We start from the raw sequence: 144179 nt of genomic DNA on the forward strand, positions 1-144179 counted from the left end.
TTATCTTATTAGTACTATGATGTAAAGAATGTAATGAAGTTTGGAAAGAAGAATACTAATCTTAGTATTAGGTAAACTCACATGTGAGAAAGATGGAAAGTAAGCAGGTGAAATGGAAAAGTTCTATATAGGTTCTCTGAATTGTATATAATCTATGTCTATATTAAGTCACAACATTATATTGAAGATAGTGAGAGGCTTTGAGGCTTCACTACGTTATTTCTACCGAATGAGCGACTGTACGTGAGATGTAATGAAGGAACTGGTATAAGCAGTGGAATGTATGTTATGCGGTAAATATTGTCAAAGAATGATTTCTACTAGATGTAAGACAAATTTGAAAGAAATTGAATCTACTTAAGGTAAATATTTCAGTTACCTAAGTAAATAAAGATAATGCTTGCACTAGCTACCATAGTTTGCTGAAGTTTTGAAATTATTTCGGTTTAATTACTTATGGTTTCAAGTAAATTTAATTGGATCCCACTTGAACACACTAATTAGAGTAAAGTTCCTGTTAATTTTCTGGAAAATGGAATGTATGAAACATATGTATTAACGATTGTTTTTTGGAAGATGTAGCTGTCATTTGTAGGCTGAGACGAAACTCTGTTTTTCTGGTTCAAAATGGTTCAAATGGCTCTGAGCACTATGGGACTTAACGTCTGAGGTCATCAGTCCCCTAGAACTTAGAACTTCTTAAACCTAACTAACCTAAGGACTGCACACACATCCATACCCGAGGCAGCATTCGAATCTGCGACCGTAGCGATCGCGCAGTTCCAGACTGTAGCGCCTAGAACAGCTCGGCCACTCCGGCCGGCCTGTTTTTCTCGGTTTCTAACTGAAGCCTGAGTTGAAGTTTAAGGTCAAATCTTATGTACCCCACATACTTGGCTGCTCTACATGTATGAGGAAGTAATGAAAAAAATTGTGGCGCTAACGATGCGTCAACTTTAAGGTAGGAGAGATTTTAATTGGTGTAAAGTAAAGAAATGCCGTCTATATCAAAAAAGAAAGAAATTATAAATACTATAAAATGCACTGGAAATAGATGTTTCATTGTTCTGTGAAACAAATAGTTTTGTATGAAAAACTATTTTGATTTGTTTGGAAGCAATATGATTTTGTCAAGTCGTAGGGTAAGAGAGTTTTAGAAGTAGCATATAGGAAGTAAGGGGAATGTACTTTACTACATTTTGGTTTTCGAATTGGCCCGATGTTTGCGTTTAATTATTCAGAATTTTTATTTGCAAGGAAAACTTTTTCGTAATTAAAGTGGGTGTGAGGTATAGCGCCGTACATCTTGCCTACTGAGATCGTAACAGCAGTGAACACACGTGGAGTATCAGTCATGGCCAAGACAGGTGGCGTAACATACCTGACTGTATGTAGTGTCTGTGCGATACAGTAGGGATCACTAGCTCACGGACGCTGTTTGAGCTGCAGTCAAAATATTATCCTTTTTATTTGCTTAATTTTCTAGTTGTTTATTAATTGCTATTATAATTCTTCTTAGCTATGAGAGAGAATGAAGGTGTGAATGTGGAATAATGTTTTATTTAACGTTTTTGTGCTATTCATTGAAGTAACTGGTCTCGTGATGAATTTTCGAGAATGACATCTGTGTTAGTCATTCTACTGGGGAAACGGGATTACGATTTTGGTAAAGCAGTTTTGTTAAGATGGTGTTAATTTACGTAGTTACGGGTTTTCAAAATGTATTTATGAGAATTTACTGTTCTGAATCAGTGACAAATTTGGATTGGTTGCGTATATATGCATGAGACTGAAAGGGTTAGATGCTGCTTTCCAACTGGCTGTGATGTTTCTCTGCCAATCGTAAATTAGCATATTTGCTGGTATTTTGGGATTTAGAAACTTAATTTTGTGTAGACAGGTGAGTAGAGTCTGGTCTTGCATATCATAGTGATCAGACGTATTAATAGGTGCCCCGATGAAAATTATCAATATTATGTTATTCAGTATGTTTGGGAGGCGCCGTAAAGTGTGGAAGAGAGTTCTATTTAAGGCAGGGTCTGAAAATCTGAAGTTTTGGTGACATTTTAAATAACTAAATTCCTTGTGGCGTGTTGCTGACGGACGAACGTAAACATTTTGTTATGTGAGAGTGATTACGGCAATATTTAAGCGAGCCATTCTAAAAGAAACAATCCGTTTATAAGCTTTCGGTGGAGGATAATTAATAATTAGCATAAAGTGGCTATGATTATAAATGATGCGTGCGCGTGGACTTTTCAGACTTTGTACAACTTGGAGTAAGGCAGTGAAATGCTGCGCACATAAATACTTCCGTTTAACTATTATTAACCTTCTACTGACAAAACAGTCTTAAGTGCGACTTGTGGTGACGAGGTGCAAAGCTTTTTTTCCCTACAGCTCTTTCCAGCTGAAAACTGCATTTCAGTAACTTCAAGGAGGCGCGCGTGTGAGAAGAAACTCACCAGAAGGTGAGTGTAACTTTATACACAGCAGCACTCGCAACGCCCGGCGCAGTTTCTCTGTTTCTTCTTGTCTGAAAATGTATGATGTGTGTTTTTGAATATGTTTTTAACATGTGTTTGAAATGTAGTGTTGGCTTTTATTTTAACTTTTTTGCTGTTTTTGTGACGACTTCCTCTGTTTTTTTCTATGTATTCTTTTGCTTCCATGAACACTGCGGTATTGACTTTGTAATTTTTGTTAGAATAATGTTTTCATTACGTGTTTTTTTTTAGATTTATAAGTTTTGATTCATCAATAATTACTTTGAATTTATTGCTTTCTTCTCTGATTTGTGTTGTCATGTGTTTTTAGTTCATTTTTCATTAATTTTTCAGTTAATCTTGTTTTTACATTACTGTGGTCTTCTTTTTTCTTCTCTTAGGTGAGAATATTCTCAGAGTATATAATGAGATTTTCTATTCCCTGTTCATTTGCTGATGAGTCTGTATTGTGTATTAACCCTTTTTCTAAGAGCTGGTTTTCTTTGTCGCCTCGTGTCTTGTTTGTAAACCTGGCGACTCTTGTATTGAGATGATTGTGTATGTTTGTGTGTGTGTGTGTGTGTGTGTGTGTGTGTGTGTGTGTGTGTGTGTGTGTGTGTGTTGTGAAGAGGTTTTGTATTGTACATTTCGTGGTTTGCTTCTACGATGCGGAAGCCGCCCAGTATGGCGTCGAATGCAATAAGTACTAGCCCTCGGCGGCCGAATATCCCCGAATGGGGGACTCCCGGCCCACAATGCCGTCGCTCATTTCCATTTGTGGTTTGCCGTTTTCTTTTTGAGACTTAGTCGCAGTTTATCTATTGCTGTGCATGTGCAACCTTGGAATCTTTCCATGATGGAACCAAAATTAGCGAGAGAGGGAGTTATGCCACAAAAAATAAAAAATTGAGCTTTGGCAGTTTTCTATCGCCATCTAGCGTCTACTCTGTGAACTAGAACCACGTGGCATGGGTGCCGCTCTTTCTGTGGCAGTCGTTCTAAGTTCTTGAATGCGCCCTTATGACCGTTGCAAGTGAGAGTAGGAGCTATACCACTTAACGATATTGTCTGCTATGTGACCTGCAGATGTACCTACATAGAAGTGTTTCAGGATGGTTTGTCAGTTATAAGGGAAGAACATATTGTTCCAGTATGTAATTCTTGCTTGTATATCCCTCTTCGTTTATACGTATTAAACATAATTTGCATTTTGCCCCTAGCTTGGAATAAACATGTTATGTCATTCTTCCATGTATGTAAGTTGTTGTGCTACTGCTAACACTGTATTACGATAGTGAGAGAAACATGTAGTGAGTGATGAAAATACCGAAGTGGATAGTCGCGAAAAAAATGACAATGTTAAGCACAGAATGAGTGAAGCCACGTTGGATACTGTTCGAGACCATATTAAAAAATTACCGAAATGTAGAAGCCATTATTCACGGAAAAGCAATTCACATAAGGTGTATATTACAAATGTGGAATCCGTGGCTAAAATACACAGCCTCTACGAAATCAGAAGATTTACCAGTAAAATATGAAGCGTGTGCTAAAGTTTTCAACACAGAGTTTAATATAAGCTTTATGTTACAACCTTCAGACACAAGTGAAGCGTGCAGTGCTTCTCCGAACGACGAAATTCTTTTGAATGTCAGGTTACATCAGCTTCGAGCTGACAAAGCATACGCTCTGTTGAAGAAATACACAAAGACTTCTTCCAGTAATGATTGTGAATACTGTCTAGTCGTGTACGATTTACGACAAGCACCTACAATTCCGACAGAGACATTGTTCCGTCTAAGACAACTGTGGGTAAACAACCTTGTCTTTCAAATATGCAACTCTAACACGGGTATTATAAGCATGCCTAACGGGTTCGTCAGAAGTAGCATGACGTATCGTGAAAGTGCTGAGTGATCCCTCAGATGTACATTACAAAAGAAAGTTGACTTTTTTCTCTGATTCTTGCATTGAATAAAACAAAAACAATACAGTGATTAATGTGTACTATTATCTCATTGTCAAAAGATTCTGTGGCCCCATTCAGCATATTTTCGTGTTCCTGGACATATCTATTTACCCAGTAACTGAGATTTTGCCGCAGTAGAAAGAAAATCCGAAAAACAGATAATATTTACTCATACGACCAGTGGTATGAACTCGTAAAAAATACCAGAGCCAAAAACCCGTTTATTTGGTCATTCCAGTGACAACGGAAGACATCACGGATTTTCAGCAGGAAAACGATAAAAATTGGTGTCACAGTACATGGTGTTATTTGCTAACCACGTTGCCATATTACCTTAAACGGGTTCCAGTCTAAAGACTGTTTTTGAGAAAGTTACATCTTCCAAATAGTTTCATTATTTTAATCAGATTGTAGCAGAACTTTTATAAAAAAGGGAAAAATAATATTGATTGATTGGCTGACAAAACATAATTAGAATCCAAAAAATTGAAAACTTAGAACTTGACAATTCAAAATTAACTTAGTGAACGACCAGTTTCTCGCCAGCATATTGCTGTTTCCCTGAGTGTCCTAGAAGAGAACTTCAGGTCCGCTCACATTCCAGCTGGGACGTACCCCTAATGTCAGTAGCGGTGACTGCATTTCATTTACTGATACTACCACTACATCCGCCACACACGTATATGCCCCCAGATCCGTGGAATTCCCGAAATGTTTCTAAGGCAAACTATGATCCTAAACACTCTGCACTGCTCGTATTTTTTAATAAAATGAATCTACTACAAGGCATTAAAAGTAGAACTAGATTAAAATACTGCTTCTTAAACATGTGTTTAACATTTATATCAGCTTCCTGGTAACATCCGCTAGACTACCTGTGGCTGTTCGCATCAACAGTGAACAGACTGCGATCGAAGCACGTTGCGATACCTAAAACCACGACGTTGTTCTATCTGGTAAAATCTCATGTCGTGGACACAGAGGTAAACAAAATTAAGAATCGTAGAGAAATTATATCCTGTTTTTAATGTAATGGTATTTATAGAAATCAGGAATTTAGTGAAACTCTTTGCGAAACCGTCCTAACGAGCATACTGCGACGCTTATCAGCATACGAGGTAAAGTTCACCTACGACGGGACTGAAACATCAGTCAAGTGTGCGGGGACACGGAATCTCCTGCGAGCTCACAGCGTTACTGCAGAGTTCTGTCACTGTTATCTGGACATGCTAGGACCTGTACGGGTGAAATGGCAAACGTAATGTGGAACAATGACAATATGTCACACTCTCATACTATACCAAAGAAGGGCAATAACTATAAGGTGGAGGAAACCCGCCCGTTCCACCACTGCAAAGTAATTTTCAAATAATATGGAGAACAATAATGTTTGTATGTAAAAACTTTCAAAGGTGACTTTGGGAAGTTAACAAAACCAAGTAGTGAGTGGATGAAACCTCATAAACGCTTCCTCTGGATTCCGAAAAAGTATACCTACACTGTGTGATCAAAAGTATCCATACACCTGGCAGAAAATGACTAACCAAGTTCGAGGTGCTCTCCATAGGTAATGGTGGAATTCAGTATGGTGTTGGCCTACCGTTCGCCTTCATGACAACTTCCACTCTCGCAACATACGTTCAATCAGGTTCTGAAAGGTTTGTTGAGGAATGGCAGGCCGCGGTGGTCTAGCGGTTCTAGGCGCTCAGTCAGGAACCGCGCGACTGCTACGGTCGCAGGTTCGAATCCTGCCTCGGGCATGGATGTGTGTGATGTCCTTAGGTTAGTTAGATTTAAGTAGTTCTAAGTTCTAGGGGACTTATGACCACAGATGTTGAGTCCCATAGTGCTCAGAGCCATTAGAACCAAGTCAAGGAATGGCAGCCCATTCTTGACGGAGTGTTCCATTGAGGAGAGGTATCGATTTCTGTCGCTGAGGCCTGGCACGAAGTCGGCGTTCCAAAACATTCCAGAGGTGTGCTATAGGATTCACGTCAGGACTCTGTGCGGGCCAGTGCATTACATGGATGTTATTGTCGTGTAACCGCTCCGCCATAGGCCGTGCACTATGAACAGGTGCTCGATCGTGTTGAAAGATGCAATCGCCATCTCCGAATTGCCATTCAGCAGTGGGAAGGAAGAAGGTGCTTAAAACATCGATGTAGGTTTGTACTGTGATAGTGCCACGCAAAACAACACGGGGTGGAAACTCTCTCCATGAAAAACACGACCACACCATAACACCACCGCCTCTGAATTTTACTGTTGGCACTACACACACTGGCAGACGACGTTCACCAGGCATTCGCCATACCCACACCCTGCCATTGGATCGCCGCATTGCCTACCGTGATTCGTCACTCCACACAGCGTTTTTTCACTGTTCAATCGTCCAGTGTTTACGCTCCTTACACAAAGTCAGGCGTCGTTTGCTATCTACCGGCGTGATGTGTGGCTTATGAGCAGCCGCTCGACCCTGAAATCCAAGTTTTCTCAGCTCCCGCCTAACTGCCATAGTACTTGCAGTGGATCCTGATGCAGTTTGGAATTCCTGTGTGATGGTCTAAATAGATGTCTGCCTATTACACATTAGGATCTCTTCAACTGTCGGTGGTCTCTGTCAGTCAACAGACGAGGTCGGCCTGTACGCTTTTGTGCTGTACGTGTCCCTTCACGTTTCCATTTCACTATCACAATGGAAACAGTGGATCTACGGATGTTTAGGAGTTAGAAATCTCGCGTACAGGCATATGACGCAAGTGACATCCTATCATTTGACCACGTTCCAAGTCCGCGAGTTCCGCGGAGCGCCCCATTCTGCTCTCTCACGATTTCTAATGACTACTGAGGTCGCTGATGTGGAGTACCTGGCAGCACAATTCACTTAATATGAAAGACGTATGTTTTTGGGGGCGCATAGTGTACATAAACTGCAAATAGGGGACCAGAAGCCCTACTGGTTTCTGGCTTCGAAAAGGCATTCAACTGAATAAATCACACCTACTTCCACAAGGCAACAAAGTTAAAGGATCACTTTATCTAAACCCCGTAATTGTCTCCCATTGCGACGCTCAAGTCTGCTCTAATACCTGAATGTAGGCAAACCAAACACAAAGGATGTCGAAGAGGTTGCCTAACCCTGAGGCGCTAGAGCAACCGCCGGGCTGATTTGGTGTCTTTCTGAAGATACATTACTAATGCGCCGAACAAAGAGGGAACCTTTGCTGTTCTATCCAGGCCTATGTTAGTGTTAAGATGTAAATGTCGTGTGACTAGGGCCTCCCGTCGGGTAGACCGTTCGCCGGGTGCAAGTATTTCGATTTGACCCCACTTCGGCAACTTGCGCGTCGATGGGGATGAAATGATGATGATCAGTACAACACAACACCCAATCCCGGAGCGGAGAAAATTTCCGACCTAGCCGGGAATCGAACCCGGACCCTCAGGATTGACATTCTGTCACGCTGACCACTCAGCTACTGGGTGCGGACTATGTTAGTGTTGCACTCCCGCGTTATTATGCCACAGGAGGGAGGGAAATAGAAGGTTTGGAGAAGTGTAACTACCCTTTGATGCTTCAGGTCACGTTCAAATTTCGTCGAGCGGTTTTGAAACGTACCTAGTGTTTTGGACCTGTACAAAAGAGCAAAAACTGCGGTTGCGCAGCACTCGAAACGGGTGCTATCACGTTCGTTGGGGATGCAGCCGCTAAAGTCTTTTGGGAAGAGCTGATATGTCCAAAGGTGTCAACAGTGTCAAAGGTTGTCAAGAACATCATCCTACTGCTCATCACACTGTAACATCCACGAGATAAATTTTTACTACAGTGCGACGAGAGGAAATTATGCCTCTAACAGTTATAAACATTATCTATTCGACATATAAAAAAACAGTGATAACGATGATAAATCTTAATTATTTATATAATATTTTATGATGTAATTGGACATACCGATTTGTATAATACAATGACAATGATAATTGTAAATTCCTTTTATGATCTGCGTTTGTCTTCCTTTGTTTTTACCTTTTGTTGGATGGCTTTTGTAGGTTGCGGACGCATATCAAACTGAGGTCTGTTAACAAATTGTAATTATTTGTTAATTATTACTTGAGAATAGAGTTCATTATTATTATAAATATGAGTGAATAATCATTTGTAACTTTAATTCCTCTCTCAGTAAGCATTATCTGTGTTAATTATTTCTTTCCGCTGCAAGGAGAACGGCCATTGATGATAGCGATTTGTATCGCGTTTTTTGTCTGTGTCTTCCTTAGAAAAAAATCAGATATTTGCTTGATAAAGTCTAAATAGAGCACGATACAAAGGTAAGGTTTAATAAGCATTTCAAATACTTGTCCGATTTGCTCTAACAATAGAAAGTCTCTATCAATTGTCTGCCGCCATCTTAACAATTATTTCAGCGGCGAATTCAAATTACGCAACTCTGCAGATATAAATACCGAAGGTAGTAAAATAGTGTAAAAATAAATGTGCACCGGTGGTCCCGAACTCATTTTAATGAAAATAATTCGAATCAGATTGGGTCTTTATAAAAGTGCTCATAGGACGATCCTTATAACAAACTTTTCTAGCTGATGTATGGAGCCGAAATTAATTAAGCACGAGTTGCGAAGAATATTGTTTCAGGTAACATACGTCAGTGTTGTGCGCGGCTGATATTCGGTGGTTTTAACGATCATTTTGCTGAAGATAACTGCTTCCATCATAATCAATAGTTGTATAGACTCTGTTGTATGAACTGTGATTTAGTGACACTTACACAACTTACAGACAACACTTTAACACGACGTTAACGTGGAGTAACAATAACCAAAACGGCCTTGCTGTGCTGGTACTGCGAACGGCTGGAAGTAAGGGGAAACTACAGCCGTAATTTTTCCCGAGGGCATGCAGCTTTACTGTATGATTACATGATGATGGCGTCCTCTTGGGTAAAATATTCCGGAGGTAAAATAGTCCCCCATTCGGATCTCCGGGCGGGGACTACTCAAGAGGATGTCGTTATCAGGAGAAAGAAAACTGGCGTTCTACGGATCGGAGCGTGGAATGTCAGATCCCTTAATCGGGCAGGTAGGTTAGAAAATTTAAAAAGGGAAATGGATAGGTTGAAGTTAGATATAGTGGGAATTAGTGAAGTTCGGTGGCAGGAGGAACAAGACTTCTGGTCAGGTGACTACAGGGTTATAAACACAAAGTCAAATGGGGGTAATGCAGGAGTAGGTTTAATAATGAATAGGAAAATAGGAACGCGGGTAAGCTACTACAAACAGCTTAGTGAACGCATTATTTTGGCCAAGATAGATACGAAGCCCACACCTACTACAGTAGTACAAGTTTATATGCCAACTAGCTCTGCAGATGACGAAGAAATTGAAGAAATGTATGATGAAATAAAAGAAATTATTCAGATTGTGAAGGGAGACGAAAATTTAATAGTCATGGGTGACTGGAATTCGAGTGTAGGAAAAGGAAGAGAAGGAAACATAGTAGGTGAATATGGATTGGGGGACAGAAATGAAAGAGGAAGCCGCCTGGTAGAATTTTGCACAGAGCACAACATAATCATAACTAACACTTGGTTTAAGAATCATGAAAGAAGGTTGTATACATGGAAGAACCCTGGAGATACTAAAAGGTATCAGATAGATTATATAATGGTAAGACAGAGATTTAGGAACCAGGTTTTAAATTGTAAGACATTTCCAGGGGCAGATGTGGACTCTGACCACAATCTATTGGTTATGACCTGTAGATTAAAACTGAAGAAACTGCAAAAAGGTGGGAATTTAAGGAGATGGGACCTGGATAAACTAAAAGAACCAGAGGTTGTACACAGATTCAGGGAGAGCATAAGGGAACAATTGACTGGAATGGGGGAAATAAATACAGTAGAAGAAGAATGGGTAGCTTTGAGGGATGAAGTAGTGAAGGCAGCAGAGGATCAAGTAGGTAAAAAGACGAGGGCTAGTAGAAATCCTTGGGTAACAGAAGAAATATTGAATTTAATTGATGAAAGGAGAAAATATAAAAATGCAGTAAGTGAAACAGGCAAAAAGGAATACAAACGTCTCAAAAATGAGGTCGACAGGAAGTGCAAAATGGCTAAGCAGCGATGGCTAGAGGACAAATGTAAGGATGTTGAGGCCTATCTCACTAGGGGTAAGATAGATACCGCCCACAGGAAAATTAAAGAGACCTTTGGAGATAAGAGAACGACTTGTATGAATATCAGGAGCTCAGATGGAAACCCAGTTCTAAGCAAAGAAAGGAAAGCAGAAAGGTGGAAGGAGTATATAGAGGGTCTATACAAGGGTGATGTACTTGAGGACAATATTATGGAAATGGAAGAGGATGTAGATGAAGATGAAATGGGAGATACGATACTGCGTGAAGAGTTTGACAGAGCACTGAAAGACCTGAGTCGAAACAAGGCCCCCGGAGTAGACAATATTCCATTGGAACTACTGACGGCCGTGGGAGAGCCAGTCCTGACAAAACTCTACCATCTGGTGAGCAAGATGTATGAAACAGGCGAAATACCCTCAGACTTCAAGCAGAATATAATAATTCCAATCCCAAAGAAAGCAGGTGTTGACAGATGTGAAAATTACCGAACTATCAGCTTAATAAGTCACAGCTGCAAAATACTAACACGAATTCTTTACAGACGAATGGAAAAACTAGTAGAAGCCAACCTCGGGGAAGATCAGTTTGGATTCCGTAGAAACACTGGAACACGTGAGGCAATACTGACCTTACGACTTATCTTAGAAGAAAGATTAAGAAAAGGCAAACCTACGTTTCTAGCATTTGTAGACTTAGAGAAAGCTTTTGACAATGTTGACTGGAATACTCTCTTTCAAATTCTAAAGGTGGCAGGGGTAAAATACAGGGAGCGAAAGGCTATTTACAATTTGTACAGAAACCAGATAGCAGTTATAAGAGTCGAGGGACATGAAAGGGAAGCAGTGGTTGGGAAGGGAGTAAGACAGGGTTGTAGCCTCTCCCCGATGTTGTTCAATCTGTATATTGAGCAAGCAGTAAAGGAAACAAAAGAAAAATTCGGAGTAGGTATTAAAATTCATGGAGAAGAAATAAAAACTTTGAGGTTCGCCGATGTCATTGTAATTCTGTCAGAGACAGCAAAGGACTTGGAAGAGCAGTTGAATGGATTGGACAGTGTCTTGAAAGGAGGATATAAGATGAACATCAACAAAAGCAAAACAAGGATAATGGAATGTAGTCTAATTAAGTCGGGTAATGCTGAGGGAATTAGATTAGGAAATGAGGCACTTAAAGTAGTAAAGGAGTTTTGCTATTTGGGGAGCAAAATAACTGATGATGGTCGAAGTAGAGAGGATATAAAATGTAGGCTGGCAATGGCAAGGAAAGCGTTTCTGAAGAAGAGAAATTTGTTAACATCCAGTATTGATTTAAGTGTGAGGAAGTCATTTCTGAAAGTATTCGTATGGAGTGTAGCCATGTATGGAAGTGAAACATGGACGATAAATAGTTTGGACAAGAAGAGAATAGAAGCTTTCGAAATGTGGTGCTACAGAAGAATGCAGAAGATTAGATGGGTAGATCACATAACTAATGAGGAAGTATTGAATAGGATTGGGGAGAAGAGAAGTTTGTGGCACAACTTGACCAGAAGAAGGGATCGGTTGGTAGGACATGTTCTGAGGCATCAAGGGATCACCAATTTAGTATTGGAGGGCAGCGTTGAGGGTAAAAATCGTAGAGGGAGACCAAGAGATGAATACACTAAGCAGATTCAGAAGGATGTAGGTTGCAGTAGGTACTGGGAGATGAAAAAGCTTGCACAGGATAGAGTAGCATGGAGAGCTGCATCAAACCAGTCTCAGGACTGAAGACCACAACAACAACAACGTGGAGTTCTTTAGCAACTTGACCAAATCTTTAGCCGGGAGAAAAATTATTTAGTAATTACTGAATGTAATAAAATAAGATTATTATTTTCATTTACAAATTAGTTAAATACCAAACCACTGAATAAAACAGCGAACGCCACAACACTGACTGTCGTTTCCGACCCCGAAATACGTGGGAGTCAACGCTCCAGGGTGTAATGGGGCACTCTCTTCTGACACTACCATTTTTTTATACGTAGGTCGGAAATTAAATAGTGGCAACACTGCAGTGGAGACACTATGCAATGGAATCTACTATTTTCGTTGTTGATATACCTGACTTACCTCCGAGCAAATGGACTCGCCCGTCCCACGTCATCGGCGTGCGAACAATCGAGGGAAACACAGTCGCTTGTGAGGGATTCGTCTAACGTAAAGGTGTCACTATGTTTTCGAAATCGGACCAACGGAATTGGATCAAGATTGAATGTGCCAGAGGTCGTACAACACGACAGTGTCATCAGGGTCTTCAAGAGGCGTGCATTGAATCGGCATTGCCGTACAGAACAGTGGCACGTTGGGTAAAAGCCTTCAACGAAGGTCGGCAAACTGTGGTCGACATACATCGTGCGACTGTGTTTCGAATCCTGAAGGAACGCCTGGGCATGCGAAAAATTGCATCACGATGGATTCCGAATGACTTGACGGAAATGCAGAAATGGATGCGTTACGACGCTGCTCAGACGTACTTGGAGTGCTATGATTGCGAAGGAGAGGCTTTCTTACGCCGTATCATAACACTCAATGAGACATGGGCCACTCGTACGCCGGTCGGAGTGGCCGAGCGGTTCTAGGCGCTACAGTCTGGAACCGCGCGACCGCTACGGTCGCAGGTTCGAATCCTGCCTCGGGCATGTATGTGTGTGATGTCCTTAGGTTAGTTAGGTTTAAGTAGTTCTAAGTTCTAGGGGACTGATGACCTCAGCAGTTAAGTCCCATAGTGCTCAGAGCCATTTTTGAACCACATCGTACGAACCAAAACTGAAACGCCAATCCAACGAATGGCGTAATTACGGGTCGCCGCGAAAGTCGAAAGTGCGTCAGACCCACAGCATGGTGAAATTTATGGCGATTCTCCTGTACTACGCTGATCAGCGTTATCCTAACGCATTACGTTCCTCCACGGCAGACCGTCAATGCACAGTATCACTGTTGGTTTTTGGCGCAGAACCTGCAACCAGCTTTGCGAAAGAAGCGGCGACAGTTTCTGCGGAACCCACCCATCATTTTGCACGACAATGTGTGGGTGCATACAGCGCAAGCTGTGGCTGCTCTGTTCGGTCGATGGGACTGGGAAGTACTGTAACATCCACCTTACTCCCCGGACTTATGTCCTTGTGAATTTTATTTGATTTCGAAGATGAAGGAACCACTTCTTGCCATTCGCTTCAGAACTGTTCCAGAGATTCGACAGGCAGTACACTTCTCCGTTCGCACCATCAACAGAACAGGCTCTGCTAACGGTATACTACGTCTTCGCTGGCAACGGGTTCTACACAACGCTGGTGACTACATGGAAGGTCAGTAACAGGTGTAAACATGTAACTTTTCTGTATCGGTTGTGAATAAATAGTTGCCACTATTTAAGTTCCAGTCCTTGTAGAAATAACCGATACCATGTATACTATCGATTCTTGTAAAGGTCAACATTATCTCAGTTGTTTAACTAAATGAATTTCGTATGATTTTGTGTACGATGTATTATATTTCAGGCTAAATTGTATAAAAAGAAATTTATTTGTTACACTCTGTGTGTATGGTTAAAATTATTCTTGTTTTAGAAATATTTGAAATTACGAAATATCTGGCACATTTAAAATCCCTATCACTGATTGCACAATCTGACGATGATTATGAAATTTATTTCAGGATTCATTGACAAAATCATGATGTATTTTAGCAAAGATTCTTCTTGTGCGAATAAAGTTTGTAAAATCTTTTGCATTGTAAGCTCTTTCGAAATTTGTGAGTATCGCAGAATGTAAGTAGTAGTGGGCACGCCTCTGATGGATGAGACGCGTTTTTGATTGTCACTAACAATGTAATTTGTGGTGTGATAGAAATGGAAATTGTAACGTCGGCGTGATATTGAAAAATGTGATAAAGAATAAAATTCAAGAAATATACAGGCAAATCTTCATCAATATTTACTATCAAAAACAGTCTTGATCACAAATTATTTATTCCGGTGACCGGTTTCGACCACAACTGTGGCCATCTTCAGACCAATGAGCAAGAACCTCCTTCTGGTGGTAAATCAGTACTCATCTTCATCAGTTATTTAGTCATCAGGAACCCACAACGTTGAATCAAAATTCCAGTATTAATAACTGGAGCCACCAAGAACAGAAAAAGAACAGAAGTGAAAAGTTTTTCATTTGTATATCTTACGCCTCTCGAAGTTTTCAAAACTTGTGCAGAGACAGATTACAAGGGGTAGGGGTTATTCAATGACGGCCCTCTATGCCACCGTCAGGAGCCTTACCTTATCGTTCCTGAGCGGCGGAGTGCCTGAAATGTTTCTCTCAGCCACCCATAATGAAACCGCTGATTGCAACGCCGGATGTCGCGGTTCTGGCCTCCGACGCAGAGACCAAAAGAAAAGACGAAATGTGGGTAAGAGAGGCTGTGACGATTTTCTCATTGTCCGACACGTCTACGATGGCACTGGGCATAACCGTGATGATATCCACGACGTCTATGACCCATCTTACAACCGCCATGAACTTCCGAGTTCTGACCTTCTTTCTCGCATGTGTCAACACTCAGCTGTTTGAAGCGTTTCCGAGCCCGAGGTTGAGATCGCAGGGTGCCACTGTTGCACATCATTACAGAGGAAAGCTGTAGGTGCCTTTGAGCCAAATATCAGTCTTATGAGTCTTAGTGGGATACAATTATGGGGTATAGAAAGGGTGATTCCTTATACGGCTGAGCAGTGTAGTTCTTACATGTGACCCTTAAACAAATAGTGCATCCAAAATCTGTGAAGAGTGGCACGCAGCGCAGACGGAAAAGTCGGTGGCCTCCGTTTGAATTGAGGACTCCCCATTTGTTTACACTCAATGAAGATGACACACTGAATCCACACATCCACAAACATTCATTCTCCATAAACTTAAGAAAGGTATGTTACAATGCGGCTAATTTATACAGTCAATGACTATGACTTTTTTTAGAATTACTGATTTTGTAGGCATTTTTCTTTAAAGTCAGTTATACATTCGGCTAGAATTTATTCAGTAAATGACTACATCGCATTGCTTCTACAATATAATAAAATAATGGAACAGATGATAATAAAATGTTGAAATGCGTGGCTTTTTAAAATGTATTGAATTAATGAGATTAATTTTTCGGCATGAATGACAAGCACAATAAGCTGAGCTATGCCTGGAAATAAGTTCGTATTAGTTCATATTATTTTGCAGGGCAAAGTAGTTTCTTTCTCCGCTGTAGATTCGTGCTTACCATTCTTTATAATGCTACGTTTGGTCGCCGTGTTCACCTTTGAAGTCTCGACCGTGTTCCCATTGAGCTTATCGGATCTTCGTCATTTTCCAAAATACACAGGTGGGCTTCAGTTCTTGTAATTATCGTACTATTTGAAATGACAACTCACACGACATTTCTGTTAATAAAACAATACTGTATTTTTCTAAACGGTGCACATATGAAATACATACTCCTCACTTATTCATACCGATCCCAAAATAGCGGTCTACAATTACTCGCTAAAAATGGCGTGCTTCTCACTCGTTCATTAGCTGAGCGCGAAACCTCTCTTCCTCATACTGGTACAAGAAAATCTCCTCTGTTTTTTAACAACTGAAAATCAAAAATACCTGACGGTAGGCATAGGCTCTATGATGGGCTACCGCTTCATCTTCTCTCTTTACCTTTAAAGAAGACGAAAACAAAAGAAATGCAAAAGGTTTACCACACTTCGTAACAATCTTAATTTGTTACTGTAAGGAGTTTAAATTAAATTAGGCTGAGCATTAGGTTACAGATAGAAAATAAATCCTTATCTGCTGATGAAACAGGAAATTAATTGTTTGCATCACAGTTTCACAATTCAAGCTTTTCACTTTTCTTAATACTCGGTAATTAAAGGAGAAAGCGAAATTGGTTCGTGCATCTGAATTGGGGAGAAAGTTGTGAACTTGGAAGAGGAGGAAACAAAGACTTCAGTTTGGATCCTGAAATTGTCGTGAAATACTGATGAAGAATACTACCAACTTTTTTACGGCTATCGCAAAGTGAAGAGAAGAGTAAAAGTGTCCAAAATCCGAAAGTTTGTGTGAGTAACATGATGCAGATGGCACATTGTTAACGTCCGACACCGAGTTGATTGCAATTCAGTGAGCGACCTTAATATAAACTTTACCTTTCATAAAAATTTATCACAACTGGCATTTTTAATATTATTAATGTTCCATCAACATTATTAAAACAATGTCAAGTTAAACTAACTGTAAAATAAGTCGTCGTTATCGTATAGCGTTTTCTTGCCATATATTGACAAGAGAAGAAGCAATTTTAATGCAGTCCTGCCTTCAAACTCAGGAATGCTGTATTTGTCCTTGTTTTTCGGTACTAATAAACCTGTTTTCACAGTCCTGAAGCGGTATGAACTGCAAATTGTTATAAGACAAGTTTCTGTCAATATTTCAAGATCTAATTGTACGTTCTTTTCTCAGCAAACAGTCTTTTATCTCACTCCTGGTGTCATATTCAAAAGTGCTAGATTTACCTCTGATTTTGTCAGTGCCACAGTTTTGAAACGGTATGAACATTGACTAGCTACAGTAGTAGTCGGTGCTAATCGAACGGTCATAGATTCTTCAGGGAAGAATTATTTGAAAGCAGTTCTTATTTTCCGACTACCTTTATCATTTCGAAATTGTTATTTTTCTATATGTATAATTTTATAACCCGCATGAGAATTGAGAATTTCGGTCAGAATTTTGTTTTGTGTACAGGCATATTCCTCCCATTCTCAATGAGCTTATTTTTTTTTTGTACAATGCTGGAATCGAGTGTGTTACACTGAACGCTACCAAACAGATACTTCAGTTTTAAGATTTGTAATTTTACCAACAACCAGTCACAAGTGTGCCTTAAAAAAGAGTATTTAACTCAAACCATTACTGGTTTCGGACTTATTACCCACAAACCCATCTTCAGATGGCTGTTGTACCTTTCCTTTCGTTCTGGCGTTTCGTTTTCCTTTCGGTATTGGTGTGGTGCACTAAACTAAACAAAATGTCTTCAGCTTACAATATTGTCAATTTACATGATTTTTTTTTCCATTTTGACCTTCACAGAAACATTGATGAAACGATTTTTAATTTTATAGAACATGAAACAGGGTGGATGATTATATCTGACGAATTCGTGCTACATTTGTTTATTGCATTATAAAGTTAGCACATATTTGCTGTTAAAATTATAAACCTTACAGTATTAAAAAATTCCTAATATTCTGCGAAACTACATTTATTCTATCACGAACCGGCTTTTGGCAACTTAGGCCATGTTCAGGTGACAAATGAGTGTTTCAAACACAGTGAAAATGGCACGCCACCGCCTTGGTATCAGCAGATGCGCTGCCCTGCCGTCATCACATCGCAGCCGGAGGCGTCGCCGACAACGGCCGTCGAGCGGCGTTACCGTCGCCGCCGCTGTTTTCGCTGTCAGCAATGCCGGACGGCTATTGTTTCGCATGAGAGGCAACTGGACACCTCCACCAAGCTGTTCCTGATCTACGACTGCTGAGGGCCGGAATAAGTTAAATAAACAAATCCACTGCCGTCCTGGCGTCTCGTTTCACTCTCCATGGGCGACAATCAAAGGGCTATCTAACGGACGGAATTCTTAAAAATTCTACAGAAACCCACTTTGAGATTTTCCGAGCGTCTTTAAATCGACAGTTTATGACCGGCTCTATCGAGGCGCCACCTGGCCCTGTGGTAGAATGATCACGTGCACTATGCGTGGCCCAGGATAGATTCCTGGTTGATGCTAATTTTTGAGCAATAGTGCATCTTCAACGAGTCCGCCCCGATAGCTGAGTAGTCAGCGCGGCGGAATGCCGCGCCAAGGGACCCGGGTTTGATTGCCGGCTGGGTCGGGCATTTTTCTCCGTTCAGGGACGGGGTGTTGTGTTGTCCTCGTCAGCGTGTGGTGTTGTCTTCAGCATCCTCTCATCCACCGGAAGGGCATCCGGCCAACCCTTAAATTAACCTTGCCAGATCAGACGATAACCATGCCGACCCTGCGAAATTGCGGGATAGAGGCACAAGGAAAGAGAGAGAGAGAGAGAGAGAGAGATAGAGAGGGTGCATGTTCAACAAGCATTTCCGTGAAGCGTAAAATGTACAAAACAGAAATTTAAAAATTTTAATATTTGATTTTATTTAAACAATTCTTGCTAACAATCTGTTATAAAAGATTAGTAATTCAGAATTTACATTTTGTGTGCGATATGTAATTAGAAATAAGAAGCTGTGAACTTTTCATAAAAAATGACATTTATATATGTTATGGATACCTGACGTGATGATTCAATGCAGGAGGCGATCTATAATGTCTCAGCCTAGTCTTGATTTGAAAACCAATTTATTTGCCAAGATCACTTTTTTAAGGTCATTACTGTATTACTGGTTTCAGCACTATCTATTGCCGTCCTCAGACCCATAAATAGGAAATATGTCGAGGTTACATACAAAAGATACAGTTGAGCATACACGATAGCTCAATGTTAAAGTTACATACCCATAAAACTGGGCAGTGTTAGTTACATCATATAGTGCTTACACCCTGTGTCACATGAGAACTATATAATATGGCATAAAATAATAACTTCATAAAATTCTACTTATTTAGATGGATACAGTCCGGAGTCAACAAATAGTAACGAATACCTGCAATAAGTAAAATTATAAATAAGAACATTCTACAAAAAGTCCAGGAATTACAGTGACATGCCAAGTGTACTATAATAAAATATTTACAAACTTTGAGTACAAATGGCAGGAAAAAGACACACATATACCACATTTTACCGTCTCGTAGTATTATGCCATGTATGCTGGTACAGAATACACGTTAGACTAATGTGCCACCGTGCTGTTGTGTGTGTCTTACTACACTTTTCATATTATTGTAATCTTGTAGCCTCGAAATATTTTCCTTTTTATAGATCTGAGGATGACAACACATATTGCCGAGACTAGTAATCCAATAAATGCGTGAACACAGTGATCATGGCAGTTACATTGACTTTCAAAAGAAGACTACAGTACATTTATATATGTATTGATTAATATATATTTCATGAATTTTACATTTCAATGACGCAGGTATTAGATCGAAATGGAAAATACGAACACGAAAAAAACGTAATGACCAAAACGAGGCTCAAACCAGTGACTACCAACTTTGTTTCGTATTTACGATTTATGAGGTTCACGGAAATGCTCGTAGAACATCTACCATAACTAAAAAAAAAATTGCATCGGCTGAGAATCGAACTCAGGCCAGCCACGTTGCAAGCGAGCAATCTATGACACAGCAATGACCTCCGGCACGAAAATCGGCCAAGAATTGGAGAATTATGGATGAAGTCGATTTTGAGCAAGTTATCTTAAATTTGTGGCAACTGAAGCCATATTTACACATTGTGAACGAAACGATCCGCACTCGCTGCAAAATACTTCTTATTTAAAGTCACGACCACTTTAGCGTCAATTGAAGACGCATCCTCAGGTGGTGGAGATCCTTTTTAACATGTCATAGCGGAAAGGTAACTGCCTTCGAGCCGCTCCCCACCATTCTCGTCACGTTAGAATCAAGCAGCACGATAAAAGCGGCAGTACACAGTAAATATGAACGGGTCACCACAATCGTGCCACGGGCAGGAAGGTGACAAGGCAGTACTGACCGCTCTGCGATCATTTCCGTGGTTTATTTCATTGAAATAGTCGATTTTCTCGTGAATTTTTGAAAGCTCCATCGATATTGTTTGGGTTGTGTGATAACTGATGTTTTTCAAGTAAAAAAATATGGATAACACAAAACTTCGATTGCCATTTGGTTTTCTTGCGAGACTGCAGCTTGGATTGCCCACCCAGGAGTGCCTGAGAATTATACAATACCAGACTGCAAGCTATCGCAACGTTAATTTGATGTACACTTCGTCTGGCAGAAAATAAAACACATGTAATGTGTTACAATTTGGATTTTCCTATTCCTTAGGAACCGGGGGCATGGCAAGATTATCGAAGCTCAGATTACGAAATAGTACACTGCCCACAGTGTATTTTTTGGTTGATCAGTGTCTCTTCTGCTTCTGCTTTTGTTTGCTGCCTCTGAAGAAGGAAACTACCCGCCGCGTGACGAAGTAGACGACGAAGAGTGTGAGAGCGGCGACCGCCAGAACGAAAGCGACGACGTCCAGCAGCAGCAGCTGCCACCAGTGCAGGTCGAGGGCTGCGCTCCGCAGGTGAGGGGCCCCCTTATGGCGGATCACGTACTCGATCCACCACACCGCCCGCTCCAGCGAGTCCGCCTTGTGCTCGCGGAACACGGCCGACAGTCTCTTCGTATTATCCATGTACCTGCACAGTGGAAACAAAACGATAAGTTCAGCTGTCCTCTAAAGCAGCGAATGAAATCGTTAATTCCTGTACAACAAAAATACATCTTTTGGCATTACGTGAGTTACTGGTGTCAGTGTATTCACATCACGCCAGGAAAGTCATTGACGGTGAAAGCAGCAGAGAGTTCTCAACTCTGGGGTGTTTTATGGAGCCAATGATATTCATGACAGCACAGGTGCATGAACTAGTGCTACTGATACCTGCCTTGTGATTGTGATTTTGCCCGTATAGAACCGAAGAAAGGATAGCGACTTACGTCTACACACCAAACCAGCGGATAAATATAATTCGGGAGAGTGCTTAGCAACAAAGCATTGTTGATGCTGAGCGATCCATGATCAGAGATCACAAAATCTTCTCCATCTACATCTACATTTATAATCTGCAAGCCACCCAACGGTGTGCGGCGGAGGGCACTTTACGTGCCACTGTCATTGCCTCCCTTACCTGTTCCAGTAGCGTATAGTTCGCGGGAAGAACGACTGCCACAAAGCCTCCGTGTGCGCTCCAATCTCTCTAATTTTACATTCGTGATCTCCTCGGGAGGTGTAAGCAGAGGGAAGCAATATATTCGATACGTCATTCAGAAAGGCACCCTCTCGAAACCTGGACAGCGACTTACACCGCGATGCAGAGCGCCTCTCTTGCAGATTCTGCCACTCGTGTTTGCTAAACATCTCCGTAACGCTATCACGCTTACCAAATAACCCTGTGACGAAACGCGCCGCTCTTCTTTGGACCTTCTCTATCTCCTCTGTCAACCCGACCTGGCACGGATCCCAGTGTGAAATAACCTACTCTTCTGGCAAGTAATCAAGGGAAGTCGAAAATGACGTATAAACCCATCGAGTGTCATAAGAATTGTATGACTGCAAACAGTCTGGTCACATTTCCGTTCCAAGAGAAACGGATTCGTAATTATCAATTGCATAATATGCTTCTGAAGATTTTCGCTGAGGTGACAACATTCACGTGATGTGCATATAAGCAGATGGCGGTAGTGTCGCGTACACAAGGTGTATAAGGGCAGTGCATTGACGAAGCTCTCATACGTCTACAGATAATTCATGTGAACAGGTTTCCGATGTGATGATTATGGCCGCATGACAGGATTTATCAGACTACTGGACAATTCTAGCACGCTGGTCCCCGGCACGAATCAGTCCTGCGGATTAGTGTCGAGGTCCGGTGCGCCGGCAAGTCTGTGGATGGTTTTTAAAGTGGTTTTCCATCTGCCTCGGCGAGTGCGGGCTGGGTCCCCTTGCTCCGCCTCAGTTACACTATGTCGACGATTGCTGCGCAAACACTGTCTCCAAGTACGCGTACAGCCTAATTACTCCCACCACGCAAACAGGGGTTACACTCGCCTGGTGTGAGACGTTGATGTTCTCGGGGGGAGGGGGGGGGGATGTCCACTGGGGGCCGAACTGCACAATAGCCCTAGGTTCGGTGTGGGGCGGCGGTGGGCTGAGTGGACGGCTTTAGCCTGTTGTGAACCACTGAAGGCTACGGCGGGGACGAAGCCTCTCCGTCGTTTCTATGTCCCCATTTCCATACAGTACAATACAATACAAAGTATTTGAAAATACATTGCTGTAATCTGAAAGCTTAAAAGTAGATAGAGTACTGTGCCGTCCCCAGTGCAAATACTGCAAATAACTCGAACATTATATTTAAAAACAAATAAAGTCAACGAGAGTTTTTATACTAAATATTATGTTGCGTGCGATACTGACCGCTCAGGCGGTATATAATTTTTCTCCTGTGTATTATGATTATTATTAAAATATGGACGTAGACTTTCGATTGCAAAAAGTAGTCGTATGTGCACTACTGCAACAATGAACAATTAATGTAAAGAAGAACTGTGTTCAGTTGTCTTCTTTTATCAGTTCACTCTCTCTCTCTCTTGTCTGCTGTGTGAGAAGTCGGACATATTGGTTCATGTCAGTTGAATGTAAACTCAGTTTAATATTAATCTGATAATATATTAGTTTAATGTTATTATTCACTTTTATTTGTAAGAGGTGAGCCCTATCTGATGTCCGTTTCCTTCGAATACCACTATTCTGAGTAATTTTCAGCACAACAATTGCTGCCGCCGCTGCAGCCACAGAAGCCATAACGTTGCAATCTCAATTCATGAAATTCGCGGAAGCGAAGAATTCGTCGACTTAAAATATGTATAATAAACATTTTTCCCACAGCCGACTGACGCAGCAGAAGAAGAAGACGTAGTTTTAATATTTTCATTTTCAGTTCTAGGCCGAATCCAGAGCCATGACTCAGACTACAATTTAATTATTAGATGTGGTAAAAAGTAACCTCTCGCGCGTGTGTGGGCAATTGCAAATAATAATCAAAGAACTCGATAAGAATGTTCAGCCGAGGCAAAAATACCAAAAAATTATTTCAGTCCTTATTTTAAATGTAACATGTTTCAAGATTAGTTCGTATTACAGCAATTAACGTAAGCAATTAGTTTTCTCAGAATTAATCTTTATTAACCAACCAATTTTCAAAAAGTAATTTAAATTCAAACCAAAACCAAATTATCAACTATTTTGAAACAAAAAAGCCCAGCACGTCATAACATCTAAATATTTTATTACATTTTTTAATTATTAACAGTTTTACGCGAGAGTATCTCTGGATAACAATTTTTGAATGTCTCAAGTATTATTATAGCCAACAACATTGAGCATACCCAAATCTCGGTAAAACCGGAACCAAGCCCCTCCCCACACCCCCTCATGCACGAGATCGTGCCATGTCAGCTACTTGTCGCTACTGGGTAATAGTGCCAGTGCGATTTCCAGATGCCAAGCACGTGCGGCATCTAAGTCGTAAACTACACTTCAGGGAGATGCTGTTAAATGCAAACAAAACATCAAATATAGTACGTAGTCGCATCAGTGTCAAAAACCGGCAGTGTAGACCATGGCCGGCCGGGGTTGCCGAGCGGTTCTACGCGCTACAGTCTGGAACCGCGCGACCATTACGGTCGCAGGTTCGAATCCCGCCTCGGGCATGGATGTGTGTGACGTCCTTAGGTTAGTTAGGTTAAGTAGTTTTAAGTTCTTGGGTACTGATGACCTTAGAAGTTAAGTTCCATTGTGCTCAGAGCCATTTGAACCATTTTTTTGTTGACTACGTGACACCCTATACAAACACAGCCCTCCCTCAGTGCAAAAGCTGATAAAAAGAGTCAAAAATCGTACTTCCAGACAATAATGAAACTTCTTGTTACAGACATATGGTTACATCAGCTCAAGAGAGCCAATGGCAGCTATGCGTTACAAGGTGCACTGTAAGAATCAACAAGCTTAAAAAGTTCATTTTACAAACTATAATGGTTCTCCTTGTTAAAAACGTAAAGTTATATCAGCGCATGACCGCTAGCGACACCGGTATCTCACAGTGTCCGTAAGATAGAACACACACTGAAAGTACAAACTAAAAATAAAAATCTGTACACTCTAAAAGTGAAAAATTTAACAAGATAACCTTTTAAAAAACGCAGCATGTAGCATAATTTTATTACACAGCATCCAGCGCTTAGCCATTCATTTTAAATAATGATCTCATTGTGTCGAAATACACTTGCTACCTTCCAGCCAGTTACACATTTAGGAGTCGCCTGTGTGTTTGTCATATGCGCTTAGTTCGCTACTTCCATTTCTTTCAGGATGTTAAATGCCTTTCCTTTTTGAGCATAGTGGGGAATCTTTAAATTTTGCAACGTGGGAGGGCGAAGGGCACTAGATTTTAGGTATGACGCAAGGCCCGAGTGATGTCTAACTTGGCCGTTTTATTTATGACGTGTTCTTGAAATATGACTTACAGTGTTCTGCCACTTTGGGAAACGTACGCGGCTTGACATTCGTCACATTTTAGCAAGTACACGCTTCAACATCGGTATTTACCTCTGATCGACTGCTCACTTCGTATGTACGTAAACCGAATAGTTTTACCTCCAGAGAGAACTACTTGAACGTCTATTCCACGGAAGAGTTTAGCTAGATCCTACCAAAAGTTACGTAAAAAAGGCAAGTGTATGTAGTTGATATGTACATCATACAGAGTGTTAGGAGAAGTAACGTGATTTTTACACATATTTTCTTCATAGAGTTTATTTACTATAGAAGCGCTGTAGACATTTTTAACAAAATGTGTTTGAGGTTCTCAAGTTCTACGCTGATAGCTGAGACACTAAGAGCTAATACTTGAACCCGCGCAGGCATTGCTTTTAAAAACTGGGCCTATATTGCCGGGGTTGTTACGGTGTAGCCGCTCGTGGTCATTTCTCTGAAAATGTCAATGTGGAGTTTAGTAACAACTAGAAGCACCCGCACGTCAAGATAACGTAATACTTGGTCCATATTCTCATGGGTGAACACCATTTTGGGATGGAGCGCATTGAATTCATTGGTTAGTGTAACATTCTCTGAAGCATCACCATTAAATCCAACTGTTACATCATCGACATAGCGCGATAAAATGGGATATTATAACACGTCGGTGACTTCTCGAAAAATTTACAGTTGAGATGATTTACAAAGACATCCACTAGAAAACCAGTTAGGCTACTACCCAGAGCGTGTCATTCGCATCATTTATATACATGATTATTAAGTGCAAGATAACTGTGTGACGTGGCTGCCCTCGCACTCTCGTGAAGGCATGTTTTCATTATCTAGCAGGTTGGTCAACATTACCAATACCTCCTTTAGTAATGAACAAACAGAATTAGGTGGCAAAGTGCTGAAATATATCCTACTGGCCATTACAAATGCTACACCAAGAAGAAATGCAGATGATAAACGGGTATTCATTGGACAAATATATTATACTAGAACTGACATGTGCTTACATTTTCACGCAGTTTGGGTTTACAGATCCTGGAAAATCAGTAACCAGAACAGCCACCTCTGGCCGTAATATCGGCGCTGATACGTCTGGGCACTGAGTCAAACAGGGCTTGGATGGCGTGTACATTTATGACAAGGAACATTTACCTACTGGGTTATTTTTACGCGCGGTATGTCATGTAGAAATGTAGAAACACATAAGGCAATACTGACCCTACGACTTATCTTAGAAGATAGATTATGGAAAGGCAAACCTACGTTTCTAGCATTTGTAGACTTATAGAAAGCTTTTGACAATGTTGACTGGAATACTCTCTTTAAATTCTGAAGGTGACAGGGGTAAAATACAGGGAGTTATGGCCGTTATAAGAGTCGAGGGGCATGAAAGGTAAGCTGTGGATGGGAAGGGAGTGAGACAGGGTTGTAGCCTATCCCCGATGTTATTCAGTCTGTACATTGAGCAAGCAATAAAGAAAATAAAAGAAAAATTCGGAGTAGGAATTAAAATGTATGGAGAAGAAATAAAAACTTTGAGGTTCGCCGATGAGATTGTAATTCTGTCAGAGACAGCAAAGGACTTGGAAGAGCTGTTAAACGGAATGGACAGTTTCTTGAAAAGAGGCTATAAGGTAAATAGAATGAAAAGGAAAGCAAGGATAATGGAATGTAGTCTAACTGCATCAGGTGATGCTTAGGGAATTAGGATAGGAAATGAGACACTTAAAGTACGAGATGAGTTTTGCTATTTCGGGAGCAAAATAACTGATGACAGTCGAAGTAGGGAGGATATAAAATGTAGTCTGGCAATGGCAAAAAAGGCGTTTCTGAAGAAGAGAAATTTGTAAACATCGAGTATAGGTTTAACTGTCAGAAAGTCATTTCTCAAGGTATTTGTATAGAGTGTCGCCTTGGATGGATGTGAAATGTGGACAATAAATAGTTTAGGCAAGAAGAGAATGGAAGCTTTCGAAATGTGGTGCTACAGAAGATTGTTGAAGATTAGATGGGCAGTTCACATAACTAATGAGGAGGTACTGAATAGAATTGGGGAGAAGAGAAATTTGTAGCACAACTTGACTAGAAGATGGGATCGGTTTGGTAGGACATATTCTGAGGCATCAATGGATCACTAATTTAGTATTGGAGGGCAGCGTGGAGGGTAAAAATCGTAGGGGGAGACCAAGAGATGAATACACTAAGCAGATTCAAAAGGATGTAGCTTTAAGTAGGTACTGGGAGATGAAGAAGCTTGCACAGGATAGAGTAGCAAGGAGAGCTGCACCAAACCAGTCTCTCGAATGAAGACCACAACAACAACATCCCATGTATTCACAGCTATCGAATATCGATAAGTTCTTTTATGTTTTCTTGGAAATGCAGTGTCACTAGGTGGGGTCATGCCACTAATATGAAATTATCTATTTCTTCCGTAGACCTAGCCGAAGATGCAAAATTAAGGTAAAATGCGTCATTGGCAAGTAAAAAAAAAAATTTTAACGCTGCAACCAAAACTGCTTGTTTCTTCATATCACACATATTTGTTGCTGTACCAGTCCCGGAGTGAAATGGAAAAAGTTTTAGTTTCACACATTTAGAGCCATATCTTCAAGGACACATCCGTGTACAAACAACAGCATACTGTATAAGAATACTGTTTCGTTTAAAATGTAGTTGAAAAACGGAAGAAACTATATAGGGAAATTATTTACTCACTTTTATTTCATAATTCTGTTCAAGCAATAAGCAGTAGATGACCCAACATTCTTTGTCCATGTACATGTTGGACAGCCGTCAGCTGTATAAGGAAAAGACGACAGTGAAAATACCACTTATTGCGGAAAATCTGTGTTCGAGTCACTGTCCAGCACTAATTTTCGTTGTCTTCATTCCGTTATACAGTTGATGGTTGTTGGTATTTACAGCTGCGAATACGTATCACTTATTTCATAACGGCTGTAATCCCCACACTGCGTGTTCCTTCCAACAAGCATGCATGATCGAGAGAACTTTGCGTCGTACTTGTTAGCAACACAGGCACCGCAATATCGGACCCCTTGCCCAGTTGCGATAAAAATGTTCAGCCATCAAGACGTTGGTAGTACATTTCAAAATATGGAAGAATACACGAAACATCATACCGATACAGGAAAACTAGGTTGAAGTGTAAAATAAATGCATTGAAAGAACAGAAAAAATGATATGTTTTGGTGATGAAAGCTACGTTCGTATCGGTAAGATAAAATAATAAAGCAGATCCTGTATGGTTGTGCGATAGGGTGTGAAGGTAAAAATTTAGATAAAATACTACTAATAAAATAGATCATCATACCATGTCCGCTTTAAGAAATTTATTGTACCTTACCATTGTGAACGTAAATTGGAAGGAAGGTCAGCGTTGGTCGTAATATTGATGGTTTATTGACAGCAAAATCGATTTTCAATCACATAGTGTTCATCTTCAGTGCTGTAGTGTACAAATTAAACTCATTGTGATCGTTTCATAGCTTTGGTTATTGATAATAACTTGACACCAGTGCCTATGATTTTAATTTGTACACTACAGCACTGAAGATGATCACTATGTGATTGAAAATCGATTTTGCTGTCAATAAAGCATCAAAATTACGGCCAACGCTGACCTTCCTTCTAATTTCACGTATATGGTCGTTGTGCACACAGCACTCTATGGAGACGCCAATCAATTGTGAACGTAGCTTTCAACACCTACAGATGTCATTTGTTTTTTTCTTTGGCACGCGTCTGTTTTACCGCTATATGCTTATCCTAGATGTTCTATACACGGATGACTTTCCCTGTACTTTGCCAAATTTTAGATCAAGCTACCATCCTCTTGACCGTTGAACATATTTATCACAGATCCTTTTTCGGTTAAAATTTACTTGAACTATATACGAAACTACACTCCTGGAAATTGAAATAAGAACACCGTGAATTCATTGTCCCAGGAAGGGGAAACTTTATTGACACATTCCTGGGGTCAGATACATCACATGATCACACTGACAGAACCACAGGCACATAGACACAGGCAACAGAGCATGCACAATGTCGGCACTAGTACAGTGTATATCCACCTTTCGCAGCAATGCAGGCTGCTATTCTCCCATGGAGACGATCGTAGAGATGCTGCATGTAGTCCTGTGGAACGGCTTGCCATGCCATTTCCACCTGGCGCCTCAGTTGGACCAGCGTTCGTGCTGGACGTGCAGACCGCGTGAGACGACGCTTCATCCAGTCCCAAACATGCTCAATGGGGGACAGATCCGGAGATCTTGCTGGCCAGGGTAGTTGACTTACACCTTCTAGAGCACATTGGGTGGCACGGGATACATGCGGACGTGCATAGTCCTGTTGGAACAGCAAGTTCCCTTGCCGGTCTAGGAATGGTAGTACGATCGGTTCGATGACGGTTTGGATGTACCGTGCACTATTCAGTGTCCCCTCGACGATCACCAGTGGTGTACGGCCAGTGTAGGAGATCGCTCCCCACACCATGATGCCGGGTGTTGGCCCTGTGTGCCTCGGTCGTATGCAGTCCTGATTGTGGCGCTCACCTGCACGGCGCCAAACACGCATACGACCATCATGGGCACCAAGGCAGAAGCGACTCTCATCGCTGAAGACGACACGTCTCCATTCGTCCCTCCATTCACGCCTGTCGTGACACCACGGGAGGCGGGCTGCACGATGTTGGGGCGTGAGCGGAAGACGGCCTAACGGTGTGCGGGACCGTAGCCCAGCTTCATGGAGACGGTTGCGAATGGTCCTCGCCGATAGCCCAGGAGCAACAGTGTCCCTAATTTGCTGGGAAGTGGCGGTGCGGTCCCCTACGGCACTGCGTAGGATCCTACGGTCTTGGCGTGCATCCGTGCGTCGCTGCGGTCCGGTCCCAGGTCGACGGGCACGTGCACCTTCCGCCGACCACTGGCGACAACATCGATGTACTGTGGAGACCTCACGCCCCACGTGTTGAGCAATTCGGCGGTACGTCCACCCGGCCTCCCGCATGCCCACTATACGCCCTCGCTCAAAGTCTGTCAACTGCACATACGGTTCACGTCCACGCTGTCGCGGCATGCTACCAGTGTTAAAGACTGCGATGGAGCTCCGTATGCCACGGCAAACTGGCTGACACTGACGGCGGCGGTGCACAAATGTTGCGCAGCTAGCGCCATTCGACGGCCAACACCACGGTTCCTGGTGTGTCCGCTGTGCCGTGCGTGTGATCATTGCTTGTACAGCCCTCTCGCAGTGTCCGGAGCAAGTATGGTGGGTCTGACAAACCGGTGTCAATATGTTCTTTTTTCCATTTCCAGGAGTGTATATAGGAAAATTTACGTACTCATATTTTACTTCATACTTTAGTCTAAGCAATAATCAATAGATCACCCAACTTTCTTAGTTAAATTGTGATAAATATGAAACTTCCTGGCAGATTAAAACTGTGTGCCCGACCGAGACTCGAACTCGGGACCTTTGCCTTTCGCGGACAAGTGCTCTACCATCTGAGCTATCCAAGCACGACTCACGCCCGGTCCTCACAGCTTTACTTCCGCCAGTATCTCGTCTCCTACCTTCCAAACTTTACAGAAGCTCTTCTGTGAACCAGGAGAACTAGCACTCCTGAAAGAAAGGATACTGCGGACACATGGCTTAGCCACAGCCTGGGGGATGTTTCCAGAATGACATTTTCACCCTGCAGCGGAGTGTACACTGATGAAACTTCCTGGCAGATTAAAACTGTGTGCCCGACCGAGACTCGAACTCGGGACCTTTGCCTTTCGCGGGCAAGTGCTCTACCATCTGAGCTACCGAAGCACGACTCATGGCCGGTCCTCACAGCTTCACTTCTGCCAATATCTCGTCTCCTACCTTCCAAACTTTACAGAAGCTCTTCTGCGAACCTAGCAAAACTAGAACTCCTGAAAGAAAGGATACTGCGGCGACATGGCGTAGCCACCGCCCTGGGGGATGTTTCCAGAATGAATGCTAGGTTCGAAGAAGAGCTTCTGTAAAGTTTGGAAGGTGGGAGACGAGATACTGGCAGAAGTAAGACTGTGAGGACGGAGCGTGAGTCGTGCTTGGGTAGCTCAGTTGGTAGAGCACTTGCCCACGAAAGGCAAAGGTCCCGAGTTCGAGTCTCGGTCGGGCACACAGCTTTAATCTGCCAGGAAGTTTCATACCAGCGCACACTCCGCTGCAGAGTGAAAATGTCATTCTGGAAACATCCCCCAGGCTGTGGCTAAGCGATGTGTCCGCAGTATCCTTTCTTTCAGGAGTGCTAGTTCTCCTGGTTCACAGAAGAGCTTCTGTAAAGTTTGGAAGGTAGGAGACGAGATACTGGCGGAAGTAAAGCTGTGAGGACCGGGCGTGAGTCGTGCTTGGATAGCTCAGATGGTAGAGCACTTGTCCGCGAAAGGCAAAGGTCCCGAGTTCGAGTCTCGGTCGGGCACACAGTATTAATCTGCCAGGAAGTTTCATATTTATCACAATTTAACTAAGAAAGTTGGGTGATCTATTGATTATTGCTTGGACTAAAGTATGAAGTAAAATATGAGTACGTAAATTTTTCTATATAGTTTCGTATATAGTTCAAGTAAATTTTAACCAAAAAATGATCTTCGTATGTTTCGGTCTGATGTAAACGTGAAGATGTGGTTCTAACGCTGCCGAACTAGTTGGATCGTATGTAGATATTTATGATACAGGTGAAGCTGTCGTCTTCGTTATGAGACAATTCCACAGTTGTGAACGCCTACAAAACATAATTTACTGGATTGGACAGAAGTTGCTTGCAGGCGTGTCCGACGAGTCGCGATTTAGTCGCTTTGGAAAGATGCTGAGCTTCGAGAGCATCGATGGTGAATTGAGGCCTTTAACCGAGAGTGTATATGACGTGTAGTTAAGGTCTGGTACTTCTGTGATGTTTTGGGTGTGTATTTCGTATCACTACTTTGGTTCACTTACTTAGGTTATCGGGAACGTTACCAGGGTGTTTGTCTCAGCATTCTCGGTGACCAAGACTTTCTCCTTCTTCTCCCTGTTCAAGATCAGTGTGCTGTGAACACACCCGCCGTACAAGACGATAACAGCCGTTATCACAAGGCTGTCTTGTTGACGAACCCTCAAGCGACCTATACCAGCTCAGATGGCCTGCTTAATCACCCTGTCTTAATCCCACATAAACTGAGTGGGATTTTATCGTGAGTGTCTTCATCTTGAGATACCTGAAGAAATTTCGTCCCGAAGACGGGCCTTTAACGCGGCTAGAAGGGGTGGTATACCTGACGCCGTTATATCTTCAGGAAATGAGTCATTTTTGATTCGATGTGCTTAGTTACAGTGTTGGCGTTATTGAAATAGAAATAAGTGTGGTAATATTAGATCATATCACAAGTGTTCAAGACACATAATCTGATAGGAATGTAGATTACTTACTTTGGATCCTCCAAAACAGTTCGTATAGCAGACAGTAGTGTGTCCTTCGTAACGTCCCTCAACTCCATTCTCACGCCGATCTCGGCTTGGGCAATCTTGGCAGCAATATGTGGCTGGTCAGCCATGAATGGGATGACTAGAAACGGTACCGCGTGGTACATGGCCTCATTCATGCTCTGGAGACCACCTTGCGTAATGAAGAGGCGAACTTTCGGGTGAGCTGTGGGCAAAATTCAACATTTAATGCGTTCAGAGAGCTGTACAAGATAAAGTACTTGGTTTGGATGAGATCCTTATTACTGATGTATTGATAGGGAGTTGTGAAACACTTTAACAATGTCAAGTAGGAGAGAATGTTTTACCGGGAGTAGACTGTAAGTAATGGGATAGTGTGATCCCTGACCCATACTTAATTGTTGCCAAATCTCGTTCCCTTCCCCCTCACCACCCTCCCTCACTGCTCTAGGCCGCGTGGGTGAGTTAAAAATGGTGGGAAGTGCGCTCGAATGTTAACCTCTTGATCGGGAAAGTTGGGGCAGCTTGCATGGTAGCTAGATTTATGCACACACAGCCCAGCTGTCTACCAGTGTGGTTAGATTGCAGAAAAGTTCAAGATTTATTGGACAAGATGATTTATAAGCACAATAACTGTCACTCTTCTTCTATGTTTTCGCCATGATTTTTTCTACGCAGTTATTATAACTGATGGCAAAAAGTGTCAGGAAAACTGACCCAGCTTGCATGGTTGCCAGTTTATCTAGTCTTAGTCCTGTTGGCCTACAGAAGTGGTTAAATTGCACCCAAGTTCAGAATTTACTGGATAGGAAGTTCTAAGATCACAATTACACTGATTCTACATCATTTTATCTAAATCTACATCTACAGCCTTACTCCGCAAGCCACCTGACGGTGTGTGGCGGAGGGTACCCTGAGTACCTCTATCGGTTCTCCCTTCTATTCCAGTCTCGTATTGTTCGTGGAAAGAAGGATTGTCTGTATGCTTCTGTGTTGGCTCTAATCTCTCTCATTTTATCCTCATGGTCTCTTCGCGAGATATACGTAGGAGGGAGCAATATACTGCTGGACTCTTCGGTGAAGGTATGTTCTCGAAACTTTAACAAAAGCCCGTACCGAGCTACTGAGCGTCTCTCCTGTAGAGTCTTCCACTGGAGTTTATCTGTCATCTCTGTAATGCTTTCGCGATTACTAAATTTATAATGGCACTGTAGCTCACTTTTGGCAGTTATCACATTTTAATGAGCATTTTTGGGACATTTATATGATACACATGTATACTTTTTTCTCCAACAGACTGTGGAGAAGGCAAGTTACAAGTAAAAAAGACTTTATTACACAAAAACGCTAGTCATGAAGGTCAAGAAAAATATTTATTGGATAGGATGACTCATAATCATAATTACGCTGCCAGTTATGCTGTTTAACAAGCATTTAAACTCTTTATTACTTAATGTACAGTTACATTTACTTTAGCAATTACAACGTGGGGAAGAAAGTGTGCAAATGTCTGAAAGAGTGTGCTGTGCAGCCGCCAGCTGCAAGAAGCTGAATGAAACCATGGTTGGCGCACCACCTTCTTTCCCTTCCACCTGCCCCCAAGCTCCATGCAGCAAAGAAGAAGTATCAATTTCACATCACCTGTGATGGCACACTTACAGCAGTTGCAGTCTTGCTTCCCTGATGTCAAAATATATGTAATACTGACAAGTGTACCATGTCACTTTGACTAGCCAGAGCCCACAAGTTACATCATTCTGCTAGTGCAGTGTACACTGTCACTATAATTTATAAATGTAACTCCGTCTTGTGATTACATAGTGTGGGACAGCAGCTGATCGATTACTTTTAGAAATAATATTCCAACAGCCATTATTTTGGTAGTTTTTATTTAGGCTACCAGTTTCCACTCCTCGATAGAGTCGCCTTCAGGCCCTGTAATATGAATGATAGAAAGCACACCCAGTTGTTCAAGTATACAACAGAGAAGCAGTATCTGTGCCTGGTTTCTGATCAAGACTTCACGAGCAATGTGTGCACTACACACATGTCATACAAGTATATGGCATGGAACCAATATCTGCGTCTGGTTTCCGCAGAAGACTTCGTAAGAACACAACATATGCGAACGGCACACACTGCTCATGAAGCCTTCTACGGAAATCAGGGGCAGATATTGGTTCATCGACACATATTTGTACAAATATGTGCTTATTGTCGTTCATGTTACAGTACCTGAAGATGACTCCATTGAGGAGTCCAAACTGGCAGCCTAAATAAAAAGCTATAAAAATAACACCTGTTGGAATACTGTCTTTACCATAATTTATTAAGGTCTTCACATCGTGTGTAGATGTGCACCATCCATTATTCAGTAACCGGCGACTTATAAGCCACCCCAATGAGCCTAGTACATACAAGACACACATTTTCCAATTCAAAACCATTCCAGTTGTAGGCCGAGTATTAGTAGCTTCCACAGTCATGAAATGCCCGTCTTGGAATCACTCTGAACATTAAGGGAGCAAGTGCCCTCGCCTAGCTGGTTACATTGCAAGTTTGTATCAAAAACACAGTGCACTAATGATACTTTTCATATATTTATATAGAAATGAATTAATTAATTTTTTATGTTACAGAATGCCCCCCTCCCATGTGTGCGACGATACATTAGCCTTTCTACTGGAGCAGATACTAGGATGGGGATGAAGTAACTGGTACTGGTAATCAACTACGAATGTGCTCGTAAGTACAGATCCATATGTAGGTACATATGTCCTGAAGAAAGAAACCATGTATGCTTGCTTAGAATGCTTATTTGACGTTATTTGTAGGATTTTTGAACGAAATCTTGACCGAAGATGGTCGGCAATATGCCTCTAATCCATATGTATCTGTCTACTGGATGAACCTACTGTGACTGCTGCGTGCTCCCAGCACGAGAGCACGCGAATTCTAGACGATAATGATGATGATGATAACGATGATGATAATGTGGGTAAGTAAAGTATCTATAAATATCTGTTTGACTATGTGTGGGTGTGTGTATTTACGCTTGTTATATACAGGGTGAGTCACCTAACGTTACCGCTGGATATATTTCGTAAACCACATCAAATACTGACGAACCGATTCCACAGACCGAACGTGAGGAGAGGGGCTAGTGTAGCTGGTTAATACAAACCATAAAAAAATGCACAGAAGTATGTTTTTTAACACAAACCTACGTTTTTTTAAAATGGAACCCCGTTAGTTTTGTTAGCACATCTGAACATATAAACAAATACGTAATCAGTGCCGTTTGTTGCATTGTAAAATGTTAATTACATCCGGAGATATTGTAACCTAAAGTTGACGCTTGAGTACCACTCCTCCGCTGTTCGATCGTGTATATCGGAGAGCACCGAATTACGTAGGGATAAAAAGGGAACGGTGATGGATCTTAGGTACAGAAGAGACTGGAACAGCACATTACGTCCACATGCTAACACCTTTTTATTGGTCTTTTTCACTGACGCACATGTACATTACCATGAGGGGTGAGGTACACGTACACAAGTGGTTTTCGTTTTTGATTACGGAGTGGAATAGAGTGTGTCCTGACATGTCAGGCCAATAGATGTTCAATGTGGTGGCCATCATTTGCTGCACACAATTGCAATCTCTGGCGTAATGAATGTCGTACACGCCGCAGTACATCTGGTGCAATGTCGCCGCAGACTGCCACAATACGTTGTTTCATATCCTCTGGGGTTGTAGGCAAATCACGGTACACATTCTCCTTTAACGTACCCCACCTGCACATTCCGCAATTAACAATAGGCTGACCCTTGACAGGATGTTCGACGGGCGTTTCATAGGACGTGGAGGACGCATAAATTTGCCAGCCCGTTCTCCTGATCTTACACCTCTGGACTTCTTCCTGTGGGGTACGTTAAAGGAGAATGTGTACCGTGATGTGCCTACAACCTCAGAGGATATGAAACAACGTATTGTGGCAGTCTGCGGTGACATTACGCCAGATGTACTGCGGCATGTACGACATTCATTACGCCAGAGATTGCAATTGTGTGCAGCAAATGATGGCCACCACATTGAACATCTGTTGGCCTAACATGTCGGGACACACTCTATTCCACTCCGTAATTGAAAACGGAAACCACGTGTGTACGTGTACCTCACCCCTCAAGGTAATGTACATGTGCGTCAGTGAAAAAGACCAATAAAAAGGTGTTAGAATGTGGACGTAATCTGCTGTTCCAGTCTCTTCTGTACCTAAGGTCCATCACCGTTCCCTTTGTATCCCAACGTAATTCGGTGCACTCCGATACACGCGATCGAACAGCGGAGGAGTGGTACTCAAGCGTCAACTTTAGGTTACAATATCTCCGGATGTAATTAACATTTCACTATGCAACAAACGGCACTGACTACGCATTTGTTTATATGTTCAGATGTGCTAACAAAACTAACGGGGTTCCATTTAAAAAAAACGTAGGTTTGTGTTAAAAAACATACTTCCGTGCATTTTTTTATGGTTTGTATTAACCAATTACACTAGCCCCTCTCCTCACGTTCGGTCTGTGGAATCGATTCGTCAGTATTTGATGTGGCTTATGAAATATATCCAGCGGTAACGCTAGGTGACTCACCCTGTACATGTCCACATCTTTCCAGAAATACTAGGTCAATACTCCAGTACACAGGTCATGCGATTTTACATGGACTGATACATCGGTGTGAGCCAAGACACACCTCCGTCTGACGATGATGATGATGGTGATAATGTACCTGAGTGATACGATGCTTGTGACATAAGCATGTCAGATTTGGTAGAGGAGGTGCTACATGACCTTGACCAAATACCAATGCTGCTAAGGCGAACACCCAATGAACTATTAAGGATATGGACTATGGTCTACATAGTGGAAAAAAATTATGCTTTCACATAGTTCACGTTTTTGGGATCGTTACACAATGACTTCTCTTTTTTGCAGGACTGTCGAAACCGTCTGGATGGGCGGGATTAGACGTACTCCAGGCCACCCCAAATATATGTAAAATGAATAAATATATCGATGTACGGTTTCCGCCAAGTTATAGCAGACAACAAGACGAATTTCACAGCATTCGCAAGTGATTTTTATCAGTTGTAGTCGCCGAATTACGACAGCGACTTTGTTTTCTTCTCATGGGACTATATACGAGGGTTGGAACTTAAATAGTGGCAACTATTTATTCACAACCGATACAAAAGAGTTACATGTTTCCACCCGTTTCTGTCCTTCAAAGCAGTCACCAGCGTTGTGTAGAACCCGTTACCAACGATGTGGAGGGCGTAGCATACCGTTAGCAGAGCCTGTTCTGTTGATGGTGCGGATGGAGCGGTCTACTGCCTGTCGAATCTCTGGAACAGTTCTGAAGCGAATGCCACGAAGTGGTTCTTTCATCTTCGGAATCAAATCAAAGTCACAAGGACTTAAGTCTGGGGAGTATGGTGGATGGTACAGTACTTCCCACTCCCATCGACCGAACAGAGCAGCCACAGCTTGCGCTGTATGCTCCCACGCATTGTCGTGCAAAATGATGGGTGGGTTGCGCCGCTTCTTTCGCAAAGGTGGTCGCAGGTGATGCTAAAAACAAACAGTAGTACTGTGCATTGACGGTCTGCCGTGGAGGAACGTAGTGCGTTAGGCTAACACCATCACAGTGGTACACGAGAATCACCATAAGTTTCACCATACTGGGGCTCGGACGCACTTTCAACTTTCGCGGCGACGCATAATGACGCCATTCGTTGGAGTGGCGTTTCAGCTTCGGCTTCGTGGCATTCGCTTCAGAACTATTACAGAGATTCGACAAGCAGTAGACCGCTCCATTCGCACCATCAACAGAACAGGCTCTGCTAACGGTATGATACGCCTTCCACATCGCTGGCAGTAACAGGTGCAAACATGTAAACCTTTTGTATCGGTTGTCAATAAATAGTTGCCACTATTTAAGTAAGATGAAATGGGAGATATGATACTGCGTGAAGAGTTTGACAGAGCACTGAAAGACCTGAGTCGAAACAAGGCCCCCGGAGTAGACAATATTCCATTGGAACTACTGACGGCCGTGGGAGAGCCAGTCCTGACAAAACTCTACCATCTGGCGAGCAAGATGTATGAAACAGGTGAAATACCCTCAGACTTCAAGAAGAATATAATAATTCCAATCCCAAAGAAAGCAGGTGTTGACAGATGTGAAAATTACCGAACTATCAGCTTAATAAGTCACAGCTGCAAAATACTAACACGAATTCTTTACAGACGAATGGAAAAACTAGTAGAAGCCGACCTCGGGGAAGATCAGTTTGGATTCCGTAGAAACACTGGAACACGTGAGGCAATACTGACCTTACGACTTATCTTAGAAAAAAGATTAAGGAAAGGCAAACCTACGTTTCTAGCATTTGTAGACTTAGAGAAAGCTTTTGACAATGTTGACTGGAATACTCTCTTTCAAATTCTGAAGGTGGCAGGGGTAAAATACAGGGAGCGAAAGGCTATTTACAATTTGTACAGAAACCAGATGGCAGTTATAAGAGTCGAGGGACATGAAAGGGAAGCAGTGGTTGGGAAGGGAGTAAGACAGGGTTGTAGCCTCTCCCCGATGTTGTTCAATCTGTATATTGAGCAAGCAGTAAAGGAAACAAAAGAAAAATTAGGAGTAGGTATTAAAATTCATGGAGAAGAAATAAAAACTTTGAGGTTCACCGATGACGTTGTAATTCTGTCGGAGACAGCAAAGGACTTGGAAGAGCAGTTGAATGGAATGGACAGTGTCTTGAAAGGAGGATATAAGATGAACATCAACAAAAGCAAAACAAGGATAATGGAATGTAGTCTAATTAAGTCGGGTGATGCTGAGGGAATTAGATTAGGAAATGAGGCACTTAAAGTAGTAAAGGAGTTTTGCTATTTGGGGAGCAAAATAACTGATGATGGTCGAAGTAGAGAGGATATAAAATGTAGACTGGCAATGGCAAGGAAAGCGTTTCTGAAGAAGAGAAATTTGTTAACATCCAGTATTGATTTAAGTGTCAGGAAGTCATTTCTGAAAGTATTCGTATGGAGTGTAGCCATGTATGGAAGTGAAACATGGACGATAAATAGTTTGGACAAGAAGAGAATAGAAGCTTTCGAAATGTGGTGCTACAGAAGAATGCTGAAGATTAGATGGGCAGATCACATAACTAATGAGGAAGTATTGAATAGGATTGGGGAGAAGAGAAGTTTGTGGCACAACTTGACCAGAAGAAGGGATCGGTTGGTAGGACATGTTCTGTGGCATCAAGGGATCACCAATTTAGTATTGGAGGGCAGTGTGGAGGGTAAAAATCGTAGAGGGAGACCAAGAGATGAATACACTAAGCAGATTCAGAAGGATGTAGGTTGCAGTAGGTACTGGGAGATGAAAAAGCTTGCACAGGATAGAGTAGCATGGAGAGCTGCATCAAACCAGTCTCACGACTGAAGACCACAACAACAAACAACAACTATTTAAGTTCCAACCCTCGTACTTTCTTCTGTGGTATTTGAAAGAAGCTTCTAAGAGAACTTGAACGACATAAAATGGATGGGAACTGATCAAACAGAATCAAGATAACGGCAGACCACTGTCCCACTGTTCGGAGAAGAGGGTCCTCTGTTATACTAAACATCAACAAGCGCAACTCAGATATAGTTCTTGAGTATATCTCATCACTTGAAGCTCATTAGTTTGTGTTCTGCTGTGTAGCAATCAGACAACTTGCTCTTAATGTTACTGAGTCATTCACGATGTATACGACTGTCGAAAAAGTGAATATTGTTTAAGACGATTGTAACTAAACTATTAAAGCAGTGGTGCGGTTATATGCTAAATAGTATCCAGATCGTATCAAGAACTAGCGATCTGTCTTCAGAAACATTATAAAAAAAATTCTAGAAATGGGAAGAGCGGGCCGGCCGGGGTGGCCGAGCGGTTCTAGGCGCTACAGTCTGGAACCGCGTGACCGCTATGGTCGCAGGTTCGAATCCTGCCTCGGGCATGGGTGTGTGTGAGGTCCTTAGTTTAGTTAGGTTTAAGTAGTTCTAAGTTCTAGGGGACTGATGACCGCAGAAGTTAAGTCCCATAGTGTTCAGAGCCATTTTTTCGGAAGAGCGGGACATAAAATAGAAGGAAAACAGAAGAGATACTGATAAAAGAAACGAAAGTAACATTTTAGCAGCAGTAACACTCAATACAAAGGTCACTAACAGAACTCTCGAAAGTACGAGAGGGATCAACCAAATGACTGTCCTACGAACACTACATCCATCGTATTTCATCCTCTTTACATTTCACTGCAACTACGGGCTACAAGGCAATGACATTCAAAATTGGTTACAGTTCTCCGAGTGCTACGTATGATAAAGCAAAGGTACATGATATATCTGACGTTGTAAGTCTGTGCAAAATATTGTTCAAGGAAGAAGCATCGTTTACAAACCAAGAGCAAATCTATCTTCGCAATATGCACTAATCGTCAGTTGAAAATGCACGCTAACTGAAAGAAGTGGATTAAAACAATGCTCCTAGGTTATCAACATACGGTGCGTGTTTTTTCAAGATCCGCATCATTGGTCGCTGTTTTATTGATGGGAATCTAAGTAAACTCAACTATATGGAGCTCCTAATGTAACCCTGCTGCCACAGTTATTCGGAGACACACTACTGAACATTCAACCATCGGTATGTTACCAATATGATCGATGTGCCTCCCATTCTGGACATGTAATAACAGACTCTCCCAGGACAAAATTTGGAGAGCATTGGAACAGTTGTTCAGAAAATGGAAAATGGTTCGCACTCTCATCAAATTTAACACCACTACACTTTTATCTTAGGCGAAAATTAACACAATAGGTCTATCAGGAATCACCGAGGACTTCTGAAGGCATGAAATGACTTTTAATAGAGGTCTGTGCTGCTGTTAACTCAAGATTCAATTCAGTGTGCAGTACTGTTTCTCCAGGATCACTTTATAGGATGTAGCAGTGCACAAGGTCAACATTTTGAGTACCTGATATGACACCCATGATAATAAACATATGAACAGTACATGAACTACATGATTGCTTACTTTGGTACTATAGGGCAGACGATTGTGAAACCTCTTCTCCAGAATGAGGGATAGTGGTTTGCTCTCCTTTTATCTTCATACTATTTTATCAAGTCTCATACGCTTCACGCTAATTAAGTTCTCTTGGGAGCCTTTTTCACTTGCCACTGAAAAAGTATATAGTTTCATTATGAAAAAACAAAGCTAGTGTCGTAATTTGGGGACTATAAACAAAAAAAAATTACATCGCCCACTGCAGGAGAGACAGCTCACAGGAATTAAATCGTATCAGTCATTTCTGATGTTAGAGAAACACACGCTATTAAATAGTTATGGAGACAGTAGTTCATGAATCCTACAAACCGGGAGAAAAAATATTCCTGCATAGTTGTGTTATAGTTCAAGGTTTGGATGACATATGGCAAGCAGATCTTGTAGATATGAAGCAATATTCATAAACAAATAAAGGTTTCAAAATATTTTAATGGTTGTTGATACATCTTGGAAATTTGATTGGGCATTACTGATAAGAAGAAATACAGGGAAGCAAATTGCACCGCTGATGCATGAATTGTTGGCCATTCAACCTTCAAACAGATCAAGGTGGCGAGTTTTGTAATAAGAATTTCAAGGCGGCAGTGGAGCGGTACGAAATACACCACTACTTGACATTCTACCACATGATGTCGAGTGTCATGGAACTTTCGATCATAATGATAAAAAACCATATGTGGACGCGTTTTAATCTTCAAGGTTCATACAAATGGCTTGGTAGTCTTCTACAAATAACTGGACAGTGTAACTAATCTAAACATCATTCAACAAAAATGAAACCACTTATGTTTGTAAGTAATGTAATAATGTGGTTCTAAATACAGTATATAATCATATTAAAATGGTGAATCCATGGAAACAATAGTTTAACGTACGTGATTTAATACACATTTCAATGTTACAAGAAAGCATCCGAGCAGCAGCTAAGGCGGCATTAGTGTAGGCAATAGCGTGATTGCCATATCAACAGATATGCTGAAGCAGTCTGACTGGATTGCAGAAACACTATTATGGATTAGCATTTCTGCAGATAGGATCAATTACAATTTTTTCCAATGCATGTTGTGTCATGTACACCTTCCAAGTAGAAAAACTGAATATTTGTAATATCCCAAATACAACAAACAAACCATAGTACTTAAACCTTAAAGTACGGTGGAGGTGAATAAACTGCTGGAAGTATTAGCACATAAGAATTACAGATAATCTCTGAAGTAGCGTTTCTCATAGAATATGTCATAAAACGTTGTGGGGATAAGGTTTTAATTAAATGGTTTGGTTTCCTGTCATCGCACAACAGTTAGATGGCTCTGAGCACTATGCGACTTAACTTCTGAGGTCATCAGTCGCCTAGAACTTGGAACTAATTAAACCTAACTAACCTAAGGACATCACACACATCCATGCCCCAGGCAGGATTCGAACCTGCGACCGTGGCGGTCACGCGGTTCCAGATTGAAGCGCCTAGAACCGCACGGCCACACCGGCCGGCCAACAGTTGGATGAATGCGTGTGATTTGTTACACGAGAGAGTGTGTAACGCTCCAATCATACAGTAGCATCACATGAATGGGAAGAAGTACGTCAGCAAAGGCCTTGTTATTAATCTCGAGAAACCACCTGTGGAATGATAGATACTTACATATGACTACTGTGGGCCTGGAGCAAAGCTTCAGAAACAGCAAGCACGTAATGCTAAGAGGATTACTCTGCTGAAGAAGGCTAGTACACTTCAAATATTGGTTTGGCATAACGTCACGTTGCAAATCGAATTTTCAGAAAGCTAGTGAAATATGTGCAAGAAGAGATATAGGTATAGTGCACCATATTGCATCATTTGTAGCTGCTAAAATGAGCACCAATCTTAAATTATACGGTATTTGAGAGTAAATTTCCAACAAGTTGTGAATACCATTTATTACACACTAAACAAGAAAAAACCAGTGGGATGTTTAAAAATTTGTATATCTAAGATACCTGGTGGAATTATTCCATACTTAATTCCTACCCTAGCAGGACTTTCAGCGATTGACTGTTTAGCTGGATGGACAGCTGCCATTGCTGGAAAACCGAAAAATACGAAAAACGAACAGGAACAGCTTAATGAGGTAAAAAGACACAGACAGATGATGGAACTTCTGACTATCGGAAAAGGACTACACTTAAATCTACACAGGAGAGTATCTGGACTGTTCATGAAATTAGTCTCCTAGCTATACTACCCAAAGATTGCTCACAAATACTCATCATCATCAGTTATCTGCTATATTAGCAGGTCACAAATACTAAATAGCTAAAATTCGTCAAGAAATTCAACATCCCAAGATGTCGCGGAGTGATGTGTGGATTACATTGCTGAAGACTGTGGATATCTAAGGAATTTGGGATTGTAAATTTACACATTGCACGGGGACCTAGAACTCACCGGGTACCATAGGTTAAAAAAATGCGAAATATCATGTACTACTTTGATCCATTTGGAGACTCGCATGTGCCAGCAGAGTTATGCTGATATTGTACCAACAAGGATGTATTCCACAATTTTTGATGATACTAAATCATCGATACATATTTGTGTGGTCATTTTTGCCTATTGTTCCTCGTGGCATCTTCAAATAATACATAAAGACCATCGTTACACATTCATTCATCAGTTGAGATTCAGATATAATATCGTACACTCTAACTTTAAAATAATGATCATCAATATTAAGCGTGAGTTACTTTCCACTAATTGACTGAAGCAGGGGAGATTGGAAAAATACAACAGCATTCCTTATATCGTTAAAGCAAACAATAAAATGCAAGTAGAAGATGAAAAAAGTTGTGTGATATTGACAACTAAATCGCATTTTTAAAACAATAGAAGGGTTCCGACTTACGTGCGGACATCAATATGCTTAAATCGGAAGTAAGAACATAAAAAAAGACAATTAACTTTCGATACACACAGTCAATTTGAAGATTATTATGCTTATCAATAAGTCGAATTTACAAAAGGACAGTTGACGATAGGTTTACAGCTTCAGTAGGATCGCTACTAGGTTTCTCAAGATGACAAATTTGGTATGCTTCAGAAGCACTTCAGCAGTCAACTCAACCAGTAGCTACACTCCTGGAAATGGAAAAAAGAACACATTGACACCGGTGTGTCAGACCCACCATACTTGCTCCGGACACTGCGAGAGGGCTGTACAAGCAATGATCACACGCACGGCACAGCGGACACACCAGGAACCGCGGTGTTGGCCGTCGAATGGCGCTAGCTGCGCAGCATTTGTGCACCGCCGCCCTCAGTGTCAGCCAGTTTGCCGTGGCATACGGAGCTCCATCGCAGTCTTTAACACTGGTAGCATGCCGCGACAGCGTGGACGTGAACCGTATGTGCAGTTGACGGACTTTGAGCGAGGGCGTATAGTGGGCATGCGGGAGGCCGGGTGGACGTACCGCCGAATTGCTCAACACGTGGGGCGTGAGGTCTCCACAGTACATCGATGTTGTCGCCAGTGGTTGGCGGAAGGTGCACGTGCCCGTCGACCTGGGACCGGACCGCAGCGACGCACGGATGCACGCCAAGACCGTAGGATCCTACGCAGTGCCGTAGGGGACCGCACCGCCACTTCCCAGCAAATTAGGGACACTGTTGCTCCTAGGGTATCGGCGAGGACCATTCGGAACCGTCTCCATGAAGCTGGGCTACGGTCCCGCACACCGTTGGGCCGTCTTCCGCTCACGCCCCAACATCGTGCAGCCCGCCTGCAGTGGTGTCGCGACAGGCGTGAATGGAGGGACGAATGGAGACGTGTCGTCTTCAGCGATGAGAGTCGCTTCTGCCTTGGTGCCAATGATGGTCGTATGCGTGTTTGGCGACGTGCAGGTGAGCGCCACAATCAGGACTGCATACGACCGAGGCATACAGGGCCAACACCCGGCATCATGGTGTGGGGAGCGATCTCCTACACTGGCCGTACACCACTGGTGATCGTCGAGGGGACACTGAATAGTGCACGGTACATCCGAACCGTCATCGAACCCATCGTTCTACCATTCCTAGACCGGCAAGGGAACTTGCTGTTCCAACAGGACAATGCACGTCCGCATGTATCTCGTGCCACCCAACGTGCTCTAGAAGGTGTAAGTCAACTACCCTGGCCCGCAAGATCTCCGGATCTGTCCCCCATTGAGCATGTTTGGGACTGGATGAAGCGTCGTCTCACGCGGTCTGCACGTCCAGCACGAACGCTGGTCCAACTGAGGCGCCAGGTGGAAATGGCATGGCAAGCCGTTCCACAGGACTACATACAGCACCTCTACGATCGTCTCCATGGGAGAATAGCAGCCTGCATTGCTGCGAAAGGTGGTTATACACTGTATTAGTGCCGACATTGTGCATGCTCTGTTGCCTGTGTCTATGTGCCTGTGGTTCTGTCAGTGTGATCATGTGATGTATCTGACTCCAGGAATGTTTCAATAAAGTTTCCCCTTCCTGGGACAATGAATTCACGGTGTTCTTATTTCAATTTCCAGGAGTGTATATAACCAGTCGGCAGAATTCGTGTCCAGTGTAATATCACAATGATGGAAAGAGTGAGGAGGTGGAGATGGACAGCGAGAGGGAGTAGAATAGGATGGTCTGAGAGACGGGGGGAGGGGGGGGGGGGGTATTTTCAGAGAGTGGGGGGAGAACGAGACGGTCATAAAGAGGGGGTAGAAGGAGATAGGCAGAAAGTGGGCTGGAGGACAAGGAGACAGAGAGGTATGAGGAGAAGGGGGAAAGGATATGTTCAGAGAGAGGGGGAAGAGGAAATGGACAGTGAGGGAGGAAGGTGTAGAAGGTAGATGGAATATGGAGATGGTAGTAGGCAGGCAGAAAATGAAGAGGGTTAGGGGAGATGGATAAAGACTTGGTGGAGGAGAAGATAGAGAGGGATGAGGAGATGGAGAGAGAGAGGGGGCAGGAGGAGATGGACGGAGAGAGGGTTACGAGCCATACCTGTATGTGGGACAATCTGCAGGTGAAAGCCTCTTTTTCTGTAATACTTTTTGCTCAGATTAAGATGACGTAGTCCCCTACTACTACATAAATTCTCATTCTGATGGATCTCTTTCTTTCTTTGTATTTTTGATCTGTATCTTACGAAATACTGACAAATTTGTGCTGTATCGTCACAATGAATTTCTCCAAAATTTCTACTCCGTTTGATAAAGTGCAGTGAGTTTAATTTTAGCCCCATCTAGTATCTGTCAAGTCCATTTTCTGTTTGTGTTCTTTCGGAAGAAAGTCCTAACAACACATATGTTGTTCTTCTGAGAAATTTATGACAATTTCCATTTCTAGTGTCACATCGAGTCCGCAGCTCGTGGTCGTGCGGTAACGTTCTCGCTTCCCACGCCCGGGTTCCCGGGTTCGATTCCCAGCGGGGTCAGGGATTTTCTCTGCCTCGTAATGACTGGGTGTTGTGTGATGTCCTTAGGTTAGTTAGGTTTAAGTAGTTCTAAGTCGTAGGGGACTGGTGACCATAGATGTTAAGTCCCATAGTGCTCAGACCCGAGAGACATTTGTCACATCGAATGTCTCTATCGTACTTCAAGTTTTATCCTATTTCCGTATTAAAATCACTCACTTTAATCTCTGCACTTTGCTGTCATATATCGTTTCCTTATGTCTGCATGGAGTTCTTCTATTTCATGATCAGAATGTGAGCTAGTGCATGGAGCTGATTAGTTTCCACGAAAGATCTTTCGCGTTTTATAAAAACAGTGCTGCTATTCTGTTTGAGGTAGCTTGAATACATCTATATTTCGATATTAATAGTTAATACAAAAGTAAAAGGAGCTTCACATTCTGGCATTTAAAAAAATTGACTGCAGGGTGAGCTCACCAAGGACGGCTTCCTGCGGCAGCCACTTGCTGACCATCAGATTTTCTGGCTGAGACGGCATGGAGTCGTTCTCCCATTTCCAGAGGACGCGCTGCGGCAGCTGCCTGAACGCCTCCAGGAAGGCCTGGATCTTCTCCACTGGCAGAGCGTTGCTTCGGACATTCGAGCCGAGACTAAAGTAGATGACACCGTGTTCGGCTCCATCGAGGAATTCCTGCATGTTCTGCAACATTCAACGTTGTTGTAATACCTGCCTGACAAGTGAATGAAGCGAGTAACGAAAAAGAATTGAAAGGAGTAAATAAGGAAATATGATGGCACTCCAACCGATAACTGGAGTTAACGGCATTGAAACAGGTGGCATGAATAGTACAGAGTGTTTATAAATGAATGTCGGCGTTTTAACGCTTTATAATTTTCTTATTATATTAAACGTACAGTTATAAATGATATGTCAAATGAAAGAGCAACTCAAACAGTTTTACCAAGAACCTTATAAATGTTCAGTGTGAGCACCTTTGTCACACGGCACACATCAAGTCTACAGCCTAGTTAGTTACTGTGCAATGTGCGTTCCGGTTGAAGTTCGGTTGTGATCATCCAAGTGATAACAACATTCGTAGATGGTATCATCAATTTGAAGATACCGGCTGCCTTTGTAAAGGGAAGAGCACAGGACGACCGAGAGTTAGTGAAGAGACCGCTGAGCGAGTGAGAGAGTCGTTCACTCGTAGTCCAAAGAAATCAGTCCGGAAGGCTAGTCGTGAATTACAAGTTCCGATGTCGACTGTTTGGAAAGTTATAATAAATCACGTACAACTACGTCCTTACCGTTTACAGTTATTACAGGCTCTAAAGCCCGCAGGCTACAGATTACGTGCCAACTTCGCAAACGAAATGTTGTTTCATGATGATGAAGATTTCTGGAGCATGTCTTCAGTGATAAATCGTCCTTTCGCCTTAGTGGACATGTTAACACTCACATTGTGCGCATCTGGGGCTCAGAAAATCCTTCCGAGGTAGTATAAATGCAACGAGATTCCCCTAAAGTGACTGTTTTTTGTGCCGTATCCCGGCGGAAAGCTTATGGGCCTTTCTTTTTTGGTGAACATACTCTGGCACTTCTTACCTTGATACACTAGAGCAATGGCTCTTCCCTCAGTTCGAAGAAGATGAGGCAGGCGATTGGTTTAACTTCACTGTACCCAAGCGCAGGATAGGCCGCAAGGGGCCCAATGACAGGGCTTACTTTGCATGGCCTCCACGTTCACCCGACCTAACGCCAAGCGATTTTTTTCCTTTGGGGCTTCATCAAGGATCGTGTGTACGTGCCTCCGCTACCAGCAGACCTCCCTGAATTAAGAAACCGGATTGAAGCAGCTGTTGCTGCAATCACTGAAGACACACTTATCAACGTTTGGGAAGAACTCGGCTACAGACTTGATGTGTGCCGTGTGACAAATGGTGCTCACATTGAACATTTATAAGGTTTTTGGTAAAACTGTTTGAGTTGCTCTTTCATTTGACATATCATTTATAACTGTAAGTTTAATGTAATAAATATTATAAAGCATTAAAACCCCGATATTCGTTTATAAACGCCCTGTATTATTGCTTTGGATTGGGGACCCTTTGATCGAACTGAGAGCTGACAGAAATATTTTACCAATAGCTAGTGTTCCGTCTGCCGAACTTAAAACCCTAAATTTAGTATCAGAATGAAAGCACTTCAAAGAAAATAATTACTCACCCTCAGGAGACATTACACACAAACCGTGAAATGCCTCATCTAGCCTAGGGAACGGCTACAGTTCGGCTAGGAAAAAAGAGACCACACGTATCTTCAGGCGTGCCCTATCTAGCAGGAATGTAAGTGTGCAGTCCCATGAACATGAATATTGTCATCTGGGGTGGAAAGTGCGTCCAGAGCAACCCCATTACGAATACTTGCTCCCTGAGAATATTGTAATAAAAATCATTGTAAAGGTTCATAGAAAACTGAATGCATGGGCCCAAGCCACGATACGAGAAGCACCCTCAAAATATCACAAAACTAGGTACGAAAAGCACGTTCAAAACATCACAAAACTATCTCTGGGCGAAGTATTCGTCCCGCACGTCTCTTTGGACTGTCGGGGCATTCGACGCCTGGCATCATTTGAAAAGATGCAAACTAGCTATTCGTCGGGCCACACTATTCGTCTGCAGTCAACTACTGTCGAGTTTCTGTGTGGTTTGCCCATTCAGACGGCGCAGCTGCAGATGCCTCTGTGAGATATGTCCGTTTTCGTTCAATCCAAGTCTAAACGTCTACTGCGTACAGTTCCCCTATCAGTGTTCACTTGGGAAGTGGTTGAGATAAAACCTGCATCCACTGACAGCAGCAGTTGTTTGTTTATGAATCCGAATGTCACTAACAATACATCACACTCATCTCCGGTCCCTGTCGGTTAGGTTTACTTTTCCGGTCCCTGTTGTTACGTCCTGTTACCTTGGCTACATCGCCATCAGCAAACAGTTGTAGATTGCTGCTCACCCTATACGACAGATTATTAATGTACGTAGAAAACAAGACCGGTTGTATCACACTTTCCTTTGGTACTCACGACGAGGTCCTCGAGTACGAACACTCGCCGTCGAGGAGAACACACTGTGTCCTATTATTAAAAAAGTTTTCGAGTGACCCACATATCTGGAAACCCATTCCGTATTCTCAGATCTTCGTTAATAGTCTACAGTGGGTCATCGTGTCACACGTGCCAAGCTTTCCAAAACCGTGCTGATTTGTGGATATGAGTTTTCTGCGTCAGCGATATTTATTGTAAACGAACTTAGAATATGTTCAAGACTTCTTCAGCATACTGCTGTTAAAGATACGCTTCTATAACTTTGGGAGTCCTTTCCTTCAAATTCTTATATACAGGAGCCTCTTGCGCTTTATCAGAGTCATTTGGGACTTTGTGCTGAGCGTTAGATGTACCCTCTTTAAAGCCGAAGTGGGATTCCCCCGGGGGTTACCAATTAATTTGTCGTCAACTCCTTGAGTTGCTTCTAACTGGCAGGGGTGCCTATTTCTGTGTCCTTCGTACGGCAGTCTGTGTGATGGTCAAACGATGGTATGTTCCTCCTGCATGAATGATGTTTTATGCACCTATTTTAAAAGTTCAGCTTTCCTTTCGCTATCTTCTGTTGCTACATCAGATTGGTCGATGACTGGCTGGATAGCAGCCTACGATCCGCTTTGTTATTTTGCTCAGGACAAGAATTTTCTAATTTTCTCGGCGAGAACCTTAGCCAAGGTATGGCGATGGAAATTTTATTCTTCGTGCATGTATCTCTTTAAAGAAGCTGGAATTTCAACTAATTTTTGCCTCTTGACATTTCCACTTTTTTTTTCTTTTTTTTAACCCTAGAGTGCAGCATTTCCCGAATTTTGTTACTGAACCACCATTAATCCACTTACTCGGCACACACTTCTCCAAAGTGCGATTTACAGTGAGTTTAAACTTTACCCACAGTTGATCTACGCCCGTCATAGTGGAAATAAATGATGTTCATTCATTGTACAAGTAGGATGCTGCAACTACTTAAATGCTCTTTCAGGCTTAAATACTCTCATTGCCCTCTTGACGGTTCTGTTAAATTTTGTGACGATAGTCGCTGCGAAGACATTATGATCACTAATCGCTGTCTCTATAACGACACTCTTGATAAGGTCGGGACTGACTGTAGCTACAGGGGCTGAAATATTTTCGTTTCGCGTGGGTTTTCGAAATAGGTAGGCTAGCAGCCTTGCTGCAGTAGTAATACCGGTTTCCGTCCTATTACCGAAGTTAAGCTCTGTCGGGCTTGGCTAACACTTGGATGGGTCACCGTCCGAGTCTGCCAAGGGCTTTTGGCAAGTGGTGTGGACTCACCCTGTGTGAGGCATCTGAGGAGCTACTTGACTTAGAAGTAGCGGCACAGGTCGCGAAAACCGACAACTGCCACGAGAGCGGTGTACTGACCACATGCCCCTCCATATCCACATCCGGTGACGCCTAAGCTCTAAGAATGGCCGCACGGGGTAGCCGCGCGGTCTAGGGCAACTTATGACGGTCCGTGCGGCTCCCTCCGTCGGAGGTTCGACCCACCCTCGGGCATGGGTGTGCGTGTCTTCCTCAACGTAAGTTAGTTTAGGCTACATTAAGTAGTGTGTAAGCTTAGGGACCGATGAACTTAGCGGTTTGGTCCCTTAAGGGGCTCCGGAACGTCCTATACTTGCAATGTTAAAATAACGCTTATAAATTACATCTTTATATAGGAAGTTGAACTTTTTACAGATTCTTTATTGGAATATGGGCTACAACTTAACACAGGGATTTTACAAAATTTTAGTTCAGTTATTAAAGATGATTTTTTTTCAATTGTAATGAAAATTCATAACTTTTTTTTGCAATTTTTTATTTATGTATTCAAAAATATACAGTTTTTTGGAAAAAGGCTATGTTAAATTATGCAGAAGGTACTGTGTAACATTTACTGAAAGTTTGAAACAAATATGTTTGGAAGATCCTTAGAAAACATGTAATTAGTATGAGAAAATAAAAGTTTTGGGAATCGAGCGACAGAGATTGGATTAACTTTTTAGTGCATTCCAGGTCCATAGGATGGATTATCTTCATCCTCTGCAAACTCCACCTCCAGCTTGCTCTTGTTCCTCTTCCTGTTTACTCTTGCTTGTATTTCTAGACTATTTACAGCCCTGTCTGCAGCCCGAAGGCGTTCCTTGTCTAAAGCAAGCATCGCTCGTTGTTGTGTTCGTAGATTTTGCTACCATTTTCTTCAGTTGCAGTTACTGCTACACTGTTCCAAAAGGTGGTCATGTATGAACACTTATCACATTTCAGTTGTATTTCACTAGCAAGTCCTACGTGCTTTATTATGGAGAGTTCCAGACCAACTTCACTACAATGAATACATCTTACACAGTTTGAAAAAATTCCTTTGAGAACCGACATATCAAATATTTCATTCACATCCGATTCCCCCATAAAACATTCATAGTTTTCACTCATTGAACCAAGTTTCTTCTGTGATGTATTTTCTTTCCCACTTTGACTGCTATGGGCAGGTGTACTTGAGAGGTTAGGTTCACTCACTTGGTTATCGTCTTTATTGTTTACAGTAATAACACATACCTTTGGCTTTCCAACATTTCTTCTTTTCTTAAAAGCCTTCAGAGCATTTCTAATAACTTTACTTTTACTCATTATTATACTTCAACAAAACAGAGACTCAAGAAACAGAATTAATTACGAATATTTTCGAGATAACGACAAAGTAAATAAACATGAAACAATCGACAATCACACCAGGTTAGCCACAACACATACTTTATCTCACATCACTAAAATGTACCTGATGAACACGGACGTTAATAATAACACCATTTGACAGCAGTTTAACAGCGCCACAGTGGGTCACGCCCATGTAGAACACATTTCAAAAAAAAATTAAAAATAGTTGCAGTCTTAGGAATTGAATAAATTATATATCTATTAAAAGGTAATAGTCTGCAGATTCAGAAAACGCAAAAAAGTAAAAATTGAACTTTTCATGATTTTGAGCCTTTCCGGAGCCCCTTAAGACCTTACCACAAATTTCCAATTTTCTGAGGATGACATGGCGGCCGGTCGGTAACGTTGGGCCTTCAAGGCCTGTTCGGACGGTGTTTTATTGCTTGTTTTCGTCGAACTAACTGCTCAAGACAGTTTCCAGAAAATGTATTGAGAACTACTTAACAAGACTGGCTCTCCGTACTAGCAGCAATGAATCCACAGAATTCCCGCTCCATGCTCGCTGAAACAACTTCATTCATGGAGTCGTCACGGGCACACACTAATGCGATAGCTCCTTTGTGTAACTCAGTCACGTCTCCCCGTCGATACGTCTTGCGCAGCTGATTCTATATAACCTAGTGGCTCATGCACGCCACATCACTGCTATGACTTACGTGAGTGGTGAACGGTCACATTGAGGCATAGTACTAACCGTCAAGCTTATTTTTTTTTTTTTTACTTTATTGTAATTTTGATACCTGATCAACCAGGTAGGCTGGCAGCAGCACAATACGCCGCTCTTCAGCCGAAGAGAGTACATGGAGATAAACAAAGAAGAGACATCACTTAGAACCGTCAACCTTATACAGAAGGGACATTATATAGTGATCTGAAGTGCAGTATGAGTCACGCGCTATATAGGGGGCGTCAGATGGCTCGAGAGCACGTAGTTTCTATGCGAGATGATAGAGGTCACTAGCTGACGGACAATGTTTGGGCTGCAGCCAAAATACCGTCAGTTTTATTTCTGGTTTTGTTTGTTTTATTTTCTAGTTGTTCATTAATTACTATTATAACTGTGTTTAGTTATGAGAATGAATGATGATGTGAATTTGAAATACTGTTTAATGCAAAGCTTTTATGTAATACAGTGGTCACGTGTGTGTTACGTATTCATCCTGGAGAATCTGTTGTAAACTATTTCATCTGTTGATAGTACTGGGGAAATGGGATAACGATTTTGGAAAAGTAATTAGTTTTATATTTGTGGATTTTCTAAAGTTATTTAAGGCAATTTACTCTTCTGATTCAGTGACAAAATTTCATTGTTTCTGTATACATACGCGGGATTGATCGGGTTTCATACCGTTTTCCGATTGGCTGTGATGTTTATGTGCCAATCAAAAATTAGCATATTCACACATTTTTTGGGGAACAAGAAACTTATTTTGTGTAGAGAGAGTAGAGTTGCGCCTTGGATCTCATAGTGATTAGATCAGCTGATATGTGCTGCACTGAAAATTATTAATATTGTGATATTTCGGTAGAAAAAGTGTTGGAGAAGTGCCGTAAAGTGTGGAAAGGAGTTAGATTTAGAGCAAAGAGTGAAATTCAGAACATTTGCTGACGTTCAAATAACTAAATTCCGCGTGGCGTGTTGCTTACTCACGAACTTGAACATTTTGTTCCGTGAGACATTAGCAACATTTGGGCGAGTAGTTCTAAAAGAAACAATTCGTCTGTAAGCTTTCTGCGAAGGATGCATCATAATTACCATAAACTGGCTACGGTTATGAATGATGCGTGCGTATGACCTGTTCAGACGTTGTACATATTACAGTAATATACTTATATGGATATGGTGTCTGTTCTTTCAGACATGTCAGAAAGAACAGACACCATATCCATATAGGTATATAGTTCTCACAATACCGGCCATGACCTTCTTCTTCTGTGCGGCTGCACACATATTCGCCGAACACTTACGGGACTTGGTAAGAATGAATGTCTTCCACGAGTAATGAGTGTGTTGGGGTGGGACACTACGAATATAGTGTGTGGACATACAAGGTGGGAATGTGGATCTCGCGGGAGGCGTGCGCGAGATAGTCCCTGCAGTCGCACTATCCTCTGTGCCCTCGGTGACTCAGATGGAAAGAGCGTCTGCCCTGTAAGCACGAGATCCTCGGTTCGAGTCCCGGTCGGGGCACACAGTTTCACCTGTCCCCGTTGATATATATCAACGCCCGTCAGCAGCTGAACGTATTAATACATTACTGGCCATTAAAATTGCTACACCAAGAAGACGTGCGACATACGCGAAATTTAACGGACAGGAAGAAGATGCTGTGATATGCAAATGATGAGCTTTTCAGAGCATTCACACAAAATGGCGCCGGTGGCGACACCTACAACATGCTGAGATAACGATAGTTTCCAACCGATTTCTCATACACAAACAGCAGTTGACCGGCGTTGCCTGGTGAAACGCTGTTGTGATGCCTCGTGTAAGGAGGAGGAATGCGTACCATCACGTTTCCGACTTTGATAAAGGTCAGATTGTAGCCTATCCCAACTGCGGTTTATCGTATCGCGTTGGTCGAGATCCAATGACTGTTTGCAGAATATGGAATCGGTGGATTCAGGCGGGTGATACGGAACGCCGTGCTGGATCCCAACGGCCTCGTATCACTAGCAGTCGAGATGACAGGCATCTTATCTGCATGGCTGTAACGGATCGTGCTGCCAAGTCTCGATACCTGAGTCAACCGATGGGGACGTTTGCAAGACAACAACCATCTGTACTAACAGATAGACGACGTTTGCAGCTGCAAGGACTATCAGCTCGGAGACCATGGCTGCGGTTATCCTTGACGCTGCATCACAGACAGGAGCGCCTTCGATGGAGTACTCAACGACGAATCTGGGTGCACGAATGGCAAAACGTCATTTTTTCGGATGTATCTAGGTTCTGTTTACAGCGTCATGATGGTCGCATCCGTGTTTGGGAACATTGCGGTGAACGCAGATTGGAAGCGTGTATTCGTCATCGCCATACTGGCGTATCACCCGGCGTGATGGCATGGGGTGCCATTGGTTACACGTCTCGGTATCTCTTGTTCTCACTGACGGTACTTTGAACAGTAGACGTTACATTTCAGATGTGTTACGACCCGTGGCTCTACCCTTCATTCGATGCCTGCGAAACCCTACATTTCAGCAGGAAAGCGCACGACCGCATGTCGCAGGCTCTGTACTGGCCTTTCTGGATACAGAAAATGTTCGACTGCTGTCCTGGCCAGCACATTCTCCAGATCTCTCACCAAATGAAAACGTCTGGTCAATGGTGGCCGAGTAACTGGCTCGTCACAATACGCCAGTCACTACTCTTGAGGAACTGTGTTATCGTGTTGAAGCTGCATTGGTAGCTGTACCTGTACACGTCATCCAAGCTCTGTTTGACTCAATGCCCAGGCGTATCAAGGCCGTTATTACGACCAGAGGTGCTTGTTCTGGGTACTGATTTCTCAGGATCTATGTACCCAAATTGCGTGAAAATGTAATCACATGTCAGTTCTAGTATAATATATTTGTCCAATGAATACTCGTTTATCATCTGCATTTCCTCTTGGTGTAGCAATTTTAATGGCCAGTCGTGAATAATTAATTTCGTTAGATTAGAGTAAGGCTTGGTAGTGAATGGTGCATGCAAGCTTACCGTAATAGAGTGAAATTCTTCACACATAAATATTTTCATTAAACTATCCCTTCTAACAAAAAAAGAATTTTAATGCGACTTGTAATTACAATGTGCGCAGCTGTATTTTTCTGTGACTTTTGCCGGCTGAGAACTGCTTGTCAGTAACTTCAAGGAGTCGTGCGTGTGACAAAAAAATTCACCATCAGGTGAGTGGAACTTTGCGATGCACCGCACCGCCGCAGCTTGGTCAGCAGGCATCACCTCTATACGATTTACAACTCTCCCAAGCTACAAATCTGCTGTATTAAAGGGAAGTATAATGGAACCATGTCACATTTATTAAGTTGGTGTGTAAGTTCGTAGCCTTTCTGTCTTGGATGTTGCTGCGGTTTTATTTATCCATTGTCAGTTTTTATTTGTAGTTCATTGTTGCTATTTGAGTTAGCATCTCCTCATTTTGTCATGTGGAGATAGTGAATGGAGATGTTAACGCTATAAAATGAAACGGCAAGTGGAGAAATCGGAAATTTCCGACATTTTTTTCTGTTTCTGTTTAGTAGTGGGGTGGCAGCAGCGGGGTATGGGGATAACGCCGTTGGATAAAGTACAGCAAGGAAATGGATTTCTCGGTTTAAGGTGGATCGGTTTAACATTAGCGACTCTCCACGTTCAGGACGACTTTCGGGATTTTATAAAAGGACTAACCCACAGTGATCATCTACATCTACATCTACACCCTTACTCCGCAAGCCACCTGACGGTGTGTGGCGGAGGGTATCTTGAGTACCTCTTTCGGTTCTCCCTTATATTCCAGTCTCGTATTGTTCGTGGAAGGAAGGATTGTCGGTATGCTTCTGTGTGGGCTCTAATCTCTCTGATTTTATCCTCATGGTCTCTTCGCGAGATATACGTAGGAGGGAGCAATATACTGCTTGACTCTTCGGTGAAGGTATGTTCTCAAAACTTTAACAAAAGCCCGTACCGAGCTACTGAGCGTCTCTCCCGCAGAGACTTCCACTGGAGTTTATCTATCATCTCCGTAACGCTTTCGCGATTACTAAATGATCCTGTAACGAAACGCGCTGCTCTCCGTTGGATCTTCTCTATCTCTTCTATCAACACTACCTGGTACGGATCCCACACTGCTGAGCAGTATTCAAGCAGTGGGCGAACAAGCGTTCTGTAACCTACTTCCTTCGTTTTCGGATTGCATTTCCTTAGGATTCTTCCAATGAATCTCAGTCTGGCATCTGCTTTACCGACGATCAACTTTATATGATCATTCCATTTTAAATCTCTCCTAATGCCTATTCCCAGACAATTTATGGAGTTAACTGCTTCCAGTTGCTGACCTGCTACATTGTAGCTAAATGATATAGGATCTTTCTTTCTATGTATTCGTAGCACATTACACTTGTTTACATTGAGATTCAATTGCCATTCCCTGCACCATGCGTCAATTCGCTGCAGATCCCCCTGCATTTCAGTACAATTTTCCATTGTTACAACCTCTCGATACACCACAGCATCATCTGCAAAAAGCCTCAGTGAACTTCCGATGTCATCCACAAGGTCATTTATGTATATTGTGAATAGCAACGGTCCTATGACACCCTCCTGCGGCACACCTGAAATCACTCTTACTTCGGAAGACTTCTCTCCATCGAGAATGACATGCTGCGTTCTGTTATCTAGGAACTCTTCAATCCAATCACACAATTGGTCTGATAGTCGATACGCTCTTACTTTGTTCATTAAACGACTGTGGGGAACTGTATCGAACGCCTTGCGGAAGTCAAGAAACACGGCATCTACCTGTGAACCCGTGTTAGTGTACAGGATAACTGGCAAATATTATGAACTGTGATCATTCCACCATCGTGCGACATTTGCATGCAATGGGGAAGGTTCAAAATCGGGAGTATGGGTACCGCATGCTCTAAGCCAACATCACACAAACCAGCGGGAAGCCATATGTTCATCTCTGCTTGCTCGTCATCTATTGGCTTGTGAACAACACAGACCGTTCCTGTACTGTATCATTACTGGTGACGAGAAATGGTGTCTTTATGCTAACGCAATGAAAAGAAAGAATAGTTGATCCGACACAAAGCAGCAACTCCCCGTATAAAAGACAATGTTATGCATCTGGTGGAAAACTGCCTCCCTTAGCTGCAACCATCACTGCTGACATTTATTGTCAACATCTGAGACGTCTTGTAGACGCAGTTCAAGAACAATGACCAGGAAGACAGCATGAAGCGATACCCCACCACAATAACACCCGGTCGCATTCCGATAGACGGACAAAAAACGCTATACAGGAGTTGTGTTCGGAAGCCATTCCACACTCACCTTACTCGTCTGATCTTGTGCCCTCAAATTTTCACCTTTCCCGCTCTCTATCAAACAACCTCCAAGAAACTTCCTTTTTGGGTGGAAATACGCTCGGAACATGGCTCGACTAGTTTTTCGCCTCAGAACGACGTGATTTCTACAGTCGCGGAATCGAAAAGTTACCCCAGCTTTGGCAGACTGTTGTAGACAGTGAAGGATACGAGGGTGAGTCAAATGAAAACCTTAAATTTGTAACAACAAATCGAAATTTCGCGCCGTTATCATGTAAGTTGGTAAGCGTGCTACAAACAGCATGCAGAATGGCCTGTAGGTGGCAGCATAGTGCTGATGCACACATACCGTAGCAGTATCAGTATAAAGATGGCCGCCCCACTTGCGACTTCCACCAAGGAAGAACAGCGTTCTGTTATTCGGTTTTTGCGTAGTGAAGGTGTGAAACCTATTGAAATTCATCGACGAATGAAGGTTCAGTACGGAGATGCATGTTTGTCACAGCAGCAAGTCTACGAATGGAGTAGGAAGTTCGCAAATGGTGTGACTTCAGTGGAAGATGCTCCTTGTCCAGGTCAGGCACAACGAGTTGTGACACAGGACATTTCATACCTAGAGCGACCACTGTCACCAGTGCATCACACACAGATCTCCTAAAAAATCATCTGCGACCTGCAACCAAATCAAAGCGACGTGGATTGCTGTCAGCAGGTGTCCTTTTGCAATACGACAATGCAAGGCCCCACACTGCCCGTACAACAGTTGCAACAATCACAGACCTGCATTTTGAGTGTCTTCCTCATCCACTATACTCACCAGACCAAGTGATTTCCATATGTTTGGACCACTCAAAGACTCAATGGGAGGAAAGAAGTTTCGTTCTGATGAAGAGGTACGCCACGCGCTGCATGATGGTTGCGCGGACTACCAAAAGAATTTTTTTCTAAAGGAATTTATGCACTTTGTAAGCGCTGGAGGACTTTCATTGAGCGTGGGAGAGATTATGTTGAAAAGTGATACAGCTTTGTACCACTTCTGCACAATAAATAATATTTTTAAAAAAGTATTTAAGGTTTTCGTTTGACTCACCCTCGTAATATATTATTGAAGACTAAAATCTATGTTATGTTCATCTGTTGTGTTTAACAAACTTACTGAAAACGCTACGAACTTATGCACTAACCGTATAATGTAATAAGACATCGTGGAAGAAGGCCTGTACGAAATTGTCGACTGCACTGCTTCTAACAAGGCAAAATGCTGAGATTTTATTACGTAGTCAAAGTAAAGCAAGAGTAGTATTAAGAACAACAGTGGCGATAGTGCTTTTACTTTAATACGGTAACCAATAACTCTCAAACTTCTCATTTCTAATACCTTATGCTACTTTATTTAAATTCTACCTCAAAGTTATTAATTATTAGATGGAAAAGTCATTGCCTTTAATATTATGTTTGTGTGGTTCATTTACGTAAGTAGGTGGAGACGCACAACCTTCATGGCCCGCAATGTAGCACTATTTCGTTAAATTCTTTTGCATGGTTTGTCAAGACTCAAGTAAATTCAATTTTGCAAGAATAGCTTCATGTTTATTTGAAAAGTTTCGTAAAGTGGTTATTCAAAAGCGCGTCGTTAAAGGTACTGCGTGTTGCATTCTGGTACTAAAAGTTAAAATTCGTTTATTAAACGATCCAGTCATTAACAGTTTACAGTTAGATGAAAAGAACTATTTTCAATATTCATCCCTTCAGGAATGGGGACTGGCGTTAGAGAGTAGAACTATTCGTTTTCAGATGCAAATGTCTTAAGGCGAGTTACTATTGAATTCTGTCTCAGCGATGGCTACTGGTCTCGTGAATTAGTACGAAACTTTAAATATGAAAAAGGTATTTTAAAGCTAACGAGTGTAAGTGAGGTGTTTAACTTGGTTTCTCAATAGAACGACACCCTACGTTTTTCACTAAACGCTACTAAAAATTGTTGTTGTGGTCTTCAGTCCTGAGACAGGTCTGATGCAGCTCTCCATGCTACTCTATCCTGTGCAAGCTTCTTCGTCTCCCAGTCCCTATCACAACCTACATCCTTCAGAATCTACTTAGTGTATTCATCTCTTGGTCTCCCCCTACGATTTTTACCCTCCACGCTGCCCTCCAGTACTAAATTGGTGATCCCTTCATGCCTCAGAACATGTCCTACCAACCGATCCCTTCTTCTGGACAAGTTGTGCCACAAACTCCTCTTCTCCCCAGTTCTATTCAATACCTCCTCATTAGTTATGTGAGCTACCCATCTAATCTTCAGCATTCTTCTGTAGCACCACATTTCAAAAGCTCCTCTTCTCTTCTTGTCTAAAGTATTTGTCGTCCATGTCTCACTTCCATACATGGCTACACTCCATACAAATACTTTCAGAAATGATTTCCTGACACTTAAATCTATACTCGATGTTAACAAATTTCTCTTCTTCGGAAAAGATATCCTTGCCATTGCCAGTCTACATTTTATATCCTATCTACTTCGACCGTCATCAGTTATTTTGCTCCCCAAATAGCAAAACTCCTTTACTACTTTAAGTGTCTCATTTCCTAATCCAATTCCCTCAGCATCACCCGATTTAATTCGACTACATTCCATTATGCTCGTTTTGCTTTTGTTGATGTTCATCTTATATCGTCCTTTCAAGACACTATCCATTCCGTTCAACTGCTCTTCCAAGTCCTTTGCTGTCTCTGAGAGAATTACAATATCATCGGCGAACCTCAAAGTTTTTATTTCTTCTCCATGGATGTTAATACCTACTCCGAATTTTTCTTTTGTTTCCTTCACTGCTTGCTAAATATACAGATTGAATAAATACGAAAAATTATGATACCCAAAATACTTCCCAAAATGGTTTACACGCGGTTATTGTTCGTGGGAAAGTTCACTTAAGGCAGAAAATATCTCAAAGTGTAAATTTATTGTTCTATGCGAGCTAGTAACGAGGTGCCATTCAAGCGAGAGTTATGTTATGGCTCTGAGCACTATGGGACTTAACTTCTAAGGTCATCAGCCCTCTAGAACTTAGAACTACTTAAACCTAACTAATCTAAGGAGATCACACACATCCATGCCCGAGGCAGGATTCGAACTTGCGACCGTAGCGGTCGCGCGGTTCCAGACTGTAGCGCCTAGAACCGCTCGGCCACCCCGGACGGCTCAAGCGAGGGTGCAGGTGCGACTAGGTACTCGTAATAGAAGATGAAAAAAGGGAACCAGAAATCCAATCAAAAGTAGAGGAAAACAGTGTCGCTGTAGGGTCAGTAATATTTTTTTTCGATGGGTGTACAAACAATATGACGCTGGAAACAGACGTCGCTATAAAGTCGCTGGAAAGTAAAATAAGCAGAAGTGTTTGGGTTTGTTGTAGGTCCGTCATAGGTGACTACAAAGGCAAATGCTCGTTACATAATCAGCTTCTTGACTGCTACTCAGCGAGAGGCCCACACGTGTGACATGAGGAAAAATCAGTAAAATAGTGAACGTCGCCGTAGCTTCGCATTGGGAGAGGAGTTGAGAAGATGTGGAAAGACCACCCTTGATCTGGAGAAGATGGTTAGCAAAGGGCCAACAAGCTTAAAGAAAATATATTTTGTTACAACTTGATTTACAGAAGCAGTATTTTTATTTTTAGATCTCTCAATAAAGGCCATTGCTCAACAATATTCGTTTCTTTCTTTTCTGGACAATTATAGAGTGCAACATAATTAAAGGATCGCTTTTTCTAAACTACGAAATGATTTTCGTTGCAGCGCATAGGTCTGAAATTTGGCTCAAAGGTGTCTCTGCAACCTCTCTCTGTAATGGTGAAAAGCGTGCGGCCCTGAAAGGTGTAGATGCAAGCGAAAAAAACGCCCGAGCCCAGAAGTTCGTGTGACCTGGGAAGTAGGTTAATTATGCCGCATTGGCACCACATGTCACCATAATACCGCCCAAAGCCACCCTGGACGTGTGCCACGGTGGTTATGTCGTCACAGCCCCTATTAGGCACATTTCACCCCTAATTTTGACGCCTCTGCGATGGATGTCAGAAACGCGGCGCGCAGTTTGGAAATCGCGCTGTTTTCTTATGAGTGGCCGAGTACACTGCAGTCCCATTGGACCAGACCTCAACCCTTTTGAGTTCCGCCCGAGCCCAATAATTGGTCACGTGTTCAGGGCGGAACCACGAGGGACCGTTCAAAACCATTAGACGAAATCCAAAGATACGTCCAAAGCAGCAATGGGAGGTTTTTTTTTTAGCTCTTCTTACGTGCTCTTCCGTGGCGTGATCATGAAGGGATGCGACATTGACATATGTATGAATACAATGGTAAAGGGTCCCTCCAAGCCCCCCCCCTCCCCCACCCCTTCTTCACCCCGTTCGGCAATACCCGCGGTGGCAGCTGACCACATTGTTGAGAATTTTAAAACGGTACCTTTAAAGAAAAAAACCTGTGAAGTAGCTCTAGGCTTCCGCAACAGCTTGATACATTCCTGATGTCACTTGCCTGATTGCAGGCCTCCAGGACTACTTCGACAGTTTTCTCTGTGATGGAACGTATTTAAAATTCTTTGTAAATGTGGGATTGTGCCACAAAGGTTGTTGCCGAAAAGCTGGGACAGTGGGGGGAGGAGAGGGGGAGGGGGCCTCAGAGGACCCTTTGGCATCATCGTATTCGCACATGTGTCAATGTCACGCACCTCCACGATCACACCACATGAGAGGTGAACTAGGAGGCATAAAAAAGCGTAAGCTAACTTTTTGCTCCTTTGGATCACGTTCAGATTTCGACTAATGACTGTGAACTGTCCCCAGTCGTGTTTTTCATCGCACCCTTTGCTACTTACGATCACGTTCAGAGTCCAACTAGCGACTTTGAACTACCCCCAGTATTTCCACACCGTGTTGTTGTTGTGGTCTTCAGTCCTGAGACTGGTTTGATGCAGCTCTCCATGCTACTCTATCCTGTGCAAGCTTCTTCATCTCCCAGTAGCTACTGCAACCTACATCCTTCTGAATCTGTTTAGTGTATTCATCTCTTGGTCTGCCTCTACGATTTTTACCCTCCACGCTGCCCTCCAATACTAAATTGGTGATCCCTTGATGCCTCAGAAGATGTCCTACCAACCGATCCCTTCTTCTAGTCAAGTTGTGCCACAAACTTCTCTTCTCCCCAGTCCTATTCAGTACTTCCTCATTAGTTATGTGATCTACCCATCTAATTTTCAGCATTCTTCAGTAGCGCCGGAGCAAGGTGGCGCAGTGGTTAGCACACTGGACTCGCATTCGGGAGGACGACGGTTCAATTCCGTCTCCAGCCATCCTGATTTAGGTTTTCCGTGATTTCCCTAAATTGTTTCAGGCAAATGCTGGGATGGTTCCTCTGAAAGGGCACGGCCGATTTCCCTAACCCGAGCTTGCGCTCCTTCTCTAATGACATCGTTGTCGACGGGACGTTAAACAACACTAACCTAAACCTTCTGTAGCACCACATTTCAAAAGCTTCTATTCTCTTCTTGTCCAAACTATTTATCGTCCATGTTTCACATCCATACATGCCAACACTCCATACAAATACTTTCAGAAATGACTTACTGACACTTAAATCTATACTCGATGTTAACAAATTGCTCTTCTTCAGAAACGCTTTCCTTGCTATTGCCAGTCTACATTTTTTATCGTCTCTACTTCGACCATCATCAGTTATTTTGCTCATCAAATAGCAAAACTCCTTTACTACTTTAAGTGTCTCATTTCCTAATCTAATTCCCTCAGCATCACCCGACTTAATTCGACTACATTCCATTATCCTCGTTTTGATTTTGTTGGTGTTCATCTTATATCCTCCATTCAAGACACTATCCACTCCGTTCAACTGCTCTTCCAAGTCCTTTGCTGTCTCTGACAGAATTACAATGTCATCGGCGAACCTCAAAGTTTTTATTTCTTCTCCATGGATTTTAATACCTACTCCGAATTTTTCTTTTGTTTCCTTCACTGCTTGCTCAATATACAGATGGAATAACATCGGGGAGAGACTACAACCCTGTCTCACTCCCTTCCCAACCACTGCTTCCCTTTCATGCCCCTCGACTCTTATGACTGCCATCTGGTTTCTGTACAAATTGAAAATAGCTTTTCGCTCCCTGTATTTTACCCCTGCCACCTTCAGAATTTGAAAGAGAGTATTCCACACCGTATACAAGAGAAAAATTGCAGTCACCCTGTACTCCAAACGGGGGATATCACATTTAGTGTGTTTACAGCCCATTGCTGTCCATTGCGAAGGGTTGAATCGCCCAGGAAGTGTCAGCAGTGTCAAATGTTGTCAAGTATGCCTTCCTCTCTCTACGAACTGTTGTTTTCGGCCGGAAATTGTGTGGGAATCAACGTCCCAAGGAAAGGGATGCTGCCATTGATGCTCTTGAAGCCACCTTCTAAAGCCTTTCCTCGTCAGTTCTGAGCGGTGATCTGTTCGAAATATTTTCCTCGGCCACTCATAAGAAAATCGTGATTTCCACGCATTCTGAACTCCATCACAGCGGTATCAACACGAGGGATGAAATGTGCGTAAGAGCATCCGTTACGACCTTCCCATCCTTTGTCACGTCCATGATGGCGTTGAGCAGAATTGTGGTGACATTTGGTGTCAGTGAGACGCAGGTAGCCACATTACGCGTCACATGGCGTTTTTTTTTTTTTTCGCCTGTGTCGGCACCTTGCTGTATGAAGCGCCGTCGACAGCGAGAATGACTTCGCAGGGCGTAACGCGTTTGCGCCAGTGAAATGGAAGGTTGTAGGCCACTTTGGGCCAAATTTAAAATTTGTGCTCTACAATGGGAAAAATTACAGGATTTCGGAAAAGCAACCCTTCAATTCTGGAGCGCCGTGTACGTATTGCTTCAGATGGAAAAGCCTCAGTTGTTGACTTCTGTAATGGTAAAACTAGCCTCCCAACTGTTCCTGATAAAGGGACCTATACGTCATGAGGGTCCAAAAAATGGAACTTTGTTTCATGAAATCCAGTGGTTCTTCCTGAGTCCAAATATGTATACATATTTTCGTGTTTAAGTGCCTTCCTAATGCAGTTGCGGCACGCGAATGGCTAGCTGTCGCATCAGTGTCTAACACAAAACGTTTCGTTATTTAATTCTGGTGGCACTGTTTCCATAGCAACTTGCTTCTGTAATATCCTTGAACATGTAGACTGTGCTATGAGCAGGGATTTATTCAATCGATCTTTCTGTCTATACCTGTAGATTATTTGAATTTATTTATGTTTTTCTCGTACGTTTGTTCTGTAAAGTTGATGTCATGACTGCATGTTTTAACTATTTTACATCTTAAAATGCGCAAAAGACGGAAGTTTAATTGTACTCGTAAATTTTACGACGAAGCGTGTTGTTGGATATTGTAAAAATGAAGAAGTTGTTATGACGCTGTGAACTGAGGTTAGGCCTAAAAGTTTTCCAGGAAGTGTTTCAAAACGGAAGTTGAAACATCTTACCGAAAATGAACAAGATGTTGGTGTTTTAACTGTTAAAAACAACGGGTTCATTTTAATTAATAAATATAAGCTTTCAGAATTAATTTTGTCTGTTGCCAAATGTTAATGTTATAGTAGTGAAAAATCCCTAACGTTTAGATAGAACGTAAGTAAGAGATGAGACCTGTCCATCAGAATTGTAGTGGAATGTAAAGTGTGTAATGTAACGAAACGTACAATGACATCTACTGTAACATACAAAAATACAATGAAGTGAATATTCTCCTTGGTTATGCCATAAGGTGTAATGGGAAGGGCAGAAAAACAGCCCAGATATTCTGTACTGTGATGAATCTCCCATCGCCACCTGTCAAGTTTGTGAGGTGTTATAAACGTTTGTATATGCCCTAACGGAAGTTGGTGAAGCTTGTGTGCAGAGGGCAGCAAACGAAGCTATAGATATTTGTCAATCTTGTGATACTGTTGCTGCATTGGCCGATTCCTGCCAGGAGAGAGGCCGTACATCACCGAATGGAGTTGTCACAGTTACCTCTCTAGATACAGGCGAAGTGCTGGACTGTGAATATCTCACGAAATATAGCCAAGATTGTGCCAGTAAGGTAAATAAACACAAATGTGATAAAAACTTTGAAGATTTCAATGGTGGTATCGAAAACAAGGGGCCGTCTCTATCTTTAGCAGGGCAATTGCTACACGAGTCTTACGATAGACTCACTACCTTGTTGATGATGGCTCTAAAGACTTCAACAGTGTTGTGGCTGCTGAATTATGTGCTGAAACTGAAATTAAAGAAATGGTATGTATAGGATATGTGCAGAAGAGAATGGGGGCAAGGTTTAGGAAACTGTGCAAGGACATGACAGGAAAAAAATTCTCCTATGGCAAAGCAATTGATGGGCAGGCGGACTCGCCATATCAGATACAGAAAGCCTTACCGAATATTATGGTCTAGCCATCAGGAGAAACAGCGAAAATGCCGGCGAGATGAGAAAAGCAATTTGGGCAACTCTGTTTCACAGAATATCCATTCATGAGCATCCACTGCGTGGCCTTTGTCAAAAGTGAAACACTTCGTGATGCAAGTGTAACAGGTGTGAAGCAAATGGACAAAAACATACACGTGCCCATTCCATGCCAGAGACTGTCACGGTGGAAGTAAAACCAATATGTAGAGATTTTTCAGATTCTAAACTCCTGGAGAAATGCTTACATAGCATGGATCTGAATAAAAAGTTCAGTAATTGCATTTGGGAACGCTTGCGAAGAACTATGTTCGTTGGTATGCCTGCTTTTCAGATCGGACATTATAATATGTTTTAATGGTGGAGAAATAAGCAGATTAAAAATCATGAGTAGACTACACATCAGAACTGGGGACAACACGAAATGTGGACTGATAATAGGGGCCAGGGAACGTGTCGCTGTGTCGCTGAAACTGAACTGCTGAAGGCTTGACTAAGCAGGCCAGATAACAAAGAAATGAAAACAAAACTCAGATTAACAAGGTTATGGAGTTGGAATGCTTTGACATTTTATTACTGAGAAGAAAATGACATGCAAATCTTTAGTTTCAATTTCCGGCAATCAACGTCTTTGTATACTTAGGTATTATTATCTCACTCAAACAAAATATTGCATGAATGGTAATATAGTGGTTCCCTACTCAATAAACTACGCTATTCACAAATGTATTAAAGATTTTAAGCTGGAGCATGTCATGTGTTCTTAAATTATTATGAGAAATAATTGAATTCTGAAAGCAGTTCTTTTAAAAATACACAAGACAATAAATTGTTAAATATTCATTGGTTACTGTGTCAGCAACTTAATAACCAAAAGAATGAAATTTGTTTTGACCTTTTATTTTGGATAGTGTGGAAGTACAGTGTACCTAAAATAAAAATTACACGTAATTCAGTACGTAAGGTAAAAATCATTATTCACTCTACACAGTTATTGAAAGCTTTTCACCTAGAGGCCACAATATACTAGTTGTTTGGTTAATATTGCATTCCAGTATTTATTTAAGGTTCTGGGTTATTAAATTTCAAAATGCTATCAAAAACAGGGCTCTTAACAAGTGGAGCCCGTTCGTGCCGCCTGAAAGGATAGTGCTCGATCCCAGCTTACAGGGGTAATTTAAATCTTGGTCTCATACGTAGTGATATCACTTTTAACACTCCGACGTAACTGGAAGATGTTACACCGCGAAACACCAATCCGATATTTATGAAACTACGTGGAGGTGCTCACCACCTATTATCATCTGCATTCTCTGTATGCAGTTACGTTGTTGTGGGTGTTGTGGTTTGCAGTCCGAAGTGTGATGAAGCACTCCATGTGACTTTCTTCTTTTCTAAATAATTACTTCAACCTATATCCACCTATACCTGATTGCTGTATTATAATCTTGGTTCAGACTATAATCCACCTCCCACTTTGTTTCCACCATTAGTAAATTAACCAATCCTCGAGGGGAACAGTGTCACTTCTTTAAGTCAATTAATCAAGTTCTGCCATGAAATATTTTATCCTTAATTCGATACACTAGCTCCTCACCGAAATTGGTGGCATGTTAAAAATATGTGCTGGACCGGGTCTCGAACCCAGGGTCTTTCTCTTTCACAGGCAGTTAATCTACCGAATGAGTTATATCGGAAATGTCTACGAAATTTGGAAGGTAGGGGGAAAAGCATTTACGGAAGTAAAGTTGTGAGATTCATACGTGAGTTGTATCTGGATAGCTCAGTAAGTCGAACACTGGCCCACGAAACGGAAAGGATTCCGTTTCGAATCCTGGTCCGGTACACATTTTGAATCTGCCAGGAAGTTACAAATCAGAACACAATTCGCTGCAGAGTGCAAATTGATTCCGGTTATTTCTCCACTGTTGTCTCGAACTGCCAATAAATTGTTCACCACTCTTCTGTACGTACTAATACGTATTTCCTGCCGTCATTAGAATAGTTCCATTGAAACATGGCGCTCGTTACGTGGTATTTATCATGCAATAATAAAATTAAGTTAGAATAGAAAGAAGCTTACCTTTGGTAATCGTTCTGTCTTTGGCGATACATGGATGCCAGTGACCTCTACGACACTCGGTAGGTGTGGTCGTGGATACTCCGTCGAAAAGTGGCTGTTGACGATAAACAAGCTGTAGTTATGCTCAGTTTCGAAAAGTGAAGGCGGGTCCGTACCGAAGTACTCTCTCATGATGTTGTCTTGCCGTGGGAGAATTTCGCAATACCAAAGATAGTTGACCCAGAGGTAGAAGAACGTATTGTACAGGCGTTGCCAGAAGGTCATGTGATCGGAGAACCCCAACCAGACATCGGGTAGGTAGGCTGGGTTCATTGCATTTCCGTGGCTGTAGTACATGGCCGACAACGCCGTCAACGTCACGACGCCAATTACCGGAGGCGACCCGACCTTGTGGAAGAGGCCGTGGTAGGCCTGGTAAGGCAGCCTCTCGAACATCACCAGGTCGAACGTGTGGTTTTTCCTGCGCAGAAATTGTACAACTAGTCTCATTTCGAATGATGCTACTGGCAACCTAAACTTAGTCAAAATTACACTACACATCGAAAGATACACAAATATAACTATATAGCGTTTTGGAGGCAAAGCACGTGACCTACCGGATGGACTATGCTAAAATTACCCCAGGTCTAAGAAACCCTCCGATAGCTGCCCACAGGCCTGGATTTCGGAAGTTTCAGTTGAACCTTTAACATTCCGCAAGCTACTTTTCGCTGTGTCACAGACAATATTTCTAGTACCAGCATCAGCTACTCCAGTCACAAATAGTGCGAGGGAAAAACGACTTTCGTGAAGGTGGAATTTCTTTGATTTCCCCCTGACGATTATTTCCCGAGTGCAATGGGATGAAGTAACACGATAACTCTTGGTAGGCTGTATGATCTAGAAATTTTAACAGTACGGCGATTCCCTCGAATATTTTCGCGGGGGAAATTCACCTCGGCGACACTATAGCAGTCAGCAGCGCTCTTTCAAATGTCTAGGCCTAGGTCACACTAGAAGTGTACTGCATTTGTGGTAAAAGTGGATCACTTCACCATATGACAAGGACTTTGGGAGCTGAACGCTGTGTACAAACATCACTATTAATATTACACTACTGGCCATTAAAATTGCTGCACCACGAAGATGACGTGCTACAGACGTGAAATTTAACCGAATGGAAGAAGATGCTGTGATATGCAAGTGATTAGCTTCTCAGAGCATTCACAAAAAGTTAGCGCCGGTGGCGACACCTACAACGTGCTGACATGAGGAAAGTTTCCAACCGATTTCTCATACACAAACAGCAATTGATCGGCGTTGCCTGGTGAAACGTTGTTGTGATGCCTCGTGTAAGGAGGAGAAATGCGTACCATCACGTTTCCGACTTTGACAAAGGTCGGATTGTAGCCTATCGCGATTGCGGTTTATCGTATCGCGACATTGCTGCTCGCGTTGGTCGAGATCCAATGACTGTTAGCAGAATATGGAATCGGTGGGTTCAGGAGGATAATATGGAACGCCGTGCTGCATCCAACGGCCTCGTATCACTAGCAGTCGAGATGACAGGCATCTTATCCGCATGGCTGTAACGGATCATGCAGCCACGTCTCGATACCTGAGTCAACAGAAGGGGACGTTTTTAAGACAACAACTATCTGCACGAACAGTTCGACGACTATTGCAGCAGCATAGACTATCAGCTCGGAGACCATGGCTGCGGATGCCCTTGACGCTGCATCACAGACAGGAGGGCCTGCGATGGTGTACTCAACGACGAACCTGGGTGCACGAATGGCAAAACGTCATTTTTTCGGATGAATCCAGGTTCTATTTACAGCATCATGATGGTCGCATCTGTGTTTGGCGACATCGCAGTGAATGCACATTGGAAGCGTGTATTCGTCATCGCCATACTGGCGTATCGCCTGGCGTGGTGGTATCGGGTGCCATTGGTTACACGTCTCGGTCACGTCTTGTTCGCATTCACGGCACTTTGAACAGTGGACGTTACATTTCAGATGTTTTACGACACGTGACTCTACCCTTCATTCGATCCCTGCGAAACCTTACATTTCAGCAGGATAATGCATGACCCCGTGTTGCAGGTCATGTACGGGCCTTTCTGGATACAGAAAATGTTCGACTGCTGCCCTGGCCAGCACATTCTCCAGATATCTCATCAATTGAAAATGTCTGGTCAATGGTGGCCGAGCAACTGGCTCTTCACAATACGCCAGTCACTACCTTTGATGAACTGTGTTATCGTGTTGAAGCTGCATGGGCAGCTATACCTGTACACGCCATCCAAGCTCTGTTTGAGTCAATACCCAGGCGTATCAAGGCCGTTATTACGGCCAGAGGTGATTGTTCTTTGTACTGATTTCTCAGGATATATGCACCCAAATTGCGTGAAAATGTAAGCACATGTCAGTTCTAGTATAATATATTTGTCCAACGAATACCCGTTTATCATCTGCGTTTCATCCTGGTGTAGCAATTTTAATGGCCAGTTGTGTACTAACTCGGTCCTAAATGAGAAGCCGTCTGAAATTCCATGCAATTTTAAATGACTACTAGTCCTATTCTCTATCCTAAAGAGAATATTGCGCAACGGAATTTTCATTGTAGAACTCCAGAACGATCTATCAGAGATCTTGCTTTGCTGAAATATTAAGTAATTTTCTCTCGAAGGGTACAGGTCGCTAAAATTTACAGGACATGGGAACATGTGTTGAAACGTCCCCTTTTTGAAGAATTTATACATGACTGTCCTTAAACTGATACACAATATTTCTAGCGCAACGCAATCTGACTTTCAATAATCCCTACAAAAGAATGGCCCTGACTAACATTAAACTATACCTTTCACAAATCACTTACCTCATAAAAGTCTTCGCTACTCAAGCTACTGCAATACAGCGAGCGCCACTACTGCCAGCTAAATAAAAGATTCAAACTACGGAAGGCACTAAGTACTGATAGGCATAGTTAACAAATGAAAGATTTTAATAGAGAACAAACAATGTATTTAGGTTAATATCATATATATATATATATATATATATATATATATATATATATATATATATAGCAGTTCATGACAAATTTCAAAACTCCGCCATCTCTCTTCCCACATCCACCACTGCTGGCGGCTCACCTCCAACTGCGCAACGCTACGCGCTGTTCACATCCAGCTGCCGCTGCCCAACACTACAATGGCAGACAACAACGCAAACTAGCCACAGACTGCACACAGCACAGCCAGTGATTTTCATACAGAGCGCTACGTAACATTGCCAATAAGAAAACATAAACAGCCTACTTACAGTGTTGCTCTTCACTTTGAGGTGGAGCATAACGAGCCAAGTAGCTGCTTTATTAACATTAGTTCCACACCATTGAGCATACATCGGAAACTACACTAGATGGCTCAGACTTAAAAATACTAAACCCATGTTCTGTACGAGAAAACAATATCCCTTATTAGGAGACAATACTAATGTACTGATCATTTGTCAGTAAAACGACGAGTGAGATAAGGGAGCGCGTATGAACGCGGAGTTACACACAAAAAGATTCGAATACCAAATTCACAACCGTCCATTACTAACTGGACTATGATAGCCAGCTCCTGACTCACAACGAAAATAATATATACACCAATCAGCCAGAACGTTATGAGCACCTACCTAACAGCCGGTATGTCTACCTTTGGCACGGTAATAGCGGCGACGCGTCTTTGAACGGAACCATTGATGCCTTGGTAAGTCGCTGGAGGGAGCTGACACCACAACTGCACACGCAAGTCGCCTAATTCGCACAAATTCTGGGGACGGGGCGATGAGCTCTGACGGCACGTAGAATCACAACCCAGATGTGTTCCATCAGATTCAGATCTGTCAAGTTCGGGGGGCCAACACATCAACTGGAACTCTTCGCTGTGTTCCTCGAACCAGTGCAACGTACTCCTGGCCTCGTGACATCGTGCATTATCTTGTTGAAAAACGTCGCTGGCGTCGGGCTGTAACGCCGGAAATGCATATCCTCCTATTTCCGTTTATTGCACTGCAAATTGTTTTCCTTAATTTGTTACCTGAAGATATAACATTTCTGTGTCTTTGTATATTGTACATCTTTTACTATTTGTACATATATGCATTTATATCGATGTATAATTGGTTTGTTTGGTGAATATTATTTGTATTTATACGCCGGGTCTGGCCTAGGGAAAACTATGGTGTCGAACGAATACATCGATATGTCGTGTGGAGAACCAAAGTGTTTAGGATCTTTGGTAGTGTTAACTCTGCCGCGTGGAGGGCGGGCAGAGCAGAGAGAGGCTGGCTGGAGTAGTGCAGTGGAGCAGGTGTGTTGTGTGACGCTCCCGCGAGTTGCCGCGCTTTCGGGGTTTGGCAGCATGTAATTGCACTCGAATTGCTATGTTAGTTTCTGACATGGTGTTGCGGACGGGAAGCATTAGCTGGCGCACATCAAGAGCCCGTTTCGCCTGGTGACCGTGTCGAGAAGAAGGCGCGCCAACATCCAGCTTCTGCAACAGCGACGGCCGACAATGAGTGACTGTCGCCACCTCCTCTATCGACGGCTTCAAACCTTCAATCAACCAACAAGGAAGACTGGAAGCACGTAAAGTTCTAGAACTGTATGGCAGACCTCAGCTTTTAAAATTGTTGCATCACAAAATTACAGCAACCTTTGTTGCTCATTGTCCCAATTGCATTACCAAGCAGGGTCCCTTCCTTTTCCGAAATGAACCCGAGTGTCGTTGAAATTCAGACGTCAGCATTAAAGTAATATCATTCCATTTCACTGCTTTAATTTTAAAGTTCAGTTAATGTATTCATAGCTGGCTACAATATTTAGATTAGGCAAGCACGAATTAAGAGTGCGAGTTTTGTTACCATATTTTAGCTTACCTGTGACTGCAGCTCGGCTTGGTACGTACTAAATTTTACTATCGTTAATTGTTCAGAATCATTTAATTCAAGATCAAAGTTAAATCTCTTATTTCTAAATTGCGTAGATTCAAGTATCTTTTGAAATGATTGTTGAGGTAGCCCAAGACTAACCGTATTTTACTGAATTTCGATGTGCTTCAGAAACAAAGCTCACTATTAATTTCAGTGACTAAATTAACTTTCAATTTTCCGGTTTTATTAATTCTTTTGCTAAATTAAGTCAGAGTGTAGTGAAATTTATTACTTCTGACAAACATTCAGTTTTCACACTACACGTGTCAACCTTCAGTTGCCACGCTTCTAGTGCTAATTATATGTGCAATAACGTTTCTTTTTCAGTTACTATAGTAATTGTCCATAGGACTGGCGACCGTAATTTTCCGCAAATCTCAAATATCTAATTACCGCTAGTTAATTGTTAACCCAACGGCCGCACATTTACTTTCTTTATTAACTTTACCCCTTTTCAAAATTAATTTCCACCAGTTTCATTTGCATTTTTCCTTTAATTTAGATGTAACCCTTTCCTTTCTCTTTACCGACAGATTAACTTCGGTGACGATTGCTTTTCCCAAATTTCCATTAGGTACACGCGGTTTAATTTTTCACTGTCATTAAGGTCGATAAGTGGGGGGGGAGGTTACAGGGTAACATGATCGTCATGAAGGGGTGTATGTGGTCTACAACCAGTGTACGATACATCTCGTCCATCATGGTGCCTTGCACGAGCTCCACTGGATCCATGTTTGGCCAAGTGAATGTTCACCAGAGAATAATGGAGCTGCTACCATCTTGGATTCGTCCCACTGTACAGGTGTCAAGGAGCTCTTTCCCTGGAAGATGACGGATTCGCGCCCTCCAGTTGGCATGACTATCGGGATTCATCAGACCATGCAAAGCTCTGCCACTGCGCCAACGCCCAGTGCCGATGGTCATGTGCCCATTTCAGTCCTATTTGCCGATGTCGTGGTGTTGACATTGGCTTATGGTTCAAATGGCTCTGAGCACTACGGGACTTAACTTCTGAGGTCATCAGTCCCCTAGAACTTAGAGCTACTTAAACCTAACGAACCTAAGGACGTCACACACACCCATGCCCGAGGCAGGGTTCGAACCTGCGACCGTAGCGGTCGCGTGGTTCCAGACTGTAGCGCCTAGAACCGCTCGGCCACCCTGGCCGGCGACATTCGCTTATGCATGGATCAGTGGCTGCAAAGGCCATCTTTAGGAGTGTTCGGTGCACTGTATGCTCAGACACACTTATATTCCGCTCAGAGCAAAAGTCTGGTGTTGGTTCCTCTACAGTTCGCCGCCTGTCCTGTTTCACCAGTCTGCCCAGCCTACGATGCCCGACATCTGTAGTGAGGGGTGGTCGCCCATCCCCACTACGTCTGGACAGGGTTTCACCTTTGTTTCGCCACGTGTTGAAGGAACTCGCCACAGCACTCCGCGAACAACAGACAAGTCGTGCAGTTCCCGAAATGCTCGTGCTGAACTCCCAGGCCGTCACAGCCTGCCCTCGGTCAATCGCGCGATTTCCCCATTCTACACATGGTCAGCACGCTTGCTGATACTAGATGAACCATACGTTTGTCTGACTAGCAGTCATTCTACGCCAGGTGACGTTGCTGTCGCTTGGACGGATTTTCATCGATACTAGGTCCGTGGTCTTAATGGTTTGGCTGTTCAGTGTATGTAGCGTGTTCAGAAGGCCTCGTTAGAAACTTTTAGCACTTGTAGAGGACAGTAAATAACATGCTCAAAGATCTGAACGAAGCTTGTGCGGAATATGGGATGCAAATAAACACAGCTAAAACGAAGAGTATGGTCATCAGTACAAGACGCAGACTGTCCAATATTAAGATAGGACAATCTACCATTAGCCAGGTAAGTGAATTTAAATATCTCGGAAGCACAATACCTGAGGACTTGAGATGTCACCAGGAGGTGAAAACTCGAATTGCCATAGCGAAGGAGGCATTCAACAGAAAGAGCAGACTCTTATGTGGCAAATTAGATAAAGGACTAAGGAAAAGGCTTGGCAAATGTTTTGTCTGGAGTGTGGCACTATATGGGGCAGAAACATGGATACTGCGAAGAGAGGATGAAAAAAGGCTAGAAGCATTTGAGATGTGGAGGAGAATGGAGAGAATAAGCTGGATGGAAAGAGTGAGTAATGAAAGAGTGTTGGAAAGGGTTGGTGAGAGAAGATGTCTGCTGAAGGTTGTAAGAGAAAGGAAAAATAACTGGTTGGGACATTCATTGAGAAGGGAGTGATTGCTAGCAGATGCTTTGGAAGGATTGGTTTGTGGGAGAAGACTGAGAGGAAGCAGGTCATACAAGATGATAGACGACATAAAGGGGAGAAGAAGTTATGCAGACCTGAAGAGGATGGCAGAAGACCGGACAGCCTGGAGAACTACCATGTGAATACCTGCCTTTAAGCAGAACAATGATGATGATGGTGATGATGAGGGGATTGAGTACAAAATATTTTGAACAGGAACCCACATCTGTAAACGTACCGTTTTCGTGCTACAGGCGTTTGAAAACATGTTTTCTAAGTAGGTATGCTACAGTGTAACCATGGTGGTGGTAGTTACGTCTGATCGGCTGACGCCATTTGGCGTCTGTCCTACCTCTCTGATATGGTTCGAGCCTCGTTCGTGTGTCCTTGAGAGTTAGAGCAACATGGTTGAGTTCACGTTTGCAGAATACGCAGACATTACCCTTCTGAAGGCGAAGCTCACTGCACTGCTTCTCGCCTTGGCCGCCACGGCAATGCAGGGGACAGACTCGGAGGGTGGTAGTTAGCTAGCTGGAGTGATCGGAACTTGCGATAGATCCCGGAAGCCAGTGGCCTCTATACGCTCGGAAGCAGCGGCACATCGCCGGCAGTCAGCATGGTGTGTGGAGGATTGTAGCGGTGGCTGAGGTTGGTGGCTCGAGCTGTGCTTGGCAATGGGCTCTGAACTGGAGGTCAGGAACTGCCAGCATACGATCCAGAATAGAGGGTGGAGTGACGGATTGCTATAGTGACAAGAGGCAGTAAGCCTTAGGTGCATCGACAGCGAGGGCAGCGAGAAGCAGGTGTGTGTGGGACGGTTGCATGAAGAGACGACGGTCAGCATGCAGAAACTACCGTATGGACAAAAACCTGGTGGATTGCTGGCCAGTCGGACGCACTGCAGTTCGTCATGAGGTGAAGAGTGGTTTCTGTTGATAATAAGGAGCCCTGCCTGAGCGGCTCTGCAGCTGTTGGTGGCAGCCTGGTAGCCACTGGGCTGTGGCGGTGCATCCTTATATGTGCGAAAGTGCACTGAGTGTAGCCACTTGTAAACAACTTTCTGCAAGAAATCTGAGAATACTGTGTAACTGGTTGCGTATTATTTATGGCACACGGGGCATGCGACGATGTGTGCTGTGATACAGAGTGGGCACAATCGCACGTACACTACTGGCCGTTAATATTGCTACACCAAGAAGAAATGCAGATGATGAACGGGTATTCATTGGACAAATATATTATACTAGAACTGACATGTGATTACATTTTCACGCAATTTGGCTGCATATATCCTGAGAAATCAGTACCCAGAACAACCACCTCTGGCCGTAATAGCGGCCTTGATACGCCTGGGCATTGAGTCAAACAGAGCTTGGATGACGTATACAGGTACAGCTGCCCATGCAGCTTCAACACGATACCACAGTTCATCGAGAGTAGTGACTGGCGTATTGTGACGAGCCAGTTGCTCGGCCACCATTGACCAGACGTTTTCAGTTGGTGAGAGATCTGGAGAATGTGCTGGCCAGAGCAGCAGTCGAACATTTCCTGTATCGAGAAAGGCCCGTACAGGATCTGCAACATGCGGTCGTGCATTATCCTGCTGAAATACAGGATTTCGCAGGGATCAAATGAAGGGTCGAGCCGCCAGTCGTAACACATTTGAAATGTAACGTCCACTGTTCAAAGTGCCGTCAATGCGAACAAGAGGTGACCGAGACGTATAACCAGTGGCATCCCATACCATCACGCCGGGTGATACGCCAGTATGGCGATGACGAATACACGCTTCCAATGTCCGTTCACCGCGATGTCACCAAACACGGATGCGACAATCGTGATGCTGTAAACAGAACCTGGATTCATCCGAAAAAATGACGTTTTACCATTCGTGCACCCAGGTTCGTCGTTGAGCACACCATCGCAGGTGCTCCTGTCTGTGATGCAGCGTCAAGGGTAACCGCAGCCATGGTCTCCGAGCTGATAGCCCATGCTGCTGCAGACGTCGTTGTACTGTTCGTGCAGATGGTTGATGTCTTGCAAGCGTCCCCACCTGTTGACTCAAGGATCGAGACGTGGCTGCACTATCCGTTACAGCCATGCGGATAAGATGCCTGTCATCTCGAGTGCTAGTGATACGAGGCCGTTGGGATGCAGCACGGCGTTCCGTATTATCCTCCTGAACCCACCGATTCCATATTCTGCTAACAGTCACTGGATATCGACCTACGCGAGCAGAAATGTCGCGGTACGACAAACTTTATCAAAGTCGAAAACATGATGGTACGCATTTCTCCTCCTTACACGAGGCATCACAACGACTTTTCACTTTGCAACGCCGGTCAACTGCGGTTTGTGTATGAGAAATCAGTTGGAAACTTTCCTCATGTCAGCATGTTGTAGGTGTCGCCTCCGTCGCCAACCTTGTGTGAATGCTCTGAAAAGCTAATCATTTGCATATCACAGCATCTTCTTCCTGTCCGTTAAATTTCGCGTCTGTAGCCCGCCATCTTCGTGGTGTAGCAATTTTAATGGGCAGTAGTGTATTATTATGCTCTGTGGATGTCATAAGGCATATGAAACTGAAGTTGGTTGCTATTTGCTGTGATTGTCGATCAGTTTCTTACAGCAGTGAGTTTAAGTGCTACTCTGTTAATGATTTTATGTGACTCAGTTAGAGGGTCACTCCTGGTGCATTAAAAGTTGATGGAGTGAGCGGTCACGTACGACATTGCATAAAAAGTTATTCAGACGTTAGCTCGGGTAGTGCTGTGGGTAGTTGGTGCCTTATTTTCTGCTGATGGTAGCAGCAGTAGAACAGGGTGTAGATGGACACTATATTACTGACTTTGCCATCTGAAGTTTTACCATGCTTATTTCTAGTTATAGTAGGGTCCCAGACGTCGTAAATTGTGTGTTACTACCAGGTTATCCGCTGAAGGGCAAGAGTAGAACTTGTTCTATATTTGAATTTGATTTGTTATTCTCATGAGGATAATTACTGTAATGGTTATTTTAGCGCTACCTAACTTCTTTAAGGGCTACAAAACGCAGATTTTTTCTTGTTGCAAGTGGTTACTGTCTTTGTATAGCAACTTAATGTTTAGTAAAATAACTTTTATGCTGAGGCCCATGCCTGCATAACCCCCAGCCCAAACCCCACTCCAGACTAAGACCCAGACTACACACGGAGGGGGATGAGATTATGCGTATAGTGAATACCGCACTTGCGTACGTGTACTAAAGAATACGGAATACACTGACTGATAAAAAAGTAAAGCACATACAGATTATGGTGGACTATCAATGTAACTTTGCGCACGTACACACCATCCATTGGTACGTAAATTACACTTAAAGTGCCAAAGAAACTGGTATAGGCATGTGTATTCAGATACAGAGATAAGTAAACGGGCAGAATACGGTGATGTGATCTTCAACTCCGATATAAGACAATAAGTGTCTGTCGCAGTTGTTAGATTGATTTCTGCTGCTACAATGGCAGGTTATCAAGTTTGAACGTGGTGCTGTAGTCGGCTGGGCACATCTCTGAGGTAGAGATGAAGTGGGGATATTCCCGTGCGAACATTTCACGAGTCTACTGTGAATATCTGGAATCCGGTAAAACATCAATCCTTCGACCACGCTGCGGCTGGAAAAAACACCCTGCAAGAACGGGACCAAAGACGACTGAAGAGAATCGTTCAACATGAGAGAAGTGTAACACTGCTGCAGATTTCAATGCTGGGCCATCAACAACTGTCAGAGTGCGAACCATACAACGAAGCATCATCCATATGGGATTTCGGAGCCGAAGGTCCTTGTGCGTACCCTTGATGACTGCACGAGACAAAGCATCACGCCTCGACTGGCCCCGTCAACGCCGACATTATACTACTGATGACTGAAAGCATGTTTCCTGGTCGGGCGAGTCCCCATATCAAATTGTATCGAGCGGATGGACGTGTACGGGTATGGAGACAACCTCATGAAACCACGGACTCTGCATGTCAGCAGGGGATTGTTCAGGCTGGTGGAGGCTCTGTAGTGGTGTGGAGCATGTGCAGTTGGAGTGATATGGGACCGCTGATACGTCTAGATACGACTCCAACAGGTGACGCGTACTTAACCACTCTGTCTGATCTCCTGCATCCATTCATTTCCATTGTGCATTCCGACAGACTTGGGCAACTTCAGCAGGACCATGTGACACCCCAAACGTGCAGAATTGCTACAGAGTGGCTTCTGAATTTAAATACTTCTGCTGGTCACCAAACACCCCAGACATGAACATTATTGAGTATAACTGGGATTCCTTGCAACGTGCTGTTCAGAAGAGATCCCCACCCCCTCGTACTCTTACGGATTTATGGACATCGCTGCAAGAGTCATGGTGTCAGTTCCCTCCTGCATTACTTCAAGCATTAGTCCAGTCCATGCCAAGTCGTGTTGCGGCGCTTCTGCGTGCTCGCGGGGGCCCTACGCAATATTAGGCAGATATACCAGTTTCTTTGGCTCTTCAGTGTATTAATGTTGTAGTTATCAGCACGCGAAAGACCCTGAAAGGGTCGTTATTGTCGGCCTCCATTTGGCCGACTGGTAGAATTGTGCAGTACCCGGATTTGAAGGTCATTCGGACGTGCCAGGAGCCCCAGGCTGGACTACATGCGAACTTCAGAGGAGATCTGCTCGTCGTCAAGGCACCAGTTGACTAAGCCTGACCACTGCAAGGGAGTGTCGCCGCCCTGTCCACCACGCGCCTCGTAACCTCTTCACGTCTATGTCTACCATCTGAGAACAGGTAATGGACTCACTGCAACAGTTTGTCTCATACCGCATCTTTCGTCGGAGACTAACACCAGCCGGACTGAGGTATTCCCGTTCCATATGTGCTGTTAACACCACATCAAAAAACTCTGTGCTTCCAGCGATTCAATGACTGGGAAGCTCTGACTGTTGATGAATGGCGTCGCATAGCAGTTAGCGATGCACAGCGGTTCTGCGCAACATCTACGTCTACATCCACAATGCAGTACCTTGCAGAACGTTCGTCGAGTCACTTTCAGTCCACTTCTCTACCAGGCAAAAGTGAATACTTAAATCTTTCCGTGTGAGCTATGATTTTCGTTATTTTACTGCGACTATCATTTTCCTCGTACATGTGCGTCAAAAAGTATTTTCGAATTCTGTCTGTCTGTCTGTCTCTCTCTATCTGTCCTGACAGGCCTTGGAAGGCCCAACGGTAGCGACCGACCACGTGTCATCCTCAGCTGTTAAGGGTCACTGGAAGCAGATCTAGAGGTGCATGCGTTCAACACACCACTCACCGGGCAACTGTTAGTTCTTGTAACCAAAGCCGAAATTTCTCAAATTTTTCTACACTACTGGCCATTAAAATTGCTACACCAAGAAGAAAAGCACATAACAAACTGGTATTCACTAGACACATACATTATACTAGAACTGACATGTCATTACGTTTTCACGCAATTTGGGTGCATAGATCCTGAGAAATCAGTACCCAGAACAACCACCTCATGCCGTGATAACGGCCTTGCTAAGCCTGGGCATTGACTCAAACAGAGCTTGGATGGCGTGTACAGGTACAGCTGCCCATGCAACTTCAACACGATACCACAGTTCATCAAGAATAGTGACTGGCGTATTGTGACGAGCCAGTTGCTCGGCCACCATTGACCAGACATTTTCAATTGGTGAGAGATCTGGAGAATGTGCTGGCCAGGGCAGCAGTCGAACATTTTCTGTATCCAGAAAGCGCCATACAGGACCTGTAACATGCGGTCGGCAATTATCCTGCTGAAATGTAGGGTTTCGCAGGGATCGAATGAATGGTAGTACCACGGGTCGTAACACATCTGAAATGTAACGTCCACTGTTCAAAGTGCCGTCAGTGTGGACAAGACGTGACGGAGACGTGTAACCAATGGCACCCCATACCATGACGCCGGGTGATACGGCAGTATGGCGATGACGAAAACACGCTTCGAATGTGCGTTCACCGTGATGTCGCCAAACACGGATGCGACCATCAAGATGCTGTAAACAGAACCTGGATTCATCTGAAAAAATGACTTTTTACCATTCGTGCACCCAGTTTCGTATTTGAGTACGCCATCGAGGCGCTCCTGTCTGTGATGCAGCGTCAAGGGTAACCGCAGCCATGGTCTCCAAGCTGATAGTCTATGCTGCTGCAAACGTCGTCGAACTGTTCGTGCAGATGGTTGTTGTCTTGCAAACGTCGACATCTGTTGACTCAGGGATCGAGACGTGGCTGCACGATCCGTTGCAGCCATGCGGATAAGATGCCTGTCATCTCGACTGCTAGTGATACGAGGCCGTTGGGTTCCAGCACGGCGTTTCGTATTATCCTCATGAACCCACCGATTTAATATTCTGCTAACAGTAATTGAATGTCGACCAACGCGAGCACCAATGTCGCGATACGATAAACCGCAATCGCTATAGGCTACAGTCCGACCTTTATCAAAGTCGGAAACGTGATGGTGCGCATTTCTCCTCCTTACACGAGGCATCACAACAACGTGTCACCAGGCAACGCCGGTCAACTTCTGTTTGTGTACGAGAAATCGGTTGGAAACTTTCCTCATGTCAGCACGTTGTAGGTGTCGCCACCGGCGCCAGCCTTGTGTGAATGATCTGAAAAGCTAATCATTTCCATATCACAGCATCTACTTCCTGTCGGTTAAATTTCGCGACTGTAGCACGTCATCTTCGTGGTGTAGCAATTTTAATGGCCAGTAGTATATAATTCTTCTGTAACTGCTGTTTTAGAGGTGTCCATTACTCTTCATCTGGATTACCTACTGAGCTAATCCTTATCGCCGTATCTATAGCGTCAGAGAACTTCAAGCGTATCTATTCATTGCTTTGTACTTCCATATCACACTTCTTTTCGCCTTGATTCTTCCTAACTAGACTTCAGCTTGATCATAAGTTAATTGAAATCGATGAGTTTACACATAAGTCACTAGGTCAGTAGTTAAGATGCTGTACCATTTGGTTTACATACAGAGCAACAATTTATTGCCATGAAGGTGTAGTAATTGCCTGGCTCGGCCTTCTGAAGCAGTGGCTTTCTGTTGCACCCCCAGTATGTGACGCTAAGTCTGGCCTGCCCCAGAACGAATAAACAATCTTGTTGCAGAATGTCCAAAATGGTTCAAATGGCTCTAAGCACTATCGGACTTAACATCCGAGGTCATCAGTCCACTTAAACCTGACTAACCTGAGGACATCGCACACATCCATGCCCGAGGCAGGATTCGAAGCTGCGACCGTAGCAGCAGCGGGGTTCCGCACTGAAGCGCCTAGAAGCGCTCGGTCACTGCGGCCGGCGCAATTTCTCAGTCAAGTAGCTCCTCGATTAGCCTCACAAGGGCTGAGTGCACCCCGCTTGTTAACAGCGCTCGGCACACGACCACGGTCACCCATTCAAGGGCTAGCTAAGCCCGACAGCGCTTGACTTCGGTGATTTGACGGGAACCGGTGTTACCACCGCGGCAGGGAGAAATTCAGGGAAGAAATTTGGCGATTGAAGTTTACTAAAATGATCTCGCTTCAACGAAAAACGTCTTCGCGTTAACGATTGCCAACCCAAGTCGCGCATCATATCCTTTACACTCTGGATCTTATTTCGCGATAACTGAAAACGATCTTCCGTAATTTGAACTTTTTCAATGTCCTCCTCCTGTCCTGGCTACATCTACATCTATATCCATACTCCGCAAGCCACCTGACGGTGTGTGGCGGAGGGTACCTTGAGTACCTCTATCGGTTCTCCCTTCTATTCCAGTCTCGTATTGTTCGTGGAAAGAAGGATTCTCGGTATGCTTCTGTGTGGGCTCTAATCTCTTTTATTTTATCCTCACGGTCTCTTCGCGAGATATACGTAGGAGGGAGCAATATACTGCTTGACTCTTCGGTGAAGGTATGTTCTCGAAACTTCAACAAAAGCCCGTACCGAGCTACTGAGCGTCTCTCCTGCAGAGTCTTCCACTGGAGTTTATCTATCATCTCCGTAACGCTTTCGCGATAACTAAATGATCATGTAACGAATCGCGCTGCTCTCCGTTGGATCTTCTCTATCTCTTCTATCAACCCTCTCTGGTATGGATCGCACACTGCTGAGCAGTATTCAAGCAGTGGGCGAACAAGCGTACTGTAAACTACTCCCTTTGTTTTCGGATTGCATTTCCATAGGACTCTTCCAATGAATCTCAGTCTGGCATCTGCTTTCCCAACGATCAACTGTATATGATCATCCCATTTTGAATCACTCCTAATGCGTGTTCCCAGATAATTTATGGAATTAACTGCTTCCAGTTGCTGACCTGCTATTTTGTAGCTAAATGATAAGGGATCCTTCTTCCTATGTATTCGCAGCACATTACACTTGTCTACATTGAGATTCAATTGCCATTCCCTGCACCATGCGTCAATTCGCTGCAGATCCCCCTGAATTTCAGTACAATTTTCCATTGTTACAACCTCTAGATACACCACAGCATCATCTGCAAAAAGCCTCAGTGAACTTCCGATGTCATCCACAATGTCATTTATGTATATTGTGAATAGCAACGGTCCTATGACACTCCCCAGCGGCACACCTGAAATCACTCTTACTTCGGAAGACTTCTCTCCATTGAGAATGACATGCTGCGTTCTGTTATCTAGGAACTCCTCAATCGAATCACACAATTGGTCTGATAGTCCATATGCTCTTACTTTATTCATTAAACGACCATGGGGAACTGTATCGAACGCCTTGCGGAAGTCAAGAAACACGGTATCTACCTGTGAACCAGTGTCTATGGCCCTCTGAGTCTCGTGGACGAATAGCGCGAGCTGGGTTTCACACGATCGTAGTTTTCGAAACCCATGTTGATTCCTACAGAGTAGATTTCTAGTATCCAGAAAAGTCATTATATTCGAACATAATAGGTGTTCCAAAATTCTACAACTGATCGACGTTAGAGATATAGGTCCCTTCTTGAAAACGGGGATGACCTGTGCCCTTTTCCAATCCTTTGGAATGCTACGCTCTTCTAGAGACCTACGGTACACCGCTGCAACAAGGGGGGCAAGTTCCTTCGCGTACTCTGTGTGAAATCGAACTGGTATCCCAGCGGCCTTTCCTCTTTTGAGCGATTTTAATTGTTTTTCTATTCCTCTGTCGTCCGTTTCGATATCTACCATTTTGTCATCCGCGCGACAATGTAGAGAAGGAACTACAGTGCAGTCTTCCTGTGTGAAACATCTTTGGAGAAGGACACTTAGTATTTCGGCCTTTAGTCTGTCATCCTCTGTTTCATTACCATTTTGGTCACAGAGTGTCTGGACATTTTGTTTTGATCCACCTACCGCTTTGACATAAGACCAAAATTTCTTAGGATTTTCTGCCAAGTCTGTTAAGGCTCCTAAGCTACACCGTAGAAATCTAGGAGAGGGCGAACAAACACAGTGCAGGCAGTCTCCGCAGTGGATCTGTTGCATCTTTTAAATATTCTGTCAATAAAAACCAGCTATTGGTCGCCTTTCTCGTCCAAATTATCCATATGATCCTTCGAATTTCAGCTATTCGTAATTGTTATCCCTAGGTATTTAACTGAACCAATGGAGTTTAGATTTGTGGGATTTATCGTGTAACCTAAATGTAACGTATTTAGCTCTCTTGTGGATGACCTCTAAAAAATTTAGGCGGAAATTGCACTTTTAGCACCATACACATGTCCTGTGTAAATCATTTTGCACTGGGTTTTTATCTCATGAAGACAATTTTTTCTGGGTCATCAATCTTCTGACTGGTTTGATGCGGCCCGCCACGACTTCCTCTACTGTGCCACAACTTTCCGTTTCCATAGAAGCACTTGCAGCCTACGTCCTCAGTGATTCGCTGTATGTGTTCCAGGCTCTGATTTCGTGTACAGTTTTTGCGCGCTACTGCTCCATCTAGTACCACCCTTCTTCTTTCAGTGTTTTCCGCATATTTCTTTCTTCTCCAATTCTGCGCAGAACTTCCTCGTTCCTTACCTTAGCACTTCATCTAATTTTCAACATTCGTCTGTTCCACCACATCTCGAATGCTTCGATTCTCTTCTGTTTCGGTTTTCCTCCAGTACATATTTCACTGCCGTACAATGCTGTGCTCCAAATGTACGTTCTCAGGAGCTTCTTCCTCAAATTAAGGCCTATGTTCGGTACTACTAGAGTTCACATCGACAGGAATGCCCTTTTTGTCTGTGCTAGTCTGCTTTTGATGTCCTTCTTGCTCCGTTGGTTATTTTGCTTCCTAAGTAGTAGAATTTCTTACCTTCATCTACTTCGTGACCATCAGTCCTGATGTTAAGTTTCCCGCTGTTCTCAATTCTGCTACTTCATATTACTTTCGTCTTTCTCCGATTTACTCTCAGTCTATATCCTTAGACTGTTCATTCCATTCCGCTTATCATGTCATTCTTCTTCATTTTCACTCATGATATCAAAGTCGTAAGTGAACCGCATCATTGACATCCTTTCACCTTGTAATTTAATTAGACTCCTGAACCTTTCTTTTATTTCCAGCATTGCTTCTTCGATGCACTGAGTGAGCAACAGGGGTGAAAGACTACATCCTAGTCTTACACTCTTTTTAATCCAAGCACCTCGTCCTTGGTCGTCCACTCTTATTATTCCCTCTTGGCTTTTGAGCATATTGTATATTACCCGTCTCTCCCTGTAGCTTATTCCTATTTTTCTCAGATTTTCGAACATTTTGTACCATTTTACATTGTCGAAGGCTTTCTTCCTGGTCGACAAATCCTACGAACGTCTCTTGATATTTCTTTAGTCTTGCTTCCATTATTAACCGCAACGTCAGAATTGCATCTCTCGTGCCTCTACTTTTCCTAAAGCCAGACTGACCGTCATCTAACGCATCCTCAATTTTTTTTCCATTCTTCTGTATATTATTCTCGTAAGCAACTTGGATGCATGAGCTGTTAAGCTGGTTGTGCGATAATTCTCGCGCTTGTCAGCTCTTGCCGCCTTCGGAATTGCGTGGATGATGCTTCTCTGAAAGTCAGATGGTATGTCTCCAGACTCATACATTCTACGCACCAACGTGAATAGTCTTTTTTTTTTGACACATCCCCCAATGATTTTGGAAATTCTGATGGAATGTTATCTATCCCTCCTGCCTTATTTGACTTTAAGTACTCCAAAGCTCTTTTAAATTCTGATTCTAATACTGGATCCTCTGTTTCTTCTAACTCGATTCCAGTTTCTTCTTCTATCACATCCGACAAATCTTCCCCCCTCATAGAGGCTTTCATTGTATTCTTTCTACCCATTCGCTCTCTCTTCTGCATTTATCGATGGAATTCCCGATGCACTCTTAATGTTACCACCAATGCTTTTAATTTCTCCGAAGGTTGTTTCGACTTTCCTGTGTCCTGAGTTAGTCCTTCCATCAATCATCTCTTTTTGATTTCTTCACATGTTTCATGTAGCATTTCGTCTTAGCTTTCTTGCACTTCCTATTTATTTCATTTCTCCATTTCTCAGCGACTTGTATTTCTGTATTGCTGAATTTCCCTGAAGATTTTTGTACTTCCTTCTTTCATCCATCAACTGAAATATACTTTCTGGTTTTTCTCAGTTACTTTCCTTGTATCTATGTTTTTCTTTTCAACTTCTGTGATTGCCCTTTTTAGAGAAGTCCATCGCTTGTCAATTGTACTGCCTATTGAGCTATTCCTTACAGCTGTATCTATAGCCTTAGAGAACTTCAAGCGTATCTCGCCACTCCTTTGTACTCTCATATCCCAGTTCTTTGCGTATTGATTCTTCCTGACTAATCTCTTAAACTTCAGCCTATGTTTCATTGCTACTTGTTGGTGGTAACTTTAACCTACCGATTGTAGACTGAGACGTCTATAGATTCATTACAAGGGTTGCAGATTAACAGTCTTGTGAACTACTTTTGCACACGGTGTCCGAAAACTGTCTTGAGCAGCAAGTTAGACAGCCGAAACGCAACAGAAATATTTTAGCTAGAAACAGGTCTCACCGTATCGACGGCGTCACTACAGAGACAAGCATTAGTGGCCATGATATCATCATAGTGACTATGCATAATAAAGTTAATAAACCAGTCAAGGAGAGTATTTCTGCTCGAAAGAGCAGATAAGCAGTTGTTAACACTCCACTTAGTTCCATTATTATTGGCAAAGTTTGGACAGGCTGTAAATCTAAATAAGTAGGAGATACAATCCTGTAATTTTCGAATACATTGTTACTATTTGACACAGTCACGTCGATCGATAAAATATCTATGCGTAACGCTGCAAAGTGATATGAAATGGGACGGTAGTTGAGAAGGCGATGGTCGAAATTACTTTATTGGGAGATGTTTAGGAAAGTATAGCTCATCTAAATAGGAGACAGTTTATAGAATACTTGCGTGAAACCATTCTTGAGCAATGATCAAGTGTCTGGAATCCACACCGCGTCGCATTAAAAAAAATACATTAAAGGAGTTTTTAGGCTTGCTGTTAGATTTACTGTCGGTTGGTTCCATCTAGAATCAGAATGCTTCAAGAATGCAAATGGGAATCCACGGAGGGAAGACAACATTCTTTTCGCTGGACACTTTTGAGGAAGTTTAGAGAGAAAGCATTTACAGCTGACTGTTGAACGAATCTACTGCTGTCGACGTAAATTTCGTGTAATTGCTATGGAGATTTTAAGAAAACACAATTCATCTACGAAGGAGACCATGTATACACTCCTGGAAATGTAAAAAAGAACACATTGACACCGGTGTGTCAGACCCACCGTACTTGCTCCGGACACTGCGAGAGGGCTGTACAAGCAATGATCACACGCACGGGACAGCGGACACACCAGGAACCGCGGTGTTGGCCGTCGAATGGCGCTAGCTACGCAGCATTTGTGCACCGCCGCCGTCAGTGTCAGTCAGTTTGCCGTGGCATACGGAGCTCCATCGCAGTCTTTAACACTGGTAGCATGCCGCGACAGCGTGGACGTGAACCGTATGTGCAGTTGACGGACTTTGAGCGAGGGCGTATAGTGGGCATGCGGGAGGCCGGGTGGACGTACCGCCGAATTGCTCAACACGTGGGGCGTGAGGTCTCCACAGTACATCGATGTTGTCGCCAGTGGTCGGCGGAAGGTGCACGTGCCCGTCGACCTGGGACCGGACCGCAGCGACGCACGGATGCACGCCAAGACCGTAGGATCCTACGCAGTGCCGTAGGGGACCGCACCGCCACTTCCCAGCAAATTAGGGACACTGTTGCTCCTGGGGTATCGGCGAGGACCATTCGCAACCGTCTCCATGAAGCTGGGCTACGGTCCCGCACACCGTTAGGCCGTCTTCCGCTCACGCCCCAACATCGTGCAGCCCGCCTCCAGTGGTGTCGCGACAGGCGTGAATGGAGGGACGAATGGAGACGTGTCGTCTTCAGCGATGAGAGTCGCTTCTGCCTTGGTGCCAATGATGGTCGTATGCGTGTTTGGCGCCGTGCAGGTGAGCGCCACAATCAGGACTGCATACGACCGAGGCACACAGGGCCAACACCCGGCATCATGGTGTGGGGAGCGATCTCCTACACTGGCCGTACACCACTGGTGATCGTCGAGGGGACACTGAATAGTGCACGGTACATCCAAACCGTCATCGAACCCATCGTTCTACCATTCCTAGACTGGCAAGGGAACTTGCTGTTCCAACAGAACAATGCACGTCCGCATGTATCCCGTGCCACCCAACGTGCTCTAGAAGGTGTAAGTCAACTACCCTGGCCAGCAAGATCTCCGGATCTGTCCCCCATTGAGCATGTTTGGGACTGGATGAAGCGTCGTCTCACGCGGTCTGCATGTCCAGCACGAACGCTGGTCCAACTGAGGCGCCAGGTGGAAATGGCGTGGCAAGCCGTTCCACAGGACTACATCCAGCATCTCTACGATCGTGTCCATGGGAGAATAGCAGCCTGCATTGCTGCGAAAGGTGGATATACACTGTACTAGTGCCGACATTGTGCATGCTCTGTTGCCTGTGTCTATGTGCCTGTGGTTGTGTCAGTGTGATCATGTGATGTATCTGACCCCAGGAATGTGTCAATAAAGTTTCCCCTTCCTGGGACAATGAATTAACTGTGTTCTTATTTCAATTTCCAGGAGTGTAGTTCTATAGTCTTTGGGATGGCCACCAGGTCACATTACAGGAAGACATGAGATTTGGCGGTGATACATCATACCACGGAGCACGTCTCATTTCGGTGGTAGGAAGCTGTTGCAGCAGGATAATGAACGAGAAAAGTGGGTAGGTGTAATCAGATGGTGATGTATGCAAATTTTTACTAGAGTGAATCTGGTGAAAACTGTATCATGATCCGAGTGAAGAATCAAGAGATATTTGAATTTAAATTTAGCTCGATGATCAGTATTCAGCTGAGCCAACAGCGAGTGCAGACACTAAAGAAAAGGGCAGGTGCACATAGAAATGCAAGTCAGCGTGACGGGAATTTAAACAACGGCGTCAGGAAGTTAGGCTCACTGGCAGCGGAATACTAACTGTGACTTAAAAATACTGCCCACTTTCCAGAGAAGACACCTTTTCCCCACGATGCGGAGGAAGAGACTCGAACTCGGGACCTTTGCCTTTCGCGGGCAAGTGCTCTACCATCTGAGCTACCGAAGCACGACTGACGCCCGGTCCTCACAGCTTTAATTATGCCAGTATCTCGTCTCCGACCTTACAAACTTTACAGAAGCTCTCCTGCGAACCTTGCAGAACTAGCACTCCTGAAAGAAAGGATACTGCGGAGACATGGCTTAGCCACAGCCTGGGGGATGTTTCCAGTAAAGTTTGGAAGGTAGGAGACGACATACTGGCAGAATTAAAGCTGTGAGGACCGGGCGTGAGTCGTGCTTCGGTTGCTCAGATGGTAGAGCACTTGCCCGCGAAAGGCAAAGGTCCCGAGTTCGAGTCTCTGTCGGGCACACAGTTTTAATCTGCCAGGAAGTTTCATGTCAGCGCACACTCCGCTGGAGGTGAAAATCTCATTCTGGAAACATCCCCTAGGCTGTGGCTAAGCCATGTCTCCGCAGTATCCTTTCTTTCAGGAGTGCTAGTTCTGCAAGGTTCGCAGGAGAGCTTCGGTAAAGTTTGGAAAGTAGGAGACGAGATACTGGCAGAATTAAAGCTGTGAGGACCGAGCGTGAGCCGTGCTTCGGTAGCTCAGTTGGTAGAGCACTTGCCCGCGAAAGACAATGGTCCCGAGTTCGTGTCTCGGACGGGCGCACAGTTTTAATCTGCCAGGAAGTTTCATATCAGCGCACACGCCGCTGCAGAGTGAAAATCTCATTCTGGTGTAATTAATGTTCATCTACAAAAATGGTGAACATCGATATACGGTCTTATTAGATTTGTCTGCTATGGGTTCACAGGTGTATGAACCTCTCCCACAGTGTTATTGACTGAGAATACTTCTTTGTCAGAGTTCACATTTTCGAGCACAATGTACTAGCAGCTGCACTGTAGGTAGGATCAGATAATTTTTACAGGTCGAGGATGTATGGGTGTCTTCAAAGACGCAGAACCAACAGGGAGCCTTGTACTTCTGTATCACTTTCACATACTGGTACAGGTTACTGCTTTATAGAGCGTTTTAGATTTGGGCTTGGACATCAGTTATTTTCTAACATTGTCAATCGATGTGTTTCGTTTGGACTGGCGCTATAATAGATCTAGATTAAATTAAGGTAAAATATGAGAGCAAGTGGTGGAGAATGTGTCTAAATGGTTCACCGACCGGGAAACAGCATCTCATGATGCAGTACAATTAAAAAGCGAGTACAGGGAGGTCACAAAAGTCATAGCACACCTTCCAAAATCGTGTCGGACCTCTTTGTGCCCGGTGTAGTGCAGTAACCCAACGTATCATGGACTCAACAAATCGTTGGAATCACTTGCAGAATTATTGGTCCATGCTGCCTCTATAGCACTCCGCGAAAGTGTTGCCGGTGCAGCATTTAGTGTGCGGATTGACCTCTTGATTATGTCCCATAAACGTTTGATGAATTCACGTCGGGCGATTCGTTGGCCAAATCATACGCTCTAAATGTCTAGAACTTCAGACCAGTCGCGAACAGTAGTGGTCTGGTGGCAGGGCCCGTCATTGTTTCGGGACGTAAAGTCCATGAATGGCTGCAAATGGTCTCGAACCATTTCCAGTCAATGATCGGTTCAGTTGGACCAGAGTAAATTGCCCATCCCACGTAAACACAGCCCAGACCGTCATGAAGACACCACCAGCTTGTTGACAACTTGGGTCCATGCCTTCGTGGGATCTATGCCACACTCGAACCCACCCATCAGCTCTTACCAACTGAGATCGGGACTCATCTGACAAGGCCACGGATTTCCAGTCGTCTAGGGTTCAACCGATATTGTTACGAGCCCAGGAGAAGCTCTATAAGCGATGTCGTACTGTTAGTAAATCCATTCGCGTCGGTCGTCTGCTGCCATAGCCATTAACGCCAGATTTTGCCACACTGTCCTGACAGATACGTTCGTCGTACATCCCACAGTGATCTCTGCGGTTATTTCACACAGTTCTTCCTGTCTGTTAGCCCTGACAACTCTACGCAAACGCGGGTGCTCTCAGTCGTTAAGTGAGGCCCGTGGAGACTGTTGTTGTTGTTGTGGTCTTCAGTCCTAAGACTGGTTTGATGCAGCACTCCATGCTACTCTATCCTGTGCAAGTTTGTTAATCTCCCAGTACCTACTGCAACCTACAACCTTCCGAATCTGTTTGGTGTATTCATCTCTTGGTCTCCCTCTACGCTTTTTACCCTCCACGCTGCCCTCCAATACTAAATTGGTGATCCCTTGATGCCTCAGTATATGTCCTACCAACCGATCGCTTCTTCTAGTCAAGTTGTGCCACAAATTTCTCTTTTCCCCAATTCTATTCAATACTTCCTCATTAGTTATGTGATCTACCCATCTAATCTTCAGCATTCTTCTGTAGCACCGCATTTCGAAAGCTTCTATTCTCTTCTTGTCTAAACTATATATCGTCCGCGTTTCACTTTCATACGTGGCTACACTCGATACAAATACGTTCAGAAACGACTGCCTGACACTTAAATCTATACTCGATGTTAACAACTTTCTCTTCTTCAGAAACGCTATCCTTGCAATTGCCAGTCTACATTTGATATCCTCTCTACTTCGACCATCATGAGTTGTTTTGCTCCCAAAATATCAAAACTCATTTAATACTTTAAGCGTCTCATTTCCTCATCTATTTCCCTCAGCATCACCTGATTATCCTCGTTTTGCTTTTGTTGATGTTCATCGTATATCCTCCTTTCAAGACACTGTCCATTCCGTTCAGCTGCTCTTCCAGGTCCTTTGCTATCTCTTACAGAATTACAATGTCAGCGGCGAACCTCAAGGTATTTATTTCTTCTCCATGGATTTTAATACCTACTCCGAATTGTTCTTTTGTTTCCTTTACTACTACCTCAATATACAGATTGAATAACATCGGAGATAGTCTACAACTCTGTCTCACTCCCTTCCCAACCACTGCTTCCGTTTCATGTCCCTCGACTCTTATAACTGCCATCTGGTTTCTGTACAAATTGTAAATAGCCTTTCGCTCCCTGTATTTCACCCCTGCCACCTTCAGAATTTGAAAGAGAGTATTCCAGTCAACATTGTCAAAAGCTTTCTCTAAGTCTACAAATGCTAGAAACGAAGGTTTGCCTTTCCTTAATCTATTTTCTAAGATAAGTCGTAGGGTCAGTATTGTCTCACTGATAATGGCTGAAATTTGGTATTCTCGGCACACGATTGACGTTGTCGATCTCGAAACATTGAATACCCTAACGATTTCCGGAGTGTCCCATGCGTCTAGCTCCAATTATCATTACGCGTTCAGCGTCTGTTAGTTCCCATTGTGTGGCCTCAATTACGTCGGAAACTTTTTCACGAGAAACACGCGCGCTTTTATGCCTTGTGTATGACATACTTTCACCATCTGTATACGTGCATTTCAATATCCCATAATTTTGTCATCTCATTGTATGTGGTGTGCTGAATATTCCCCAAGACTAAGTTTGAGATTGTAAACACAAGCTTGAGCGGTATCGGCTGAAGATGGAAAGGCGTGAAGTGAGGTAATGGGTTGATCACCTTAGCTGATGCCAGTAACATCTCCAGTTGGAAAAGCATGGCCATGGGTGGTCCGAGTAGGATGTAGTGGTGTCAGGAGAGTGCAGCGTGGAGCGGTGGTTTGGCTGTCGAACTCAGTGGCAGAGCAACGGGCGTGCCAGAAGTTAATGCGACACTGGATGATTCAAAACTGAAACTCATATATTTGTTAGCAGCTGCTGGATGTGTTTGTAACATTACAGAAAAGAATGGCCGATATTGCTACAGGCGCAGTCGATTCTACTTCAGCTTCACAAAGAAGGAGCTAAGCAGTGAGGAGGTTTCCAGTCCTGATAGGTACTTGATAGAGTTCAAAAAAATGGTACAAATGGCTCTGAGCACTATGGGACTCAACATCTGTGGTCATCAGTCCCCTAGAACTTAGAACTACTTAAACCTAACTAATCTAAGGGCATCACACACATCCATGCCCGAGGCAGGATTCGAACCTGCGACCTTAGCGGTCACGCGGTTACAGACTGACGCGCCTAGAACCGAACGGCCACAACGGCCGGCACTTGATAGAGTATTGTGTGACGAGGGAGCGGGTTAAGCATCTCCCAGGATCAGTCAAAGTTAAAACACTGGAAAGCATCCTGAGCGATTCAGTTGATGCAGATATTTACGACCCTCAGGAAATGACAGATGAAGTAGCGAAGCAGTTCTGGTTGGTTGGTTGGTTTTGGGGAAGGAGACCAGACAGCGTGGTCATCGGTCTCATCGGATTAGGGAAGGATGGGGAAGGAAGTCGGCCGTGCCCTTTCAGAGGAACCATCCCGGGATTTGCCTGGAGTGATTTAGGGAAATCACGGAAAACCTAAATCAGGATGGCCGGACGCGGGATTGAACCGTCGTCCTCCCGAATGGGAGTCCAGTGTCTAACCACTGCGCCACCTCGCTCGGTGAAGCAGTTCTCTCCATATGTACTGTCAGATGAGCAAAATGTTTTACTCTTGTCACTAATTGAAACGTCCGCTAACTCAGTATGGATATTACTGTAGAGACGAGTAAAATAAATTCCAGCGTGCAAATGAAAATAATTAAAGTAAATTTCAATGTGTAAGCGGAAATAAGTAAAGAAAATTCCAGTGTGGAAAGTAGAATAAGTGACTTGAAATAAGACATTCTTGGTTGCAAACCGTTTTATCTATTTATTGGTAACGACGTGTTTCACTCTTTTGGGGCGTCTTGCGGTTACTCTAGGTGAGTACAAGTGTAAAGTAACACTGTCAGGCATAGGTAGATCAAAAAGGGGGCAATGAGGGTAGTATCAGGCAAAGTTCCAGGATGTGTAATTGTCTCTATGATCAAAAATGGCTCTGAGCATTATGAGACTTAACTTCTGATGTCATCAGTCCCCTAGAACTTAGAACTACTTAAACCTAAGTGACCTAAGGACATCGATATATCCATGACCGAGGCAGGATTCGAACCTACGACCGTAGCGGTGGCGCGGGTCCAGACTGTAGCGCCTAGAACCGCTCGGCCACTCCGGCCGGCCGTCTCTATGTGTGAGCCCATATACGCCCTCAGTGCCAGAATATGGCTTTAAGATAAAAAAAGTGTAAAGGAACATCATCCTGTCGTCATTATGAGTATAGAAGAATGAGGGACCTGAAACCGGAAATAAAATGCCATGTTATAACTACAATATCTACTGGAAAGAGGAACAGTGGCAATCCAAGAAAACTATTTAAAAGAGCTTATATAACACAGAGCCAACCGCATTCCAGCATACACAGGATGGAGCGTTGCGTATAGCGGACGAAATGCAAACACAAGATACGTCAGACCTCGCAGCCGGCCACTCAAAGATACAGCTGTAAAGATATGATTATACTGCCTGAGTAACAGACATTGAGGGTAGATGGTGTTGGTTAACCAATGTACTTAAGAAAAACGGTTGCACAGCTAAATTACATAGGCGGAAAAAAATTAATTAGGTAAACAGTAAAATATTAACATGAAAGTAGGGCAAGACTGTCATTAGAGGACGGTTGTTTGCTCCCCCACATTACTTCTTACGGAAGCTGATAGTTATTGTTAGTTGTAGAGGCGGTTACTCAGCCTGGGACTTTGCCTTACACTACCCTTATCTCCTCCATTTTTAATATACCTATGCCTCACGATCTTACTCCTGTATTAATCCGATGGTGCCCTACAAGGGCGAAATGCATCACTACTAATAAATAGATAAAACAAATTGCAACGAAGAGCGTCTGTTTCAAGAAGCTCGTAACCGGTTGTTGTACCATCCCCCCAGCATGTAATGCCACCAATTTTACGAAATGTTGTTGTTGTTGTGGTCTTCAGTCCTGAGACTGGTTTGATGCAGCTCTCCATGCTACTCTATCCTGTGCAAGCTGCTTCATCTCCCAGTACGTACTGCAGCCTACATCCTTCTGAATCTGTTTAGTCTATTCATCTATTGGTCTCCCTCTACGATTTTTACCCTCCACGCTGCCCTCCAATGCTAAATTTGTTATCCCTTGATGTCTCAAAACATGCCCTACCAACCGGTCCCTTCTTCTTGTCAAGTTGTGCCAGAAACTCCTCCCCAATTCTATTCAATACCCCCTCATTAGTTATGTGAGCTACCCATCTAATCTTCAGCATTCTTCTGTAGCACCACATATCGAAAGCTTCCATTCTCTTCTTGTCCAAACTACACTCCTGGAAATGGAAAAATGAACACATTGACACCGGTGTGTCAGACCCACCATACTTGCTCCGGACACTGCGAGAGGGTTGTACACGCAATGATCACACGCACGGGACAGCGGACACACCAGGAACCGCGGTGTTGGCCGTCGAATGGCGCTAGCTGCGCAGCATTTGTGCACCGCCGCCGTCAGTGTCAGCCAGTTTGCCGTGGCATACGGAGCTCCATCGCAGTCTTTAACACTGGTAGCATGCCGCGACAGCGTGGACGTGAACCGTATGTGCAGTTGACGGACTTTGAGCGAGGGCGTATAGTGGGCATGCGGGAGGCCGGGTGGACGTACCGCCGAATTGCTCAACACGTGGGGCGTGAGGTCTCCACAGTACATCGATGTTGTCGCCAGTGGTCGGCGGAAGGTGCACGTGCCCATCGACCTGGGACCGAACCGCAGCGACGCGCGGATGCACGCCAAGACCGTAGGATCCTACGCAGTGCCGTAGGGGACCGCACCGCCACTTCCCAGCAAATTAGGGACACTGTTGCTCCTGGGGTATCGGCGAGGACCATTCGCAACCGTCTCCATGAAGCTGGGCTACGGTCCCGCGCACCGTTAGGCCGTCTTCCGCTCACGCCCCAACATCGTGCAGCCCGCCTCCAGTGGTGTCGCGACAGGCGTGAATGGAGGGACGAATGGAGACGTGTCGTCTTCAGCGATGAGAGTCGCTTCTGCCTTGGTGCCAATGATGGTCGTATGCGTGTTCGGCGCCGTGCAGGTGAGCGCCACAATCAGGACTGCATACGACCGAGGCACACAGGGCCAACACCCGGCATCATGGTGTGGGGAGCGATCTCCTACACTGGCCGTACACCACTGGTGATCGTCGAGGGGACACTGAATAGTGCACGGTACATCCAAACCGTCATCGAACCCATCGTTCTACCATTCCTAGACCGGCAAGGGAACTTGCTGTTCCAACAGAACAATGCACGTCCGCATGTATCCCGTGCCACCCAACGTGCTCTAGAAGGTGTAAGTCAACTACCCTGGCCAGCAAGATCTCCGGATCTGTCCCCCATTGAGCATGTTTGGGACTGGATGAAGCGTCGTCTCACGCGGTCTGCACGTCCAGCACGAACGCTGGTCCAACTGAGGCGCCAGGTGGAAATGGCATGGCAAGCCGTTCCACAGGACCACATCCAGCATCTCTACGATCGTCTCCATGGGAGAATAGCAGCCTGCATTGCTGCGAAAGGTGGATATACACTGTACTAGTGCCGACATTGTGCATGCTCTGTTGCCTGTGTCTATGTGCCTGTGGTTCTGTCAGTGTGATCATGTGATGTATCTGACCCCAGGAATGTGTCAATAAAGTTTCCCCTTCGTGGGACAATGAATTCACGGTGTTCTTATTTCAATTTCCAGGAGTGTATTTATCGTCCATGTTTCACTTCCGTACATGGCTACACTCCATACAAATACTTTCAGAAACGACTTCTTGACACTTATATCTATACTCGATGTTAACAAATTTCTCTTCTTCAGAAACGCTTTCCTTGCCATTGCCAGTCTACATTTTATATCTTCTCTACTTCGACCATCATCAGTTCTTTTGCTCCCCAAAATAGCAAAACTCCTTTACTACTTTAAATGTCTCATTTCGTAGTCTAATTCCCTCAGCATCACCCGACTTAATTCCGAATTTTTCTTTCGTTTGCTTTATTGCTTGTTCAATATACAGATTGAATAACATAGGGGAGAGGCTACAACACTGTCTCACTCCCTTCCCAACCACTGCTTCCCTTTCGTGCTCCTCGACTCTTATAACTGCCATCTGGTTTCCGTACAAATTGTAAATAGCCTTTCGCTCCCTGTATTTTACCCCTGCCACTTTTAGAATTTGAAAGAGAGTTTCCAGTCAACATTGTCAAAAACTTTCTCTAAGTCTACAAATGCTAGAAACGAAATAAATAAAATTAATAATCACGTGTCAACAGAATGGGCGAAGTTAAGGTTGGACGGAAAGTGTGGTGTCGTGCAGCAGTTTGCCCTATACTGACACCCAAAATCCAGGTGTCAAGTCACTCAGGTCGGTACCAAACATTGTATGCCGATAGAGTATCAACCAAAAGTCCGATTTAGCTCGTACTATATATTGTCGCCCAGCAGAACTGGCGTAAACGTTAATTAAAAGTAACACGAGAACTGTGGAGGACAGGAAAAGCATAATTGTGGGTAACTAATGCGCAGAGATTCCGTGGAGAAGTTGGTAGAGCGTTCCGTTCCAGGGCTCCTGGGTTTCTACCCCAATGATGACAATTGTACAATGCGTGAAAGTCTTATATGGGACTATTAATACTTCCGCGCGTGTGATGCAATTGTTTCTTTATTCTACTGCTCCGATTGTTTACGTTTATTCTGTGAAACAACAAATGCACTAGCTGCTTCATCACGAGTCGTGTCTGTTCTGTGGCACACGTCCGACAGAACACACCACACCTATCTACACAAATGTACTCTATTGGTTTGCTACGTTCAGCCAACGAAACGAAAGCGACTGTCGAAAGAACATTGCTCCAAACAACGAAAAGTCTTTTTATATGTCAGGAAAGTGTTCTCCTATACAACAATTTCACGCATAAAGAGTTAAAACAAATTGTCATTAGTAGGGTTTGAATACGGGACCTTTCGTGCAACGGCCATATGCTCTACTAACTCACTCACGGGGGATTTACAAAAATATCACTCACACATACACCTTTCCCCTTCAACGTAGCTCTCGTGTTACTTTTAATTACCGTTTACGCACGTTCTGCTGGACGACGGCACATAGCACAGCCTAAATCGGGTGGCTTTAGATCTTAGCTAGATGCACAAAAATTGTGTTGCGCAAGTTAAAGAATCTGACGGAAATGTCATGGAAAGGTTGGAAGCTAACGAAACTATCGCACTTATAGTATGCAGAGCTAATGTATTTACAACATGAGCATGCAGTGGTCCTAGAATTAAGCTGCCAGTGCTAGCATAATACTTGATCGGAGCACTACTTATAAGGAGCATGCTGCCGAGATGATTCGCATGCTGGTTACAGGGCAACCACCATGTGAGTCGTTTCAGTCAGCGCAGCTGGTGCATAACACAGAAGTTGACAGGAAAATTGCCAAAACCGGCCAGGAGATTTTAAGGTTATCAAGAAGGGTATGAAATATTCCTCCTGCTACTTCAGCTCAAGCTGAATTTATTCACTGGCGAAAATTTAATTATTTAGATCTTCACTGAAATGCGTATTCAGAACTTATTCACACGGGTTTTTATGGACATTTAATTGGTATCCTGGTCTGCACAAGAATAAATTTCTTTTGTAGCCGGACTTTTCAGAGGCGACGCCATTAGGTAGTGAATGATGCAGACAAAGATTGTAAAGGTTTAAACGAGTTCAAAGAAAAGATTTTAAATAAATATTGGTCTGCAGAAATTCACCGAGAACTGCTAGTGGATATCTAGAGCCGAACAGTGAAAGGATGCTGCGTGTACCGTACCTTGGTGTAGGCACGTATATACAGGGTGAAAAGTATTTAAACCGACAAACTCTGGGAGGTTGTAGGGGACATCAAAACAAATATTTTTCCCTAATGTCATTTTTTCGTATGAGGAGTATTTAAACCGGTAGAGGAAGATTTCTCAGGCGGCAAATTAATTAAACCAAAAAAAAAAAAATTTCCATTTTTTATGACCAAGAGACAACACATTAAAACGACCCAATTTCAATTAAAGTAGATTTTCAAACATCCCTCCATTGACACGTAAACAAAGGTTACACCGTCGGATCATGTTCTGCCTGACATGGGGAACAACCCCAGGGGTATCCTGAATTGTTCCTGCTGCAGCTACTATCCGGGCAACCAGTTCCTCTTCTGATCCAACAGAATTTGTGTAAACAAGGTTGCGCATCTCTCCCCACACAAAAAAAGCCCAGAGGGGACATATCTGGGGATCGAGCAGGCCATGGTACAGGACCACCTCTGCCAATCCACGTTTCTGGGAAACGTCGGTCCAGGAATTGACGCACACGGCGACTGAAATATGCCGCCGCCCCGTCATGTTGGAACCACGTGCGTTGTCTTGTAGGGAGCGGGACGTCTTCCAGCAATTCTGGCAATGCTCTGGCGAGAAAATTGTAATAGTTCCTCCCCTTTAATGGCCTAGGTAGCAGATACGGACCAATTAAGCAGTCCCCAACAACACCGACCCACACAATAAAGAAGAACCGCACTTGAAGAGCGCTAGTAACTATGGCATGTAGGTTATCCTCACTCCAAATATGCGATTTGTGCATGTTGAAGACTCCGTCACGCCTGAACGTTGCTTCATCGGTAAACAACACACAGGATGGAAATGTAGGATGCATTTCACACTGTTCCAGGTACCACTGCGAAAACTGTGCTCTGGGTGGATAATCAACTGGTTCCAAGTTGTGGACACGCTGTAAGTGAAATGGACGTAACAATTACTCTCGAAGGCCTGTTCTTACATTCGTCTGATTCGTCTCCATGTTACGTGCAATTGCACGAGTGCTGATTGAAGGATCCCGCTCCACATGCTGCAAGACAGGTTCCTCAAATTGCAGCGTTCTTACCGTGCGACAATCTGCTAAGTGACCCGGTCTCACGCACACGTTGGTGCACAGCAGCAAAGGTTCGAATGATGCGGGATACGGCGATTAGGATATTGCTGTTGATAAACCTGCTGTGCAGCTCGTCCGTTGTGGTGCGCTACGCAGTACGCACCAACCATATGAGTGTACTCACTCCAGGTGTATCGCTCCATTAGTAAACAGAGACAATGCACTGCAACACTGGTGGACAGCAGTTGCCTACAACTGAAGAGCGTAACACGTCCTCTAACAATAGAAGATTGTAATACGGCCTCTAACAACCGAAGAGCGTAATACGGCCTCCACCGGTTTGAATAATCCTCAAAGGAAAAAAAAATATATATTAAGGAAAAATATTTGTTTTGATGTCCCCTACAATCTCCTAGAGTTTGTCGGTTTAAATACTTTTCACCCTGTAGAACTGTTGCCACGAGTATAGAACACATGTTACGCTTTTGTACTGGGAAGATTTGGTTGCAGCGCCATTAGGTTATTTTGACAATTATGTGTGGTTACCTAAATAAGTAGAATGGCTACATAGATATTATTACGCACAGCAGAATGTACAACAGCGACTGTATGGTGCAGTTGCCATGCGTCTTTTGAATGGTCAGAACCACGTGCAGACCGCATGCCACAGGCAACAGAGAAGCAGCCACTGTGATGACAGTGTGCATATCCCACATAACCCATTAAAATAAACTGTACCTCAATGCGTAAACGTCCATAGATGATTAGATCTTAGGTCTCAATGTTGTGTGGAAAACTGGCAGAAAGTATTCAGACTATGACTATAACAATGCTCAGCCAGTCAGTCGACGTTGGCCTTGGCGGCATTGGGGGAAAGGGGGGGGTAGGGGGGGTAGGGGGGGGGGGGGTGTTGGAGGGAGAGGGAGGCGCGTTCAGTGAGGGAATCAGGTCTGTCTGCAGTCGAGCAGAAAAGCAGTGGCTGGGGTACTCTAGAGACTTTGGTAGGAGTGGGGAGATTAATACACTCCTGGAACTTGAAATAAGAACACCGTCAATTAATTGTCCCAGGAAGGGGAAACTTTATTGACACATTCCTGGGGTCAGAGACATCACATGATCACACTGACAGAACCACAGGCACATAGACACAGGCAACAGAGCATGCACAATGTCGGCACTAGTACAGTGTATATCCACCTTTCGCAGCAATGCAGGCTGCTATTCTCCCATGGAGACGATCGTAGAGATGCTGGATGTAGTCCTGTGGAACGGCTTGCCATGCCGTTTCCACCTGGCGCCTCAGTTGGACCAGCGTTCGTGCTGGACGTGCAGACCGCGTGAGACGACGCTTCATCCAGTCCCAAACATGCTCAATGGGGGACAGATCCGGAGATCTTGCTGGCCAGGGTAGTTGACTTACACCTTCTAGAGCACGTTGGGTGGCACGGCATACATGCGGAAGTGCATTGTCCTGTTGGAACAGCAAGTTCCCTTGCCGGTCTAGGAATGGTAGAACGATGGGTTCGATGACGGTTTGGATGTACCGTGCACTATTCAGTGTCCCCTCGACGATCACCAGTGGTGTACGGCCAGTGTAGGAGATCGCTCCCCACACCATGATGCCGGGTGTTGGCCCTGTGTGCCTCGGTCGTATGCAGTCCTGATTGTGGCGCTCACCTGCACGGCGCCAAACACGCATACGACCATCATTGGCACCAAGGCAGAAGCGACTCTCATCGCTGAAGACGACACGTCTCCATTCGTCCCTCCATTCACGCCTGTCGCGACACCACTGGAGGCGGGCTGCACGATGTTGGGGCGTGAGCGGAAGACGGCCTAACGGTGTGCGGGACCGTAGGCCAGCTTCATGGAGACGGTTGCGAATGGTCCTCGCCGATACCCCAGGAGCAACAGTGTCCCTAATTTGCTGGGAAGTGGCGGTGCGGTCCCCTACGGCACTGCGTAGGATCCTACGGTCTTGGCTTGCATCCGTGCGTCGCTGCGGTCCGGTCCCAGGTCGACGGGCACGTGCACCTTCCGCCGACCACTGGCGACAACATCGATGTACTGTGGAGACCTCACGCCCAACGTGTTGAGCAATTCGGCGGTACGTCCACCCGGCCTCCCGCATGCCCACTATACGCCCTCGCTCAAAGTCCGTCAACTGCACATACGGTTCACGTCCACGCTGTCGCGGCATGCTACCAGTGTTAAAGACTGCGATGGAGCTCCGTATGCCACGGCAAACTGGCTGACACTGACGGCGGCGGTGCACAAATACTGCGCAGCTAGCGCCATTCGACGGCCAACACCGCGGTTCCTGGTGTGTCCGCTGTGCCGTGCGTGTGATCATTGCTTGTACAGCCCTCTCGCAGTGTCCGGAGCAAGTATGGTGGGTCTGACACACCGGTGTCAATGTGTTCTTTTTTCCATTTCCAGGAGTGTAGAGATGAGGAGTGTGAGAGAGGCATCCAAAGAGTGCCGAGAATGCTTACACAGTGGCATGACCTTCACAGCAATACCTCAAACCATCGTGATACGAATTTCACACCACCGATACATCCAAGGTTCCACGACTGTTTGCCGAACAGGAATCGATTGGAACGGAAGCAAGGAAGTAACTTTTCAGTGAGCTGGCAGGTGTGAGAACTTGGACTCCAACGCAATGTACACTACTAGACATTAAAATTGCTACACCAAGAAGAAATGCAATGATAACCGGTTATTCATTGGACAAATATATTATACTGGAACTGACATGTGATTACATTTTCACGCAATTTTGGGTGCATAGATCCTGAGAAATCAGTACCCAGAACAATCACCTCTGGCCCTAATAACAGCCTTGATACGTTGGCCATTAAGTTAAACAGAGCGTGTACAGGCACAGCTGCCCATGCAGCTTCAACACGATACCACAATTCATCGAGAGTAGTGACTGGCGTATTGTGACGAGCCAGTTGCTTGGCCACCATTCACCAGACGTTTTCAATTGGTGAGAGGTCTGGAGAATGTGCTGGCCAGGGTAGCAGTCGAACATTTTCTGTATCGAGAAAGGCCCGTACAGGACCTGCAACATGCATTCGCGCATTATCCTGTTGAAATGTAGGGTTTCACAGGGATCGAATGAAGGCTAGAGCTACGGGTCGTAACACATCTGAACTGTAACATCCTCTGTTCAAAGTGCCGTCAATGGGAACAAGAGGCGACCGAGACGTGTAACCAATGGCACCCCATACCATCACGCCGGGTGATCAGTATGGCGATGACGAATAGACGCTTCCAACATGTGTTCACCGCGATATCGCCAAACACGGATGCGACCATCATGATACTGTAAACATAAACTGGATTCATCCGAAAAAAATGACGTTTTGTCATTCGTGCACCCAGGTTCGTCGTTGAGTACACCAAGGCAGGCGCTCCTGTCTGTGATGCAGCGCCAAGGGTAACCGCAGCCATGGTCTCCGAGCTGATAGTCCATGCTGCTGCAAACGTCGTCGAACTGTTCGTGAATATGGTTGTTGTCTTGCAAACGTCCTCATCTGTTGACTCAGGGATCGAGACGTGGCTGCACGATCCGTTAGAGCGATACGGATAAGATGTCTATCATCTCGACTGCTAGTGATACGAGGCCGTTGGGATCCAGCACGGCGTTCCGTATTACCCTCCTGAACCCACCGATTCCATATTCTGCTAACAGTCACTGGATCTCGACCAACGCGAGCAGTAATGTCGCGGTACGATAAACCACAATCGCGATAGGCTACAATCCTACCTTTGTAAAAATCGGAAACGTGATGGTAGGCTTTTCTCCTCCTTTCACGAGGCATCACAACAACGTTTCACCAGGCAACGCCGGTCAACTGCTGTTTGTGTATGAGAAATCGGTTGGAAACTTTCCTCATTTCAGCACGTTGTAGGTGTCGCCACCGGCGCCAACCTTGTGTGATTGCTCTGAAAAGCTAATCATTTGCATATCACAGCATCTTCTGCTTGTCGGTTAAATTTCGCGTCTATAGCACGTCATCTTCGTGGTGTAGCAATTTTAATGGCCAGTAGTGTAGAATGCAGAGGTAAAATAATTTCCCAACTGCAAGCGAGAGGACTGGAACAAGGAAGTACACTAGAAAGTACAATAGTGCCTCTAGATGGAAGCAAAATTGTCTGTAAATTCGTATCTGATCGAGACTACGAACATGAACTGCCCCTGAGGTCAGATAGCGATCAGTTTTATCTGTGTCGCCTTTTTGAAAACGTCATCGTCAATTAAGTGAAGAATCATGAGGTATGTGAATTTTAATGTAGCTTGATAATCCGAAATCACTCGAGCCAACGGGAAGTGCGTACAGCCATTTTCGAGGAGTAGGGGCACTAGCGTCCACAAAACTGAAGTCAGCGTGACCCGAATCGAGGCTGCGGCAGGTCGAAGTTTCAACGACCGGCTTACGAATACTAACAGCGACGTAAATAAAAATTTATAGTGTGCACGGACCGACAACTCTTCACTACGACGCGGTGAAAGAGTTCACGGAAGTGATGAAGGGAAAATAGGAAATTGGACATGATAAAGTTACGGATTGTCATAGGAGGTAAGAGCAAGTGTGGTATGTGCTGAGACTGCCTTCAATGGAGCCAACGATTTAAACAAATATTTGATACCACATTAGTGATGCCTATGAGGGGCAGCAGAGAGGGCGATGCTCATTGTTTGTTTTACTATCCTACAATTTTAATGTAGGTCGATGACTAGAAATTACTTGAGCCTCATGAAAGAGAGAAACAAGCGGGTGTAATCATCCAGCAATAGCAAAGCAAAACAAGCAAAATGAGAGGACAGTGCACAGAAGTGTAAATATGTTAAGTGCAGTGAAACTGCTGTGTGTAAATGCAAATCCTCGACCCTAGAACTTAGAACTACTTAAACCTAACTGACCTAAGGACATCAACAACACCCAGCCATCACGAGGCAGAGAAAATCCCTGATCCCGCCGGGAATCGAACCCGGGAACCCGGGCGTGGGAAGCGAGAACGCTACCGCACGGCCACGAGATGCGGGCGTACACGGAGAATATGAAGAAGAATAAAATAAACAGCAAAAAAAAAAATCTAACCACTGAATATGCTTTAAAATAAAGCAAAACGCGTCTGGTGTTGAAAAGGTTTTTATTACTGTTGTTAAAAAAGGCAATTAATCTTTATAACTTGTGTATGTGCCGTTGCGAGAAAGAAGAGGCAAAAAAAGAAGACAGCATGTACAGAAACACAGTTTAAAAAAAAAGAATCAGAAGAGCTCAACGCCAATATTTGCCAATTTCTCGTAAGTGAAGTTGAAGAGCGTCGTCTGAACTATGACAAGATGAGAGGAAACACGGATTTTGGTAGGGCAGCCGAGAAATCTTTGACTATCTTAGCAAATATGGTGTGAAAGGGTCAACTTGTAACAACTAACGAAATATTGATGGCTCTTCTATAGAGCATGATCTGAAGAATTATTACCTGACGCTGTTGTAAGTTGTGTCGGTGTCTAGTGAATTCACTTACTTGATGAAAGTCACTTACAACAACGGACTAAACGCTGTTCATTATTACAGCGTGACGATAGGATCAACTACAGGGAATATCTTTATAGTATTAAGAAAGCATATGCTCGCTAACTGGCCGTTCCACGAGATACAAAACCGTTGAGACTTCTGTAGCCACTTTCTGACGAACTGCCCATCAGCATGTGTCTCGGGATATTCGGCCGATGTCTACTAAACGATTTTCCTGGAGTTCACCATTTGCACGAATGACTGGCATTGTCCGCCACCGGTATTTGCGGAGGGACCTGTCAGAATGACAGCCATACGCGCTGGCGAATCGTCAGGAAAATCGTTAAACAAACGTCGGCCGAATATCCCTGGCAAAGCCAATATCTGGTACATCATTCCACGAAATAAATGACATGAGTAAATTAGAAACGTACTCACCTAATGAAATCCTGTACCGCCGGCTCACTCAGCTGAGCCCTAACCACGTTAACCCCCATGTCTGTTGAAATCGCAACAGACAATACAGGTGACATATCAGTCATAGCTACAAAATCCATTTGCCTTATCAGTTTGTATGTCACAGATATATCGATCTGTGTAAGATTCTCGTGGGATATCTGAAGAAAAAGAAAGCATAAATATTAGAGTAGATCATAACTATGTGCATATTACATAGTAAATCAGTGTATCTTTGCCCTCTAACGCTAAGGTTCAATAGACGGTCCTGTCAAATGTGCAGAAGCACGGACGAAATGGCGGAGTGATTAAGACATCGGAAAATCCGAAGAAATTCTGGTCGTATGTAAAGTACACAAGCGGCAAGACGCAGTCAATACCTTCCCTGCACAGTTCCGATGGTACTGTTACCGACGACTGTGCCGCTAAAGCGGAGTTATTGAACGCAGTTTTCCGAAATACCTTCACCAGGGAAGACGAGTGGAATATTCCATAATTTGAAACACGAACAGCTGCTAGTATGAGTTTCTTAGAAGTAGATACCTTAGGGGTTGCGAAGCAACTCAAATCGCTTGATACGGACAAGTCTTCAGGTCCAGATTGTATACCGACTAGGTTCTTTTCAGATTACTCTGATACAATAGCTCCTTACTTAGCAATCATGTACAACCGCTCGCTCACCGATAGATCTGTACCTACAGATTGGAAAATTTCGCAGGTCGCACCAGTGTTTAAGAAGGGTAGTAGAAGTAATGCATTTAAATACAGACCTATATCATTGACGTCGGTTTGCAGTAGGGTTTGGAGCATATCCTGTATTCAAACATTATGAATCACCTCGAAGGGTACGATCTATTGATGCGTAATCAGTATGGTTTCAGAAAACATCGTACTTGTGCAACGCAGCTAGCTCTTTATTCGCACTAAGTAATGGCCGCTATCGACAGGGGATCTCAAGCTGATTCCGTATTTCTAGATTTCCGGAAAGTTGTCGACACCGTTCCTCACAAACAACTTCTAATCAAGCTGCATGCCTATGGGGTATCGTCTCAGTTGTGCGACTGGATTTGTGATTTCCTCTCAGGAAGGTCGCAGTTCGTAGTAATAGACGGCAAATCATCGAGTAAAACTGAAGTGATATCAGGTGTTCCCCAAGGAAGCGTCCTGGGACCTCTGCTGTTCCTGATCTACACTCCTGGAAATGGAAAAAAGAACACATTGACACCGGTGTGTCAGACCCACCATACTTGCTCCGGACACTGCGAGAGGGCTGTACAAGCAATGATCACACGCACGGCACAGCGGACACACCAGGAACCGCGGTGTTGGCCGTCGAATGGCGCTAGCTGCGCAGCATTTGTGCACCGCCGCCGTCAGTGTCAGCCAGTTTGCCGTGGCATACGGAGCTCCATCGCAGTCTTTAACACTGGTAGCATGCCGCGACAGCGTGGACGTGAACCGCATGTGCAGTTGACGGACTTTGAGCGAGGGCGTATAGTGGGCATGCGGGAGGCCGGGTGGACGTACCGCCGAATTGCTCAACACGTGGGGCGTGAGGTCTCCTCAGTACATCGATGTTGTCGCCAGTGGTCGGCGGAAGGTGCACGTGCCCGTCGACCTGGGAACGGACCGCAGCGACGCACGGATGCACGCCAAGACCGTAGGATCCTACGCAGTGCCGTAGGGGACCGCACCGCCACTTCCCAGCAAATTAGGGACACTGTTGCTTCTGGGGTATCGGCGAGGACCATTCGCAACCGTCTCCATGAAGCTGGGCTACGGTCCCGCACACCGTTAGGCCGTCTTCCGCTCACGCCCCAACATCGTGCAGCCCGCCTCCAGTGGTGTCGCGACAGGCGTGAATGGAGGGACGAAAGGGGACGTGTCGTCTTCAGCGATGAGAGTCGCTTCTGCCTTGGTGCCAATGATGGTCGTATGCGTGTTTGGCGCCGTGCAGGTGAGCGCCACAATCAGGACTGCATACGACCGAGGCACACAGGGCCAACACCCGGCATCATGGTGTGGGGAGCGATCTCCTACACTGGCCGTACACCACTGGTGATCGTCGAGGGGACACTGAATAGTGCACGGTACATCCAAACCGTCATCGAACCCATCGTTCTACCGTTCCTAGACCGGCAAGGGAACTTGCTGTTCCAACAGGACAATGCACGTCCGCATGTATCCCGTGCCACCCAACGTGCTCTAGAAGGTGTAAGTCAACTACCCTGGCCAGCAAGATCTCCGGATCTGTCCCCCATTGAGCATGTTTGGGACTGGATGAAGCGTCGTCTCACGCGGTCTGCACGTCCAGCACGAACGCTGGTCCAACTGAGGCGCCAGGTGGAAATGGCATGGCAAGCAGTTTCACAAGACTACATCCAGCATCTCTACGATCGTCTCCATGGGAGAATAGCAGCCTGCATTGCTGCGAAAGGTGGATATACACTGTACTAGTGCCGACATTGTGCATGCTCTGTTGCCTGTGTCTATGTGCCTGTGGTTCTGTCAGTGTGATCATGTGATGTATCTGACACCAGGAATGTGTCAATAAAGTTTCCCCTTCCTGGGACAATGAATTCACGGTGTACTTATTACAATTTCCAGGAGTGTATATAAATGACCTGGGCGACAATCTGAGCAGTTCTCTTAGGCTGTTCGCAGATGATGCTGTAATTTACCGTCTAGTAAGGTCATCCGAAGACCAGTATCAGTTGCAAAGCGATTTAGAAAATATTGCTGTATGGTGTGGCAGGTTGCAGTTGACGCTAAATAACGAAAAGTGTGAGGTGATCCACATGAGTTCCAAAAGAAATACGTTGGAATTCGATTACTCGATAAATAGTACAATTCTCAAGGCTGTCAATTCAACTAAGTACCTGGGTGTAAAAATTACGAGCAGCTTCAGTTGGAAAGACCACATAGGTAATATTGTGGGGAAGGCGAGCCAAAGGTTGCATTTCATTGGCAGGACACTTAGAAGATACAACAAGTCCACTAAAGAGACAGCTTACACTACACTCATTCGTCCTCTGTCAGAATATTGTTGCGCGGTGTGGGATCCTTACCAGGTGGGATTGACGGAGGACATTGAAATGGTGCAAAAAAGGGCAGCTCGTTTTGTATAGGGGAGAGAGTGTGGCAGATATGATGCGCGAGTTGGGATGGAAGTCATTAAAGCAAAGACGTTTTTCGTCGCGGCGAGATCTATTTACGAAATTTCAGTCACCAATTTCTCTTCCGAATACGAAAATATTTTGTTGAGCCCAACCTACATAGGTAGGAACGATCATCAAAATAAAATGAGAGAAATCAGAGCTCGAATAGAAAGGTTTAGGTGTTGGTTTTTTCCGCACGCTGTTCGGGAGTGGAATGGTAGAGAGATAGTATGATTGTGGTTCGATGAACCCCCTGTCCAGCACTTAAATGTGAATTGCAGAGTAATCATGTAGATGTAGATGTAGACTGGTATTCAAGAGAACGGCCCTTCAGCTCCCCGTCTGCTCATCGACATTGAGTTCCCCCGCTTAAGACAAATACGAATGTGGTTTGTTTCAAAACGAAGTGCTCAGTTCCCTTCCTTATCTTTGACCAGTTCGAGAGGCACGACCAGCTTTCATCAAAACACATCAGCCTGCCACAGTGCCATCCAATGAGCTCTCGCATGACACCACTAAAGACATAAACGTCAGTGGTTTGCGGCCAGTGGAACGCAAGCAACAGGGCGTCTGGCTTGGAGATGTCCTCGGAGCAATCTATTCGTAACAGCGGTGCCAAGTGATGCTCAAATTGCTTCTGCAGATGCAGTACGATGCGTCAGAGCCATACGCTGAACACAATGATGGTCTTCCCTCTCAGGAGTGCCACGTGGCAGTCCAGAGACCGGTCTTCTTGCGACCGTACATTCCAGTGACCACAACTGCCAGCAGTCATGTACAGTCGTGGACAAAACGAGCGCGACCCGTCGCCTTTTCGTTATACTGATCCACGCAGCTTTAAAGTCTGCTACACAGCATAACGGGCAAGGCGACGAAGTGCTGCCAACATACTACGCACAGGCCTGAAATTGAAAATCTATCCGAACTTTGTCAGACTGTTTTCAATCATGTTGTTGTGTACATAGTTCTGCGTAGTCAGCACGTACACAACTTTCCCACTAGAGCGCGCCCCGCTACGCACAACAGCGCAGGCGCAGCGCTCGTTCGTCTCTGCACTACGAGATGGCGCTGCTTTAGAGACGGACCAAATTCTGCTTCCGCCGATCCGCGTATTAATATGTAACGCAGCCAATGAGATTGCTGCTAACGTAGAACCTTTTCTCCTCGCAGATCAACCTCGCGCAGTGATACCTGAACGCGCGAGGTATTGTAACGAGTGTAGAGACCTCCAATTAGTCAGTCTCCATTAGTCTGCATTAGTCTGTAGTCAAGTTTCAGTCTGCACCTAATAAGATTATCATATTCCTGTACATAGCCATTAGGAGAAATGTATAGACACTTTGTCAAGTATCAGAGATATGTGAGAATAAGATTAACGTACCAAGACCAAGGGAACTTCTGATTGTCAACTGTAAACATCATCCAGAATCAAGTTACGTAATATCTATGTGTTTTATTATTTTAATAAATGTGTGTGAAAATTAATCAAGTTCTGTTTAAAGTTGGTCACCGTCAATCTGCTACTCTGAGCGTGCAAGTGGCATTTCTATCTTCTGACCTAACGGCAGAAGATAAACAAGCCACGATAAGACCACGAGACATATTGCTGACCGTTGCCTACTTCGTTAGAGCGACAAGTCAAATAATCTGATGGTGTGTGTACCGAAGGTCTTACAGTACGCACACTACACATGTGTAACGCTTTATTAATACAGGTTAATGTGTTAAACACAACACGTAAATATAGGATATAAATGAAAGAAGAAACGCTAATTAGTATGAACTGTACTAACGAAAATGAATTTTAGCTTATCGAGATAAGATAACTGTTTTAGTGAGACAAAGTACCCCAGATTGTTACGAATTAGCAACATATTATGCGCATTCGGCCGCGAAACGGTCGGTGTCAACGTCCAGACCAGTGATACTGGATTACTGTTCCTGACCTACCATGAAAGTTTGCAAATTTAGCAATTCGTGAAGATTCGTAACGAAATTCAGTTAAAAATCTTTCAGTGCCACATTTAAGTCAATTCACTTATTGACAGAAGCGGAAAAAGTAGGCAGTAATAAGTATGAAATTCTGCAAGAGTTTTATATTGACACCGACAAGCGCCGGTACAGAATAAAGGTGCAATAAAAAGTATTGGGGGCGCGAGAATTTCTTAAAATTGCATCACTGATAGTCTATGCTTCCATCGAGATGAGAACCGAAAACAAACCAGACCTCCTTTGCAGTAGCAAACACCTTTCACTACGCTAGCAGACAACCCAGTCAAACAGCCCTCTATTATTACCCCAGACATGAATATGCCGCAATGAAAATGGCAAAGTGATCTGCAGTTTCTGTTGCATAGAGCTTTCTGGACTCAAAAACAAGAATTTTCTACCTTTATGTTACCGGTTATGTGACAATCATTCGGGATGTTTATCGAAATAACAAAATACTGTTATTAGCGAGTAAATTTAGTAGGATAATTCTGCACCACCCCAGGGAATAAACGGCGACATACACCAATGAGAAATGCAGATGATAAACGGGTATTCATTGGACAAATATATTATATCAGAACTGCCTGTGATTGCATTTTCACGCAATTTGGATGCACAGATCCTGAGAAACCAGTACCCACAACAACCACATCTGGCCGTAATAAAGGTCTTGATACGCCTGGGCATTGAGTCAAACAGAGCTTGGATGGCGGGTGCAGGTACAGCTGTCCATGCAGCTTCAACACGATACCACAGTTCATCAAGAGTAGTGACTGGCGTATTGTGACGAGCCAGTTGCTCGGCCACCATTGACCAGACTTATCAATTGGTGAAAGATCTGGAGAATGTCCTGGCCAGATCAGCAGTCGAACATTTTCTGAATCCAGAAAGGCTCGTACAGGACCTGCAATATGCGGTCGTGCATTATCCTGCTGAAATACAGGATTTCGCAGGGATCCGTGGGTCGTAACAGATCTGAAAAGCAACGTCCACTGTTCAAAGTGCCGTCAATGCGAACAAGAGGTGACCGAGACGTGTAACCAATGGCACCCCATACCATCACGCCGGGTGATACGCCAGTATTGCGATGACTAATACACGCTTCCAATGTGCGTTCACCGCGATGTCGCCAAACAAGGATGCGACCATCATGATGCTGTAAACAGAACCTGGATTCATCCGGAAAAAATGACGTTTTGCCATTCGTGCACCCAGGTTCTTCGTTGAGTACACCATCGCAGGCGCACCTGTCTGTGATGCAGCGTCAAGGGTAACCGCAGCCATGGTGTACGAGCTGATAGTTCATGCTGCTGCAAACGTCGTCGAACTGTTCGTGCATATGATTGTTGTCTTGCAAACGTTCCCATCTGTTGACTCGGGGAACGAGATGTGGCTGCACGATCCGCTACAGCCATGCGGATAAGATGCCTGTCATCTCGACTGCTAGTGATACGAGGCCGTTTGGATCCAGCACGGCGTTCCGTATTACCCTCCCGAACCCACCAATTCCATATTCTGCCAGCAGTCATTGGATCTCGACCAACGCGAGCAGCAATGTCGCGCTACGATAAACCGCAATCGCGATAGGCTACAATCCGACCTTTATCAAAGTCGGATACGTGATGGTAGGCATTTCTCCTCCTTACTCGATGCATCACAACAACGTTTCACCAGGCAACGCCGGTCAACTGCTGGTTGTGTAATTTTGTATCAGCTTGTACCTAATGTTGTGTAATCTATTAGTGCATCACGTCCGCTCTATGGCAGAGATTGTATGAAACAGACAGTATTTATACGGGAAAATTTTTTTTCATTATATTCTCTTAACGTAAAGATATTGAATGTTAAAGTTTGTCTGGACTTTTGAAACAATACGCCAGTTAATGGAAGCCTGTGGTTGCTCAAATTGGTGAGGTACTTACTTACATTAGGCAGCAACAAAGCTCATTGGCCGTGGGCTGTTACAGCCCATCTTAGAAGAGTTTCGTCCCGCGTTCTGGCTCAGATAGATTGACTACGAGGGCTAAATTATCGAGAAATAAGGATCTAGCTTCATAGAGGAAGAATGTGTCTTCAGTGGCTGTAAAACTTTCGGCAACGTGTTCAGTAATGCTTTCCGATGAGTAACAGCATGATAAAAGACATGATAAACCGAACAACAGCATTAATTTCCCATTTTCATTAGAGTTTTATTAATTAAAGCCCATTTTTCATTCTTATTTCATGTAAGACCCCTTGGGGTACTAGAAGATAGTGTTTAGATACATTGGCTCGCTGACCAGTAGGGAACTGCATTATGTTTCTGCGAACCAAGGTGATCAATGTAGCAAGATTATTTTCTAGAAGAATACGCCATATGTGTTTAGTGGAGTTTACGGAAAGTGGATTATGGAAACACTCCTTTAAAAACTGCTAGTGACCACTGAAAAACAGCGCCACAGGTTCAAGAGTCGTAGACAGAAACCGTTCATGACATTATTTCGCTTTATATATTTAGAGATGGAAGTATAAGCCTCCGAAAAGTTTAGTGGAAAAACAATGGATATGGCTGATTAGAGTAATTTGTTATTTCAATTGATATTCGTAACGGTCACGATGAAACCTATCCTAAAATGTATACATTTGCAGATAACGATTATGCAGAAGAATTTTGAAAGACAACTCACCGTGAGGGGATCGGTTGTGAAAAACGTAACCTCGTGGCCGCGTTGAAGCAAAGCCTTCGTTAAAATTTGAAATGGCTTTTGGTGGCTGATGGATGCTGTTGGTGCTACGATCAATATCTTGGAGGCGGACGCATCGCGCACCAGCACCACCATCAGTAGAACTACGTTGAGCAACCACCCTGGAACAACGATTTAAAAATACAGATTTAGATTGCAGTCCAAACTCCTGGATAGAAAGCAACGTACAAAAATAAAAATGGCTAATTTGAGACTACAGATGTGATTCCAGGGCAGCTCATGATCATTACAAGTACCGACGTCTGACAATGCTTAAATTTGTATTAACTATCTGCTTTGCCTGGTGGTCTCATCTTTCTATCCTCTTGACAAACATTTGAATTTATAGGCATAGTTACTCACAAATGGGAAGTGCAGTCAGACATGTACACAATGACTAAATAAATGTTGGATTTCTTTCATACCAAGGCCTACGCTTGAAAGTGTTCAAATAACTAGGCATCAAATGAATATCTGTACTGCCAGTTGCAGTTGTCGCTCAACCGCAAACAAGCTACTAATGTCAAAAAAATCGGCTTAGCCATTACGTCTCACTCATTTCAATACTTTCAGAAAACCAGTAAGTACTACAATATTTAAAAAATTAAAATTAAAAAAAAATATTAAAATTCTGCTATTACTGAGATCTTTCGCCATTCACTGATAAAAGTGAATTTAAATTTTATATAAGATTCTTACTGTTCATTTTGGCTGGACGGCGCCTGTAAGAAGCGCTCAGATTTCGCAGAGCTGCCCTGGTTTTGCTTTACAGCCCCGTGTCGTAATCTCAGAACTGCATGTCTAGCACAGACCGGGATTCTGTCTTGCAACTGAGGTATCTGCTTTTGTGTGCAGGTGTTCTTATCTTGTAGAGTAAGCGTACCGTGGATAACGCAACTGATAAAGTGTGTATTCTGCTGCTCATGGTGAGTAGTAATACTCTCTTTCAGATACCGTCAAATGTCACATGATGTAGCAGTATTGCCAGCCATAGATAACGCAATTGATAAAGTGTACGTTCATCTTCTCACGCTCAGTGGCAATACTTCCGTTTAGATGTCATCAAATGTCACATGCTGTAGCAGTATTGCCATTAAGATACGGGACAGAGATGAGAAGCAAATTTTAGGATACATATTTCGACCGTAACTTGTAAAGTTGTGCAACTGCGGTGTATTTTTACAGCATAGACGAGCTCTCTTTGAGAGAGATAGATGTCGCACAGTATTTGCGCCTAAATTGACAGTGTAAGTGTTGTAATGTGGCGCATTGGACGTTGTTGTTTCGATGTCAGTGGTTGTTTCTCCATTCCTGTTGCTTGTCAGCTGTCTTCCTCGTAATAGCATAACTGCAGCAATGCGACATCGCCAAATATTTACTCTACGTATTCGTATCTAGTCTTGCCGCTGCCACCCATTCCTTTCACCGCCCCTAAGCTACATTTCCGAACAACAAGTCATGCCGTCAAGGGGCTTTCCGGTCTTTTAGCCTAATTTTTATGAAAAAATTGTTTTTCCGTACAAATCTTTATTAACAAACAAAAGTAGATATCCTAGAAACTATTTGTTAATATTTGGACGATAAATTTATGAGCCTATGCATCACAAAATGGGGAATTGATCAGTCAAACAGTTCGCACAATTGAGGGTGAAAAATACGTCTACAATAAAAAATAAACATATTTACATTATCATAATTAAATTCTCGATGGCGTCACCCTCGAAAATCAAAATTCCTGAAGTGCATTTCAAAATGATGGCCGCTTGAAACGTAGGTACTGAAACGCAACCTACGTATTTTGTTGCTTTTAAATGTTAATAAATAACGAGCACTGTGAAAATGCATTTTTGTTTTGAGGTTCACATCAGAATTACGTTGTATTAAATAGAAAATGGAATCAAATTTTACCTATCAGTTTTTTTTATGTGAACAATTTTAAAATCTATGTGTCGAGAAATAAGCACTTAAAGTTTTGAATTCGACTTCTGTGCATATAATTTTAAAATCTTTCTGCTTACATGTTAATCTGCTACTATTGTAAGATCTTATTTTCTAAAAAGCCAGTCTCTCTAGCCGCAGTTCTAGCATCGATGCTGCTTTGGTCTGAAGGATTGATTTTCAGGTATAAAGATTACTTTCCCGACATGATCCTTTTGATCACATACGCTCAAGACCACCAGGAGTCAAAATACGCAAGAAAATAATTTTTTGAAATATCAAGACGGGAAAGCCTCTTTAATGTGCCCAACCATTCTATCCGTCCGACTCTCAATTTTCTTTATTAAGCATTTCTTCCCGTTAACTCGTTACAGGACGCCATCATTCCATACCCGATCGATTCACATGTTTTTCAACACCTTCTTGTAACATTACTTTCAAGGTTTGTAATCGTCGCATTCGTTTTCTTCCCCATGTTGGTGTTCCGCATTTACACTCTGCTCTTCTCCAACACGGCGTTACATGAACTTTCTCTCGTACGCACGTTTATATTTTTGAACGTTAGATGCCGTTTGTATCATTAAAACGACTATCTATTTGTCTTAGTGTGTATCTTAGTAAAAGATGGCCAAAGAGTTGGTTCAAATAGCCGTGAGCACTATGGGACTTAACATCTGTGGTCATCAGTCCTCTAGAATTTAGAACTACTTAAACGTAACTAACCTATGGACATCACACACATCCATGCCCGAGGCAGGATTCTAACCTGCGACCGTAGCGGTCTCGCGGTTCCAGACTGTAGTGCCTAGAACCGCACGGCCACACAGGCCGGGGCCAAAGAGTAAATGATGAGTTATTTAAAAGGTTTTAGTCCATGATTTGTTGCATCTGTGGTCTACGGACAGCGTCTTTGACTAAAGATCAAATTGTGCTGGGTCCCGCGTTGGAATACAGCAAGTGCTTAAGTAATGAAGACTTCAGGTGTAAAAAGTCACCCTCATTCTGCCAACGGCCTTGTCAAAGAGGGCGGAGGAACAGACATAGTTTCGGAGCAGCTTCTTGCCGCTCGGGTAGGAAACTGCACCTAAAAGGCGAAAGAATCTGCAGTGACCAATGGCATAGGGATGCGTGTATCCACGCATGCGGCGTGTAATTGAAGAAAATTTCGTGACGACCTCTATACTGGCAAAAGATTCCTTTTTATTCGCCCACTGGGAAATCCCAGAGAGGTCTGCCACGAGAAGAAGCTTGAACAGCCAACGAGAGGGCAATATTCTACGAATCTTCTGCGTGTACTGTGAGAACTGTGAATCAGAAGTGTGACCGAGTTAGGGAAATGTAAAGACGCAGTCTAGATAGCGTAGAGGAGAAGGTGGTGGGCGGTGCGGTGAATGCAAAGGAAACAAGATGGAGATTTCTGCTCACATGAACGTAGGGTGGGAGAACAGGGGACTAAAATGATGTAACAGGAGAACGGTCGTCACGTATAGGGAGTTACTGTGAATAGTTCAGTGATAGGCTTGTTCCCATCAGAAGCAACAGCAAACAACAATAAATCAAGAATACATGCCGACGCCACAAGGAGAATATGAGAATATTGTGCCGCGATTCCTCGGCACAGAGCAGGCTCCGTCATACCGAGCAGTGCCTCGACTGCAGCAAGTTCGCCACCTTGCTAGGGAGGGAGGGAGGGGCTGGCTGCTCTCGAGGGTGGAGCCACGTGGGCAACAAGCAAGTGGCAGCGGTTACCAGAGTCAGTCTGTCGAAGGGCAGCGGGACAGCCCGTCGAGTGGCGGATGTTGGCTGGCTGCTCATGGTGGCAGCCACGAACACCTGGAGAACAGGCTGCCTGCTATCGACTTGCTGTTCGAGAAGTCTCTTCTCCTAGAGAGAGAAGACATTAACGGCGTCTTGTGCTGTGTGTCGTACAAGGGAGCCTCATCTAGGGCAGCGTCTGCACTCTATATGAAACAGACTGTGTCCTTAAAGCAAACAGAACAGGCGCCAGGGCTTAGCAGTATACACGAGCAGGGGTTTCTAACAACAACGACTCTGTACTATTGTACATATAAGTAATTCTTTTCATCTGATTTTACGGTAAACTTGTGTAATTGATGTTCTGATTTCATTTCTTTTTGTTCCATGCCATTATGTTAAGAAAACTGTAAATGAGTTTCAATGAGAATATTAATGTTTATGTCAAATGTCAAGTAATATTGTAATAGAACAGAAATGTAACAAATGTTGAGACTGTTGTAAGATGTTTAAAATTGTAACTGTGCGTCTGGTCCATACGTAGGCAGTGTGTTAGGATATGTAGAATGCAAAACCTAGGGTGAATACCCGGTCTGACAGGGAGCGGTAAAAGGCGGATGGCAGGCGAGCGCGGGAAAATGCGCGCGGGCGCTGCACGGCACAACGGGCTCAGCAGTAGTAGTTGGAGTTTGGCACTGGTTTGAGCAACACCTTCTGGAGCGAGGAGGCTCTCCCGGAAGACGTAGCTTTACTGAGCCTCGGGTATGCCGTTCCAACGCCCACACACCATGGCAAAATTCCATAGGCACTGAATGGAAAAGTATTGCGGCGCTAAGAAGAATTAAAGTGCCGATACGTCAGGAGCCATAGCTGTGGTTGTATGTGTGCTCTGTGCCTCGCCATCTTGCCGCCCGCCAACCGCCGCATCGATACTAGCAGGCTGAAACTTTTAGTTCTGTATTCGTATGGATCAGAGAGTGAACTGTTCTTATTTGGTGCAATAATAACCTAAATTTTACCAGAACTTTCCCATCATTTAATTATCCTCACGACTAACATAGACAGGGTCCTTTCCAAACGTTGTGCAGTCCGAGTGTCCCGAAATGAAAATAAAAAATTGTGTTAATAATAATTATTTGCAGAACTAGTTATATTAGAATGGTGTTTAAAGAAATGTTTTGTTAATGAACCAGTAAATGAATAGCGAAGGTCTAACAAAGTCGGAAGATAACTTTAGTATTGATATAGTAATGAAGTTTATTATTTCGAGACAGATTTAAAGGCATTTAAATGAGCAGTAAATAAGATGAAAAGAGTAGTAACTTATAAACTGCAAATCTTGAATGAATAATAAATTCAGTAATCATTTTTTTTAATACAGCTATCGTAACAGTTTCAGGGTCCCCCCTTCATTCATTTGAATTCTGAAGTGTTCTAAATTGGTTTGACCAGCAAAAGTTAAAGTCAATATAAAAGTCAAAATTTATCAGTGTTTTATCTCTACCAAAACAGACATTTTTTTGTGTGGCATGAAAGTATAATTTCTAGGGTAACCTATGCCTGATTTTAATCAGATTAATAGACAGTATAAAGTTATGTAGTAAACATTATAGTGTAGTGTTATGTATTCATGATTTTCCATATCAGTACAGAACGTGAAACTACCAGTTCAATAGATTTTCTGGTTCTAAAATTCTACTATATTATGCAGTGTTACAACTTGTTGTTTTGCAAGAATATATACCAACTTGTTCAGGGAAGAAACTCAGTTAATGCCTAATTAGGCTGGCGACCGTATTATTGTTACATTGGTAGCATCGTCTGGTTTGCTTTTGATCCATCCTGACGTGTGATTGCATTTCGAACATGCTTGACGTATCATTGTTATTCCAGAGTGGATGTAAGTCTGATTTGCCACCATTCAGGTACACGCGGTCGATATCTATGCGAAAACCCTTTCTCATAAGGTGAATCCTGCTCACTTACCATAGCACAGGCTTTAACGAGTTCTGTGCCAGGGATTACAGGTTGTGTACAGAGTTGTCCATATTCTTACACTGCCTTTGATGGTACATGCAGTTGGTTATGATTCTTCTGGTTAGTATTATTACGTGCAGTCATCGTACCAAATTCTGCGTATGTGTGTAATAAGTACTTGCATCTGCAAGATAACTTCGTTTCACTGACAACTAAGGTAGTAATGACTGTGTTACTGATTTAAGTTACCATTTCATTGATTTATTTTGTCCCTGTGAGGCTTTTGAGCATTGCTAACTATGGCGCAGTTATTACGTGGGTTGTGTGGCATATGCTGCAAATGTAAATTTATTCGGCTGCTTTTGGTATCATTAACATTGATCTGCCTCTCAAGTTTTCTTCTTTTCGTGAGGGTTCATAAAGAATGTTCTTGATTATTGTGTAGTGAATCATACGCCTTGACCCCACATAAGAATTGGTTTTATTCGTGATACATTTACTAAGGAAGCGCTGAACTGCAGTTCGTTGAATCAAAGGCGTGTGTACACCTACACTGCACCAAGTCACTTCAACTCCTAAGCCTCGCCCCCCCCCTTTTTTTTTAATTCTTCTCTCGAATTCCTCTCTTGGACCAGCCTCCTCATCTTAGAGTAGCACTTGCAACCTACGTCTTCAATTATTTGTTGTATCCGTTCCCATCTTTGATTTCTCTACAGCTTTTACCATCTACAGCTCCCTCTAGTACCATAGAAGTTATTCACTGCTGTCCCAACTCTTGTTACAGGCCGCAGCCTCCACCTCTAGAAACGTCGAAATGTCCCTTTTTTCGCTGATTCTGTGGAGAATATCCTCATTCTTTATTTTAATATTCCACGTGATTTTCAACATGCTTCAATAGCACTAAATCTCAAATGCTTCCAATTTCTATAGGTACAGTTTTGACACAGTCCTTGATTGACTAACATACAACGCTATGCTAAAAAATGAGTGGTCTTTTGCCAGAATGCATTAAGTTAAATTTAGTTAGTTTTGAGAAACAAAGGACTGAAGTTATGAGTTTGCAGAAATTTATTTATTCAAAGATATTTATGGTTATAGATGTGATATGGTGCATAATGGGTGTGAAAAACTTTACAAACATTTTGAGCCTTGCAGCACATTATTAAATTACAGTATGAAACTTAATGCTGCAACATAAAAACATCCATGTAGGTCACGTTATTTTGTTTCCACACAACATTAATGCACTTCAGATACAAAATGTAAAGTATTTTGTTTTGTTTTAGTATTATATTCATGCATACATATATTTGGCAACTGAAACATACATAAATAATTTAAGTATCTATGTAATACAGTGTTGTTAAATAATTTTTGGAATTAGGAAAGAACATTGCAATATACTTAAGGTGATGCCTGTACTTCTCTATAACCCATATGGGTTCTGTATTACTCATCTTCTTCATTACTGCCATTGCTCATTTCTGTTACTTCGTCCATTTTGAGACCCTTATAGAATTCAAGGTATGTTGGGATACATAGATTATAAGGCTTAGAATATGTTTGAGTATATCAGGGCGTGGAGTGCGCCCTGATGAATGCGGTGTATGCAGTGCGATTTGACTGAGACAACAGTGGTGAGCGTTTAGTCGTTTATTGAAATTCACTGAAGAGTATTCTCCAACTTTATTATGGCTATATTTTTATTCCATTATCCCTGGCTTCTCTTTCGAAAATCTCGTTTCATTAATCCTAAGCCACTCCATCTTTCCTCCAGAAAGATTTACTTTTCTGTTAGTCATTGGTTATCGCAGTACCATAATACTTCTGAAATCACTACAATCTATTTTTACAATTTAAAATTTACCTATCTTCTTTCTGGCATTTTCAATAATACAATGAAGCTGTTGTGGAGGAAATATTTCTGGACAACGCTGTAGTTTTCTCTGTGTACCCCCAAAATGACTGTCATTCAGAAGATAAGAGTGACTAGGTTCACCAAATTTACTTTATTATGGCTATATTTTTATTCCATTATCCCTGGCTTCTCTTTTGAAAATCTCGTTTCCTTAATCCTAAGACACTCCACCTTTCCTCCAGAAAGATTTGCTTTTCTGCTAGTCATTGGTTATCGCAGTACCATAATACTTCTGAAATCACTACAATCTATTTTTACAATTTAAAATTTACCTATCTTCTTTCTGGCATTCTCAATAATACAATGAAGCTGTTGTGGAGGAAATATTTCTGGGCAACGCTGTAGTTTTCTCTGTGTACCCCCAAAATGACTGTCATTCAGAAGATAAGAGTGACCAGGTCCACCAAATTTCTGGATAATTTCCTTAATGTTATTTGTGCCATTCTGAACCAAATACATCCAAATTGTCGTAATTTTAAAAATCCTGTTTTGTCCTCCACACTAATTCGACTATACTAACATCTTTCGACCAATATCATGAGATTCGATATACTTCAATACACAACAAACCACCTCTTGAGCTCCTCTTGAAGCAGTACTTTCATTCCAGCGATGTATTGCTACCTTTCCACTTTTAAAGTCATGCATTCCAATATTAAAGCAAGAGAATTGACGTTTATAGCATGCAACACTTGTTGTAATCTTGGCAGCAGTAATGCTTTCTGCAGATCAAATGAAAAAAACCGTAAGATCATCTTCTGTCTTCGAGTTCCCCATATCCCTTTTCAGACAATCTGTTGCAGCTTCAGCCTTCCTGTGGTGCAATTCCTGCACCTTTCTTAATCTTCGTAGCATCTCAGTCTCTACCTCACCAAGCCTAAGTGTCTCCTCTGTTGTAATTAGCGCTTTTAGCCTGACGCATGTCGGATGTGTATCCTTTTGAGGAGGCTTGAAACAGAGACTGAACTCTCCTTTAAATACTTTTTCGTAGAGTGATTGGCTAGGAGGTTTAACATTGGGCTCTTCTTTTTTCAGCTTATCAATGAACAATCTGTACATCAAACTAAGATTAAGTCTGCTGTCCAAGTACTTTTTTGTCGAATCTCTTCTGCAGTTCTTACTCGATGTAGTGTAAAAACTATTAATATGATTTGGATATGAATAATCATTGAATCAGCACTTTTATTATGAGGTACGTGTTTTCTGCGCTGATCACATATAGAACTTGTCTTTCTTTTGGCTAGGCCTCGATGCACCCTGCTGCCAGAAATCTGCAGTGCCTTTAGATAAGTTTCTTTTCATGCCTTCACATAATTTACACCCACACTAGGAATCTAATAGTTCCTAGAAAATTTCTTCTTGTCGGTTTTAGAATGCGTTCTTTTCATGGGAGAATTTTTAACTGAACCATATGTTACTGATGTCTGCACATCCCAAAACCCACTTTCATAAAAAGTGTCAAAAAACTTTCTTTTCTCCTCACAATTCATTTCTTGCCAGTATTTTTCTCTAGAAGATCAATTAAAATCAACAAATGTCTTTCCTGGGACAGTCTTCCATTTACTGTTAACATAAGTGTTCCCACTATTTCGGTTATTCTTCCTTAGCTTTCTCTTCCATTGTTCCCTGTTTCCTTTGTTTCTTTTATTCCCGGAAATTTCATGTTCCTCTGCAAAACAAATTTCTTAGATTTACAAATCGGTTTTAAAAATTGATTTCTTAAGTATTCCAGTTATGAGACTAAGTTAAGATATTCCATTTCATATGCGAGATACAATTCTTTAAGGAACTCTTTTGACAGAGTGAACAATCTCCACAGTAAAGCATGCTTCCTGCCCTAAATAAAAAGGTATTGTATTCAACAAGGTCAATATTTCTCTCCTCATTATTATGTGGAAACACTGGCCGCAATAACGAAATCCACTCACTACTGACTGTGCAGTGACCGTAGATTTATCACTCGTGGCCATAGATCATTCTGGCATGTGAGATAAACAACGTAACGTCAAATAAACCAGTTTATTATGTAAATGAAAGTGCAACTAGTTATTACAATTCACTTATCATCTGACGATTGAAAGGGGCCATCACTAGGTTCATATACATTAGACGAACAAGAAATAAACGGCTCGACTTCACAATTTGCATCGTTATCTGCCATTGCGCGGAGACGTGTTAGCGAGCTATGTATCGCGTTACCTACCCTGTCATGTCGTATGGGTCACTTTGAAATAAGAGAATGAATAGTGCTAACTTACTGCCAGAGAAATGCCTTGCTGCAGCAACGGAATGAGTCGAGTTCTCAGATAGTTTGTTTTGGCATAAGACGGAATGAGACCCCATCATTTTAAAACTGTGAATAACTGAATTTCTTAAAAAATACCGCTTTGTCCATTCTGGCATAAGACCACCCAGAAATGTCTCCCTCAAAGTAAGGCCTACGTTTGATACTAGCATACTTCTCTTGGCTAGGAATGCCCTTTTTGCCTGCACTAGGCGCTTTTTCTGTCCGCCTTGCTTCATCCGTCATGGACAATTTTGCTTCTGAGGCACCAGAATTCCTTATCTTCTTTTACTTCGTAATTACTTGTTCTTTTCTCAAGTATTTCGAGTTTCTCATTTTGTCTTTCTTCAGTTTACTCTCAATCAATACTCTGTGGTCATTAGACCGTTCATTCTGTCCAACAGATCCTGTAATTTTTCCTCACCTTGACTGCGGATAGCAATGTCAGCAACGAGTCTTACCATTGACTTCTTTTTATCCTGAATCTTAATTCTACACTCGAACTTTGCTTTTATTTCTCTCATTAATTGTTTGATGTATAGATTGAACGGGAGAAGAGAAAAACAGCATCCCTGTCCTGGAGCTTTTTAACGGTTCCCTCTTTGTTCTTGTACAAATTGTGTATTACCTCTTTTTCTGTATAGCTTACTCCTATCTCTCTCGTAATTCCTAGCATCTTGCGCCATTTTACACAGTCGAACCTTTTTTCCTGGTCGGCAGATCCTATGAATGTTTCATTTTGGTTCCATTATCAATCTCAACATCAGGACTGCTCCTCTGGTGCCTTCACCTTAGCTAAGCGCAAACTGATCGTAATCTAATAGAACTTGAGTTTTCTTTTCCATTCTCATGTATGTAATTCTTATCACCAACCTGGTTGTGTCACACCAATCAGCGCAAGCTACCTTTGGAACTGTGTGGATGATGTTTTTCTGAATGTCTGGTGGTATGGAGTCGGCGTCATACGCTCTGCACACTCACGTGAATACTCGTTTAGTTGTCATTTTTCTCAATGATTTTAGAAATTCCGATGGAATGTTATCCATCACTTCTGCCTCGGCCTATACTGCTGCGAATGTTACTGTGCCAAATGAAGGCAGAGCTTGGTTAAGTGTTGTGAAGGCGTGTGGATATTGTATAGTACAAGTCTGGAAATTTGTCTTTTCGCGTCTTTGCTGTTTTGATGGTATCGCCGTGAGAGCTATTTCCAGGATACTATGGCTGCAGAATGACAAATTGGCCTACGAAGTTGCTATTTGTGGAGAAGCCCCTGCAGATAAACTGACCCAACATCTTCACCAGGTGTTGGGGAAACCTGTTCAGTTGTCTGGAAGGGACAGCGTACTGAAAGAAACGGCAGTGCTGCAGTTGAAGTAGTTTTGGCCGAGACTCATTCCTTTATTAAATTCCTAGAAGTGTAAATCTCTTCAAGGTCCTATACGAGCAAGTTCCGGGAAAGGGTAGCACATTATGCCAATCGTTTGGGTGACATGAGGCTCCTACTCGAAAAAGGAGAGGACGCTGATGTTCTAGATTGTCTCCAAGTAACGATTGCACTAACAGAGTCAACGTTCAGTAACGAGTTGTCGGCAGTATCCATACAGGGTAACACGTCTGTAGTATAGAGCGGGATGGTGAATGTTGCCAGGATCATGAAAGAGCGGGTGCGCGTAGTGATATAGGCCCCAGTTTTTCATGGACCCTCATTTGTCTTCGAGAATGATGAAAGAAGGTCAAGTGTATTCGGTTGATATGATTTCAGATTCTGTTGAAGTTTAGTATTGCTTGGTACTGCCCGCTGAGTAGAAAGATGTGTTTAGGCTCTGAGATACTGGACTACAGAAGATGTTGCATCCACACGTAAAGGGGAATTTTATACAGTGATTGGCTACGACCGTAGTATCGCGACAAACAGTTGGAAGGTTTCATAGACAACTTTGCCATAAAGTAGTCCCCGCTAGGGAAATGCGGCGTTTGATTGATATGTACTTCGGTCGTTAATAGGTGATAGAGAACCTTTTAGGATGTATGTGAGTAGAGTGAAAAGGCTCCAAGGGCCCTGTGCAAGGAACAAGATGTGGTGCCGAACACTGTAAGAGTTAATTCTCTGCACAGACCGCGAATTATCTTTGCTCTACAATCCAATAGTTAAATGGAGTAGGAAACCTTGGCTCATAAAACTAAAGGAACTAAAAGAAGCCGAGACAGAAGCAAATAGGCAATTTGTCATTATGTAATTTATCTGAAACCTTCTGGTGTTTCCATGCCTCTTCCACATATACAACCGCCTTTCATGGTTCTTAAACTAAATGTTAGCCATGCGTAAATTGTGCTCTATGCAGAATTCTGCCAGGTGGCTTCCTCTTTCTCTCCTTTTCCCCAGTCCACGTTCACCTACTGCTTTCCCTTCTCTTCCTTTTCCTACTATCGAATTCCAGTCCGCAATGACTGATAAATTTTCGTCTTCCTAAACTACCCGAATAACTTCTTTTATCTCATCATACATTTTTCAATCTCTTCATTATCTGCGGAGCTAATTGGCATATAAACTTGTACTACTGTTGTACGCGTTGGCTTCGTGTCTATCTTGGATACAATAATGCGTTCACTACGCTGCTTGTAGTAGCTTACCGGCGCTCCTATTGTTTTATTAATTGATAAACCTACTCCTGCACTACCCCTATTTGATTTTGTGTTTATAACCATGTATTCACCTGACCAGAAGTCTTGTTTCTCGTGCACACCGAACTTCACTAATTCCCACTACATCAAACTCTAACCTATCGATTTTCCTTTTTAATTATTCCACCCTGGCTGCCCGATTAAGGGATCTGACATTCAACGCTCCGATGCGTAGAAAGCCGTTTTTGTTTCTCCTGATAACGACTTCCGCCTGAGGAGTTCCCGCCGGGAGATCGTAATGAGGGACTGATTTACTTCCGGAATATTTTACCCACGATGATACCATCATCATCTAATCATGCGGTAGAGGATGCATGCTATCGGGGAAAATAACGACTGTAGGTTTCCCTTGTTTTCAGCCGTACGAAGCACCAGCATAGCAAGGCCGTTTTGGTTGATCAGTCAATCATCCAGACTGTTGCCCCGGCAACTAGTGCTAAGGCTGCTGCCTCCCTTGAGGAACGAGACGTTTTTGTGGCCTCTAAACAGATAGCCCTCCGTTCTGGTTACACCTACAGTACGGCTATCTGTATTGCTGAGGAGCGCAAGCCTCTCCATCAACGGCAAGGCCCATTGTCCACGGGGTTTGTGGGAAGGGGGGGGGGGCGCAGTGAATCGTGTATTAAATCTGAACGTAGCTGCGGCGGCGCCAGTGAACGTGAGTATGGGTGTTCGGATGCAATGGACAGTGGTGTGAGATGAGCTACTGTGTGTATGTGTGTGTGTGTGTGTGTGTGTGTGAGATACGTTACGACTGTATTTTGTATACGACTCCCAGCACCATTATAACCAACACCAGCTGAGCTCCGTTCCGAAGTTGTGATCGGTACATATCGACTTAGGTTTACGACTGCCGTCTGCCTCAGCTGTCTGTTGCATGGCTGTGTGTCGTGTTATGTGGGCGGATGAGTAATAAATAACTGTAACGTAAGGAGTGTTTGAACATAAGAGTCTGTGTAATGTGCTTTCACGAGATCTCTCTTTTTCTTCTTCTTTTGTGTCGTAATTTATGCTATAGCATACAGTAATCGACATCAGTTGTAATACCGCTCAATGGGTGGGAGAAAAATGACATTTGAAGCATTTTCTTAACGTCTAACTTCAGGTATCAAATCACATTGTGTTTTGTTTTCCGTAACTCCACAGGAAGTCGGAAATGTACATGATCCCGATGGGCCAGGAATATCTTTAGCGAGGTGTAAACTACCTCGCGTCCATAATGGAATACCACACGTGCATCCCGGGTAACGATAAATGAGCAAGAACGAATAGGCAGCCGGACCAGATATTGGATATTCTGGCTACAAACATGTAGACAAATTAAAACGAAAATGCTTCACAAAATGGACCTTTTCAGGACCAGCTGATTAAGAGGCCTGGCCCTTCAATCAGACTATGTTATTTAAACATAGAAGGCATTAGCCGATCTAAAAGCGAGTATCTATCTAAATTCCTTCTAGATAATGACACTGTCGTGGTTCTAATCCAGGAACCACATGCTCCAACCATGGAAGATCTGCGTAAAAGAGGTCGAATCCATGGTTATAATCTTACGGGTGCTACATATTACAGTGTGTATTGTGTTGCCACGTATGTAAGGAGCAATATCGAGCATGCTCGTCTCATTTCGACAAATACACAAAATGAAATCCATTATGTCTGTACACAAGTGGAGAAGACCATTTTCAATAATATTTTCAAGTCACCAAATATGCCGTGGCCATTGGATTTTCTGCAAATTACTGCCCACACGTCGATTTTTGCTGGAGATTTTAATAGTTACCACGATCACTGGAATTATGCACGTGACAATGGGTGTGGTATTGCGCACAACGACTGGGCTGAAAATGAAAGTCTATACCTGATTTATGATGCCAATGATTTGGGATCTTTCAGATCACCCGCTTGGCGAAGATATTACGACCCGGATCTCTGCTTCGTGTCCCGGAACCGCAGAGGGGGCACCCGGTGCATATATCCGGAGAAGTCATACCTGATGTCCCACACACCCAGCACAGGTCAGCAATCCTCGATATGGGGTTCTCTGTCGCAATAGCAAGATGTGTACCACAACCCACATGGAATTTCCGCAGGGCTGAATGGCGGAGTTTTTCTGACCACCTAGATAAATGGATCTGTTTTATTGGTTCAAATGGCTCTGAGAACTATGGGACTTAACTTCTGAGGTCATCAGTCCCCTAGAACTTAGAACTACTTAAACCTAACTAACCTAAGGACACCACACACATCCATGCCCGAGGCAGGATTCAAACCTGCGACCTTAGCGGTCGCACGGTTCCAGACTGTAGCGCCTAGAACCGCTCGGCCACTCAGACCGGAATTTGTTTTATTCTAACAGAACCTAAAAACTACCCTCGATTCGTCGGGGCTGTTCTTACTGCTGCTAAGAAGTTTGGCCCTCATGGGTACGAAAAGGAATAAATACAAGGCTGGAATAGTCATTGTGAACAACTTTATGATCAGCATAACAATATTGCAGACGACCTCCTCCAAAGTATTGACGCTGCTATAATAGTACGATGGTGTGAGATTGGAGAAAATGTTAACTTCAGACAATCAAGAAGAAGAGCATGGAGTCTTCTGCGTAAGCTTGACGGAACCTCCAATAAACCGGTGCAGAAACCTGGCATTTCAAGTAACCATATAGTTGAAACATCTAGACCTTCCTGTGACAAACAATATACTGTCAAAATGAAACAATAACTCACGAACCTCTCTAAAAGCTCATTGCTCAAAGGAATCCAATTTCTCTTCACCATTTACACTGACTGAATTGGATGGTGCCTTGAAACGAACTAAACATGGTAAAGCTCCTGGTCTGGATAATACACACCAGGCATTTCTGATAAACATGGGTAATTCTGGAAGAAAATGGCTGGATCGCTTCTTCTCCAACATCCTAGATAATGGATCACTGCCCATCGAACTAGAGAGAACAAAAATAGTGACAAATTTGAAACAAGGTAAATTAGCTGACCACCCTCAGAGTTTCAGACAAATCTCTCCTTTGAGTCGTACTTATAACCTCTTGGAGAGGCTCATCTATAACAGAATTAGCGGCTTCATCCTGGAACATATCGAAGCTGAGGGAGCGGGTTTCAGGCCACAGTGAAGTAGCTGCGACTAGGTACTGGCCCTAACAGCTTTTATAGACGCTGTTTTCCAAGAAAAGGTGAAGACACCTGTCGTGTTCGTAGACGTCGGCATACGACATAGTCTGGACAGAACAGATGATATATAAATTACTAAAAACAATCCGATACCCAAAAACTGTAACTCTCATCAACACCATAGTAAACAATAGATATGTCCGTGTTTACTTGGGAGAAAATGTGAGCAAAGAGAGGAAGTAATGGTTTACCGCAGGTCTCTGTCTTGGCCCTCTATTATTCAACCTATATATCTTCGATCTCGCCAATAGCAGATCAACAAAACTCGCTACGCGGACGATATCGCTCTTGCTTGTAGACCCAGGATCGGAGACAGTTCTCATAGAAGATCTAGCCGTTATGAGGATCTAGTTTAGAAAGTGGCGACTTCAACCCAGTACAAGTAAAACTGACAAACAAACAAGATAACGCGGATCTCAGAGTGAGACTTAACGGAAACAATCTTTGTCATAACAAGTACCCTGAATACCTCGGTGTCACCCTTCACCGCACCCTTTCGTATAGAAAAAATCTAGAAAATACTGCTGCCAATATAGAAACTCGTAACAATATTATTCAAAAATTGTGTAGAATAACGTGGAGAACTTCAGCAGACACCCTGCGCACATCAACCATTACGCTGGTCTTCTCAACAGCCGAGTATTCTGCCACGGTGTGGCTAAACAGCTGCCACACCAGCTTGATCGACGTCTAGTGAAAGCACATTATGCGGTTGTAAGGTGTCAGGCAAATCCAACACCTTCCATGAAAACACTGACATGATAAGCAAATCCAGTAGTATGTCACATAGCTCCGAATAAATCGTGACATTAAATTACCCAAAGTAATACGAGTAACGAGTGAGCAAATGGAATACCACAGACTAACACAAGAATGCCTAAATGCATGTCATACCTTCCCACTGTGAGACAGACGCAGTTCCGGGGGGAGAAACGAGAACAGAAGCCGAGAGCAGAACCGTGTTAAGGGACGGACACCCACGTCGCCAGCTAACCGCTAGGACCACACCACCCGCAAGTTTTTAGCGTGAAACTTTTTCACGTCTCTGTTACGTCAGGACCACCCCCCAGCCCATGTTAAAAGATAGAGCCCTCGAGAAGAACAGTATAGATCTTACAATAACGCTAAAAGGACCACACCAGCTGCAAGTTTTAGCGTGAGACTTTTTCGCGTCTCTGTTATGTCAGGACCACCCCCTAGCCCATGTTAAAAGACAGAGCCCTCGAGAAGAACAGTATAGATCTTACAATAACGTTAAAAGGACCACACCAGCTGCAAGTTTTAGCGTGAGACTTTTTCGCGTCTCTGGTACGTTCCAAACTTTAAAAAAATTGCCCCACCACGAAAAGTATAACGTTTCTCATTGGATAGACAGAATTTTTGTAGGCAGAGCTTAAGGTTAACATTGAGACCCTGATTGGTCAGATGAAAACACAGCCAGATAGTTTTTTTAAACCAACTTAGGTAAATTGTAGTAAGGAGAAGTTAGAAGAGAGTTGCTTCCGAGACGGCGAGGTGAGCGGAGCTGTGCTGGCCGTCGCCCCCTGACGAACACCGACAAGGTAATGAACGCACGCGATGCCACATAACACCGCATAAAGCTTCACTCAGAACTGCAGAAGTCTCATCTGTTACACCCCCTTTTTGCGTAATACTAGTGTCGATCGTCAATTAAAGCTCATGGTGTTCGCATTTGCCACTTGAAGTAAAAATCTGAAACGTGATGATTTTTCTGTTATATAGTTATTGAGAAGCCACATCAGCCACTGTAATTTACGACAAGTTAGATAAGTAATTAAAGATAATTGAGAGTCACTGTAGACCATTTTGATAGTTTTCTCTTTTGTGAAATTTAGTTTAAACCTAGATTATAGATGTGATATGGCATAGGTCATCCTTCGATCCATTGTAGAACTTGGAAACCCATTCAGAGAATATTCGTTCATATTTTTGTTGAACTCAGTTGGTATTAAAACATTTCCTTTTATCAATAGTGCAATTTATAAACAGTGTTTTGTGAGTAGAATAAAATTTCCAATGGTAAACTTAACTGCTTTTTCGACGTTATTTTACCAGCTAACTTAAAAATAGGAAAGCCTTGAACCCCTTCCACTAAATTTAGTTAGTATTAAGATTCTTTTACAGGGAGTGCAGTGGAGCTGACGCTGAAATCATTAAGTATTTGGTTATATCATCGCTAGTCTCACTGAACTCTTCTGAACTCTACATGTCATGTGTGGTCTGGCGTCTCCTTACCAGCAACAGGTCCCAGGTTCAAACTAGTCAATTCCCTAAAAAACACGCTCAGAGCGTCGTTGCACGAAAGTGGTAGGGAGACACGATATAGAACAAACAGACATCACGCAGAATGTTAGACGGTTAATAACTGGGACAATCTGACCAACACCGATTTATTGGCTTCCTCTGCTGAGCAACATCTGCCCACCCGCAATCCGCAGGAATGAGGCCTTGCTTAGGGAATCTCTTAAGCTATAGGAGAACCTGGAATTGCCCACACAGGAAGACGTACCAAGTTTGCGACGAAATAGACTCCATTCAAGAAAGACATCATTACGGCAAGCAGGACAGCTACATGCCACTAATACCGGGGTGAGAGACCTGTGGGAACAGAGCTGTCAACTTACTGATAACCCTGAAGAGCGTGAGTGGTTCCGAAATGATGACTGTGATACTGCTGGCACAGAATTCGACAGAAAAAATTTGTTCAAATGCCTCTGAGCACTATGGGACTTAACAGCTGTGGTCATCAGTCCCCTGGAACTTAGAACTATTTAAACCTAACCAACCTAAGGACATCACACACATCCATGCCCGAGGCAGGATTCGAACCTGTGACCGTAGCAGTCACGCGGTTCCAGACTGTAGCGCCTAGAACCGCACGGCCACCCCGGCCGGCCTTCGACAGAAAACTGTGGGTCAAATTGAACAGAGCTCGCATTGGGCATGGACGATGCGCTCACTCTCTTTACAAATGTGACTCCGGTTTGTGTCTGTGTAGCTCCGAACCAGACAATGAAACACATTATAAATGAATTCCCCTTTCGTTCCTACCAGAGGAGTTTCAGCGACGTCATGAAAGCTGATCTACAGCTGTTATTTGGATTAAAACCTAGATCTTAACATTGAGTTAGTTTTATATGTAGTTTTATTTATTGATATCCCAGATATATATAGTATTACTGATGTTATATACCTGTAATTTTATGGTGCATGTGAGCCATATGAGTAAATGAATTAGTCTTTATCGTCATTCATCGCTAAGTGCTTTATTAATGAATATTGGACACACGTTTACCGAGCTGCTACAGTTCAACTGTTGGAATGTTGCGCCTGGCAGCATTTGAAAACATGACTACCTATTTGTGCCACGATGTATCGAGCATAACTAGGGAACAACGTAATACAGCTATGGGGATAGTTGGTAGCACCAGTAGCTTATAGTAAATCTTGTGGTTTTATTGCTTTTTATTATAAGAAATTATTGTTTTAAAAACGTGAATTTCTGATCTATATTGTGTAAAAAATTATTTCTCATTGGACGTTTTATCATAAGTTTTCAATAATGCTTGTGACTTTTTGGCTTGGGGAAAGGGGGGGGGGATAAGTCGTATGGCTGATTAGGTGCACGTTCCGTCATCCAAAATTTTGAAATTTTTGGAAACTATGCACCGGTATCAACCGAAAACCTCCGCGCGCCCTTGCAGGAAGACAGGCAACAACAATGACAGTTCCAAGACCTTCGGAGAACTGCGGAGTGCCAGAACGGTCACCATTGTTGTTCTTTCATTGACACACCAGCGGAGACAGAGGCGACGACAAGAGCGTCCAGCAAGAACATGGAACACACGTTGTCTTCAGACGAGTCCAGAGATACACATATCAAAAATAGTTTTCCATCATCCCGGTTCCTAGAATTCCTGAAGACAGTCGCTGACTGTGGATACTGTATCACAGATGCAGTCCCTTTGACCGTCCAGGGATGTCGGTAAACCCGCCCAAAAATGTAAACAAGAGCAGCGCCTATTAGACGGAGGGGGTCCGACAGCCGATCAATTCCAGTCATTCCACCAGGAAGGAGGTACACGTCTCGTGTTGTCCGTAATTCAACTATGTCTAGACGGTCAATACCGCGGTTCGATCACGTCCGCATTGTTACTTTGTGACAGGAAGATCTCTCAACAAGTGAAGTGTCCAGGCATGAACGAAAGCGACATTGTTCGGACATGGAGGAGATACAGAGAGACAGGAACCGTCGATGACATCCCTCGCTCAGGCCACCCAAGGGCTACTACTGCAGTGAATGACCGCTACCTACGGATTTTGGTTCGGAGGAACCCTGACAGCAACGCCATCATGTTGAATAATGCTTTTCGTGCAGCGACAGGACGTCGTGTTACAAATTGTGCGCAATAGGCTGCATGATGCGCAACTTCACTCCTGAGGTCCAAGGCGAGGTCCATCTTTGCAACCATGACACAATGCAGCGCGGTACAGATGGGCCCAACATGTCGAATGGACCGCAAAGGATTGGCATCACATTCTCTTCAATGATGAGTGTCACACATGCCTTCAACCAGACAATCGTCGCAGACGTCATTGGAGGCAACCTGGTCAGGCTGAATGACTTAGACACACTGTCCAGCGAGTGCAGCATGATGGAAGTTCCCTGTTGTTTTGGGTTGGCATTATGCGGGACCGACGTACGCCGCTGGTGGCCATGGAAGGCGCCGTAACGGCTGTACGATACATGAATGCCATGCCATCCTCCGACGGATAGTGCAATCATATCGGCAGCATAATGGCGAGGCATTTGTCTTCACGGACGACAATTAGCGCCCCCATTGTGCAAATCTTGTGAATGACTTCTTTCACGATAACATCGCTCGACTAACGTGACCATCATGTTGTACCGCATCGAAAATTCATGTGGTAGATTGAAAAGAGCTGTTTATGGACGACGTGTTCCACCAAGCACTCTTAGGGACCTACGCCGAATCGCCGTTGAGGAGAGGGACGATCTGGACCAACAGTGCCTTGATGAACTTGTGGATAGCAATCCACGACAAATACAGGCATGCATCAATGCAAGAGGACGTGCTATTGGGTGTTAGAGGTACTGGTGTGTATAGCAATCTGGACCACCATCTCCGAAGGTCTCGCTGGATGGTGGTACAACATGAAATTTATGGTTTTCATGAGCAATAAAAAGGGCGGGAATGTAGTTTATGTTGCAATTTTCTGTACAGGTTCCGGAAGCCTCGGAACCGAGGTGATGCAAAACCTTTTTTGATGTGTGTACATACAGCATCTCTACATCTACAACTACATGACTACTCTGCAATTCGCGTTTAAGTGCTTGGCAGAGGGTTCATCGAACCACAATCATACTATATCTCTACCATTCCACTCCCGAACAGCGCGCGGGAAAAACGAACACCTAAACCTTTCTGTTCGAGCTCTGATTTCTCTTACTTTATTTTGATGATCATTCCTACCTATGTAGGTTGGGCTCAACAAAATATTTTCGCATTCGGAAGAGAAATTGGTGACTGAAATTTAGTAAATAGATCTCGCCGCGACGAAAAACGTCTTTGCTTTAATGACTTCCAACTCAACTCGCGTATCATATCTGCCACACTCTCTCCCCTATACAAAACGAGCTGCCCTCTTTTGCACCATTTCGATGTCCTCCGTCAATCCCACCTGGTAAGGATCCCACACCGCGCAGCAATATTCTGACAGAGGACGAATGAGTGTAGTGTAAGCTGTCTCTTTAGTGGACTTGTTGCATCTTCTAAGTGTCCTGCCAATGAAACGCCACCTTTGGCTCGCCTTCCCCACAATATTATCTATGTGGTCTTTCCAACTGAGGTTGTTCGTAATTTTTACACCCAGGTACTCAGTTGAATTGACAGCCTTGAGAATTGTACTATTTATCGAGTAATCGAATTCCAACGGATTTCTTTTGGAACTCATGTGAATCACCTCACAATTTTCGTTATTTAGCGTCAACTGCCACCTGCCACACCAAACAGCAATCTTTTCTAAATCGCTTTACAACTGATACTGGTCTTCGGATGACCTTACTAGACGGTAAATTACAGCATCATCTGCGAACATCCTAAGAGAACTGCTCAGATTGACACCCAGGTCATCTATATATATCAGGAACAGCAGAGGTCCCAGGACGCTTCCCTGGGGAATACCTGATATCATTTCAGTTTTACTCGATGATTTGCCGCCTATTACTACGAACTGCGACCTTCCTGACAGGAAATCACGAATCCAGTCGCACAACTGAGACGATACCCCATAGGCCTGCAGCTTGATTAGAAGTGAGGAACGGTGTCAAAAGCATTCCGGAAATCTAGAAATACGGAATCAACTTGAGATCCCCTGTCGATAGCGGCCATTACTTCGTGCGAATAAAGAGCTAGCTGTGTTGCACAAGAACGATGTTTTCTGAAACCATGCTGATTACGTATCAATAGATCGTTCCCTTCGAGGCATCGCTATTGACTTCTCCATGTGGGACATTTCCGAGCAGAACGAACGTCGTCAAACTACTTCCGTTACTGTCATACAGGTCCAGCACCTGGCATGATGTTGTCAGTTGCCGTTGAGTACACAACACGATCACCACCGGGTCGTACAGCTGGTTGTTTTCACAGCACTCGCCACATTTCTGACGTTTTAAGGCCGGTGGTTGAGCCGTACCTTCGAGGACTCCATGAGTTTATCTTTGAAAGAGGTAAGACAAGATCTCTCGTCAATCGAAAACATCTCGGCACGTGTTGCAGAGGGAATGGCATGCCACAACTAGCCAAACACCAGTACAGATGAGTTGTGGTAGAGATTGAAGTAGAGCGGAATAACGCACTCGTATCTGTCGGTAAAGTCTGGTTTGCTCAAAACCATTTCTGCTGCCAGCGTTGGCATCCAGGTGTATTAACTTTCACAGGTCGTATGGTCCTAAATTACCTAAAGATTTACTCGTTCTCCCAGTTATACTGCGTACACAATATAAATAAAATTTATTCTTGATTTGTTATCCTTTACAATGTACTTTCAGTATCACTGCAGTGACTAATTTCTAAAATCTTATGTGCCTCTTCAACAACAAAACATCCTCGCCCTCCATTCCCCGTAGCCGTAAAAATAATGCTTTTCTATTTTCGAAAATTCTGATAAAACGTACAGTGAGAAATCATTTTTTACAAAATGTTACTCTGTCAACCAGAGCTTAAATCCTCCCAGAAAGACGTCGTAACGACTTTCCTGCACCTCCTACAAATATTTTTTAATTCCCTGGAAAATGTCAGCACCAAAAGTTAAATCTGTACATGTATATTACAACTGAACGTACTGTAATTTCGATGCCAGTGAACTTGGCTATGGGTTATCAACGTGATGTACTGCTTCTGAAAACACAATTTCCCATCAGAACAATAAAATCACGAAATTTAACACAAAAAACAAGAGCTTCCATCAGTCCGTGTAGCAGTGCCACTGTGTTCCCTAATTCTCTTCGATACAGTTCGGCACAAGTCGGCAATCTTCGTGTCCATGACATCATGTTTTGAACTTCTGCTAGCCACAACATTCAACAGGTGCACTGTAGGTGCTCGGTCAACGTGTGTCCAGTAATAATCCAGTATTAACCTGTTACAGCATAAAGTGAAGCGCCTGCGCGCCAGTCGGAAACGAGAGAGCAGAGAGGACTGTGAAGAACACGTTAGCCAATCGCACGCTGACCGACCCCTCTCCAGGAGGACAACGCCACGGTAGCGGCCTCTATGCGAGCAGGACATGAGCGCCGCTTCTACACCAGCATCAAGATTAGGCACTTCAAGACCAGTGACTTAGGAATTGCATATACCGAAGAACATTCTTTATTTTGTCTGTAGCACTTTGCATCATTCTCAAAGTTAAGTACTGTCATTGATTCATTTCGTAATAAGACTCTGTAATACGATTTGCTTGAATTGTTGTATAGCGATCCGAGAGGCAGGTTTTCTAGACACCCCATTTTTGACAGCTAGGCAGAATTCAACGTAGTCAATAAAGGACTGAGCGAAGAATGACGAACTCCCCCTCCCTTCCTATGTCCATTTCCTGGGCTCCCTGTCTCCCCCCTCCTTCCATCCTGTTTTTCTATTTTTCCCTGCCTACCCTCTCTCTGCTACCCTTCCCTCCCCTGAGTCCTTTTGCAGTTCCCTCCTCTGCCTTTCTCCATTCCCTTTTAGCTACTGCCCTGCCCCCTCCTCTCCCCCTATCGGTTCCCTCCCCCTTCTTTTTCCTCTTCTCCCCCTTTTATTCCCCTCATCTGTCCAGGTCCCCTCCCCACCCCCATCTACCCTTGGCTCCTGTGTGTCATCTTCGTGCCGACTTTTTAGTGGAGTGTTTCCAGCGATTGTTTAGCGTTGTGCATCTTTTCCGGTGTTGCGAACGGGATTGATACTGTCGCTGGGTGTGATTTTTATATCTCTTGCGAACAGAAACCAGACTGTCGCCATGTTTTTTTAATTGTCTGTCTACTATTTTGCCTTTCTGCTTCCTGTGTATTTTACCACCCTTTGTTTTATGTTTTAACTTTCCACACTTTTCCGCTGTTTTACAATTAAGTCACCGTTTTATTGCCTGCTTTTATTGTTTCTTATCTTCTTATGTTTTAAATATTCTGTAGGCTGAAGAGCAGCGTGGTAAGCTGCTGTTAGCCTGCCCCCTTCGATGGGAGTCGAAATCCAATAAAGAGAAAAAAGGTATGACGAAGTTATTACTGAACCATTAGGGTCATGCACAATTTCGACTTCCTGAGGTGTTGGGAAAAACAAAACACAGCGCGACGTGAGACACCGAGTTTGATTTTCAGTAAATGTTTTAAATGTCATTTGCCTTTGACTCACTCAGTTGTGTTACAACTGGACTGACTGAAGTTCGTATTAGTTACTACATGCTATACCATAAATTACGACACAGAAGAAACAGGATTTCGTGAAAGCACATTATACATACGCTCAGTTTCAAACACTCCTTACCTTATTTATATCTCATTGGCTCACCAAAGACGAGGTGTCACCATACTATTCGATCTCTGGGGCAGCTGGCAGTCGTAAACCTAAGGCGATAAGTACCGATCACAACCACGGGACGAAGCTCAGCTTGTCTTGTTTATACTGTATAGTTCTGAGGCTGTGGGCAGTCGTACATAAAATACAGTCTACACGACAGTTACCGACGGTTGCCAGTGTACCGTATAGCGATATGAAGTACCTTGGGATACGCGCCAGTCCAGTACATCACGCTGGTTACACACTGCTACGTTCGTTGGCGCCAGCGCAGCGGCAGATTACTGTTACGTTCAGATGTCGTATACGTGCACCATTTTAAATCTTTCGTTGTTCACTTGTTCACTTGTTCCAGTGAATTACAAAAATATACGGAGGTGCTGGGAGACCGTTCCGACGGTTTTCCGGCCGAATTTAATCCCTGGTTGATAGACTAGTGTAAGTGAAGAAATTTTTATGATTTCTGATAAAGTTAAATAGGAAAGTAGGGTTTATCGCACGTGAAAAATACGTCTGGCATCCAGAGCGCTGGCAGCAGGAGGCGTTGAGAGCCTGCCTGAGTTCGAATATGGGCCTCTTGGATGACACTTTCGCATGTCTCGCTGGATCCGACCAACGCCAGCAACAATACTACGGAAAGACAAACCACAACTCCAATACGCCACGATGCTGCAACTTATTATGGTCGCCTAGTCGCAGATATTGCTATAATCGCACTATTTCACTCCCATTTACGGAGCTTGTTAGCACTTGATGTTACGTTGGCGCCATTAAAATGCATTGTGGTAATCGCTGCTGCTTGCTGGATCGCTGCTGTGTCTCGATGCTGATGCTGGCTCTAAATCTGGTTGTCTAGGGGTAAAAAGATGAGGTCCCGTGTTTTTGATGTGCTTTTGATGATAAATAACGAGCGAAACCAACAAATATATAAACTTCAAATATTTGTTACTCTGGTGGCCATCTTAATTCCACTGTCCACCAAAGACAATGACACAACACAAAGTAGCACTTCTTTTACAAGTTCTTTGCAATGTTTATCCACCTCGAACAATAACATATATACACTCATTACCAAAGTGACGTTCAGACTCCGCTCCCGACCCTTCTTGCTGCTTGTATATATACCCTTGTCAAAGAACTACTAAAAAGAGATATAGTTATAAGTCACATGTACTTCTGCTATTGTAATTTGTGCAGAAAAGTTATTAATTTATATCGAGTGACATAAATTAACACGTTATTAAAATGACAGACAGATTTGTTGACTTGACAGAATAATTCTTTGTTAGAAAAAGGCCGGTTTTTTTAAGTTTGTCAACTGACTTCTCTAATTTGCATAAATAAGTAAATAACATGGATTATTAAGAATTACATTGGTTTTCGCCTAAAATAGGAGTGTTTACGTGAATACTGAGTGAAAACTGTCCTAGTGAACAAATAGGTTTCACTGGGTGATTTTTATTTAAGAAGATCCAAAATACGTAAGTTGGCCACTATTTTTCCTACTTCATATTAATTATTTAAGATGAACTTAGTGTTTTTACATGATGATATTTGCTGTATCAGTGATATCAACTTTTGTGTGGGTCAGTTATTCAGTGTAATTTAATGGGCTGACTGTTTATGCAGACATGTTATACGATCATTGTTAACATACACAATAACTTTTCTACAATCATAAATACTCGTTAAACTGGTTGAATTTGGACGCTATCACATACTTCAGTAAAGTAAAGCCTTTAAGAAGTTCCGTTACAAACTGTTGAATTCCGACACCCGCCGGGATGCGTTTATCCTTCTTACAACAGGCGTAACACAACCTCTTCACAAAATACCTATTTCAAATATGATTTTTGGATGACAAACCCGCAGTGTAATCTTTCTTTCTGTACAGAATGTAAATGGTACTTCTGCTATCTAGTGTGTGCTACTGCGCTCAAATGCTAATCTTCGTTTCTATATGAAGCTTGTGGCATTCCACCTTCATTACGTTGCAGTTTTCAAGGCGATCGGTGTATCTTACACAACAGTGTGACTGTGCCACTTTGGACGGGATGAAATACTCAGCAGGTGTGCATCGAGTAACCATGAGTCAGCTCTCATTATCAGACGTGTGATTGAAGTTTCTCTGCAGACAAATGATATAAGTAAAGTGGATCCCAGTTTATCTGGTTTCTCCTGTTCGCACGGAGAAATCGCCGGTAGGAGGAAACTGCCATTGTTCTAGATTGTGCAATGTAATGCCCCAACACAGTATCAGCTATGTTTTTTTTTTAATTTCTCTCATTTTAAGTAACGTAGATTTATTGTTTAATGTGTATTTCTCGTGAAGAGCAAAAATTACATGTTTGTAATGTTGGAGCGTCTTCACACGTACCCACTCATAATGCTTCACGGTGCAGCTTCCACTGGTGAAGCACTTGTTTAAATGGGCGCTACCAGGCGTGGAGCGTCAAAGTCCCTCTGTGGACACGTGCTCTAGGCGTAACGTGGTTGACTAGTAATCAAAATTTCATGGATCCAGGGTTTGAACCTGGATATTTCTTAAGTTTTAAATAAAGGTCACCGCCGCGTGGGGAAGCTGCGCTCTCGAAGGCGCCTTGCCACGGTTTGCGAAGCTGCCCCACCCCCCGTCGGAGGTTCCAGTCCTTAGGGTAAATTAGTTTAAGCTAGATTAAGTAGTGTGTAAGGCTAGGGACCGATGACCTCTGCAGTTTGGTCCCATAGGAACGTACCAAAAATTTCCACATTTTTCCAAAGATCACCAGAGGAGCGGACAGCGGTTCAAGAGACTCTCCTGCCCTTAGCAGAATCACCGATGCCCTGGAAGAATCACCAGTGACCGACGGCAAGAGGATGTAGAAAGCAATGGGAACCACTGCATCAAAGACATTTAAGGTGTAGCCACTTGACATGGGGCACGTATTTGAAAAAGTGTGATGATGATCTCTCAATCGATGAAAGATTCCGGATTAGTCCCCCATCGGGGTTGTAACGCCGGAAATGCATATCCTCCTATTTCCATCTGTAAATTTTTTTCCTTATTTTGTTACCTGAAGATATGACATTTCTGTGTCTTTATATATTGTAATTGTTTTACTATATATATATATATATATATATATATATATATATATATATATATATGTCGATGTATAATTGGTTTGTTTTGTAAATATTATTTGTATTTTACGCTGGGTCTGGCCTAGGGAAAACTATGCTATCGAACGATTACATCGATAGGTCGTGTGGAGAA

At 43.5% G+C, this 144179-nt stretch overlaps 1 protein-coding gene across 1 annotated transcript; it reads right to left on the bottom strand.

Moving 5' to 3' along the window:
• Window positions 1-20509: 20509 nt before the first annotated feature.
• LOC124596629 (UDP-glucosyltransferase 2-like) lies at window positions 20510-116795 on the bottom strand. Its single transcript, XM_047135858.1, has 7 exons — window positions 116789-116795; window positions 116033-116211; window positions 108199-108377; window positions 69430-69889; window positions 47486-47708; window positions 32408-32627; window positions 20510-21035 (listed from the first exon to the last, which is right to left on the bottom strand). The coding sequence occupies exons 1-7, from the start codon at window positions 116793-116795 to the stop codon at window positions 20750-20752; spliced, it is 1554 nt and encodes a 517-aa protein (XP_046991814.1). The 3' UTR covers window positions 20510-20749.
• Between the last annotated feature and the right edge of the window lie 27384 nt (window positions 116796-144179).

The sequence above is a fragment of the Schistocerca americana genome, chromosome 2 (genome assembly GCF_021461395.2).
Source record: "Schistocerca americana isolate TAMUIC-IGC-003095 chromosome 2, iqSchAmer2.1, whole genome shotgun sequence".
Taxonomy (NCBI): Eukaryota; Metazoa; Arthropoda; class Insecta; order Orthoptera; family Acrididae; genus Schistocerca; species Schistocerca americana.

Coding starts and splice junctions, on each gene's coding strand:
- LOC124596629 (XM_047135858.1), bottom strand. Junction 108,378..116,032: donor TCACAACCGATCCCCTCACG/GTGAGTTGTCTT, acceptor CTTTTTCTTCAG/ATATCCCACGAGAATCTTAC. Junction 32,628..47,485: donor GCCGCAGGAAGCCGTCCTTG/GTGAGCTCACCC, acceptor TTTTGCCCACAG/CTCACCCGAAAGTTCGCCTC.